The 144,179-nt window shown below is 35.8% G+C and overlaps 1 protein-coding gene and 1 pseudogene across 1 annotated transcript; one reads left to right on the plus strand and one right to left on the minus strand.

The window, feature by feature from the left end:
• Window positions 1-5,430: 5,430 nt before the first annotated feature.
• Window positions 5,431-62,620, minus strand: LOC149572039 (ATP-citrate synthase alpha chain protein 3-like). The gene is made up of 13 exons (XM_089813376.1): window positions 61,920-62,620; window positions 61,236-61,349; window positions 60,712-60,774; window positions 60,442-60,603; window positions 60,060-60,140; window positions 16,924-16,975; window positions 16,610-16,724; window positions 16,409-16,490; window positions 10,954-11,049; window positions 10,746-10,847; window positions 10,390-10,506; window positions 10,105-10,221; window positions 5,431-5,790 (listed from the first exon to the last, which is right to left on the minus strand). The coding sequence occupies exons 1-13, from the start codon at window positions 62,016-62,018 to the stop codon at window positions 5,719-5,721; spliced, it is 1,272 nt and encodes a 423-aa protein (XP_089669502.1). The 5' UTR covers window positions 62,019-62,620; the 3' UTR covers window positions 5,431-5,718.
• Window positions 17,265-23,629, plus strand: LOC149572040 (F-box only protein 6-like; annotated as a pseudogene).
• Window positions 62,621-144,179: the final 81,559 nt, after the last annotated feature.

The following is a 144,179-nucleotide window of genomic DNA, read 5'->3' on the forward strand; positions in this document are numbered from 1 at the left end:
TATGAAGAGGATTCAAATGAGGAGGAAGAAATTCATGGTTATCCACTACCTCAATCAACTCTTGTTCTTCAAAGAATCTCGATAAGCAAGGAGACTACCATTCTTGGTAAGGTTTTGAGTTTTGGTAATTTCATATCTAATAATGATGTCTTTATGTCTGATGATGATCAGGAGCAAGCTCTCCATGACATAAGGGAAGATAAAAATACAACAAAGCAGGTAGCTTCTATCTTGTCTTATGAAACCGAAAGTTGCATATCAAAAGATGAGAATGAGTTTGCAATTGAATACATGACTATGAATGAGGGGTTTGGTGGTTGGTGTAATTTCTCAAATCCTTTATTTGTGTTGGAACATGCAGAGGAGTTACACATCAGAGATAATCCTTTATTTTACATTCAAGATGATACAAAATGTTAGGAAGAAGAGTACATAATCCTAACAGCTTCTGAAGAAAAATTGGTCTTTGACAAGGCTGATGACATTGGGAGCTCAGTTCACGATCCAATGATAATAGTTTCAAACCTTGCTTTGCATTAGTCACAATGGATGCGTCTACCCAAGGATGGCACTCTGAGTCATGAAACGGAAGAAAATCATGCCCCTTTCCTTGCTTAAGAAATCATAGAAAGCTACGATGAAAAGTGATTGTTTGGGCGCAAATGGATTTTTAAAGAATTGATGCATGCTATTACCAAAACACTGGGAGTCATCTTAGTGCAAATCTTCATAGGAGCTACGCAATAGAAATTGAATCAACCATTGAGAAAGGGCTCTTATTTTGTTGAACTAGTAAATGGCTTCACATAAGTAATCTTTCCAATGGTTTCTTTAGGTAGGATTCTTCCTACCTCTATACATCTCTTAGGTTAGGTTCAGTGCTTTAGTTTAGTTTGTGTGTTTAGTTTGGTTGTTCTTTCCTTTACTTATTTTTGTGTGTTTTCTTTCCCTTTGTGTTGGCTGACCTACTTCTCCACCACCCAAATGCATAGCATCTCCCTGTGTTATTTAAGACTCTGCAACCCAATGGACTAAGGCACTAATCTTTTCTATTCAGTGTTTTCTATAACAAAAGAAGTGAGGTAGTCTGTTGTTGTGTGCTTGTGTGTGTCTTTGTCAATCTCTTTTGCAAAACCAAGAGATTGCTAAGTTCCTACTTAGGCATTCGTATGCCTAAGTCCCCAAGTCAGAGCCAATTTTTGCCATGATTTTAGTTCCCCTATATTTTTCAAACTTCTAGGATTAGGGTTAAGTCAATGTGATGTCATCTCTAGGTCTAGATTGCCCTTAAGGAACTTCTCCTCTCATCTATCTCTCTGTGTGCACCTAGGTGGGCATTCAAAAAAAATATAACGCATATGTTCATATTAGGTGATTAGAAAAGAGAGGGTAAGTCTATGCATTTCCTAGATGAGAGGGAAGTTGTCCTGAAACCCTAATGCTTTGATCAAGTGTTCATGGTGAAGACAGGTTCAATTAGAGAAAGATCACATGAACACAAATGGATTTTGAGCAAGTTCAGTGAAGAAAGTGGGATGGATCGATCAGATATGCAATGGAGCTATGGATCTAGAAAGCTCACTCTGTGACTTCCCTTTGTTCCACTAGTGCAGTAAGGTCAACTTGAAGTCGGGTGTGATATTGCTATAGCATATAGCGATTGGGTTAATCGTTGTGCAGAGAAGGCTCATTTTTGATATGGCAACGAGCGATAAAGGAAGGTATATCATTCTAACTTATGGCGATCATCAACAACTAGGATGTCATGGATTTGGTTGTGGCAATGACCGATGAGGTTGTCGATAATAGTTATGACGATGGGTAAAGGAGGCCAGTTATGAAGTTTTCATTGTATGTTATGGCGGAATGAATCATCAGAGATCGACAAAATGACATTCTATACAATGAATGGTAACGAGAAATCTTATGTCACTATAGGTTTTGGCGACAAGGAGTCTGGTGATCAAATGAGCTAGGTGATCAAAGAAAGAAGTATCTTGTTAATTCGATAAAATGAAATTTACAAAGTTGGTGAGGCGGCAAAAGGTTCATTATTGCATCTTTGCAGGATCAAGGTTACAATTAAGTTCTATGATTGCAAAGCTGCGAAGACAACTTAAATAAAACAGCTATCGTACCATTGCAAGAAAACCCGCTAAACTCTCAACTTTAAGTTGTGAAGTAGTGATAATCCTTAATTCACAACTTCGTAGCTTATATTCCATATGATGAAAGTTAAGTGGCAAAGCTGCGAAAAGTGGCTTGGGCAATTAAGTGTGAAGTCGTCGCAACGTCATGAATGAAAGAAATGTTAAGCCTCAGATCGTGGTGAAGTTGTGAGGTAGTAAATCAAACAGTGATCACGTGGTTGCGACTTGTTCCTGGTTTGAAGGTTTCTAAGTTGTGATGGTGCATAGAGCATAAAATGGTAGTCAAAGCTAATGATCACAGCATCACAAGGTGTCAATGTTAACTCTCAAGAAGGTTGCGTAGCAGTGAAAACTAAAGATTGCGTGATTGCAACTTAGTCTTGGCTTAGAGAAATTTAAGTTGCAATGGAGCAAAGAGCATAAAATGGTAGTCAAAATTTGAACCGTTGCACCATCATAGGTGGTAATGCAGTTCAAGAATTTATGGTTGCGAAGCTACAAAAAGTATTTAGAACACTTAAGTTAAATGCTAGCGCAAGATCACAAGGTTCCAGTCAAAGTTGAAGTCTTTGGTTGCGAAACTACGAAGTGAAGAAAATGTCAATCAAAATAGTGATCGCAACATCGCAAGAGATAAAGATGTTAAGTGATTAACAATTGCAAAGAAGTGACGCGGGCAAATTCAAAAGGTTTCACTACTTCACAAGTTTGAAATAACAATTAGTTTTAATGTTGTGAAGGTGTGATCATGGTTAGTGTGCATTCATTGCTACTTCACTACGATTAGTAAAGAAGGCACTGAGAAGTTGCGAAGTGGTGAATAAGAGTAATTGTAGCATCACAGGTTAAAAGGCATTCAAGACATTTCAAGTTGCCAAGCGGGGATAAAGAGCCAAAACAATAGAAAATAAAGAAATATGAACCATTTTGACGGTTTCCAACCATTTCTACTTTCTTTTTCTAATGTATTGAATTGTAATCAATGACTGTTGGATTTCTAAGCAATTCAAGTGCTCTATTAATGTAATGGATGAATCTATAACTGACCAAGAACCCTAAGAGGGGGCCTATATATGTAATTTTCTAAATTAATAGAAAGGATCAACAATTTACCTTACTATTCTTCCCCCATAGTTGAGACTATTGAAAGAGACTCCAAGGAGCGTAAGGAGGGATTTGATAATGTCTGGTTATTGTTTTTCCTATCATTGTCTCTTGTCTATCGAGCTAGCTAGCATGTATGTAGGTTAATCTTTTTGGAATTGTAAGACAAGTACTTTTGAAGCTATTAGTATTTGGGCTAATCAAAGTGTTAGTGCAGTGTTAATAGTATGGGTAGTCAAAGTGCTATCTTTCATAGGTATTTATGCTCTTTTCCAGAGCTGCATAACATTTTGCATCTGTAATGTGGAGTTAAGAATTAAAGTGTGCTGAGAGTTTGCCACTAGGCAATTGTGACTGGTTAGAGAGCCACTTAGGGCCATGGATGTTCTTCTTTCATTACATTCCCTTGCATCCCATAGTCTTAGATGCATTTAAGAGTAGGAGTAGAGTTAGTGTTAGACCTAAAACCTCACCTAGGTTGCTTATGTCTATGAGCATTCCAGTTAGCCTCTTTTGCTCTCAGAGTAAGAGCATAACCTTGGTTACCCTTTTGATCACATAAAGACATAATTCCAAGTATATCTTACACAAGGGAGCTGTACCCTTCAGTTCAGGGATTAGTGACATAGGAGTGCACTAATCCAATCTGTTAGAGATAGCTTGTTTCTCATCACCTTGTGCATAAGGAGTCAGTGTAAAACCAAATCAAGGTGAGGGACAAACTGTTTACTAACATATATCTATGGTGAGGATCTAAAGGAGAGATTCTTCCCCCTCCTTGCGCAAAGATTATACCCCCTTTTAGATGTGAATCAAGTAGCTTCTATCTTAGTGTTCTTAATTAAGATTTTGTTCACAATTACTTCTTGTGGCCCCACAAAGCAGGATTAAGGGCTTCCAACACCCGTCACAAACACTCAAATATAAGGCAATCTCATAAAAGAGATTTAGAGTTCTATCCCCCACACAAATACTGGTGTATTCCATCACATTTCTACGAGTATAAGGATGATGGTGGTCCTGCAACTGAAATTACAGCCCGAAGGTCCGACACATTCATTGGAGTGAAGTAGAATAAAATAACTATGCCACTTGAGCTTTTACTATCAAGTGATTCTTGATTATAGTAGGTTGTATTAGCCAAGTTTGCTTATTCCCCTTTAAAATTATTTGTGTACACGATGTAGGCACATGAAGATATTTCAGTGTAGGAAAGTGGGCTGGTATACCTCATAGTACCTAATAGGGAAAGGCTAGTGGTTGGTCAAGATTGTAGAGCCCATGGGCTAGAATATTCCCTGAAATTTGAATTTTGTAAAATCATATTAATAACTATTAATGAAATATAAACTTTACAGATAAAAATTTAATAAGAACAAAAGTTTCAACATTTATCAAGACAAGGCTTTATCGATTTGACGAGTTTCACTTCAGATCAAAAGCTCTCCAAGTCCAATTACCCTTACACTATGTATATTGTTATTACTTCTGTGATGATTTTCTTTAACCCTATGAAAATTTTATGGGGTACAACTAAATTACAATCAGATAATATTCAATTCTCCTTAAAAGCATTTTCACATGTCTGTACATATGGAAAGCTGATTTAATTCAAGCCAAGGAAAGATATTGTAGTTTCTTGCTTTCGTTAAAAGAGAAACCCTCATTTTATTGTTTACCCTTTAACAAGGAATACAAAATTACCAAACTTTTTTCATTTTGTGATATCACTATCAAGATTTAACTGTGTAGCTTTTAAGTCAAACTCATTGACCCATATCTCATGAGTAGTGATTCAACACAAATCCATCTCTCATGAGAATAAATGGAACACTCGGCACTAATTGGATCTAGGTGATGTTCACACAGGTGTAGCATTGGGACTTCCCGGGAGGTCAACCATCCGAGTAATAAGCCTGAGCAAGCTTATGAAATAAATGTTGCTATTACATATTTCTGTATGATAATCGAAATTTCCTCTGTTGGAGTAGGTTTTGTAAACTGCAGATACTGAAATTAATATACATAAGAACAACAATTTAAGCTGTCCAGTATCATTGGAATGAATTCAAATATAGGATAGACAGAGAATATATGCACATTCATAGCTATATTTTAAATGTGATTTATAAAAAATGTACCTCAATAAAACTGATTAAAAGTTTTAAAGTGTAAATTATATCACAACGTAGGGAAAATTGGTCTGCCTTATTAATTATGATTTAAAAAATGACAGAGTTTGAAGAACAATACAACCTTCAAATACAGTGTGAAACAGTCCACGGCTTAATGAACCACGATAAAAGAAGAATACTACATCCATGAAATTTGCATGGAAGACATCTCAGATTTGACATGGTACTGACTGCCATGAAACTTAGCACACAAGTCCAACTCCCTAAATATAGCTCCCATGAACAAGTCTAAAACACATAAGCAGAGATTATTATGGCATTTCAACAATTTAGTCAGCTGCAGTAATGTACTGAATAGCCTGCTTGCATATTCCAGTCATACTAGCTTCTGGTCCAAAGACCTGGAGATCAACGAAAGAATAAATTATCTTCCCATGCATGCTTTGCTGAGGAAAGCATTGAAACATATGAAGTGGTTGTTTATTCTAGAGGCATACTTGTAAAAGTTCAAAACAGATTTCTAACTGCTGAAACAAAATATTCCAATACAAAAAGATAAAATCAATATCCTAATTTGTTAGCTAGTTTTAAGAAATTTTAAAATTCAAGCTTTGAAGCGAAGAAATAGTGGAAGCATAGACATAAACATACTAACACAACTCATGGTACTGCCACTTGAACTCTCTGAACTGAATTTTGAAGTAGCGACTAAAGTACTGAAATTTATTTGGGATTAGAGACAGTTGACTTTTGTTTTAACAGTTTGTCATTTTCCCTTTAACCATTGACATTGTGGGATTTTTATTTCTATTTTTTCAAATATATATTTTTAAAATAATTTACTAAAAGTGTAGTGAATGTTTTATGATGAATTGTTGGGCAAACATGGCAAGCACCTAGAAGACTCAGCAAGCTATAAAGCGCAAGAAAAGTATACCATTCTTATCCACAGTCACCTCCAATTACTTTTCTATGAACCAAGAAGAGGTTTGCTTGTTGCATATTAGTCATTACTGTTCTTTTCACTACACAAGCAGTAAATAGAATTTAGGAAGCGACAGACACGAGCCTTTGACTTGAAAATACCATAATTGGCCCCTACACAAAGGTGCCCCATTCACATGCAGAACTACAGCAACTGAATTCAACATCTGTAAAAAATAGTGCTTTCATGGAGGCTGAATAAAATCCCAAGTTGATCAAATTGAAGCAACCGATGGCTTGCTTCATGATCTTCAACTCTGACATGGGCTAACAAAGTCTCAATACAACGCAAATATGTAGCAATAAACTGTCACATCAGATGATAAAATCTGATGGTCCAGATACATTTCAAAATAAAGATAGAACATCGCCAAACACTAAGAAGTGATGCCATCATGTCTCAGGCTTGTGCTATTTAGTGGAATTTAGCAAAAGGTACTAAAGATGTTTAAAAGGATATTTTTCACTTATAAATGAGCAAATGCCTAATTCTCACAACACGGGCATGCATGAATATAATGGGAACCTGAGTATTATAGTAAAGTGAGAGAAAAAACATCTAGACAATATTTTATAGCAAGGAAGCAATTTTGTTCATGACAAATGAATCACCTCTTTCTGGACGAAATGAAGAATCATCTTTGAAAGCCATGCTTATGTGTTGGAGGAACAAAATTAAGGATATCACTTCCATCCACGAAGAAAGACAATCAACAAAAGCTATTCTATCTAGTTTCATAACCATAATCCAAACAAGTAACATAAAATAAAATAACTCTGTCATACAAAATTCTAACATCTAATGTTTGCAAGGAGGGAAAAATATGGCCACAGAGTTGATCTGATTTCTGTACGATACTCCAGCTGTGTATTAGCTTTATTCATGGATAAAAAACATCCAGAGAAATTTGCACAGAAAAAGAGCTACTAAAGAAAACTTTACCATAGAAGTAGTTCACACACACATACGTAAGACAGTGCAAACGCTGCATGAGTGCAAAAGGTATTTCTTTTGTATCAGATGGTATATGTATATCAATTCCTTTTTCAAGGATGACTGTAACTCAAAAAAAAATACATACATCAAGACTTTTATGCATTTGTTGAAAAGCAAACAGAGTGGTCCTGTAAAAGAGTTCAGATATGACAATGATAGGCAATACCTATTGCAGACTTGGGAATGCAGATGGAAGACTCTGGAATAGAAATTTAACTAACAATCTCTTACCGATAGAACACAAGTAAATCATGTAGTTGAGACTAGTAGCCAGATTTGTTTTGTGTTGAAACAAGGGCAGGCATCTAAAACTAAAACACCAGAACACAGGAATTGTTAAAGCTTGTAAAGGAGAAAACGACATAGGAGTGGAAAGGTTAAAACTCATTTTTTCCTGATTTGAAAGGATGAAACCTATTGTGGGTACTTTCCCTGAAATGGCAAGGTACAAGATTCAACTATTTGGGGACAAAGTAATTAGTTGTGATAGGGAAGAAGCTTCAACTTTTGTGCTGGTATTTGGATTTAAGTTTTTAACTAGTGAAAACCAGATGAATAATAAAATAAGTGATAGATAAGTCAGAAGAAAGTGATAATGCAACCAAGATCCAAAGGTTGAAGAAGCATGCCAAAGAAAGCTTCTAATTTTTTGGTGGCACCAGATCCCATAAGTCTCAGTCAACAGCCTATGAATTTAAAAAATCCTTGAGCTGAAAAAAACAGATGTACTTCAAGTGTCAACTTGCAAAAAAAACTTGGATGTAAGACAGTACACATAGGTTGGACCGAGAATATAAGAATCCTTGAGCTGAAAAAAACAGATATAATTAGATATGAACTTACCAAACAAATTTGGATGTAAGAAAGTGTACAGTGTACACAGATAGCTCAATAAGTATATTTACTTCTCTCATAAATTCCAACTTTTCCAAGTATAGCATCAAAATTTGACATATGCATTTAATACACTTTGAAAAGATAGAAGTGAACGGAAGCAATAAACTCCTCCCAAAGCTGGCTTTTTCTCAAACAAAAGAGGAACATGGAGGCATGATTAGTTGCTCTAAATAATAATCAGGTTCAAGGTACATGGCACCACAGATTGGTGTAACACAATAACATTCACAATGTATGTTCTAGCTGGCATCCACAGCTTTTATGGCACATTTTCTCAGTACCAAAACTTATAATCAACTGGGCACTTATACCAGGTACAATATTGGGAAACAATGGTGCAGATATGGAATGATGATAGTAAAAGCTGAAACAAGACCAAGTTATCAACGAATCGCTGTCCATTTCCCAGTAAGTGGACTACAGAAACACAGTATCAATTCCAAATTCCAATGTTTATTTGAGATGCTAGGAGAGGTCAACACTTATTGTATGTTGATGATATCATTTGACCAATAACAAATCTGCATTAATGGGGTATATGAAAGCTACGATAGCTTTGATGTGGTCGCACCATTACAAAAAAGCAGGGGAGGAAGCTATCAAGTGGATTAGAATCATTAGATAATGGACTGAAACAACTAAGCAATCAAATTTTCTACTAGGTTCCCTTGATTTTGCCACTCTCCTCAATAGTAGCTAGCTTATTTATGAACAAATTTAACAAAAAGGCCATGAAATCATTCCACCTCATACCCAAATGGTGGCCCTGAGTTGTTGACAGTAGATATGTTTTACTGGAATCGGGGTAGAGAAAATCTGGATATTTTTCTACTTAATCTCAATCAATGCACTACCTGGACATTACTAAAATATGACAGAGGTAGAAGAGAATAACCCATTTCTATTCATAGGCATTTTGATCCTAAGAAACAAGGATAGAACAATCTTAAACGGACCAAGAAATGATAAACATAGATGCATATGTTAGATTAGACTCACAACACCATCCATACAAAAATAGTGGTTTTCAACATACCCTTCACATGGTTTTCAAGAACCTCTACTGCAGATTACATAAGGCCAAGGAAAGCTATCTCATGGTAGTCTTAGAAAGAAATGGCAAATTAAATGGAGAAAAAAAAGACAGAGACTAGCAAAAAAGAGAGATAATAATCAACAAGACACGGCAGCCTTATTGCCATGCATTTTATGCCACATAAGATAAATTAGCTAGGATACTTGTAAGAAATAGCAATCTAACCTTTTAAAAATATTTAACACCCTAAGAAACAAACATAGAAATAAAAAAGATTCCCTTCTTTGAACTAAGGAGAGATATTTCCTTAATTCCATGCTCCTAAATGAACCCTACATTGGAGAGAAAGGTTGTTGTCTCCAATCTAGAATCAAGAAGCTCAATGAGGACATAATAAGGAAGAGTTTAAAATTCATCATTAGATGAACACAGATTAAAAACTAGCCTTCAATCTGCATTTGCAGCTCTATACTTCAAGCCTTAACAAGTATTAACTTATCTTTAAATTTAATTATTTGATTAAGTAGTTAAAAAGGAGGTATAATAGAACAACACTTTGATTTACTGGCCAACTTGTGCTTGTTGCACTCCCAAGACATATTTTATAGTAACTAGATCACTCTTTCCTCTTTGAGCACATTCATTCCACAATAGTAAATCTATTATTAGCATGACACAAAATTTCAGATTTAGAGAACCTATACAATTGTTTCTCCTCTCTAGTAACATTTACCTAAAACATAGCACTGTAAACATAACCTCAAAAGTCGAAAAATGTAGATTCTTTCCACATCAACCTACCTCAATCGGTACCCCAATCTCTTCACTTAGGGCTCGCATTTTTGCTAGGCCACTTTGGTAATTTGGTCCTCCTCTCCTTACATATATATTCACCCTTGCAGCTTTAAGTTTTGATTCCTGTATATAATGATTTTTGATAAAGTTATGCTTCTGAAAAATAAAAATTAGTCTAGCCAGTTCACCCTAAACATATCATTTACCTAACATACATCATTCAGGAATGCAGATACTTGAACAAGAATCATCATGAAACATAATTGATTTAACTATTTAAGAAAGAAAAACCTTTTCACGCAAAGCTCGAATGATGCCATTAAATGTGGCAGCAACATCTGTGAAGTTAGCTATTCCTCCACCTATTAACAGTGCTCTCTTGCGGCCATCTGGGTTTGCTGTTGCACACTGCAACAATAGCTAATCCTTAAAGCTCCATTTGTATCCAATGAAATTCTATTATTTGTTTAATTTCTCTGGCTTAAAAATATGAAGTGATTTTTAGCGAAAGAACAAATGTTTTGAATACAAAGTTTTCAAAATGCTTTAACAAGGATAAAAGGAAAATTAGTCTAACACACACATATATATGTTAAGGAAAATTAGTCTAACACACACATATATATATTAACTTAAGGAACACTCACATCTATCAGAACTCTTGCATAGTATAACACCTCTTCTTCATTTGGAGCTCCACTATATTCTGCATAATTTCCAAGTTCACTTGCATAGCCTAGATCTCCAACCTAGAGATGCAACCGAAAACAACTAAGTTTGCAACTCCAACAAAATACTAAAAAATAAAGTTTTATGTCTACCAAAGAAAAATAAATAAATTTTGCAAGGCCTTACAGTATCAGCATATATCACACTAGCTCCTCCTCCAGCAACCATTGTCCAGATACGCCCTTTGGGATTTAGAATAGTGAACTTCAAGGAGGCACTTGTCTATACAAATCAATGAATGAAATAATTGTGAGTAGTTGATTTTGTATGGTTGAAGAAAATAAACTTTTTAAGAAAGGACAAGTGGCAACACATAAAGTCCTATCTATTAACTATCAAATTTCGCCTAGGTGAGAAAATGATCCAGTTGGAAAAGCAATGCAACATTTCTAAACACATAATGATTAGCTATTATGTTCCACGGCATTTCGGGATGGGGATGGGAGAACGACAGGGGCCATGTTTCCAGGATGTTTCCTAGAGGACCAAAAATAGGAGATTACAGTACACAAAAATATAAGAGATATGCCATTTTCAAAGTATATTAATATATTATATGTTCTTTTATGTTTTATATAACTTCTAGTGACAACATGTATGGTAAAATCAGAAAATGTCTTGGCCTAGACATAAAATAAGCTGCTCCAACACTTTGATGCATGCATGCGACATAGATTCAACTTAGTGCCAGCTTAGAGCCATTAGCTAATCTCAATGTCCACTTGGATTTGTTTCTTCTTTGCTGTCTTAAGCAAAACATTGAGTTATGTTGGTTTTAAATATGTTCCACAGCAGTTCGGAGACGGGTACAAGGGGACAGCAGCGGATAAATTTCCGAGACATTTCCTAGAGGACCAAAATTACAGGATGCATCCCTGTGGAACATTGCAGTATTCAGAGATAAACATGGTAGTAGATCACAACACTTCTTTGGGAGAAAACGTGTATCCATATCAAACTTGATTTTGTTTCATGAATTAAAAAACAAAGTTTAGACTATACTTTCTCTGTTTCAACTCCTTATTGATTTCAGTCAAAAGTCCTATTAAAATGCAAACTGCTTGGACTGATTATGATCAAAATGTTTTCTTTTCTGTTAATGTTTTATATCAGAAACAAAGATAATAATAAAAAATAATGAACAATAAGACACAACAGATACCACAAGGACACAACAAGTTGTCCTGGGAAAAGTCATCCAACTTGAGGTAGAAAAACCCAACCACATATAGATTCTAATAAGACACAACAGATACCACAAGAACACAACGAGTTGTCCTGGGAAAAGTCATCCAACTTGAGGTAGAAAAACCCAACCACATATAGATTCTATATATAATGAAAAAGCAGAAGACTGCTTCACAATTTTCCCAAACAGTAGACTAAACTGAAGTGAGGATCATAGCATCTACCAATATGCAGATCATAATAAATTCCTTAGTATCAATCTCTCAGAAAACAAAATATATCAATATGTTCTCGTACGAATTCCTCCTAGAAGAATACATAAAATTTAAAAATTGTCTCGACCCTTCATTGTCTTGTCATTAAAAAGTAAGGAACGTTCGTTGTCTTGACCCCTCATTCCCTTGACGTTACAAAGAAGATGATGTTATGGGTTTAGGTGGCTTCAAAAAAAAAATTATTTATTTTGAATACAGCAGAGTAAGATAGCTCCCACAGATATAACACCAACATTATTGTGGATGTTGCTCGGCAGTCGGCAGCTGTTCTCCTTCTGGAAGGTACACTCAGTTTTCTTAAAAGCTTTTTCTCTATTTAGCTGGGTTCAGATCTCTTCTATTTTAAGAGCTTTTTGTTTGCTTTTCTTGTGTTCAGATTGGATTCCCAAAAATTGAGAGAAGCTGCTGTTCTTTTCTAATATAAGGGGCTTTTCTACTTTAGTCTTATCATATTTTCCTAGCTGAGCTACTCCACTGAGATGGGGATTTTCATTGGAAACTTTAGTTCTTGTTCAATAAATGTGACCTAGGGCACACCACTGAAATATGAGATTGAAAGATTAAATAGAAGTAGAGCATTTAAAAGTTGAACTAGTGCAGTGCAATTATTTTCAAAATTAATAAAAGATCAATGTAGTTTTGAGAGTTGAGATTGTTATTTCATATTCTCATCTGTATCATTCTGTAATCTGTACATCATTGAATAGTGTGCTCAGATCTTTTGTTTTGATTGTAGTTACCATTTTAAGCTACTTCATTTTGGGTTTAAATTTCTGAGTATGAAATCTGTCTACCATGGTCTGAAAAATTAACACAAAATTCAAGTCACCATATTATAAGGATCAATATCTTACAGTCTACAGAATACCTCCCATATGAATATTGACACCCACATACAGAATACAGGGCATCCTAACTTGAATAAGAATGTCTAATTACACTGAGAATATTTTTTAAAATACCTTTCAAATAAGGCTTAGGTCACATACCAAAGGCTTTCATGCAGGAAAGACTAGGAAAATTGCCAGCCAATGTACAGAGAAGCATGAGATATTACAAAAGACCATGGAAGGTTAAATGTCATCAAATAAAAGAGAAAAAGGCTCAAAGAAGCGAAAGAGTGATTGGGGGAGAAAAGCCAAAGGTTAAAGGGACTAATAATCATTTCTGTCTTTGCATCTGTAAGACTACACACACACATACACCATACCGTAATCTAAGAGAGAGTGGTTTAGCAGCATCCATCCATTTCTTGTCCCTAAAGCACTGCCAAAAAAGACATCAGTTCAATGTCCACTAAGTGATGGGTTCACATATTTCTTCCATTTCTTGGGGTATATAAAATCAAAAGAACAGTGCATCACTTTTACATATATGAATTCAACATTGGTACTGGATGAATGCAGATTATAAGCAGACAAGGAGTGTAATTTTATGATCCAGAACTTTGTAGCATGGTTCATGCCACTAAATAAAAACATTCAGACATTAACTACAGAAAGCATCATAAGAACATTAACACATTTGGCAATGAAATTTTAGCCATCAATCATGTGACTCCACACATGAGAAACCCAATGTAATGCTACATGAACTTGGCTTCTATCCGATATCTCATCTTCCTCATACAAAATTTTTAATGTTATTCATTCAGAAAACACACACACACCCTCCCCCCTACTAATCATCCAGTAACTAGCTGATTCAATGGTGATAACTCACTTCAACATAAAACCAATCAGGAGATGATTAGTTTAATCAATACCTATCTCAAGATTCTAGGAAAAGTGCAAGAATAACAATATAATGTTGGAGGCCCACTTCATGGAACTTAAAGCAACTGCCATCCATCCACCTTAGAATGTTTGATGCCATCTTCACTAGTGAAAAGAAGCAAAGTATTGTGCAAATTAGGATCTTTTAGTTTACAATGACTAAAAGAGAAATGCTTATAAAACATATAAACAACATACCACAACATGGGAGTTTATGTGTGGAAAGCTCTTTTGGGAGAGAAACCACACTGCCCAAAAGCAAAACCACTTAACTAATTAGAAACAATCATGGTTACAATACGATCAAGGCTGTGCCTTGTACAGTTAAATTGCCAAAATACAATTCTAGAATGACTTGAGCACATAATAGTGCCAAATAAATAACCATACAAACTACATCTCCAAGCACTGATAAACAAACAAGATTCAAATTGGACACCATGAGTGGTTTTGGAAAGCCGTTAGCAATACCAAAGGATGTACTGTACCCAAAACAAGACACCCAAATTCAAGGTCCTCCTCCATCATGAAAGATCCTCCAAGCTATTTTTAATAAAAATCTTTACACACATACGTTGTCACAATCTATCATGTTTTGATCAATCAAACCCGGGTGCCAAAATTTGTCACATTTAACCCATTCGAAAAATATTCCATAACAAGTGTCCAAGCTGGTCAAAATGCTAATCAAGATGCTAACATAACCTTCCTCTAACACGCTCTTATGCATCATAAGAATCTAACATACACTCACTCCTGACATGATGACCTTATCTGGACCACAAAATGTTGACACATGTTCAAAAGATGCCACCTCAATATGGGATTCACATCCTTGTGTGATGAAAATATCTACTAAAAACAAGTCCATGTCACCTTCAAATGGGATGTCAACTCTCCACATTAAGACAAAATACACAAAAGAGAAAGTAGTGAAGGCATACAAAAGTATCAAAATTGAACATATGGAATGCAAGGTTGAGACAACTTTTTTCAACCCTATCCCACTTGTTGAACATTTGCAAGAGAAAAAGGGAAACTTAGCTCACAATAAAATATTGCTAATAGGGATCATGAAGCCCATAGACTCAATACACCACCTGAAATTACAATGCTCATGGACTTGGTCAAAGAATCTGTAACAGTTATCCAAGTCTCAACCTTTTCCAACATCATCTCCCATCCTTTCCCATGCCATTAAAAGAATAGTTCTTGACATCAACTATCTTCACTCTCGGATGGATGGTAGCATTGATATGAGTATCATGTGATGTATATTGCATAATGAATCTGTTTATGACTGTTCTCTATGGAATTATGTGTATACAGTTCAGAAATTTGAAATTCACGTGAGTACTTTTGTATAATATATATACATTCACACATTTACACACACACACACACGCCCTGATTTAATGTGCATTTCATTGCTGATTCAGGAATGTTTTAATATAAGAAATGCATATGAAATACCATGTAGGTTTAGGCTATCTGACTGCTCTAGCCAGCCATGGTAGGGGAAATGAGAAATAGCAGGTGGGAAAACAGTCTTGGGGTCAACCATCTAAGCATGCCACCTCATGGTATATGACCAAGGAGTCCCATCAGGCCAAAGAGGGACAAAGTACTGCCATTCGACTTCGGAAGGATGGGCTTTCCTGGGCACCGTGTTATGAATACTCCTCGTGACCTCTATCATGGCAAACGAATACATAAGGATGTTTAATCATCGAAAGTAGAACAAAAGTGGTAGGATAGAAGGAGCTGTTGTGTATCCCTATTTCTACCTACTGAGTTGACTGGAGAATAAGAATATCATATTATATATGCAAGTATTCTACTTCTCTATATGAAATGGAATTCGAAAAGAAAGAATTGAGTACATTAATAATAATATTACTTTGTAAGATTTTAATAAAAAAAGCCAAATTGCTATGATTGCCAATAGTAATGCAGTCAAGGGATGTTTAACCAAGCATTATATAGATTGGATGAATATGAAGTTCATAAATGATGATATTCCACGCTAAAACTTTTACTCTTTAAAAGATTTGAAATCTTCATTAAAAGTTACGTTTAAAGGTTTTGCTGTTTGGATATGACAGTATTCAAAAGGTTTTCACCTCTTTAACATTCAATCACTTATTTTCTTGGATTATCAGAGTGTGGTGGCTTCTGATTGCAATGCTACCACTCTATATTTGAAAGCGTCATGGCAATATAAGATCATAGTGGATATTACTTCAAGGAAAATCAACGTATATAATAATCCTTAGGCACACAACGTGACACATTCAAAAAAATTCATTGACCAAATAATGACATTTATTAACTAAGAATCACCTTTTCATCCATGTTGTGAACCAAATCTTCTGCAGGGCTCATGACTCGCCCAAAAGGCAATGGAAATTCAATCTGGCCCCACCTGTCGAAAGAAAACAAAGATCAGACTTTTTTAAACAGTTTTTATCTCATCCAAAGTTCAAACAAAAAACCAAGAAACTATGGGCATTCTAATTTGTCTAATAGGATGAGAAAATATACTTTTGGAAGTTCTTAAAAGCTGCAGTGTCATCCAATTCTCCTCTCATATCCAAGGGGTAAGGGTTTCCATCAACAAGTGTAAATGGATTCATCTCTAAGAAGGTGAAGTCTAAATCTGCATTGGAGATTGGAAGAATTCAAAAAAAAACATCAACGTTATGGAAAAAAAGAGAAAGAAAGCAATGGAGGCAAAAGTAACATTATCCTGATTGTTGATTTTCAGTTACAAGTAATTAGAAAGCCAATGAAGAGAAGACAAAAAAGTAGAACATACATAACTATTGACTGAGTTAAGAATTGGAGATGATTCTTACCCAGAAAAACTTTGTAAACACCTGTAATGAAAGTCTCAATTTTCCCACGAATCTGTGCAACAATCATAACAATCAAGAAAGATTTCGAATTAAATAAATCCATACAAGAGGAAGAGAGAAAAGAAAAAAAATGATGATCACCCAGCCAAATTCTAGCTTATCATAAACTTAAAATATTCTACAACTTTTATTCCAAACATTCTTTGTAGAGGTGTTCCCAAAAAGAAGAGAAGATTGATTTCAACATATAAAATTAAGATTAACAGTCATCATTTATCTATATGCATAATTGAGTTCATGTTAGTATCCATAGGGTTAACATGTTCTTAGTTACTGGGTACATGTACCCTGGCCCTACATCTGGATTCAGAACTGTTTGGATGTGGATCCTGGTGCCCAGAGCGCATAGACGCTCACAGGAAGCCTACAAACATCTGTGCACATCTGGATGCATCCGGACACCCAGCGCATATTTTTCAGTAATAAACTTTTAAAAATTAAGATTTTCACTTAAAGCACATGTTATGATGAGTTTTTTATTATTAATTTTTCCACAAAACCCCAAAAATGACTATAGATGAGGTAATTCATTGCTAAAAACTATCACTTTGTTTGCTATTTTGCTCTCTTCTCATTTGGTCTACATTTTGGCATTTTGAAGGTCGGGATTATTTTCAAAGAGAGTCCTTCATGTGGTACTAGATAGCTTCCACAAAGAATATGTAAGCATCTAAGGTAAGCATTTGACCCTATTCTTGAGTCTTTTGATGAATGTTTTTAATATTTGAAAAATAAGTTTTTTTCCATTTTCCTTAAGAAATAAAGCAATGAGTTTAGCTCTCTATTCTAATGTTTTTGTATCTTTCTTTTGCAATTGTATACTTGTACTTAGTTTTTTTTTTTTTTTTTTTTTTTAATTATTTATTTAATTTCTTATATTTTCAAGAAATTAAGGCAAGAGCCTACAACACATCGGTAAATTGTAAGCCTCTCATCAAAGAGGTCTTGCATTTGAATCTACTCGAGATTAACACATAATAATAATTAATCTTAACAATAATAATAAATGAATTATAAATAATCTAGCCTTCAGCAGATTATCTGTAGAGAAAAAAAAATCTTATATTTTGAAGAAACCAAATTGCAAGAATGGTGGTAGTGAGAATTTAGTGGGTGAAGGAATTGATAAATTCAAAATTGATATAGCATCTCCTTCATGGAGACATGCCACAAGAATTTAACAAGTTTTGGGAGGTGGTGCATATGTTTGGAAGTGTAATTCGTGTAATATTTAACCCCAAAAAACTCATTCTCTAGTTAAACTTCACTTAATGGGCCCTATTGGTAAGGGTTGGGAATGTGTCAAGGCCCAGATTAGAAGGGTTTGTCTCTTGAATAAGTACTAGGATGGTATTGATTCTAAGATCAAGACAAACTGCTTATACTGGTGGAGTCGGAAAAAAAAAACATTTACCCATATTGATTCAGTTATAGTCTCCAAACATATCCATTCTTGCCCATACTGAAAGTGGAAGATAAAGATGAAGTAAAAATTACCACCTGCAAAAGAGGTCCACTAAAGAAAGCATTTAAAATGGAGACAAAAGACATTACAGATGAGAAACTGCACATTGCTTCTATGCCAATGGCAATCTGGCACCATATTGGCGGGAAATGATGTCAACAATTCAACAGTGCACTTGCTAGTTACACAAGTCCTGGTTTTAAAAAGGTGTATACCACCTTGTTGCAAAAAGTGGGGAATGCTATATAGACCTCCCTCCAACCAATTAGAGATTCTTGGATTGAATCAGGTGTTTCATTGTTTTCAATGGATGGAAAGGTGTTTCATTGTTTTCAATGGATGGAAAGATACTACAAACTGCCCATTGATTAATGTTATTACAATGTCCCCCCAAAGAGGCAATGTTTTTAAGAGTAGTTGATTCCGAAGGGAAAGTGGCAAAGTTGCTGATTCGGGTTCGGGGACAGATTCGGGTTCGTGGGTTCGGGCAACTTCGTGAGTATATATATATATATATAAACACACACAAGAGAAACATGCATAGTTGCAAAACAAAGTCATTTCACAGTATGAATAATTGTTGCTTGATCATTGATCAATTCCAAATGTCAAAGATAAACATTAAATACTCACTCATTAATCGATCTTCATGATTGTAAAGAAAATTATACATTGAATTACTAAATTGCAAAACATAGACTAGTTCATCAAATAATAAAGTTTGAAACATCATGATAGATGACAAGTGTTTAGTAGTTTATGATTTATCAATAATCATCGTATCAAATGCCCTTCAAGGGTCAAATGGATCATCATAAAATGAGGGGTCAATAGCTTCATCCCCAACTGCAACTATATCTAGATCCTTATCATTGGAAACCAAACTGGTTCCACTAGTCCCATATGTTGCTATATCATCCTCCTCCTCAACATAAGAGAATAGATAAGTGAAATATCTTTTATTAAGTTCCTTTTAGAGGTACATCAAAAAAAAAGAAAAAAAAAACACTCTTTAAAGTTGTTTTAACCCCAGGTCCTGTTGGGTTCGCTATGGGTTCGTCTAGGTTCGCTCCAACAAGGACCCTGCCTGGACCCACAACAGACCTATGGGCGAATCTGGACCCATGCGGACCCGGACCCGAATCCAAGCAGCAGGGGATGAATCTGGCAACTTAGGAAAGTGGAAGATGTACAGTTCATTTCCAAAATTCTCATCGAGTCCACAGAGATGGTGGGTAGAGAGAATGTGGTCTAGGTATACGGACAATGCAAAAAATTATAGAGGTGCAAGTGCTTTGGTTGAGGGCTGATATGAGAACATTGTTTGGACACCATGTATTGTACACTCCCTCAACTTAATGAAGCAACAAATTGGCACTCAAATAGAGTAGGTGAAAAAATATACATAGAGGGTGAGGAGATCTATATGTTTGTGACAAACCACCAAATGTCACAATCAATATTCAAATATTTCTCCCAATTGGAGTTGTTGAAACTTGAAGGTAAATACTAAATTTGATATATTTATTCAACCTTGTTTTGTTCATTTATCAATTTGCATAGAAGTTTGCTTCATATTTAATATTTTTTTAATGTGTTATTTACATATTGGTATTGTTATTAACTTGCTTAGGTTGTTGTTACTTGATTTGCATCTCATACGATTGTTATGAGATGAATTTACAAGGTGAAAGAGGCATTGGGTCAAATGTTTATTTGCAACCAAAGGGTGTATGGATGACATTCCCAAAGATTAAGTCAAAATATAGATCCTTTTACTGTAGTCTCAAAACATATACAATGCTCTTGAGCTTCTAACTATTTACTCTTAACAGCTGAACAATCAGCTTTGTACACATTTCGATCACTCGTGCTATGCAATTCCAGAATATAAAAAATGCTCCAAGTATCTCACAGTTACAAGATTACATATTTTGATCACATATACATCGAACACTAAAGCAATGAAGCTTTGAATACACACTAACAAACAAAACAACCTTCCATGATAATATTCATTGCACACAATAGTGATCTCACACTTGTGCTAAACACTTAGCAAGTAATCACACGCAATTGCCAGCACAACAGGGATACAGCTTCAGCCAAATTCACTCTGCAGGAATACCTGATGATACAATCTCTACATACATGAAAAATTTCGTTGAGTATATTCTTTTTAATTCTTCATCACTAGAATTAATCGCACTTCACAAAGTAATTGACAAGACTCTTGTAGAATGGCAAAGGAAAACCGTTACTAACGACATCCATATACTTGGCAACATCTCATAAACTACTCAATAAAACAAATGGCATGCATTGACATAGAATTGTTGTACACGTATGATGCCCAATCATACACACAATGCAAAATCATATATTGTTACATCCCAAAATTTTGATCTTTTAAAATAATCTTATAGCCATTGTAATGGTTAGTTAAAAAACTCTCGGATATTATAATCTTGTGAAATGGAAGTTATGGTTAACTGAATTGATTCATGTGAAAATGACTTGTTAGTTGATTTTTGTTATTTTGACTAAAACATGAATGCTTATTTTAAGATAAATGTTAGTGGTGGTTAGTTGTTATGATAGTTAAGACTTATTGTGTTTTCTTGATATTTCGATTTAAATGGAGGAACATGTATTATTGTGGAATTATGCATTACTGGTTGCAGGAGCAGACAAAGGGGGGAAAGCATCGTTAAACGAGATTTAAGGAATGGGGCACCAATTTAGTCCATTGTCAGACCATCAGGTATGGGTTCTAACTACTTTAGTGAAGGATTTAACAACTAGGCAACGGAGTATACCTTGGACAGTCATGAGCTCCTCAGTCAATTTTTATTAACAAAGGAAATATTAAACATTTAATATCTTGAGAAAACTATTATCTTTCTTTTACTTGTGAGATTGTGGAATGGTCAACAATTGTCATTTTATATATATATCCATATATATTTCGATTTAAATGGAGGAACATGTATTATTGTGGAATTATGCATTTTTGGTTGCAGGAGTAGACAAAGGGGGGAAGGCACTGCTAAATGGGATTTATGGAATGGGGCACCAATTTAGTCCATTGTCAAACCATCAAGTATGGGTTCTAACTACTTTAGTGAAGGATTTAATGGCTAAGAAAGAGAGTATACCTTGGATAGTCATGAGCTACTCGGTCGGTTTTTTAACAAGGGATGTATTAAACATTTAATATCTTGAAAAAACTATTACCTTTCCTTTACTTGCGAGACCACGAAATGGTCAACAATTGTCACTTTATATATATAATCACACCATGTTATTTTGCTAACATCTATTGTTAAAGTTGTAGCTTAAGTCGGATAAATTCAATTTGAGATACATGTTATTATTGGTAAATCATCATTTTCTATATATATATGCGTATTCAACTAATAACAATATATATTATTATATATAGTATATAATATACATATTATAGTGTATATATGTATATATATTATATTATATATAACATATATACATATATATTATATTAATTATTATATTAAGATCATTTATATATCAGGTGCTCCTTAAGAGCAACATTACAACTTATTCAAGCACCTTTTGAGCAATCACACAAGAAACAACAATTGGAAAACCAAGAGTCACAACTTAGAATTCCACAAAGATGTCCATCTTGGGATTTGAATCAGGGTATCCACAATGAGGACTCATTACTTCAACCAACTAAGCTAAACCCCTTGGACTATTATATTAATTATAATTATGAAATATATGTATTAATTAAATGATGATTAAATCTTGGAGAGAAGAGACATGTCTCCTCCTCTCATATTTATATGAGATCTAAATCTGCATTAAGAAGATATTTATAACAATGGCAATATTATTACATTTGCAAAAAAGATCCATGTTACTTAAAATGGTATTAGAGCAAACTGCAAATGTAACTTCAATTAATTTTTTCGGAATTGCAAAAGTATTATAACACATTAGGTGCTTATAATAGAGAAAGTTGTTAATGGGCATCGACTAGACCCAGGAGTCAAATGTTGAACTACTTTTAAAGGCCCTGGAGTCAGCCTGTTACACCAAATGTAGTAAGCGTGACGAGCCTAAATAAAGATGTGGGATCTTCTTGAAAAAGAGGGCCTTGTCTAAGGGCAGATCTTTGTACATAAGATGAAGATATCTGTAATATGAAATAGCCATCGGAAGCATGAAACAAAAAACGGAAGAGAAGGGAGTTAAGGGAAATGACATCCCAATAAGATCAGTGGTAACATTGGGAAGCTTGTAGACATTACAAGAAGCCGAACACGTAATAAGGCCTAAATGGGGAGAAATGTATAATCTGTCACAGGAAATTTGCGTATTTGCCCATTTATGAAGTGTTCAAGTTGTGATTGGTCTATAAACAGTGGAAATTCATTTAACCTCTAAAAGTTTTATGGAACTATGGACAAATTTATCCCTACCGATTCCCTAGTTTCTGGTATATCACTCGTTGAAAGTACTTTCAGTGTATGATCCCTATTATTGTATGTGGACTAACATGCTTGTTTACGGACAGTGCGTGTTGGATTCGCAAGTCCTATTGATGGCCTCCACAGGGGGCTTACTCTGTTTTAGGAATCAAAATGCAGAACACACAATCCTAATTGTCTACAATCCTCTTTCAAAAAAACCCATAAGATAATGTCAGAAATTATCCAAATTCATTATATCGATATCCTGGGCATGGTGGCTGATAAAACAACAAATTCTTACAAAATCCTTGTAAATGGGACCTCTAAGTCGTCCACTGATGAGAGCATAATGGAATTTTATAATTCCAGGCTTGGAAAATGGATTTATCAATGCAATTCCAAACAAGAGTTTCTACAGCTTTGGTATGAGGTTCATGCCATTTGGCTCAAAGGTTTTTTCTACTCCCTTGCAATGCTAGTAACTACAGCGCAGGGGTACCTCCTTCTGAGATATAATATGGAAGCAAGGAAGTGGGATGATCTTGATGTGAAGATGTCATCCCATAATATCTGATGCCCATCGTTGCTCATCTACAAGGGGCAGTTACTCCTTGTTGCGAAGATTGTGAAGGATTATTCCACGAGGAATAATTTAAATAACACTATCCGGCTTGCACTAAGTAGCAAATATGATATCACAAACATGTATGTACCACAATAAAATTCTTGAACAAAAGGTGAGATGAAAACATCATTCCTCCAACATCACCAAACAATAAGATTAAAAAAAACAAAAAAAACAATGAAGCATACACATAGGGGCAAAGCATGCCTAAAGTGTATCCAATGAGAGAGAGAGAGAGAGTGGCTGCCGTAATGCTGAGAGAGAAGATGAAAGAAGTGAATCTGATCCAATTACTCATGATGTAGTATGGAGTGGCGCAAGACCTGAAGGAACACGTGTACAATCAGACACAAGCATATTACAACAATGTAAAAAACAACAATAGTGAAAGTCAACATCCCCTCAATCAATGTAATCAAAAGATGTAACACAAGGCACAAAGGTGATTAAAATGAGGTAATTTTAAGGGGCAACAAAATGGTAGAATTAATATACAAAAATGGGCGGTACCTTTGTCCCCTTAATGAGTTGGACAAATGATATTTTACCGAAGACCCATCACTTTGCTTCCTTAAAGCGGCATGGATGGCAATCGACCTCAATCAGTTTTAATCCGACTCGAACATATTTATCTTAAATGAGAGACATCTTCTCGATTGCATGCCATGCGAGTAAAAGATGAATCTCCCACAAAAATGGAATGGTGAAATCAAACCTAACATGTTGGCAAATATAAGGTGCCTAAGGTGATGCAACATTGTTGGTTAACAGTTTGTCTCCCTTAATTCTCTGATTTATACCTTGACTCTTAAAATGCCCAATGGCTAGTGGAGAACAAAGAAGTTAACAATAGAATGGATCAATGTAGTAATCTATCAAAGACCCCTGAATTGAAAGGTACAGCTCCCATTTAGATGCAAGATTTACAATGAATTTGTTTTTAAGTTTTCAGGGGTATGCTCTTAAACAGAGAACAGAAGAGGCTAACAACTAGATTGTTCAACACTTCAAACAACATGGCAATTTCAAAAATAGTGACTAACACTTGAAATGCAATCTATTCTAACCTGAATGCAAAGATGGAAACATGCAAGACTAGCTACAACAACAAGAGAGTGGAAGAAATGACTGAATGGGCAATTCCCAGATTGCCGAGTTAACTAATATTTGACAATACCCGAATTGTCCTCTTTTCAGCTACTTCATTAATCAAATTTCGGTCCTCTCATACAATGAACTGACTACACATACAAACTACAATGCATAACACAAGGAAAAGAATGATGCTTATGCTGAAGAAAGTAAAGCTTATGATCCACTGAAATGAAGGAAATAAAACCAAGTTTACTTGTAATCACTCAATTTTCAGTTACAGCACATTCATTCCAAATATCATATAGTAACTAAATGAACAAAAAAATTAAAAGTAGACTCTGAGTCACACACAATAGTCCCAGCGACAGGGGTTCGCCCATAATTAATTTGTCGATCTTATTAACTTCTCAAAAAGTTACATAGATAGGCCTCTTCAAAATGGCTAGTTACATTTGTTGATTGTAGTGCAGAGTATCTCTGAACGAAATAAACTAAAAATAGGACTTGACTGAGTTATCGTCCGTTACAGAGTCTAAGCTTGCTAAAGAAATGCCAAAAATGGCTACAAAAAGAGAGAGAAGAGAGGGAATGACAGATGTCCAGAAGAATGTCAGAGCATCATGCCTTCTTAGGAGTCATTGCCTTAGCTCTATAAGCTTTCATTGCATCTGTTACTTTATCTAGCTCCTCGACACTTGGGATTATGATATTGTCAGCTCAAATCATCCAATAGTCATGCATCTCTATCAACTTGTCCACTCTGCTGAACTTTTATTGGAACTTCTCCGATGTCCGCCTTAAGATTGAGTCTACTGACGAAAGCTCCTGAATTTTTGACATTTGGAAGTTGAGTGGATCAGTGGCCTCATCGACAAATGCTAGGAACTTGGTCTTCATCCTCTCAATGTCTACTAATCTGCCATTGCCAGACACATATGACTCTGTGTGCAACACTTTCAAGTATTCAAAGAGCTTCTCTATCACTTTCTGCACCAGGTCATGCACATCCTTAAGCTCATTTGCAAATCTTATAGAGCTTTCCACTATGAACTTCAAAGATTGTTTCCAATGAAACAATAGCTCTTTGCCTGTTTTGAGGATCCCGTGAGAGATGGCAACAGTGGTCTTCATATCGATCACCTCTTGCAACAAGGCCATTTGCTTTGTCAATCTATTTGCTACATTTTGCATGGTAATTTGATGACTAGAAATTGTCTCACTCAACTTGTTTGCACCTAACTGTAGATTTCCTAGATTTTCAATTAGTGGGGGACCTTGTGCCTCCATCTGATCAACCCATGCTCAGCCAATTTGCCCGAATTGCCTTTCTTGCTGCAGCTTCAAAAGCAAGTTCTCATTTTCTTCTGCATTTGGGTCAAATTGGCTAGTTGAGGTGCTTCCAAGTGTAGACCTAATGTAGTCCATTAGTTCTTTGTTTGAGGCCTTGAGCACCTCTTTCTCCGCCCTCAACTCTTCTAGCCTATCCTCAATCTTCTCATTGGTAGACTTCCATATATTTACCATGGAGTCATGAACAAGGATACCAATGTCCATCATTTTGATTTGAAAGTCATTGGCAATAAGCTCATCGAATTTGCCCTCCTTTTGAGGCTCTGCTATCTCCATTAACATGTGGCCAGTGGAAGGATCAGTAGCCAATGTTGCTATAGACTTTTGCTTCTTTGACTTCTTCGATGGTAGCTGAAAAGAAGTTGCTTGTGTGATAAGATCCTTTGATGGGGCGGCTTCTTCATATCTCCACTTCATTCGATTAATGGTATCCTCCAAACATGACTCGATTGATGGTATCCTCCAAACATGACTCGATTGAAAGGACATTGATTGTTGATTGCAAGGAAGTAGGATCAAAGAGCTTCCTTGCCACTGGGGGAGTTTGCTTGCTTTGAGAAACAGCGGGGAAGGCAGCAACTTTGGTTACTGAGAGGGCCAATGTGTCCCCTTAGTGTGATGTACCTTGTTCCTGACCATCCATGGGGTTGGTGTCACCATCCAAATTGATGAGTTAGACAAGGGAGGCAGGCTTAGCTACAAACTTCTCTTGTTCTTTCTCTTTTTCCTTCTCCTTGTCCCCTTCCTTCTCCCCAACTTTTCCTGTATCCGGAAGAAATCCACCTCCACAAGTAGGAGTGATTGGGACATTCTTGTTCGGAGGCCGGTCTCCACCTTGGCCGATAGACTGGGCTAGGCCCACAGAAGTTGAAGTAGCAACAGTGGTGGTGGTCGCTATAGTTGACTAGGCAACTCCGGAAGTTACTACATAGCTAGTGCTTCCCATTCTCTTCTTTCTCACTTGGGTCGACTCTACCCGTCTGTCTGTCCTCTTAATGATTCTGTGCATCGAACCTCCATGGTATTGATGATAGGACTTGCAGGCGGGGTAGACACAATGGGAGTACCTTTAATCTGCTCGTAAGATAAGGGATGCATATAGGAGCCATCATCTGCAAGATCAGAAACATCAATAGAGTCATTATATAATTTAACCTCATCAATTGTCAACCGAGACCAAAACTTCTCCCAGGTTTGATTCTCATTAAGACATCTAGCCCAAAAATCTTCAATGTCTAGAATATATTTGTAGACGTATCCCAACTTCAAATGATCTCTCACGAAGTTTACTGGGTCATACTAAGGCCTAAGAACCTCATAATCAATTAATTTGATCTTACTTTCAAAACTTTTTACAAGATTCCAAGCATCAGATCTAGAGGCACAGGAATAGGGTCCAACCACTATGGGGAAGGAAATCACAGCTATCTTCTTCACATTTGAACACAAGGTGTTCACTTCAAATATTTGCCGACACAATTTGACAAGAACAACTTTGTCCTCTGAGTACCTAGGAAGTCTTTTGGGAAATCCATCAAAAGCACTAATGCGTAGGTAGGAGAAGCTCGAAAATTGGATGAAAGAGCATCCAAATTGGCTAATAGCCGAAATTGCTTTTGGTGAGAATCTTCACCCAAGGCAGCCTTGCAATTCCCGAAATAATCTCATAGTGAAGGCATCATTCACTGTCACATACTCCTCAAACCTCCTCTGCAACTAAAGGTGTGGATACAATTCATACACCTTTGTGTTTTCATCATAGTCTTTAACGCTAGGAAGGCTCGACCATAGGTAATGCATAGCCAAGGCATAGATTAAATAAGAAGACATGTAAAAATGCTTGAATCCCTTAGCTAAATTCAACCATGAGGCAAGCTCATCGCATATAATCTGGGCCTAGTCAATTTGTACAGCTTCGACACAAATGGCTTGCACTAGGAAGAAGTGGTGCTCAATAAATTCCAGAATTTCCTCCTTTCCTTTCAATCTAAGCAATAATGCTAGGATGTCAACAATCTATCTTTTTAAGTTGCTCCCAAAAAGGGTTTTGGGCATCTTGCTCTTCTTTGAGCGAGGCGTTTGGAACTAGGTCCTCTACATATCCTCCCTTCTCAAAGTTTTCTTCTCATTGAACATAGACATAGAGAAGCCGAAATCAATATCACAGTATTCCTCCGTCATAGGCACGCCGAATGAAGATTGTATCAAAGCCTTGTTAATCGAAAGGAGGATGGATTGATCAGGAAGCAAGATTTGCTTCATCTCTGGATCATATATTTCTATGCATTCCCTTACTAGTTCTAGAGCTTGTACAACCATGGGAAATCCAACAGCTTCCACCAGTCCACTCTCTTTCAACTTCTGGGTAATCGGGTGGATGGGCTGAGAGTTAAGCCTTCTATAGAGATCACCTAAATCATAGAACTTGAATGATGTATCAATTAAATCTTTTAACTCACTTTCCAAACCTATGAGTTTATCATAGCTTGCTGCTCTGATTGCCATTTGCTATGATTTCACACAAATGCAGTTCTCGATAAATAGTCGTTTAAAATATTTGAGGAAACAAATTTGAGGCAATTCTGATGAAATAGATGTAGAAATCTGAACGTTGGCACCACATGAACAGAATTAAGTTCAACCAAAGATCATAATGGCAAAATTTGCAATAAATTTCACAATCAACGGCTATTTAGAACTTTCTGTTTCCATGCACATAAAAATTCATAATCCCGAAAGCCATATTACTTCACTTAAAGTAGAGTGATATCATTAAAAGTCACTTACCGAAACAAGGGTTTCAGTTTAGCAAAAAACGCCTTGTTTCCTTCAGAAATCGGTATGAAGATTTATTTGACAACTCAATATGTGCAGGGGAGAGAGCGTAGATCAACTTTTCTATAAACCTAGTTTTTCTTTGATTCGGAATCGCAGTGCGAGGAACAATCCTTTAATAGCTTGGGCACTTCATTTTCTTGTTCTCTGCATTGAACATCCAATGCTAGATTTTTCTTATATCGAGGTTGCACCTTTACAGCTGATTTTACCAAAAGCATCTTTTAGGCATCTCCATAGAATATTCGCATATCAAAGTCACTTAGCTTCTTATTTTTAAAGTCTTTGGAAAAATGGCCTTTTATGTATCCTAAGGACCGAAATTCCCTCCGAAAGTAGCATTTTCCAGAGAGAGGAAAACTTTAAAGCATTTTCCCTTTGATCTTGATCAAATAGCTTTGAGGTGAGATTTCGAGCATGGATCCTTCATTATAGGCTCAAAACAATTCTTTTAGCATCATCCCTGAGTCCTATTTATACATAAATACTTAGTATTAGGCACAAGCCAAGTTGGCTTCGGAAACAGAACAAAATACCTTTGTTTCCATCACTAAGCAATTGGAAACCCATAGACCCATCTTTCTTCATAGCAATAGATTTTACCTCTGAAACTTGATTCGAGAACTCCCTAGCTTCGACCTGCACTTTCTTGGGTCTTTCCACTATAAGACAATCAAGTGTACAGCTTGTTAATACCATTGTGACCTTGTCCCTCGAGTACATGCTTGATGAACTTCGCCAAGGGGAAAACCAGCCTAATTGTTTAGAATCTAAAGGAAATGGGAATGCTAGTGCAAGATGACTTTTACAGAAACAAGGAGAGTTCACTTCTCATCGGAAAGACACTTAAAACAAATCCCAACCAAACCTAAATCACCTAAAAAACCCGAATGCATCAAAAATAACAAGAAACCCACATGTAGGGATAGGGAATGGCAAAGAAAAGGATACCCGGAAAAGATGCAAAGTGAGAACTTTGGGAATATGATGAAAAGTAAGTCACCTAAAGGCTACATTGACATGCAATCTTGGACAAAAACTCAATGAATACCGACAACTATAACTGACAAGAGAAAAACTAAAAGTTGGCCATCGATCCCATGAATAAGTTTGTTAAAGGTTGCAAGAAATGGATATCCCTTGAATATGGAATGAGGCATGACTTGGAATAAGGGTAATTGGATCCACACCCTAAGAATGTAAGTGCCTATAGAACATAGTCTATGAAGGATTGGCACAAGGCATTCAATGGCTCTGGTGAAATCCACAAAACCTTAGTGACATCATGATGTGACTCACATAAACCAACGACCTCCAATAAATGTGGATGTGTTTTCATTATTGGCTTGTGTGGTAGTGTTGGTTGGGAAGACGATCAGTTGTTAAAAATAAGGAAGAGGGAAATCAAGATGAAGAGGGAGCCTAACATTTTATTAGAGGCAACCTTGAAAGAAAGGGAGAAGACTGAGGATGTTATTTAGTAAACCTTCAATGAACATGGTCTTATTGATTAAGAGAGAGTAAACAATGTTGAGACGGATTCTCTAGTGTTGATAGCATAATTTAGTTGAACAACATTTTGTCAATAAGGGGAATAATAATATTCAATGTTTCCACTATCTAACTTATCAAGGTCTTCAACTCATTTTGGACAAGTGGATCAAGCATTGTCTAAAATCATCTCAAATAGACAACCCAACAGTTGAAGAGTGTCTCAGTTGGGAAGAAATCATTGGGCCACACATAACATGAGAGTATGGATATGGGTTGATTTAGATCCGATATTTGGATCAGCTCTTCACTTGCAGAAGGGGTAGATCTTAGATTTGGGGCAATCAACACAAGAGATGATGTCAAAGAAATCCATTTTTAATTTGATGCAAAATTGTTCAAAAATACAGAATGAGTGGAAATTTTACATTGTGGGGGGAACAATAGTCAATGTTTCATTCCCACTTGAACCTGTTGGATACAATTGTTCAATTGTGTGTTGTCCTTGATGTCACACAAATGTCGTATCAGTCATCAGATAGAGTCTACCGAGCTCAGAAGGTCAACAAGGCAAAGGACAGTGTCTACCGAGCTCAGAAGGTTAGCAAGGCAAAGGACAGTGTCTACCGAGCTCAGAAGGTCAGCAAGGCAAAGGACAGAGTCTACCGAGCTCAGATGGTCAACGAGGCAAAAGGACAGAATCTACCAAGCCCAGAAGGTTAGTAAAGAAAACTTGCAGTATCTACCAAGTAAACAGTTCTTACCGAGCTCACTCGGTCATCAAAGGAAATGTGGCAGAAACAGTTCTTACCGAGCTCACTCGGTCATCAAAGGAAATGTGGCAAAAGCAGTTCTTACCAAGCTCTCATGAAGGAATTCAATTCTTACCGAGTAAACTCGACAGCCAAAGGATTTCAAGGATATTGCAATGTTAACCGAGTCAAGAAGGTTAACTTAGGAAATTTCTGGAAGCAGTATTTACCAAGCAAGGTCGGCCAGTAAAGGATTTCATTGTTTTATGAAATAACGTTTATTTGTTTAGAGTAATATTTGTAGCCGACTAATGTATGGTTTATTGGTAAATGTAACATGTAAATGGGCCGACTTGACAATCAGAATGGTATAATTAAGAGGTCAAGTTGCACATTCTAAGTGTGTGTGGAATTAATGTGATATGAGGACTAATTATTGTGGAAGCGAATTTAAAGGATGATCAGAGATCATTGAGAAGCAGCAAAGCTATATTTGATCAAGGAGGATCTAATGATGTTGAAGAGAGACTTCTAGTCAGCAAATTCAGTTGCATCTTGTTCAGGTCAATTCATTTTTGCTTTCTAACCATTGTAGCAGTGATTTCAAATCTCTTAACAGAGTTGGTTTAATAGCCATTTTGTAAATCCTCTAACAAGGTAATAGTTCAGTTGAATTGTTCTAAAGACCTCTAACAAGGCCACTCCTAACAGGGTGATTAAATCCTCTAACAGGGTCACACCTAACAGTGTGTATTGTAACCTTTAACAGGGTTGGCTCCTAACAGGGCTCACTTCAGAAGAGTGAAAAATTGGTGACTAGTGACTTGGTGGTTTTTCCCATATTGGGTTTCCACGTTAAATCTGGTGTCTCTTGTGTTCATTTTGTTTTCAGTTACATGCATGCTTGAAGATAAGTAATAGTTTAATTTACCAAGTTACAGCATTTGTTTACCGAGTATCAGCAGTAACTAGATCTTTAAGACATCTAAGGGATCTGTGGATTAATTTTTTTGTTAATAACTGATTCACCCCCCCCCCCCCCCCCCCCCGCCCGCCCACCCCCACCCCCCCTCCCAATTACTCTATCTTTAATCCCAACAGAACCTTCCTTAGAGGAGAGATGTTCCATTCTCAAATAATCTAAGAAGACAATTTTTGAATCTTCATGTGCAGATAAGTATTCTTATCTTTTACATTTATCTCTCTCTTATTTGTAATTCTATACATACTACAAGGGTTATTTGCCTTGATCTTTTTTTTCTTTATGGTTAAAGATGTTCCTACAGGAAAAGTAAGTTGGTACTTTACACATACTACCAAATATTGTGCAAATTCAATCTAATGATAGCAGCTCCAAAGACCCTGATGATCAAGATGAATAAAATGAGGCTCTTGAAGCAAACATCTTTGATGATTGAGATTATGAGATCCTTCTTACATTAAGAGGGAGTATGATGCCTCTTCTAAAACAATGTAGGAGCTTAGAAGATTGATAGTTAGAGGGAGTCTGGAAATACATGTGTGTAACTGCATGATTTTGATGGGCCTACTCTTGAGTGCATCATGAGGAAGTAGTGAGTTATCACTACAAAATCAAAAGATTGATATCAGATTCAGAGTGGGTTCGACAGGCATCATTGGGTGAAGAGAACTTCTGACAAAGTAACTAAAGGACCTGACTTCCCAGGATCATTGTTCAGAAGGAAAAATTTTGAGATGCAAATCCTTTGTGGATGATATCTTCACTATGAGGAAAAGTTCTAAGTAAATTCTTTGTAATGTGCTCTCCTCTATGAGAGAGAAGTCTAAGGTGAAAACCCTTGTTCCACCCTCTAGTAGCAACGATGGTGGGACAACCCTCTGACTTGGTTCATGGTGGATATATGTGAATTACTACATGATGTTGTTGTAATTATGTCATGAAAAGTGACGATATTTCATTGATGTATATATCTAGAGGGGAGCTATTGAAAGGTGATGATCTTGTCAATATCTGGACCTGTTATCACAACAGACTACATTAACTTGTTGTCCCAGAGTGCCGGAAGTTAAGATAACAAATAGAAAGTAACTATTGTAAGGTGATGATCTTATCAATAGTTGACCTATCTCCCAACACCAAAATGTGTTGAAGCAAGTGTTATCTTGGTTCTTTGGGTCAGATTTTGTCAGACACCTTGATAACCAATTTATCATAGTTCTTTGGGCCAGATTTTGCCAAACACCTTGATAATCAACTCACCACGGTTCTTCGGGCCAAATTTTGCTAGACATCATGAAAATCAATTTGTTATGGTTCTTTGAACCAGATCTTGCCAGACACCATAACTTAAATCTATCATAGACCACACTTAAGGTGGTATTCATATCTTGTATTATAATTGCTGAAATTCTCTCCTTACTAAAGAGGAAGTGTTGAGAAATTTAGCCTCATAGTGAATTGAAGCAAATTCCTTATGTAATATATGTTAATATATGTGTGTGTGTGTGTGTGTGTGTGTTGATGGATTTATGTTGATATCCTCATATATGTCATTCCAAGAATATCATACTGAGTTGATATCTCTTCATATACTTGAGATGACAAGGTGCTCTTCAAATCCTCCCTAGCTAAAATGGAGTGTTAAAGTTGTAGCTTCAGTCGAATAAATTCGATCAGAGATACATTGTTATTATTGGTAAATCATCATTTTCTATAATATGCGTATTCAAGTCATAATAATATATATTATTATATACAGTATATAATATACATATTATAATATATAATATGTATAAATATTATATTATATATAATATATATACACATATATACATATATATTATATTAATTATTATTATGAAATATATGTATTAATAATGATGATTAAACCTTGGAGACATGTCTCTTGAAGAGACATGTCTCTTCTCATATTTATATGAGATCAAAATCTGCATTTGGAAGATATCTATAACAGTGGCAATATTATTACATTTGCAGAAAAGATCCATGTTACTTGACATCTATAAGTTGCACCTATATGTATATATACATATATGCATGAGTGCATGTGCAATACGATGATAAAACAATTATATGTGCTCTCCAAATCATACACGCATATGCATGTGTGTGTACGTACAGCTATAGGTACAATTCAATAGCATGATGACAATATATATATATATATATTTGATATAAACCATGAGAAAGTATAATCTTTACATTCTAATTATGGCTTCATGTTGATGAATGTTTGCCACCTTCATATCAGCATCAATCTTTTAAATTTCGAAAATTATGTTCTTGTAACCGATGTTTGGCCTTGATCGAGCTTCTTTTCTTGTGACCAAAGAAGCCAAGGGAGGCTTTATCTTTCTCTCCCCACGCCTGAGGACAATGGACGATCATTCATTTTCTTCTTGGCAAGCAATTTCTCTAAGCCAACGCTCTTCCCTCTCTATAATTCTACCATCAATATTTCAGATCATATTACCATACTTGAACGGCAGTGTTGGCCACGCTTGTGATAGTGATATCGCGTGGAGTTGTGCCACAGGATCACGACAACAAATTAAGTTGCGTCTTAGGTCATGAAACCATTTTCCCCAGTATTTTTCATATTTCCTATGCTATGCCTTTTACAATGTAAATCTTTCTTTTTGAGTTCCACTGCGAAATGAGGAATTATTCTAATAAGCATCAGCCCTGTTCATCTTTATACACAATTAGTTTCTTATATATGCATATCGGGTGTAGACCTGTAGAGCCTGATCCAATAAGATTCCCTTAAGGCTGAATGCACAAATATTATTAAATGCGTAATATTGTACAATTTGCATAAGGATGGTCCCATCATTTTGCACAAAGTATACATATCTGACTTGTACACTGGTATTTGTCATATACCTGCTGAGATAAGAATCAGATTGGAATACACAAATTCTGATTGATAAGCATCACAAAGTTACCAACAATCTCCCAGGATGCACCCATGACAAGTAGAGTCAAGTATAGATGGGTGAAGAGGAGAGGTATCCCTACAAAATAAACTATAAATCAGTAACTAAAGGTGCATGAACATTTAAAAGGAATTGTTAAGTCCAAGTCAGCTCATGATTGTCCAAAGTATATTCAGTTGTCAAGTCAAGCAATGGTGATTGGGCTGTCCATTTGCCCACCTAAATCTCTGGCCAAGGTAGATTAGAGGCATGTTTACCACAATTGATCGCTAGAGGTTACAATGCTAGCTGACAAAGGGGAGGTTGTTGGAGGAATTCCACAACCTTGTCTGTTGCTTAGCTGACACTCTAACACCAAAATGCTTAGATGGCAGGACTATGGTGCCCCAAGCCTAAACCCGGGGTAGAGAGGGTCTTTCTCGCAAAAGATTGTGCGGGATATGTTAAGGTCCATGGTTGGGAAAGTAAGCCTGTGTCAATGCTTCACCTCTTTACTAGATGCCGACGCTTGCACAAAACATCAAAAATTATTACATTAAATGTATAAATTTTAAATCTTTTACTTGTACATTACTATTTATGTTACTTGAAATGTATAATTGTAAATATAGTTAAATTGTTAGTTTCTTTCAAAATATAATTGTAGAAGCTTGTTCTGGAAATTAAATTAGTTGCTTTTCATATGAAATGGATATAGTCGTTGCTTAAATTTTGATTATATATCTTGTATAATGAATTCAGTCAATAGTTTCCTTTCTATATGATGTAATGAATTTTCAACTACTTTATGTCATTCCATTATGATATTCAATTATAATCTTACAATATATGTTCTCTACTTTCAGCTTAGTAAAATAGTATGTTACATATATGTATGATGCCGATAGATAGTATGCTTGATAAAGAAGAGATGCCAAATCACTGATACACTCAGCAAATGAATAGAGGCAAATGCAATGAACAATTGGGAAGCTCCTAAACAATAACAAGGGTAGCAAGAATTAGACCAGAAAAATAGCAACAAAAAGAGGAAATTGCGAACAATAATGAATGAATTTGACTGGAAGGAGAATATTGCCATATGAACACAAAGGCACACAAAATATATTTATGAGAACTTTGTTGCAATTGAAGTTTTGAAGATCTCTAATCCAACTACCATCTTCAACACTCCCTCTTAGCAAGAGAGAGATCTTAAATATGACATCTCATGGCAAGAACACAGCTACAATGAAAAGGAATGTCGATAAAAAAAATCTCATCATAGATTTTCTCAATAAAATTTTTATCTCAACATAACAATCACCATAGCTACTCCTAGAGGGTGAGTCAAAAACAGAAAAATTAAGCAATGGAGTCATACACATAACTTCCACCATGGCTACTCCCAGGTGGTGGATCCGCCATAGCTACTCCCAAAGGATAGGACAAGGGATTTCATCTTGAAACTCTCTGACAGAAAAGAACTCATTAAAAAGAGATCGCACCTCAAGGTTCTCTCATAGAGAAGAACTCATTTACAAAGGGTTGCACCTCAAATTTCTCTCACAGAGAGCTCTCATTATCAAGGGATTGCACCTTGAACTTCTCTCTCACAAAGAAAAACTCATTAACAAGGGATTACAACTCAAACTTCTCCCTCTCAAAGAACTCATTAAAGCGCACATAAAATATTATCTAAATGTTGAGACTCACTATCAACAGGGGTGACACTCCCATAGCTTACATTATCACAACACTAAGAAATTGGCTCCAATGTTTGTCCAACAAAGAGCTTTTGCAGTGATATTGCTACATAAGCTTGTTCATCCTCTGCAAAGGACATGGCATTCTACATTTGTTGATCAAGCTCACTCTAAATCTGATATCAGCTCTTGCTCACTCTAACTATCAAGACTTCCTCTTTAAAGAAACTAATCACAATTACAATTTGTACAGGTTCTTCCTTTTTTAATGAAGTATGTGTCATCAACACAATCTCATTATTGCAAATAGAGTGTTGTGATGTGGAGCCTAATCAAACTCAAAGGTTTATTCAACGCGGTTTCCCCCAGATTTTTTCTATGGGGTATGGGGGCAACGCCCCTAATTTTGTAAGCGGCAAAAGCTCGTATAAAATGGCATAGGGTTAGGGATTTCATAATGTATGATGATATTGTAGTTGCTTGCGGTGGTATTAAGCTGTAATGGATTTCAGATTGTAATCACTGGATAATAATAATATTGGACTTGTTGGTGGACGTAGCCCAAAGATTGGGTGAACCACGTTAAATCTTTGTGTATTGTGTTTTATGATATTGGTTATATTTGCATGTAAATGTTATTTCTATCAGTGGTTAATCCTAACAAGTTGTATCAGAGCCAGACTGTTGTCATTTTTTCCTTTTTAAGCCCAGACTGTCGTTTTTTAGCTATCCTCTACAAGAAGGTCTCACAGTTGAGTGGGAGTGATGACAAATGAGAGTAAGTTGAAGGTTGAGAAGTTTAATGGAGGACTATCTTTATTAGAAGGATTTACAGCAACCATTACAAGGAAAGGCCAAGAAAGAGACAACAATGACAGATGAGGACTGGGATATTTTGGATTGAAAGGCACTTGGTAGCATTCATTTATGCCTGGCACAATCGGTGGCATTTAATATTACAAAAGCAAAGACAGCAGAAGAGTTGATGGAAACCCTAGCAAAGTCATATGAAAAGCTCTCCGCATCAAACAAGGTATTTCTCATGAAGCATTTATTTAATATGAAGATGACAGAAGGTGGATCTGTTGCAATTCATTTAAATGAGTTTAATCTGGTTACTAGTCAATTATCTTCTGTGAATGTTAATTTTGATGAAGAAATTAGGGCCCTCTTGATTTTGTGTTCTTTGCCTGAAAGCTAGAATGGCTTAGTAATGGCTAAGTAATCTTGTTTCTGGATTAATGCCCTAAAATTTGATAATGTGATTGGTGTTATTCTGGGTGAGGAAACTCGTAGCAAAAGCTTTGGTGGATCTACATCAAGAAGTGTTTTGATCGCACAAAGTAGAGGTAGAACAATTGAGATAGGAAACATTCTAGAAATTGTGGCAAATCAAGGGGACAGTCAAAGGGAAAGAGGTCTCAATCCAGAGGACCAAGAGATTGTTGGTACTGTGGAATACCAAGGCATAAGAAGAAAGATTGTTGGACTCGAAAGAACAATGGAGGAGACAAACAAGATGGAAACAAGGAGGCAAATGTGGTAACTAACAAATCCGAAGAGGATGCTTTGCTTCTTTCCTTAGAAAGTGATGATGATTCGTGGGTTTCAGATTCTGGAGCTTCATTTCATACTACTCCCCATAGAGGTTTTTTTTTTATTATATCCAAGGGGATTTTGGGCTTGTTTATTTAGGGGATAATGAACCCTATCAAATTGTTGGAAAGGGCAAAATTAAGATTAAGTTACAGAATGAGAATCATTGGCTGCTGCAAGAGGTAAGACATATTCCAAGGCTGAGTAGAAATTTAATTTCGGCAGTGCAACTAGTTGATGAGGGTTACGTAGTTACTTTTAATGATAAAAATTGGAAGGTTTCAAAAGGTTCTCTTGTAGTAGCAAAAGGTGTGAAAGTAGGCACCTTATATCTTTGTATAGGTCATACTATTCCTTTCACTTTAATTGTTTCAGATAAAAGTGAATATTCAGGAACAGTCACTACATTTGAGCAGGGAGAATAAACAGTTGTCGTAGATTCCGATACAACGCTATGGCACTACAGATTTGAGCACAAGAGTGAGAAAAGTATGAAGTTACTTCATTCAAAGAAAGTTTTTACCAGGTCTGAAATGTGTCAATATGAATTTCTGTGAATGTTTGTGTGTATGCAAAACAAAAGAGAGATAGCTTTGTGAAGAGTGGGAAGGAAAAGAAAAATGCAAAATTAGAACTTGTGCATACAGATGTATGGGGACCAACTCAGGTATCTTCCCTTGGTGGCTCTCATTTACATTCATTGATAATGCAACTAGAAAGGTATGGCTTCATTTCCTTAGATATAAATCTGATGTATTTATAACTTTTAAGACATGGAAATGCTTAGTTGAGAATGAGATTAGTAAAAATTTAAAATGTCTCAAATCTGATAATGGTGGTGAGTATTGCAGCAAAGAATTTGAAGATTATTGTTCCTCTAATAGTATCTGTAGACAAAAAATTGTTCCAAAGACTCCACAAAAAAATACAGTGGTTGAACACATGAACAGAACAAATAATGGATCATGCAAGGAGTATGAGGTTGCATGATGGGCCACCTTTAAAAATGTGGGTTGAGGTTGTATATAGTAATATACTACTATTTATTTGATCAATAGAGGTCCCTATACTCCTTTGGGTTGTGGTATTCCAGAGGAAGCAAGAAGGTGAGTTATTTTTTTCTCAAAACCTTTGGTTATGAAGCATTTAAAAATATTGATTCTGAAAATAGAACCAAGTGGTATTTGTTGGATATGCATTGATGAATTTGGTTATTGGCTTTGGGATTTTGAAAATTGTAAAACTATAAGAAGCAAAGATGTCATATTCAATGAAAAGATTTGTTGCAACAACATGAGAAGAAAGAAAATGATTATGTAGTGCTAGATGATACTCCAAAAGATGATGTTTCAGCAGTTCCTCATGCTCCGCAACAACAAATAACACACACTCAATGGATGTTAGACGGTTGACAAGGCTAAGTAAACCTCTAGAAAGATTTTCTCCCTCTTTGTATTCTATTTTATTAACAAATGTTGGTGAACCTAAATGTTATGATGAAGTTGTGCAGGTGGATGCAAACATTCAGTGGGAGTCTGCAATGAAGAAGAAATAGACTCCTTACTAAAAAACCAGACATGGAATCTATGCAAGCTGCCTGCAGGTAAATGACTTTACAAAATAAATGGGTTTATGGGTTGAAAGAAGAGGATGGAGGTAAGAAAAGATTTAAAGCTAAGTTAGTGGTAATAGGATTTGCATAGAAAAAGGGCATTGATTTTGCTGAGATATTTTCTCCTATTGTTAAAATGACTTCTATTTGTACTGTTTTAAGTACTATGGTTACTAGAGATTTGCATTTGGAGCAGCTTGATGTTAAAACAACTTTTCTTCACAATGATTTGGATGAAGAAATATATATGGTACAGCCACAGGGATTTGAGGTCAATGGTAAAAAGAATCTAGTGTGCAGATTAAAGAAGAGTTTATATGGTTCGAAGCAAGCACCTCGGCAAGGGTATATTAAATTTGACAGTTTATGAATGAGCATGGTTATACTCAATGTCATTCTGACCATTTTGTTTATTTTAAGAGGTTAGATGATGACAGCTACATTATTTTATGTTTATATGTTGATGGTATGCTTGTAGCTAGGTCTAATATGAATCACATTTTAGGGGTTAAAAAAAGTTTGCACATTCATTTGCTATAAAAGATTTGGGGGCAACAAAACAAATCTTTGATATGAAAATTTGCAAAGATAGGAAGAACATAAATTGACATTATCTCAAGCTGATTATATTGTGTAGGTGTTGCAACATTTTTCTATGAAAAATGTTAAAGTTGTCAACAAACCTTTACCTGGTCATCTAAAATTGACTAACGAGATGTGTCCAAAGACACTAGAAGATGAGGCTAAAATATCTGAGGTACCTTATGCTTCAATTGTAGGAAGTTTAATGTATGCCATGGTATGTACTAGGCCATATATTACACATGCAGTAGGAGTTGTTATCAGATATATGAGTCATCTTGGAATTGAGCACTGGAATGTAGTTAAATGGATTCTCAGGTATTTGAGAGGAACATTTAGTCATTGTTTATATTTTGAGAGCTCTACTATTGATTTATAGGGCTATGTTGACTCAAATTTGGCAGGGGATATTGATACTAGGCGGAGTACTACAGGCTATGTATTTACAGTGGGTGGGACAACAACGAGTTGGATTTCTCAACTGCAGAAGGTTAATGTTTTATCCACTACAGAGGCAGAGTATGTTGTTGCTACAAAGGTAGCCAAGGGACGATATGGCTTCAATTCTTCATGAAAGAATTAGGACACCTGCAGAGGGATAATTATTTGTTTACAAATAGCTAGAATGTCATTCATCTTGCCAAAAATTCTACTCTACATTCAAAGACAAAACACATACAGTTGCAGCACCATTTCATTCAGTCAGTTTTGGATGATGGATAGTTAAAGTTGGAGACAATACATACAGATGATAATCCAACAGATATGTTTACAAAGATAGTCACAAGGGTGAAGCTGAACAGGAGCTGAACTCCTCTTCAACTTTAGTTGGTCTTCTAGACTAAACAAAATAAAAGAATAGCAGCCCACGGTGGTTTGATATTATAGTGGAAGCTACATGTTTAGCGATGCTATGATGAGTCTCCAAGTGATAGGTTATGGTTGTGGTGTCCAATCAGTCTCCAAGTGGGAGATTATTGTGATGTGGATCCTAATTAGACTAGGAGGTTTATTTGGCGTGGTTATCTCACAGATTATTTCTATGGGGGTTTGGGGGCAGCACCTCCAAGACGGGGTCCTAGGGCAGCTCCTCATAGTACAGGGTGGGGTCAAGGGGCAACGCCCCTGCGAGGGTTTTTGAGGGTAGCACCAACGAAGTAAAAAATGACTCTATTGTTGTAAAAGGTGTTGGCTGCTATTTTTCTATTGGACAACTTATTCTAGCCTTAATTTTGTAAGCGGCAAAAGCTTGTATCAAATGACTTAGGGTTAGGGACTTCATAATGTATGATGATATTGTAGCTTCTTGTGGTGGTATTGAGTTGTAAGGGATTGTGGATTGTGATCACTAGATAATAATAAAGTTGGACTTGTTGGTGAACGTAGCTCAAGGATTGGGTGAACCACGTTAAATCTTTGTCTTGTGTTCTCTTCTATGCGATTTATTATTTCCAGATAGTGGTTATATTTGCATATAACAGTTATTTCTATCCATGGTTAATCCTAACACAAAGTCCTCATGTTCATTTCTATAGCCTGCATGACTTTGCATGTAATCTCTCATCATCTTGTTGCTTCTCGATCAATCCTGAAAGCATTTCTAGAGAGATTAGCAATAGTTCATTGAATCAAGCTATTCATGAAGAGAAAATATATAGATCAACGCTAAAAGCATACATGATTCACTATACCCAATATTATTAACTACATAAAATTCATGATCAATAATCAAATACTTATCTCCTTATTACCTAAATTTCCTCACAATCCACCAATAGATCTTTCACCATAGCATACTTATAGTGAAGACAAAGAATGGAAATTTTGAACACTAGAACATATGTTATCCTCATAGACATGAATGCCAAACATGTAAGCATGGACGAACATGACAACATCATCCTCATTCAGGCAAGAAGCTTCATTAGAGATTCTACCTTCCAAGGCTTTTCAACTATATGCTCTCATATTTATCCCTCAAATTTGAATAGCATATATGACTCCCATTAGACATCAAGATTCTTCTAAAATCCAAATGTTCTAGTCTGGCTCAAATCATTTCCTTCGAACCACTCTAATACCATGTTAATGTTTTGGACCTAAATACTAGAAATTCAAATACTAAAACTCAATAACAAATGTCACAATAAGTTATCCTAGGAAACCTTTGCACTCAAAGGCGAAAAACCTAGCCCCACAAAATATAAATCCTTTTATTGTATTCTCAAAACAAATAAAATGCTCTCGAGCTTATAACTGTTGACTCTTAACAGTTGAACAATCAGCCGTGTACACAGTTTGATCACTCTTGTCATGCAATTACAGTATAAAAAACACTTAAGAGACCGCTCTTACAAGATTACATATTTTGATCACATGCAGCTAGGACACTAAAACAATGAAGTTCTAAATACACACTCATAGATAGAACAAACTTTCACGACAATACTCATTGCACACAATAGTGATCTCACACTTTGGCTAAACACTTAGCAAGTAATCACATGCAATCACCAACACAACAATGATATAGCTTGAGCCAAATTCACTCTATAGGAATACCCGATGATACAATCTCTACACAGGGAAAATGTCGTGAGTATTTCCTTTGTATTCTCCATCACTAGAATCAACCACATTCACAAAGTAACTGATGAGACTCTTGTAGAAGGTCAAATGAAAGCTGTTAGTAATTATATCCACATCAACTTGGTGACACCTCATAAACTGTTGAAGACAACACATGGCATGCACCAACATAGTACTGTTGTCAACATATGATGCCCAATCAAATATGCACAATGCCAACAAATAGTATGCTCAAAAAGGAGAGATGTCAAGTCAGCAATACACTCAGCAAATGAACATAGGGAAATACAATGAACAATAACCTGAATGATAACAAGGAGGACAAGAAGAATGAGGGCAGCATTACAGCAACGAAGAAGAGGAAACTGCAAACAATAATGAATGAATTGACTAGAAGGAGAATACTGCCATATGAACACACAGACACAAAAAATTATTTATGAGAACTTTGTGGTGATTGAACAAAGGTTCAAAGATCTCTAATGCAGCTACCAACTTCAACACTCCTTGTGTAACTGTATACCCTATCTACGAGGTACTATAGCAAGAAAGTACCTTCTATGTAAGGGAGATTAGCACCATATAGAGATGAAGAAATTGCCAATGGACACAAGCAGGCATTTGCTAGACTCTTCCAAGATTAAGTGGCGAAAGAAGTTAGGCAAGAATTCGGCATGGTTGTCTCACGAGGAAGTCTTACTCCAACAACTATAATGATCAATACAACATGGGAGCTATCATGTAGTGGTGTGTCCATATTTGGGTACCTCCAACTTCTTGAAATCAAGATCCTCCCAAAAATAAGTTTTTTTTTTTGTTTTTTAACCACTTCTATTCTTCAATTTAGTACCTAATAATCTTTAATTTACTTTGCATTTTTATTTGTAATTTATGAAAACTATAGAGGTTGCAAATTCTTCCGTGACTAATCAGAATTAGATTACATATTCCTTTACCCACTGAGTAAAGTGTAACCAGTTGGGTTCAAAAAAAGGTGAAGACTTGATTTATATTAATTCCATCTTGCATCTTTTGTCATGCAAGGAGAAACACTACAAGGATGGAGCAGCGAAGATTTGGGATGTGGCTGCTCATTTTGCCAACTTGGATGCAACCATTAAGGATCTTACTAGACTCACTACAGCTTATGATGATGATGATTACATACCTACAAATGGTGCATCTAGTGCGAGTGGAACTGCTTTCGTTTCAAATGATCCTGAACATGCAGCAGATCCAATAGATAATGATTCTTTTGATAATTCTTATAATGACCAATGAACCACAAACTAAATTTTGTAAGTTTAATGGCTTTCTAATTTTCATTGGAATCGTGAACACAGACATATATGATATGGTTTATTCAGATATTTGAACTATCAATTGGCATTTAATATATATCTTTGGCACTTGGCAATTGTTGTGAGGTTTTCACACCATTGCCCCAAAATTTTGGGGACCCCCCCTTTTTTTTATCGCCTTGGCAAATTTTTGGATTGTCCAACAATTTTGATTTTTCGAGAATTTTGAGCCTTGGACACTTTCAGGCCAATGGGAGAGACTTAGCTTATTTTCACTCATTTTTTTTTTAACTTGATTTTCTAGAGCCACCAATTCTATCCTTAGGCCAAACAAATTTCAAAATTAATTCCAACTTGGCAGGATAAAATTGTGAATTTTATACTTAAACATTTTCTTTTGAAAATTTGGATATAATTGTATAAATTTGGATAATTTTCAAAAAATGAAATTTTGTTAAATTTGGTCTTTTGGAAAATCTTAATTATTTTTTGGTGAAGAAAATTAATTTTTGTGATGGTGAAGTCAAATTGCAAAATCGATTTTAAGGCTCTAGAGAAATAATTTTATTTGTGTTAAAATGCTAAAATTGCTTAGTGAAATCGATTTGAATTAAAATTGCATAATTTGGCTTCAAATGGATTAAATTGCCTTGAAAACTTTTTTGCCATTTAATAAAATTGGTAATTTAATATTGAAAAAATGGCTTTTGATTAGCCAAAATCTGATTTTAATGATGTATTAATTACTAAATCCCCATTAAATAGAAGCATTTAACATCTCCAAGGCATTGTTTAATTTCTTTTTGCAAATTGAAACTAATTGGCAATTTAAAAAAATAATTTTCATTTTGGCAAAATTAATATTTAGCTAAGTATTTAATTGTGGGTCATAATTTTGCATTAATTATTTGTTTTTCTTTCTCCCAGAGTCCAAGTCGACTAACTTGGGGGGAAGTAAGAAAGTTGGGTATAAGAGGATGCCTCTCTCCCCTTTCCTCCTCACTTCTCACTTCTCCTTCTCAAGGTGTTGGCGATTTTGCAAGAGCAAATCTGCACTCTTCTTGCTTGGTGAATTTTGTGGAGGGCGAAATTTGTGGGAGCTGAATTTTGCGGAGGCCGAAATTTGTGGGAGCCAAATTTTTTGGGAGTCGAATTTTGTGGGAGATAAAATTCTAATTTTTGCAAAAGCTGTGATTTTTGCCCTAGGTTGGGTAATTTTATTTGGAGGTGAATTATATGATAAATTTCTGATTTGTAAGTGGATTTGAAGTTCTTGAGGTCTAGTCTTAATTCTGAAAAGTCGTTGTACGATTATTGGTTAAGGTGAATTTTAATCATTTAGAGTTGAAAGGGGTCTTTAAGCTGACATCCTTCTTTCGTTCTAGTCTAAGGATTGCTTCCCTTGGTTCTACTTACCTTCTGGTCCACCACTCTACCATCCCGTAATAGGGCGACGAGTATGGAGGGTGTTAGTGCAAGTAAGAATCCCAAACGGACAAACACTAAGAAAGACAAAGAGGATATGATGCCCAAAACACCCTTCTTTTCGAAAATGAAGCGAATAACGAACACCAATATCGATGTAGTGGACATGATGCAGATGAAGGACAGACTAAAGGAAGGACAATCCCCCTTGGCTATTGGTAAAAGTAATTTCAAATCATTTAGAGTTGAAAGGGGTCCTTAAGCAGATTTCTCTCTTTCGTTCTAGTATAAGGATTGCCTCCCTTGGTTCTGTTAGTCTAATTGTCCACCACTTTACCATCCCATAATAGGGCGACGAGATGGAGGATGTTAGTACAAGCAAGAATCCTAAGGGGACAAACACTAAGAAAGACAAAGAGGATATGATGCCCAAAACACCCTTCTTGAAAATAAGGCGAATAACCGATACCAATGACGGTACAATAAAAGGATATACAAAAGGCAATTGCACATCACAACCCAAGCATCGACACTTCTATTACGACCATGATGAGCGACAACGGAGCAGCCCCTGATTTTGAAGACATCAGAGAAGAGGATATCAATGAGATAAGACTTGGATCAAGATTGGATGAGCTAGAAAAGGTTGCCATCAGGAAGAAGCATCTAAGCACCCTTTCCTCTCTCACTGCTCTTATTGGATTTGTGAAAGAATATGAGAAGGATCATGAAAAGATGCTACAAGCAGCAAGCAGCGTGGTGAAGTCAATGGAACTCAGGGCGAAGCACACGCCTTGTCCTCCGATGGAAGAAGTTAACGAAAGGCTAGCTAAGTTCATTGCCTTAGCTAAGAAAATGAAAGAAAAAAGAAGATTCATATTAGAAGATCATTTGATGTAAGCCCAAGTGGCAATTTCTCTTTCTTTTAGAATAGGACAAGTGTCTATTTCAAATTGGCCACCATTTTGGTGTCTTCTCATTGGTTGCCCCTTTTAGACTTTTTTCATTAGTCCATTGACGAGGTGGCAGCTTCTCATTGGCCGATAGGGTGGCAACCCTAATTAGAGTTTTGAGAATCCAATCTGGATCGTTGATCTTCTTTTGATCTCCACCGTTCGTTGTATTTTTGGCCCCTATATAAGGCCATTTGCTCTCATTTGTAAAGTGTTGGAGAAATTGTTTGGAAGATAATACCAAAATTGCTCTCTTTTTCATTGTTGAGATTTGTATGGTGATTAAAAACATTGGGTATTATTGCATGTTTTCTACTTCCACATAATTAGATTTCCTTTCAAGTCGTTAAAGTTGATTTCATTTCAAGTTGTTTAAGTGAGGTTAAAGTAGATGAATAGTTGTATGGTAGCATTGGTGAATGTTTGATAGAGATCAATACTAAACCACTAGCATCTTAGTGGCTGGTTGGGAAGCCTTGTGTGGTGAACTAGTTTATTATTCCTTTGAATCATTGCACCTATGGAAGTGAGGCCGTTGGTCAGCTGTCATTAGGTTCGATCCCCATCCATTTGCTAACCTTTCATTCGTAGGAGTAGGAGTAGAATAGTGAATAGCTGGGTAGTCGAAGTTTAGAGAGGGAAGTTAGAAGGAGTAGGTCAAGCATTAGAATACATCCATTCACCTTCCACCACCATCACTTTCCCACCAACATCATCCTTGGCAGACACATTCTCCATCGTCACCACCATCAACATTATCTACCTCCGCACATTTCACAAACCGAACCACCATCACCTTCATCGTACCAAAGTCCAAGTCATCCTCGAATGAATAGCGTAAGGCCGCCTACTTGATTACCAGCAAATCACATCGATAAAACTGAGCAAATATCCAATGGTGTAAGGAACATTGGAGTTATGCCTCATGAGCAATAGCTTTTCAAGAGAGGAATTGTATGTTCAATACTTTGTATCGGATATTCAATTACTAATATGTTATGTAAGTAATACAAAAACTCGCATCAACATTATTTGGCACTAGAGGGAGGGCAGAATTTAAATTCATTCTTGAGAAAATTGGAGCATTGGTGAGGCACATACCCTCCATTGTCATGCCGCATCAACATTATCTGGCGCTAGAAGAAGGGCCGAATGATTTTCATTTTCGGATCAACTTGGAAATTCGGAGCAAAGATTGAGGAATGAGCTTTCAAGGTTAGATTTGAGATGAGAGATCTCTTTTAAAATAAAAAAAGAAAAAAAGGAAAGAAAAAAAAAAGAAAGGTTTCTCAATGGATAGGGTAGTGGACGTTCATCCCATTTGGTTTGATTTAAACAAAAGGTTATCTCCATTGAATTTGTCTCAACTTGCAGCACCAAGGAAATGTAGGATACATGATACTACGGATCATGGGGAGATGGATTGTTTGGTGTTTCTCTTAAGAGTGGACATGGCATTAAGAGGAAAAATTTCTTTTTCACAAATACATGAGCCTACAGTCTTTGTCAATTCGAAGGAAGATTTTCTTGTTTTCAAAGAAGATATCAATAGGTAACCAAAAAACATATGTGGAAAATGTTATTGGTGCCTTGCACATAGTCTCATATATTCAGAGTCTACTTGCCCATCTTGCCAAGACACCATTGACTTGTCAAGTTTCAATTGGGTTGGTATGAGGAAATATTAGTAGGAGGTGGTAAGAATTTCTTTCAACTTTCAAGTTGGACACCAAAGAATGAAGAGGGTGAGATATATCAAGATGATGTGGTTGATTCTAATGTTCAAGATAAACTAGTGGATGAACCTTCACACATTATATCACGAGGTGGAGAGGTTGACAAGAAAATTGAGGAAACAATTGAACTTATCCAAGAGAGAGAAAGGATGGTAAACAAAGATCAATAAGTAAAGACACATGAAGAACTACAAACAGAATATCAAAAGGTGGACGAAAAGGACATCTTTGGTGAGCATTCATGTATAATTCAAGAGGTGACTCTTGAGGATGGGTTGCAAGAAGTTCCAAATATCCTTAAAGAGGAAGATAATCAAGTGGGCGAGTTGAGCAGCAAAATACAAGATATCACAAGAGAGTTCAAATATGAGGAAAATATTGATAAACCAATACAAGATGCTATCTCCACCACATTCTTTGAGGGGATGCTTGAAAATCCTATAGAAAAAATACAAAAGGAGTCATTGCCCAAAGCCTTTCAAGGTGATCAAGTTGTTGCAGGTGGTATGATTCACCATCAACTTTGACCCCCAGAACTTTTGCCACTTGAAATGGAAGTTGATGAGCAACTCACAAAGATGTATGATGGTTCTCCTATCAGTCTTGAAGGTGCTATGTTTGATGAGAATTTACATGAAGAATGGCAAGATGTTCCTTAAGAGAGTTCAAAGGAAAATTACACGCTAGATGATGTAGCTTCTATTGACAAGGATATGCAAGGATTGTTGAGTGGTGATCAAGTTGCTCCCATGGAAAGGGAAAACAAAGAACAATTTGGGTTGATGCTACAGTCAAATATTGTGTCCGAGCAACTTGGAGAGGTGTTTGATGAGGAAAATATCAAAAAATCCTCGATTTCCGAGGATACATTTGAGGAGATTCACAAGGATTCATGGTTTACTATTCACAAGGACAAGCCCCCAAAGACAATATTTCATGAGCTTGATTCCAAGATTGCTCCTGTCGAGACTACTAATGAGTTCGATGTAGATGTTAGAGGGATGGTGCACCACCAACTTCGACCTCCTAAGGCCATGGAGAATTTTCAGGTTCCATTTGAATTTGAAGCACACCAAGTTGTTTCTTTCCCCGCTCTTAAAGATGAAAGGTTTGAAAAATTTTATTTTAATAATGGAAATTCTGGAGAAACAACTTGTATTTGGATTAATCATGGACCCTATGAGTTGCCTCAATTGTTGGTCTTGCGTATTAATTTTCTAGAGTTTGAGTTTGAGGTGACCAAATTTTTTTCAGAGTACAAGGATGAGTTTGCGAGATTGAGAACTATCACCCAAACCTTGTTACTTTTGAACATCTTGAGAAACCATGTTGGATCCAGTGTATATATTAGATCAACTAGTGTTGTCGCTTTAGAGTCTTGTACATAGTTAGGGTAGGTTTGTCTTGGACCATTTGGTTTGGGAGAGTAGTTTAGTTTCCTTTCAGTTGGGTAGATTAAGTTTCCCTTTCAGTTGGTTAGAGTAGTTTTCTTTTAGTTGTTTAGTTTTGGTTAGGGTAGTTTTCTTTCAGCTGTTTAGTTAAGGAGTTGTGAAGGAGCTCGGATTTGATTTGTATCAAGTCATTTGACTTGAGATCTTTTAGCTTCCTTAGTTAGAGAGCGTTTTAGTTTTGGGTCTTTGCAAGCAGAAAAGGGGGTCCATGTTGTCACTCGTAGGCGAGGTGTGTAGATTTTTCATTTTTGGTGACAAAATGGAGTCTATCTTGTTCATTTCTCAAATACATTTAACAAGGTTCAGAGATTAAAGGATGTGTTTAGGCATTGGTCTATGGTAGGACTTGTACTAAATTTGGGTTGAACTAGATGGAGGTTCTTAAGTTATCTTTGACATGATTACAACATTCTACTCACACTTAATTGCTCTAAGTTCTTGGTATTTTGAAGTGAAATTGACTTAGTAAAAATCATACACCTGTTTCAGCGCCACTGTGGTCTTCCAAACCCTCCGCAAACTTCATTGCCTGCAAACCAAACAAAAGATTGAAAAGAGATAATATTATGAGAAAGGAGAAAAAGCAATATCAAAGTGAAAATAAAGATGAAATTTGGTTCAAGGGTGTGCAATCATCTCTACCGGTGCTATAAAGATAATCACTAAAGGTAGAACCATGATTGTGGTGCCATAGCGATAGCTTCGTCGGGGCTATAGACGCCTGACTAGCAACCGGGCTCTATCCAGGTTGCTTTTGAAGTATAGATATTATAATAGCTAAGTTCAATGGATCTAACAGATTATCGAGTTCTTGTTGAGCGGGGAATAAATCATTTGCACACACATGAGTAACTTAAGGTCAGAGTGGTTAGGTTCAACTTAAGAGTTCTTTCCCTTGTTGAGTGCTCGCCCTTAAGTAGATTTTCGGATAGGCCATCCTGAGCTTTTTGTTCTAAGTTGCTTATTTCTTGAAATGTTCAAGAACATTTCTTTGGGTTGATGCTAGATGTGAGGTTTTCACACCATCGCCCCAAAATTTTGGGGACCCCCCTTTTTTTTGATCGCCTCGGCAAATTTTTGGATTGTCCAACAATTTTGATTTTTCGAGAATTTTGAGCCTTGGACACTTTCAGGCCAGTGGGAGAGACTTAGCTTATTCTCACCCTTTTTTTTTTAACTTGATTTCCTAGAGCCACCAATTTTATCCTTAGGCCGAACAAATTTCAAAGTTAATTCCAACTTTGCAAGATAAAATTGTGAATTTTGTACTTAGACATTTTCTTTTGAAAATTTGGATATAAATGTATAAATTTGGATAGTTTTCAAAAAATGAAATTTTGTTAAATTTGGTCTTTTGGAAAATCTTAATTATTTTTTGGTGACGAAAATTAATTTTTGTGATGGTGAAGTCAAATTGCAAAATCAATTTTTAGGCTCTAGAGAAATAATTTTGTGTTAAAAGGCTAAAATTGCTTAGCGAAATCGATTTGAAAAAAAATTGCAAAATTTGGCTTTAAATGGATTAAATTGCCTTGAAAACTTTTTTGCCATTTAATGAAATTGGTAATTTAATATTGAAAAAATGGCTTTTGATTAGCCAAAATTCGATTTTAATGACATATTAATTACTAAATCCTCATTAAATGGAAGCATTTAACATCTCCAAGGCATTGTTTAATTTCTTTTTGCAAATTGAAACTAATTGACAATTTAGAAAAGCAATTTTCATTTTGGCAAAATTAATATTTAGCTAAGTATTTAATTGTGGGTCATAATTTTGCATTAACTATTTGTTTTTCTTTCTCCCAGGGTCCAAGTCGGCTAGCTTGGGGGGAGTAAGAAAGTTGGGTATAAGAGGAGGCCTCTCTCCCATTTTCTCCTCACTTCTCACTTCTCCTTCTCAAGGTGTTGGCGATTTTGCAAGAGCAGATCTGCACTCTTCTTGCTTGGCGAATTTTGTGGAGAGCGAAATTTGTGGGAGCCGAATTTTGTGGGAGATAAAATTCTGATTTTTGCAAGAAGCTGCGATTTTTGCCCTAGGTTGGGTAATATTATTTGGAGGTGAATTACATGATAAATTTCTGATTTGCAAGTAGATTTGAAGTTCTTGAGGTCTAGTCCTAATTCCGAAAAGTCATACAATTATTGATTAAGGTGAATTTTAATCATTTAGAGTGGAAAGGGGTCCTTAAGCTGACATCCTTCTTTCATTCTAGTCTAAGGATTGCTTCCTTTGGTTTTACTTGCCTTCTGGTCCACCACTCTACCATCCTGTAATAGGACGACGAGTATGGAGGGCGTTAGTGCAAGTAAGAATCCCAAGCAGACAAACACTAAGAAAGACAAAGAGGATATGATGCCCAAAACACCCTTCTTCTCGAAAATGAAGCAAATAACTGACACCAGTATCAATGCAGTAGACATGATACGAATGAAGGACAAACTAAAAGAAGGACAATCCCCCTTGGCTATTGGTAAAGGTAATTTCAAATCATTTAGAGTTGAAAGGGGTCCTTAAGCGGATTTCTCTCTTTCGTTCTAGTCTAAGGATTGCCTCCCTTAGTTCTGCTAGTCTAATTGTCCACCACTTTACTATTCCGTAATAGGGCGACGAGATGGAGGATGTTAGTACAAGCAAGAATCCTAAGGGGACAAACACTAAGAAAGACAAAGAGGATATGATGTCCAAAACACCCTTCTTCTTGAAAATGAGGCAAATAAACGATACCGATGGCAATACAATAAAAGGATATACAAAAGGCAATTGCACATCACAGCCCAGGCATCGACACTTCTATTACGACCATGATGAGTGACAATGGAACAGCCCTTGATTTTGAAAACATTAGAGAAGAGGATATCAATGAGATAAGACTTGGATCGAGCTTGGATGAGCTAGAAAAGGTTGTCATCAGGAAGAAGCATCTAAGCACCCTTTCCTCTCTCAATGCTCTTATTGGATTTGCGAAAGAATATGAGAAGGATCATGAAAAGATGCTACAACCAACAAGCAGCATGGTGAAGTCAATGGAACTCAAGGAGAAGCACACACCTTGTCCTCATATGGAAGAAGTTAATGAAAGGCTAGCTAAGTTCATTGCCTTAGCTAAGAAAATGAAAGAAAAGGGAAGATTTATATTAGAAGATCATTTGATGTAAGCCCAAGTGGCAATTTCTCTTTCTTTTAGAATAGGACAAGTGTCTATATCTGATTGGCCACCATTTTAGTGCCTTCTCATTGGTTGCCACTTTTAGACTTTTTTCATTGGTCCATTGACGAGGTGGCAGCTTCTCATTGGCCGATGGGGTTGCAACCCTAATTAGGGTTTTGAGGATCCAATCTAGATCGTTGATCTTGTTTTGATCTCCACCGTCCGTTGTATTTCTGGCCCCTATATAAGGCCATTTGCTCTTATTTGTAAAGTGTTGGAGAAATTGTTGCAAAGATAATACCAAAATTGCTCTCTTTTTCATTGTTGAGATTTGCATGGTGATTAAGAACATAGGGTATTATTGCATGTTTTCTACTTCCACATGGTTAGATTTCCTTTCAAGTTGTTAAAGTTGGTTTCATTTCAAGTTGTTTAAGTGAGGTTAAAGTAGATGAATAGTTGTTTGGTAGCATTGGTAAATGTTTGATAGAGATCAATACTAGACCACTAGCATCCTAGCGGCTGGTTGGGAAGCCTTGTGTGGTGAACTAGTTTATTATTCCTTTGAATCATTGCACTTGTGGAAGTGAGGCCGCTGGTCAGCTCTCATTAGGTTTGATCTGTTGGAGTTGATGAAATCCAACTCCGAAGATGCCCAAGATCACCTGCATGCAAAAAGCTATCAAAGGGAAGCCAAGGAAAGAAGAGTGTGGAGCAGGGGGAAAACCCTAAACGGACATGAGAGAACAAGATATTGCAACACAAGAAAATATATATTTACAATATGTAAGAAGCGATTAAAATACAATGAGGGAGAGACCGCTTATAAAGGCCTCATAGAATCTTCCAGAACAAGCTAGAAGACACTAGGAGATAAGTGTGACAACTAAGCATACATCCACATAAGGTGGAAAGTCCTCAAACAATGTGAGAGGATAAGTATGACTTAGGAGGGAACAAACTCCCGTATTGTCAACAACTCCTAGGCTACAACTAATAAATGAAATGCATTTACCTAAGTAAGCTTAAGTAAATAGAATAAATAATTAATAATTAATTATTTACTCTAACACCCCCCCTTAAGTGCAACTTAGGGAAATGCCTTAAGCTCACAAAACTAAGAAATGCAGAATGGGTCCTGGCAACGAGGCCATGTTAGGTACCCATGAATAATGCAACAAGATGCAACCTCTGAAAACGAGGAAAGAGAGAAAACCACGTGGGAAAAACCCTCCCCCAAAAAGAGGTAAGAACCTAGTGAAGAACTGAAGAAGCCTCCAACTAGGGAAATGTCCCCTAATACAGGAACAAGGAGTGATCATAAAGAGCATCACTGAAGTATGAAGAAGCCGCAAAATTCTGCCAAACTGCTAATTTGAAAAACGTCCATGGAAGAAGAAGGCACGAATCGAGAAGAAGGCACGAACCGAGCATGTCTATATGGTAGATGATCCATCTCATCGCAATGCATAGGTAGCCAGCCACTGCAATCGCCTTGTATATAGGATCAACCACTGAATACATAGTTCACACTATTGAACCATCGAACCATGGATGCATTAGAGCAACAGCATAACCCCCCCTTAATGCAGACGGGGTGAGATGACAGGCAACTGAGAAGGTGAGCCAAAGTCTCCTGCAGACGAACCAAGAACGACAAGAGAGGAAGAGGCACAGACACCTATAAAGACACGGTCACACTGACGTTGCATGGGGCTAATGTCGTGGAAGGGACACTTACTTGACAAAGGGAGAATGCCTAAAACAACAAACAACTATCCCCCCCATGGTGCTTTATGAAAATAGTGCAAGTACAACTGACTCAAAACAACGTTCATGACCCCCGAAATGCAAGAGTTGCACTTTATCTTAGTGCAATCCATAAAAGTGCTTTAAAATGATAGCTACAATGATCAGAACCAAAAACAAGCTGATACAAAACAAAGTACAGCTCAAAACAAAGGAAACCATGCCAGGAAAACGATCCTCGGGCCTAAAACACTCAAGATATTCACCATATAGAAAATACACAAAAAATATGATAGAAAGAGCATGGGCCAAAATCTAAGGAAAATGACCACATTTCTGAAAAGGTGACAGAACTAGCTTTCCAAAAATATAAAGTTTTCAAAAAACTGATATGGGACGCAAAAGACATGCATGCCGGAGTCAAAAACACAACTTCGGACTTCAACTGAAAAAACGGGCAACAAAAATGCATCAAAACTTAAACATACCTGCACCAATGTCTCCGTCTCGGAATCAGCTTTCCGGTGCTTCTTTCAAATCAGAAAAATACCTCCATATGCTCAAGTTATGGCCAAAAAACCGCAAGTAGGTCAAAAAGGACCTTAGAGAGTGCAAGAAGGCTTGATGATGTAGTGTTGACGTTAGCATTCCACTGTCCTAAATTTGACGGCCTTTCAGCCATCGCAGCAAAAAAGGTGCCACGTGGCAAAAGAGTGACGTGGCAAGGGTGACGTGGCGGGTCCACGTGGCAAGGTGCCACGTGGCACCCAGGCCATGTGTCACCCCCGCGGGCTGCCAAGTGGCAAACGTGTAGAGGGTGGCGCTGAGGTGGAGTCCCTACTGGCGGAGCGGCGAGGGAGCTGTGAAACCAGGCTGAGTGGCGACTGACAGAGGAGCAGCGAGCGGAGCTCTGCAACGGGCAACGGAAGTCAGGGCGCCGCTTGCGGAGAGCGGAGGACGAGCCACGGCCGAGCCGCGGTGGCCCTGGGGTGGTGCTGCCGGCTGCAGCCGCTACGAGCTGTGCACAGGTGGCACGCCCAAAAACAAATTTTTTTATTTTTTTGATTCGTGAATCGTCCGTACAGCCGTACGGAAGGGCTTGCAAGCAAAAAAAATTTGCCTCCCGAAGCTCTGTCTCCAAAATCAGCAAGTTTTATATGAATCATGACTGCAAACAGCCTTCCGGATCCAATGGCAGCGTCCGTTTGAGCTGAAAGTGCTTTGAAAAATCATTGTTCCCCCGATTTGAAAAAAAAATGCACAAACAAACTAGGGTTTGTGACTCCAAATCACGGTTTCAAAAATTCTTCAACGAAGCAGCAACAGGGAGGCTCTAATACCATGTTGGAGTTGATGAAATCCAACTCCAAAGACGCCCAAGATCACCTGCATGCGAAAACCTGTCCAAGGGAAGCCAAGGAGAGAAGAGTGTGGAGCAAGGGAAAAACCCTAAACGGACATGAGAGACAACAAGATATTGCAACACAAGAAAATATGTATTTACAATATGCAAGAAGTGATTAAAATACAATGAGAGAGAGACCGCTTATAAAGGCCTCATGGAATCTTCCAGAACGAGCTAGAAATCTTCCAGAACGAGCTAGAAGACGCTAGGAGATAAGTGTGACAACTAAGCATACATCCACATAAGGTGGAAAGTCCTCAAACAATGTGAGAGGATAAGTATGACTTAGGAGATAACATACTCTCGTATTGTCAACAACTTATAACTAACTCTTAGTCTACAACTAATAAATGAAATGCATTTACCTAAGTAAGCTTAAGTAAATAGAATAAATAATTAATAATTAATTATTTACTCTAACACGATCCCTATCCATTTGCTAACCTTCCATTCATAGGAGTAGGAGTAGAATAGTGAGTAGCTGTGTAGTCGAAGTTTAGAGAGGGAAGTTAGAAGGAGTAGGTCAAGCATTATAATACATCCATTCACCTTCCACCACCATCACTTTCCCACCAACATCGTCCTTGGCAGACACATTCTCCATCATCACCACCATCGACATTATTTGCCTCCGCACATTTCACAAACCGAACCACCATCACCTTCATCCTACCAAAGTCCAAGTCATCCTCGAATGAATAGCGTAAGGCCGCCTACGTGATTACCAACAAATCACATCAATAAAACTGAGCGAGTATCCAACGGTATAAGGAACATTGGAGTTATGCCTCATGAGCAATAGCTTTTCAAGAGAGGAATTGTATGTTTGATACTCTGTATCGGATATTCAATTACTAATATGTTATGTACGTAATACAAAAACTCGCATCAACAGCAATCGGCATTGATCAATGATGAAGTATCATATTATCAAATGATTTTATTATGTACAATTCTTGCATTTATTTAAACATATATAGATTTATAATATAATACACACACACACATGTACCCAAAAACATCCAACCTCCCGCACCCCCCCCCCCAAACAAAAAAAAAACAAGAAACATTTATATATGTACCAGCCTCTTGTTCCTGCATCCGGATTTGAACCATTAATTTGGTATTCTCTCTTTTAAAAGCATTTTCCTATAAAGCTATCTTGAGTTAGATTTTCTAACATGTTTTTCCAATTTTAGAATTAGCTCTTAATTGCAAGTGTGTTTCCACAATCCATAGTATTAATTTTTTGCTTCTGGATTTAGATTGTGTATATCTTTTTGAGCCAAGATTTTGGGTCACACTCTGTGAACCATCATCAGGGCAAAAGAGCAGCATGGAGATGAAAATTATACAGGTTGCAGAGAAGAAATAGACTTAAGAAGAAATGGAGGAGGAGAGAGACAGAAAGAACAGAGAACAAGAAGAGGGAAATTAAAAAAGAATAAAAGAAACCTAAAAGGAAATTAAAAAGATGAATAAAGGAGGAAATAAAAAATGAATTAGAGAAAAAATAATAAGAATAAAACAAAAATAATGCATGCATAAAATATATACTAATAAATAGATAAGAAAGAAAAAGCAATAAAATATGTGTGTGTATCTATTTAGGTGTGTATGTGTGTGTGTGTGTGTGTGTATTTTTCATCTCCTTGCTGCTCTCTTGCCCTGATGATGGTTCGCAAAGTGTGACCTCAAAAGTTGGCTCAAAAAGATGCACAAAATCTAAATCCAGAAGCAAAAATTAATAGGTGGCTCTTGCCAATCAAAGCAATTCAACATGCTATTATACTACTGGATATTGGCTTGACAAATCTAACCTGTCCAAATATGCTATGTTTGGTACATGAGTAGTCATGCTTTATGTATAGAACACCTATTCTAATTTTCATGTAAATGCATGGAGGACGTGCCTTCTGCAGTTTAGCCTACTGTTATCTGTTTTGGTTATGGACAATTGTTGACCTAGCAATTGACATAGTCTGAAAGTGGCTGCATCATGTATATAGCCATTTCCAAATCAGGCTGCACTGAAAGTGGCTGCATCATGTATATAGCCATTTCCAAATCAGGCTGCATGCAACTAGTACAGACACTATCTTCTCAGTGTTTCCTGTTACAATTTGAACTTGAAAATGTGGTCAAGTTGATATAAAAGACAGTTCCCATATGCGGTCATTTTCTAAGTAAACAATTTTAACTTGTTACCAAACAATGCTCAATGTAATTCATATTCAAATTATTGGCATGGACAGAAATATTGTTAAGACATTATTTTAAAGCAAAAAGGTTCCTTTCCCATTTAATTATTAATTGGTTTTCATTTTAAACAATAAAACGATTTACATGTCTATAGCTTCTATAACATAATCACCCACTTAAGGAACCAGTAATAAACCTTCTAGTAGGGATTTGGCATAAAGGCATCCTCCAAAGAAGGGAGTTATTAACTTAGATGGGATATCCAAACCCAATAGAGGCTTGAAAGGAAGGTGGAAATCACCAGAACTCAACTCAACAAAGTAAATGGTTTCAATGTGACTTGTACCATAAAGATACCAATGAGAACAGAGAAGCAGAATCTCTAATTTAAGGTCTCCAAGTTGCAATAAAGAATGGAGTAAAGATGCTACCGTTTAAGGGAGACTATGTTATAAGATCATTAAATCTATAAAGAAAATGGGACCTCAAATTTTTTTCCCTTCAGCATTTTACGCATTAAGGTTTTGGTAGTTTGGTTTATCAAGATGCAATGAGTGTTATAGGTTCTATTCATTATCATGGGAGATGGGTTCTTGTGAGCAGTGCCACTGCTCATGAAACATAGGTTAATGAGTTTGACTCAAAAACTACAAAGTTGAATCCTGATAGCAATATCACAAGGATTTCTGTTGTGTTTTTTGCTTGCTTGGTAAAATCCAAATGTCGCTTTCTGGTACACTTTGAAAGGTCTGTACCTGTCTCTTGATCTACCATGTGGAAAATGCTGGAGCCGCGAGCAATCATCAGTGAAAATATTCCCTAACCATTACATAGCACTGCCAATAAAATTGCATAACAAAGCTATAACAGGGTGCATTATAAGTATATGCATCTATTCTCCATGAGAGTTGGTAAAGTCCTGTCTAATTAGTGACTAGAGCTAGAATGGCGAGTCCATGTGAATTCATGCATTGTTGAAGCTCAGGTAGCCGTGCCTGAAGAAATGTGCATTCCGAACCCATCATGAAATAAACCCAGCAGAAATGCACAAGATGTCTTCCACAAGGTGAATGGCAAATAAAATGCATCTAATTGGCTTGAAAATCAGGAAAGTAAATGTCAAATTAGTGAGATGAATGTTGCAATGGAACAAGTACACAAGTTCATGCGAGGCCCTTTGACGGAGAAGTTTAAATCTGGTGCACAATGGATGGAAATCCTGGACAATGGATTTTTAGCAACTTTACAGATGGCTTCTAAAAACTAAAGCTTGGCTGTGCTGCCTGACAAGAAAACAAGGGACTAAGCATCCAGCTCTTTATCAGAGCATGTCCAGGCAGTCTCAGGAGCAACAAAGATGAGCCACAATGTTGAGAAAGTGTCAAAGAATACAGGAATTGATAACCCCACATAAGACTCCATCTACTTAAAAGTTTAAAACCTCATACAAGTTGGGTATTTGCAAAGATTTTGTATACATATAAAATGTCTGTAGCGTGTGTTTCAAGTACAGTTTTATTACTTTTAAATTGCATGCAAGTTATAGCATATGATTCAAACAGAATATTTTAGTGCATGCAACCAACAGAAAAATAGAAATGGAGAAAACGGCTAAAATAGTACCTCCAAAGGGAGCGTTGCGATTAAAGGAGCACAAAGCTCTGATGTTAAAGATTTTTCTGTTGGAACAAATATTGTCTTGACCTGCATGTTCAATTCAATCCCCATGGTTTAAACAAATTGAGATTCTTAGTTTATAGTAAGCTTACAATGTAACACATTACAGATTGTCATTTTTTTTTCTACAAGAAGTTGACAAACAAAACTAAACTGACGTTGAATTTATCTGAACCTCAGTCAGTGAGACCAATCATAAACTGAACATGTTATTATTTGCTTAAAGTGTTGCCTGCAGCAAAAAATGTCGCTGATAGACAGCAGTTCTGAAATTTGAAGGGCAATAACATTTTGCCCAAAAAGATAAGGTAGCTTGATCTCAACATACCTTATCCCAATTTTCTTCAATCTCAATGCCTCCACATGCAGAAAAGCTTATCGTGCAACCAAGGCGTTCTGAAATTATTGAAAGATAATACTCCTCATCATGAGGAACGAAAGGCTCTAATATGAAAGTTGTGATTGGGGCCCTTGCACCACCCATCTCAACCTGCAAATGTACAATTTGTTGATAAAATAATAAAAATAATAATAGAGGAGGGTCTACGACTCTACAGCAATAACTGGTTAGACAAATTGCTCAAACTAGCTTAACAACCTCCTTTCCTAGGCGATCTTTGACAAATGCTGTAGCTTGTGCCAAATCCAAATTTAAGGCAACCTGTTAGCATTATAGACAAGAAGGAAAGTGAATCAGTCGTAGAATTATTGCAAAAAACAGGAAAAAACGAAAAGTTATTTATTCCCTTAACACATTGTCTTACCATAATACATACCAAAATTTAAAATTATCCAAAAGCATAGAGCAATTGACCTAGACAAAACCACACAGAGACAACAAACACTGATCCAAAAGCATAGAGCAATTGACCTAGACAAAACCACACAGAGACAACAAACACTGATCTAGATAATAAGATAAGAATTAATAAATGCACATGAACTCTTTCTCTTGCAGCATCTCAGAACTTTGTGAAATATTGTGTGCTCAATACATAACTATTAAAAGTTGTCTATAATAGATGCTAATTTCTCCATTAATCTAATCTTAATAGAAATTACTTAAGGAGAGTTAAGAAGGAAAACAAGTTCAAAACTTCAGAGGGTTATAACACCACTTACCAAACCACTCTTCCCTCGCTTTCCAAACAACATATCTGGTTTTACAACCAGTCTTGATGCAGACAACCACGTTTCATTATCTGCCAACTCATTCAGGTTTGTTGACCCTGTAACCTGGATTTGGACATTAATTACAAAAACTAGCTATCAAACAGATGTGCATACAACCTTTCATTAATAAAACTGTGAACGAATTCCTGTAACCAGGATTTTAAGATCCATTAGAAATTCAATTAAGATTGTGCTAGTACAGCCCTTCATTGCGAGGTCTGCATACAACTAAAACAATAACAAAACTACTAAGATACCGATGTCGCAATGAGTAACAACTTCTGACCAAAAATTTATTTGTTGTCAAATACCCTGTCAAGACTAGATCTACAGATAACTTCTCGACCACAGCACTCTCGGGATATCCTTGTAACTTGATTTGAATGCCCAGTATTCAATTAAGCAAATATACAGCCGTTTCATACCAGATTTGCATACAGAATGTTAATGGGAGTATTTTAATCTAACCCAAGCATTGCAGGTTTTCATGGTGACACGATTACCCAGATTTCGTCTTAAGAGACTCGAGGATAATAGATTATAATTTGACGTTTCTGTTTATAAGATGAATTCAAAACAAAAGTGCCAGAAAGATAGAATGTCAAGATTGATCAGGTTGTGTAAACATGCAACCTGGGCTGATTTTATATCAATCTGAATGGCAGCAAGCCTTTTCAGATGTTCTTTCAATAGGCGCTTGGAATCATACTCTCTGATCTTCTTTCTTGCCATTTCTCACCTACAATCTCTCTCAAATAACAAATAACTAGAACTCAGCTCCTCTTTTGAACTGAACTAAAAAGAACAATCCGAATGCTTTGAACTCAAAATTTACTTCGAAACCCAGTAAGCAATGCGATGAAACAGAGAGACCCGAATGGTCAATTTTGTTTTTGAATTGACTAACACAAAGACTACCCAGGGAAGAAAACCCGATCCTCTGTAAATTGGAAAGCAGAGACTCGAACCTCTACTTCCAGCTTATTCCTTTAAAAATTGGGATTGGCTTCAGGACAAACACTAAATGTGTGGTATGTCTATTCATAGCATGCTGAATTTTGGGAATCAAAGACCGGTGGGTTTATGGTGGGATAATTGAATATAAAATGATGGCCGTCGGGTACTGAAGCTAAAATACATAAATTTAGTGTTGGTATCTAGACAGCTTCTCCACCTACTTCCCAAGGTTGGTGTACCGGGACAAATATTGAATGCCTGGGAGCAAGGCCAGACGACCTAACAATTTAGGAAAAGAACGGGCGAATAAAATTCACCTCAAAGTTGCACCCAATTTACAATGGCAAACCAGTTAACTTTCTTTGGAAATTTTAGACAACTGCAATTACAGATTGAAGGAATATTTGTAAGGGCTGGGGTCCGTGGAGGGGCTCCCTTGAAAATAGAGAGCCGATTCTATAGATTTTATAAGAATACTTATAAGGCGAGTTATGGTAGGAGGAGCAAATGTCATTCTTTAATATTTAAAAGTTATAGAAGTGCTTTTATGCATTCTTAAAAAAAAATATCTTCTAACAAAAGGTTCTCATTGGCTTACCTTGTTTTGGCTCCACACAACTCAGATTTTTAAGGAACAATTTTTGGAGCTAACATTCACAAATATTTAGTTTGGCTTGTATTTTGAAATAAAATTAGTAATAAATTTTTTCTACACAAAAGTTGAGGAAAAATAGGTCAAAAAGAGAAAAGGGCAAGAAATCTCATTTATACATTTTTTTCAATAAGCACTTCTTGCTTATTTTCAGCTCTATTTTTTTTAAAGCTTAATTTCAATTTATAAACTTTAGTTGCTACACTAAAATAAAGAAAGTTTTCAATTTATGATTGAAATTTTGTTAACTCATGGTTGAGTGACCCGATGCATAGCAAATTTTGTTAATTTTTTTTAGATAATTTGCCTTGGTTATTTGTATTTTTATTTATTGTTATTATCATAAGTATACAACCCAATTCATAAGGGACCGATAGAAAAGAATTAGGTAAAGAAAACCTCTGGTTTTGCCTCAAAATATTAAAAAGGTTCTCAAATATACATTACTTTACACATATCAAAACTTATATAAGTTTGATTCACTATAGTAATGCATAAAAAAATCTCAGTTTATAATACTATCATGGTCTGTTGTATATGTTAACAAAAGTAGGGCATGCCTGTAGCTAACTATCTAGCTTGAAGGCTCTGCCCTATATCTAAACAAGATTGGTGTCTTATTATATTTCAGTATCCTTATATTATTACAAACAGAGCAAATTGCCCTATTTCTCTAGGAAGCTTACATTCACAATATTTGATGAGCCAATACCATCGTCGTCTTCCATATTATCATTAAGAGCACTCAATCTTTTGGTCGACTTCAATGTAAGACTTGGGAGGACTTGGATTCTTTCAATGTTAATATCAGACATGTCTATGGGAGCATTATACCCAAGCACATGTATTATTTCCACCAACAGTTCCTAGAGGTGAGTTTCATACCAAACCATCTCATTAAGAAATGTACACTCAAAACAATTTTCTTCTTCCTTGCTTCAAAGAGGGTGTGTTTCTTAATAATCAACAATGGTCTCTTGACCACCTTTCTCCTAGGGTTATTGCCTTCTTCCATAATGTAATCTTTTAGACACAAAATTATGAAGTTATCATCAACATTCCTAATTGCAATGTTCAGTCTTTCTAGTAACTCAATGTGAAATACCCCTCTACATAGCTTAATTGCATTCTCCTTAGTGATACCTATTACCAGAAGAAGTGGAACAAAGTTAGCTAGTATGTCAAAATTAACTTGAAAATATAAATCATAATCCCTGATTTGTTTGCCCATTATGACCCTTACTGCCAAACTAGCCAAGTCCTCCAAGTTCTACACTCGCCATTTGGCTCTAGACTCATAGTGGACTCTATGATAGAAGCCAATGACAATTCCTATCTAGTCTATAGGATTCAGTCCCTTTGTCAAACTGGCCTTAGACCATATAAAAATTGAGCCCAGAAGGAAACCATTTTACAAGTTTTCACATTAGGATGCAACAATAATAACAAGATATGATGTCAAATGGTTCAAAAAATATAGAGGCTAAAAACTCTCATTAAATGCATACTTCTTGGTTTTTCTAGTCTTGTCTAGATTAGTGGTCATACTTGATAGTGCAGTCATTTAGATATAAAGGTAGAGTCCTCAATGAGTTGAGGGGATTAAGAGAGATTGCCCATGTCTAGAGAGTGACAACCTAATAAAAAAAGTTGAGAATAAAGAAATGATAATACTATAAAAGGATTTTCAACCAAAAAATGTACTTATGAATCCTACAAGGGAGAGGTAACTCACAAAAACACCCAAGTAGTTCCTTACTTAGAAATGAGCCAAAAATCACGATGGATAACCAAGGCTAGATAGGGGAGACAAACGTGTGGTAGATGAGGAGAGATGACACAACATGAGAAAATAACAAAGGGAAAGCAGGGAACCAAAAGGAACACTAGTAGAAATTTGGCAAATAAACGACTACGTGACTAAAACTTTTAGTCACGGGAGTAAAAAAATTAGTCACATGACTAAAAATGATCAAATTTGAGTAATGTTTTGCAATTTATAAGAATAAGTTATATTTATTGATAATATAAGGAATTTTTTATAAACATAGTTTGAATAATTAGAAACTAATGTTTCTTACAATTTTGATATGCTAATATATGACTTTAATTACATATTTAAATGACAATCATGCTTATATCTAAGAGTGCTTAATTGCAATTATTAGTACTCTTTTTATAAATTTGTTTCAACTTTATTGTGTATCACTCATCATCAAAATGAATATTAATATCACTATTATCATTATCACCATTAACATAATCATTGTCATCACCATAATTGTTGTTCTATACTGAGGAAAAGAGATAGATAACGAATCTAATTCCAAAAAGATAGTCATTACGAAATATGACCTTAAAAAATAGAAGATTTTTTTTTTTTTGTTTAAAAGTTTGATGAAAAACATTTTTTTAAAAAAATAGTTAACTATATATGTATATAAACACAAACTATACTAAACTCCTTTCATTTACATTTGTCGATAGATTAACAAAGCTAAATCATAAATAACATCCGATTTGAGGTAAGCAATACTAAACCCTCAAAAAAATCATGAACTTGTATATTCATGTTTGATGCAAGAGCATCCTGGGGTAGTTGACTATTCTGCATGATTAAGGGATTTAGTAGGATTGAGTGGACCTATTTGTGTCTTGGGTAGTTAATTTTGATGTATTTAATAAGTATTGTAAGCCTTTAAAGGAATTTGACATTTAATTTTTGTTGGAGGCCGACTTGTGGCTCTTCAATAATTAATGTTAGTTTCATTTAGTTTTTAGCATTCTGGACTGAATTGTGGCTTAGATTGGTATAAGTAGGGGTTGTGGTGAAGTTTTTAGTCATTGTTCATCCATCTTGGAGAAGAGGAGGTGGTAGGGGAGCAAAATTTTGAGAAGGCTAGTAGTTGAGGCTTGGGAAACAAGGAGATTGCTTGGTGGGTTTGCGAGTACTTGTTGGATCTTCCTTGGAGGTTTCTACTAGAGTGTGGATCTGGACTAGCTAGGGTTTGGATTGGATCTTGAGGGATCTTGCAGAACTATTACTTTCTTTGTGTTTGGCCGTAACTAAGAAGGCCTTATAGCCCAACACATTGCATGTAATCAGTTATATCTATGAATAAGTTTTTATGACTTGGCTTCAAATCTTGCATTGTTGTTTATCTTCCATTGTGTGGTTATTTGCTAGGGGCTAGGACATCTCCTTTGGGGATTCTCCTACCTTGCACTACACCAAGTGGTATCATAGCGAAGGTTGTTCCTGAGTGACCGAGTGCAGAAGTTGAGGCAGTTTGCACCAGGGTTTTGTGAAGTGGATTTATTAAAGTTTGCAAAAAAATCTTGGAAGATGGCTCCGAGAAGATTCGATTGATGATTTTAGTGATGTTGTGGAAGAAAGGATCTCGGAGAGGTTTAAAGAAGATTTTAGATATGAAATAGAGGAGGTTAAAGCCACTTTCAAATCTGAGATGGCGTTGATGAAAAATGATATGATCATTGAGATCATAAGTGCTATAGGTGGTATACCTCGGCATATGGGTACTGAAGATGGTTATGAGGAAGTTGCTGAAGACTTTGAATTTTTTGGATCGAGTGGTGAGGCCATAACTGATCATGTGGAGAGACCTATGGGAAATAGGGTTGGTCAGTTTGCTAGACCTGGATCTCAGTTGAAGTTGAAGCATAAGATGGAGGTTTCTAATTTCTTAGGTACTTTGAATTCTGAAGACCTAATTGATTGGATTGGTGAATTGGAAGACTACTTTGAGCTTAAGGATATTGAGGATCCACTCAGAGTAATGTTGGCACAAACTAAGTTGAAGCGACATGCTACTCTTTGGTGGAAAGAATTGTAAAGAGACAGAGAAGAAGAAGGTGAAATGAAGATCACTAGATGGAGATTGATGGTGACTAAGTTGAAGGCTAAGTTCATTCCTATTGATTATGAACTTGAGTTGTTTAAGAGGTTGCAGAATCTGAAGCTAAAGGATATGATTGTGAAAGATTATACTGAGGAGTTCTACAAGTTGACTGTGCGGTCTGGGCATGGAGAATTGTTAAAGGAGAAGGTAGTGTGGTACATTAATGGTTTGAGATTCAATATTTAGGATGAGGTTGGTATGTTGAATATTTCTTCGGTTAAGGATGCTTATCAATATGCTTTAAGAGTAGAGGAGAAGTTGAAGAGGAAGAATCAAGGTAGTTCTTGAGGGAAGGAGGAGCAGGACTACTCGGCCAAGGCTAAACTAAGTACAAAAGATGAACCAAAACCTGTTGATCAGAAGAGAAGGACATGTAGAGGTGAGTTTGAGGGTACTTGTTTCAAATGTCATGAAGAAGGACATGGATCTTATGAATTTGCACAGAAGATTGGTGACAAAAGAACTGTTGTTGTTAATGAAGTTGAAGACCATGAACCTAGGCAAGGGGAGAGTTTATTGGCTTGGTGAGTGCTAGTTGGTCAGATACTGGATTCTTGTCAAAGGACTAGTTTGTTCAGGACTCGTTGTAAATCTAGTGGTAAAGTCTATAACATTTTTGTGGATGGTCGTAGTACTGATAACCTTGTTGCTGAGGAGATGGTTTAGAAACTTGGTTTGAAGAGAGTGGGACATCCTTATCCTTATAGGATTGGCTGGTTGTGAGGTGAGCATGCTTTGGAAGTGAAGGAGTAGTGCCTTGTTGATTTCCATATTGGGCAGTATAAGGATCAAAGTGTTGTGTGATATTATGGACATGAATAGTTGTCATGTGTTGCTTGGTAGACCTTAGTAGTATTATTGTAAGGTTGTGCATGATTGTGTCAAGAATGTGTTTACTATTGAGAAAGATGGTAGGAAGCATTCCCTGATTCCTTTACAGAATGAAGAGTTTGGTAGAAGGAACCTAAGTATTGGCAACCAAGTTGAGTTGGCAGATTCTGAAAGGGTTAGCAATCATTGTGGACAGAAAACCTGTGGAACACCGAGGATGGAGGTGAAGAAATAGAAGAAGGGAAAGGGAAAGAGTGTACACGTTGAAGACTTTGAGGATGTGTATGTGAAGAACCAGTTTGAGATTTGTGTGTTGAATTGCGGAAGAGGTTCTTCCAGCTACTGAGAACATCTTTTCACACCTGGGGAGTCTGATGCAGGAGCATCCTGGGGTAGTTGGCTATCTTGCATGATTAAAGGATTTAGTAGGATTGAGTGGACCTATTTGGGTCTTGGGTAGTTAATTTTGATGTATTTAATAAGTATTGTAAGCCTTTAAAGGCATTTGACATTTAATTTATGTTGGAGGCTGACTTGTGGCTCTTCAAGTATTTAATGTTAGGTATATTTAGTTTTTACCATTTTAGGCTGACTTGTGGCTTATATTGGTATAAGTAGGGGTTTTGGTGAATTCTTTAGTCATTATTCATCCATCTTGGAGAAGAGGAGGTGGTAGAGGAGCGAAATTTTGAGAAGGCTAGTAGCTGAGGCTTGGGAAACAAGGAGATTGATTGGTGGGTTTGCAAGTACACATTATGTCTTCCTTGGAGCTTTCTACCAAAGTGTGGATCTAGACTAGCTAGGGTTTGGATTGGATCTTGAGGGATCTTGCAAAACTATTACTTGCTTTGTATTTGGTTGTACTGAGAAGGCCTTATAGCCCAACACATTGCGTGTAATCAGTTATATCTATGAATATTTTTTTATGACTTGGCTTCAAAACTTGCATTTTTGTTTATCTTCCATTGTGTGGTTATTTGCTGGGGGCTAGAACATCTCCTTTGGGGATTCTCCTACCTTGCATTGCACCAATGTCCAACTATTGTTTTGTTACTTGAATCATTTTTTTGGAAAACCTAAGGTATTTTTCAAGTTCATATAATAAAAATAGTCTAACACGTAAAATTTTGAAATGTTTTATTTTTAAAATATATTTCTAAACATTAATCTTTATTGGGTTTTACTCTTTTTTTTACTCAATTTTTTTAAAAAAATCAACTTTCATTCTAAAAACTTTGGACAAGTCTCGCAATGGCACTCCAAAATAGTCATTCACAAATGAATCCATAAGAGAGTATTTATAGCAACACCCATATTTTCTAGTCTTTTAGTGAGGACAAAGAAATATTAGCTAGAGTGCTACTTAGTTTGAGAGACATGAGGCTGCCATAGAGCAAGGAAAGAGCTTAAAGCTTTGTTTGTACCCAAATATGAGACAAAACGAGTATTTTCTAGAAATTTATAGGATTTATACATATCATATGCAAGTCTTCTTTCAAATTTTTATAAATGTGAGCACATTTTTTTTATATAACTTATGGCATGAGGGTTTTCCATAGCTGTAGCCTCTTGGGTTTCTCCCACATCACAACTTGCTTTTCTATTAAAATTTCCTCACAACTGCAATGAATTTTCTCTGATTAAAATTGACCATGACCTCTAGTGAAAAATAAAGGTTTCATTTCTATGTAAGATCTACTTCTTCCGGAATGAGAAAAATTATGACCCCAATCATGTTTTTAATGAACTCCTTTTAGGTTTCAAAATATGGCTTCTAGGTATGCACTTTTTTTAAAATGTAACTTGTAAAGGCTTTATAGCTCTTATAGAATATGTGACTCAAGACCCCTTGACTTTTATTGTTTTAGAGTTGAAGAGATTTCCTCGTAAAAACATTTCATATGTTGGTCATGACTATTTATATGTTTTCTTTCACTATTACAGCCTTGACCCTCTCAGGCTCATGGTGTTCATTTTGAGTATATTTGAATGGTTGTGGCTCTTTCACTTCCATCGTGTGAATTTTTCGTATATAAGACTTGAATGTTTATTATATGAAGTCATTGCTTTTGAATTTTTTCACTTATAAGGGTCCCTTATAGTTATAGTCTACTTTACACCACTGTGAGGCTCACCATTTATTTCAATAGATAAATAATTGTGAAATGATTATTTCTTGAATAATTACTTGAAATACCCAAAACCCTTAACAAAACACTTATGACATCTCAATTGTGGACAATGACTGATTATATAAGTGCTCCATTGTCATATGATATCCTCTACATATAATTTTGATATCCACCTCTCATTATTGGTATCATTTATTAAAAATGTAGCATATACTATTTCTCAACCAAAATATCTCTATACCTTTTTGAAAAATAATGATTATTTTACTTTCATTAGTGCCGCCTAATATTATTCTCACTAATATACTTGATACTATTTTATCCTTTCATATATTGTATTATGGTTGCTCTTGTTCTAGATGCCTACAAAAATTATGCTTGTATTTCTGATGTTGACGTTAGAAGTTTTCTTGCTTTGAAAATTTACAACCTCTTATTATTTGTTCATGAAACCTCCTTGTCCAATGTTAAGATTAGCATCATTTGTGAATGATATGAATGAGATCTTACCTTATTTAGTTGATGTGCCCTTTCTTATTTATAATATCATTTTGACAAATGAGTGTTAATAGTCTTCTGATATTAGTACTCTTTTTTTTTTTTTTTTGATGAATAGTCCTTTTCAATTAATAAAATTTACTAAGATTGCAATTCACAAAAAAGGGCCAGGGGATACAGGATCACCCCGCGAATGAGTTCAATGGGCCAAAGCCGGAGTAAACAACATGGCCGCAGCCAGGAACTATAAACTATTCATAAAAAAAAAACATTTAAAACAACCTCATTCTACCAAGGCAGTACCAGCAGAGGGAGGAGGATCATCTTTATCAGGAAATCCCCACGCATTAGTGGGATTGTGAGGCGGACTAGGAACAGTCCAGCCATCAGCAGCATCTACAAGATCTGGGGTAGTTGCAGTCTCCGCATCCTTCTTGTCTAGCCGCGGAGGAGAAATTGCCAGGGCCAGTCGGGGAAACTTGCCAGCGTGCACCCGTCCAGGGGGAGGAGCCAGAGACCAGCTAGAAGCCCGCCTAGGGGGGGGAGCTGGGCACCAGCCAGAACCACCATGTGGTGGGAAAGTGAAGCGGCACCTCCAACCACCATGACCACCACTGGGAGAGTGGTGGCGGGGACCTTGGGAGTGCGGCGTGTGTGAATGGTGACCAGAGGACTGGCTTCTGGAACAGCGACCGCGGGACGAGGAGGCATCAGCTGAGGCATCTGGAGGCACTCTAGCAATGGTACAAGGAGCATTGCCCCCATTGGTTTAACAATTCCTGTAAGTGGGCAACCTCCAGGGCAACTTTATTAGCTTGCACCTATATCTGCATAATGACATTGTTGCAAATGCATGCCTTAGTGTACATTGCAATGTTAACATCCAAAAAACTGTGAGTGAATAAAACTGCATTCCTATCTTTCCATAGAGAAAACAAAATTTCCATCTTGAATGTATGCTAAATCTGGAAAAACTTTCAAAGAAATCTGGGGGAATCACCCAGTAGGATCATGTGCCATGAAAAAGGTTCAGGCCTGAAAGGCTTGAAAAAATCATGAATCCAGTGCCAATAACTCTGAGCACGCTTGCAAAACCAAAAAATATGCAAAAAGGACTCAGGTTGGCCATAAAAGGGGCATCTGAGATCAAGAACCCCAATGTGCTTGAGCTGAGGCCCCAGGGGAAGACCTTGGAAAGCAAGGCACCAAGCAAAGTGAGCAATCTTGGGTTCTGTAATGGCACTCCAGATGGTGTCGAACCGTTTTCTCCATTGAGAAAGCAAAGAATGCAAATGCCACCGTTGATTAAGCGTGTCCACCATCGAAAGGTGGGGTGAAAGTCATCTGTATCCCATATTGGGCTTATAATTGGTAAATGGAGTGGCAGGAAACCACTTCCAATCATACCACCAAGGTCAAACAGACTGAATCCCCACTTTATGAAGTAAGCGCACAGGGATGGAAGACAACAGAAGCTCATAAGTCTGGCGATCAGCACGTACAAGGCGGTATTGAACTTGCAAATCCTCCCAAGACCTGAAATTCATGGTGACTCTTGAAAAAATGTCCTTGGTAGTGCGAATGCCACATTTATAGAAACGCAGAGCACTGGCACCTTGAGTCTTGGCAAGAGGAATACCCTAGAAAGCAAACAGGGGAGACCACCAAATGTTTTGCTGATTTAAGGACAGCCCATTGCAAAACTCATCACCAGCCCAATGAAGCCAAGGTTTAACAGCTTCACAAGCTTTCTAGATGCTCTTAATAACGAAGGAGCCCTGTATGACCACTGGTTCACGCATAGTGAGAAGGGTCTAAAAACCAATTCCCTTCCACGTCAGTCTGTTAGCAGGGAAGCCGAAAGAGATGCAATGCCTGACAAGAATTTTCCAGGCTTCATCTCCAGAAATAGCTCGGATAATCCATTTAGCACAGAGGGAAAGGCCCTACTTTCGAGTGGAAAGTAGGTCGAGACTCCCAGATTCCCTTGGGAGACAACAGAAATCCCAAGCAACTCTGTGAAAACCATGATGGTCTGAACCAGAGGCCCAAAGAAAATCTCTGAGCAAACGTTCTAATTTGAGATAGGAAGCTTTGGAGGGAGCCCAACAAGAAGAGCAAAACACATGGGTGGCAGCCAATACCTTAGAACAAATCTAGAATTTACCAGCTAGAGAAAGCGGCTTAGTGATCCAATAATCAAGCTTTTTGGTAATCTTTGTAATCACAACATTCCAAAGTTCCACAGGGGAAGCTTGGAAAGCAAAGGGAATGCCAAAAAAGCGGAAAATTTCTCCATGAGTAACCCATTTCCATTGGAATTGGCTGAGCCAAGGTGGAGCTGGCAAAAAAGACTATCGGTAATAGAGCGTTTTATGCCATTGAATGGCAAAGCCAGAGGCTTGACAAAAAGTGTCAAGACAATTTAAAGCATTTTTGATATTTTCTTCATCTTCAAGAAGAGTAAGAAAAAACTCATTAGAAAAATGACCATTGACTAACTGGGAGGAAGAATCATGCAAGAAAATGCCACGGACTAGCCCTGAAGACACAGAGTGAGCAAGTAAATAACCAAAACCTTCAACAGCAAGGACATAAAGCGCTGGAGCTAATGGACAACCTTGTCTGATGGAGCGAAAAAGTCCAAAAGCTTCAGATTGCGAATTATTGATGGTGATGCAAGCATTTGCATCACCAAAGAGCATCTCCATGAATTGAAGGAAATTGGGACCAAAACCCAGAGCCTGGAGCATAGCCAAAATGAAAGGCCATTCAATGCAATCATAGGCTTTAGCAAAATCTATCTTTAAAAAGATAGCCTGCTACTTGGACTTACGGGCCCATTCCATACCTTCCCAGACAACAATGATGTTGTCAAGAATATACCTGGATTTGATGAAGCCAGTTTGTTCAGGCTGCATAATTAGAGGAAGCATATGGCAGATTTTGAGAGAGAGCGCCTTAGCAATGATCTTATAAGACACATTCAGGAGGGTGATGGGCCTCTAGTTGTAGATGTCCTTAAGATCACCAGCTTTAGGTATGAATTTAATATTACCTTTATTTATGATCGCTCCTAAGCTTTTAGAATGGTATGCTTCAAGATAGACTTTGTGCAGATCAAGACCAATTTGCTCCCAAAGATGTTTGTAAAATTCACAGGGAAATCCATCACACATAGGGGATTTGTCATCCGCCATGGAGTAAACTGCCTCTTTAAGGTCTCGGAGGGAAAGAAGTTGCTCACAAAAAGCGCATTGCTCAACCATGAGGCGGTTTGGAGTAACAGTAATACACTTTTTGAGAGCCTCCTCCTGAGCAACCGAATGGCCCTGCGAAGCAAAAACGTTCTCATAGTGAAGAACAAAAGCTTGCAGGATGTCTGGCAGACTAGAAAGAACATCAGTTCCCTGTTTTATCTTTTTAATCCCAATATTGGTATGACGGGCTCAGAGAGCCTGGAAGAACTCCTTCGAGGCTTTGTTGCCAACCTCCAACCAGTGGAGACGGGCTTTGATTTGAGCTCCTCGGGCAGCATAGTTATCAGCAATTTGCTTTTCATGGCGAAGCTTGGCAAGCTGAAGTTGAAGATCCACATCAAAGGGGTTGAAGGTGAGCGCTTCAGAGGCTTTTTTGAGGGCAAGGGTGTTGGCTTCATAAGATCATTTTCTGAAAATTGCCAGCTGACGCCCGTAGATGTGCAAAAAATGAGCCGTTCTGGTAATGGCATCATTCCACCATTGAATCCAACCTCGATGGGAATATGGATGTGGTTCCAAATTCCAGACACGTATGTGGGAGATGGTGGAGGCATGCAATAGCATAGACGTGTTGAGGAAGAATTGAGACTTAACCACTTTAGGGACAACTATTTGCCAAGAAATGCTAAAATAAATGGGATAGTGGTCTGCCAACGTCACATCTGTCAGGGGAATGACAGGTAGATCATAATCTTCAGAAAAATAAAAAAAATATTGCACCGAAATCATAACACGATCAAGATGTTTCAATATGCAGCAGGACTGGCTTGAAAATTGGACCAAGTGTGCCAAGCCCCATTATCATGACGACAGCTAGTATTGGGATCATAGAGGCCCAATTTATGACGCATGTAAAACCAAGCTTCTCTTTCCCCAGCTATCCAACGGAAAGGCATAATGCCATCTTTGTCAAAGGCCACTTCAACCATATTGAAGTCCCCACACAGGACCCAAGTAGCTGGCGGCAGGTTGTCAGCAAGCCAAACCCACATTTGCGCCCTTTCCACAACATCATTGGAGGCATAAACATTAATGACTCCAAAAGAATGATTGTTGATGGAAAGCAAAAGCTAAATAATACGGTGTGTGGGGTCAGAACCGTGCGAAATAATAGCAGAATGAAGGCGAGGTGACAAGAGAGTAACTACACCACCTTGGCCAGCTTCATGCTGAGAAGAAAACATGACGCTATCCTGCCAAATGACGCGACATGCAATAGAAAGCATGAAACCAGAAATCTTAACTTCTTGCAGGCAAAGAAAATCTAAATTTCCAAGTCTATGACGGGTATCCTGGACATAGAATTTTCTAGGGAGGTCTGTAAGACCTCGAACATTCCAAGAGAGGAAGTTCATGAAAACTCTTCCATATCATCCTCGTCCTCGAGAGAGGAGTAACTATTCTGCAAAAAGGTAGAAATCGGGTGAAAGTTAGATGGGAAATCCTCTGGATTTACAGCTTGCCATTTGACCCCTGATATCTCCACACGTCCAGGAGGACTACGAGAATGCCTTGTTGCTGGTGGTACTATGGAAGAGACTGCAAGAGGAGAACGAGCCCCAGCCAAGGATGAGGTCCTAGCGGCTGCCTTAATCCCCTGCGAGCCAGTAGGGTTTGAAACCTACGAAACTAAAACAAGTGCAATAGAAGCCGCTGGCGTCTCCATGCTAGCAGGCGCTGACACTTCGGTGGAAGCAGACAGAATCGCGGTAACTGCCGCATAGGATGGCTTGGGGGCCAAAGGATTCAAGGCAGGCTTGCCTTTGTGCCCAACAGTAACCCATTCTTCTTTTTTTCTTCGACCTGCTTGACAAGTGTCGCTTTAGGCTAGGGTTTGACCCTAGGCATGGCCAAAGGGCAATCCCTGATCTTGTGTTTCGCAGACTGGCACCTATAACAGGTGTTAGGTAGGTTCAAGTAAAGCACCTTCTGTGCGAAGGTTTGAGCACCAATCTGGATTTCCATAGAATCCTTGAGATCTTTAGATAGATCAACTTCAATGCAAACACGCCGTTGAGGGCGAGCATTAAAAAATTTCTCTAGCTCCTTGGTAACAACTTTGCCAAGGGCTTGGGCAATAGACTCAATAAAAGGCCAGCAGGGCAAGGGTAGACCTGGGAATTTGACCCAAACAGGAACCCTAAGCTTTTTATCATCCGAGACAGAGAAGTCTTGAGACCATTTCTGAAAAACAAGCAGAGAGGAACACACAGACCAAGGGCCGTTGGTAAAAACCGTGTCAGCTTGCGATGGGTTAGCAAAGCGAAATAAAAAAAACCTTTGGTAAGGTTTTGCACAGCGTCAAGGTGGACGCCATGAGGGGTCCAGCTTTTATTGACCCATTCTCTGAGCATAGCTTCAGGGGGAGTCCTACCAACAAAATACCCTATCAAGGTATGTTGTTCTAACCAGTCACATGCAGCATCAAATTCTTGCAAAGGAAGGACAATATCAGGATTACCTCGTGGAAAACCTTCGGGACAAACTTGCACGGGCGTTTGTTCGGTGGCGGCGCCATGGCAGTCCGAAGCAGTAGCGTGAACACTAGAAACAACTGGTTCACCATTGGCTGGAGCCATTATAACCTAACCTAAAGCTCTCGTAGTAAATGCGGTATGACAAGTGCCGACAGAAGGGGAGTGCAAGCGCAAGCTTGTACGCAAAAAAGATTGAAAGTTCGCATGAAGCAAGAAAACCCTAGCAAAGCGAAAAAAACCAAAAAACCTCGCTCTTAATCAAGAAGCTTAATTTGATGTACTCATTTTAAAAATTGTTCTTTTATTGATGTTTCCTCTAGCAATACTTTATCATGTGAGATTGATTGTGGGTACATAATTTGTGCATAGTTTCATTTGATAGATTTGTATCTCAATATATGTTATCTTCACTTATTTTTGTGAATTATCTTTGGAAATATTTAAAATGTTTATAACATATTTCATGCTTCTATCTTTTGTAGTATACTCTTGTTATTTATTTTGACTATCACTTGATCATGAATAGTGAATACCACTCTTTTGTTTCTCTAAAATAATTACTTTGTTTTATAGTTTTATTAGGCCTAAACTTATTTTGAGGGAAATACAATATGTATTCCACATCTTGGTCATTATAACTCTTCCACTTATTTATGATTAGATACACATATCAAAGAAATCCTTTCTTTAGAGGTATCATTACCATGACTTTTGTTGGTTAACAATTTGTGTCCCTTAATTCTTTAGTTTATGCCTTGACTCTTAAAATGTGCAACAACTAGTGGAGAATAAAGAAGTTAACAACAGAAGGGGTCAGTGTAGTAATCTATCAAAGACCCCTGAATTGAAAGGTACAACTCCCTTTTAGATGCAAGATTTGCAATGAATTTATCTTTTTAAGTTTTTAGGAGTATGCTCCTAACAAGATAGTAGAAGAGGCCAACAACTAGATTGTTCAACACTTCAAACAACTGAGGCAATTTAAAAAATAGGGACTAACACTTGAAATGCAATCTATTCTAACCTTGAATGCAAAGATAGAAACATGCAAGACTAGCTATGACAACAAGAGAGTAGAGGGAAAGACTGAATGGGAAATTCTCAGATTTTTGAGTTAACTGATATTTGGCAATACCTAGATTGTCTTCTTTTTAGCTACTTCATTAATCAAATTCTAGCCCTCTCATACAATGAACTGACTACACATGCAAACTATAGCGCATAACACAAGGAAGAGAATGATGCTTACACTAAAGAAAGTAAAGCTTATGATCCATTGAAATGAAGGAAATAAAACCGAGTTTAATTGCAATCATTCAATTTTCAGTTACAACATATTCATTGCAAATATTATATAGTAACTAACTAAATAGTAAAACTAAAAGTAGACTCAAAGTCACACACAGTAGTCCCAACTACAGGGGTTCACCCACAAATAATTTTCTCATCTTACTAACTTCTCAAAAAGTTACATATATATGCCTCTTCAAAATGGCTAGTTACATTGATGATTGCAGTGTAGAATATCTTTGAACAGAATAAACTAAAAATAGGACATGACTGATTCATTGTCAATTACATAGTCTAAGGTTCCTGAGGAAGTCCCATAAATGGCTATAAAGAGAGAGAGAGAGAGAGAGAGAGAGAGAGAGAGAGAGAGAGAGAGAGAGAGAGAGAGAGAGAGAGAGAGAGAGAGAATGAAAAATGTCCATAAGAATGTCAGAGCATCATGTCTTCTTAGGAATCATTGCCTTGGCTCTATAAGCCTTCATTGCATCTGTTACTTTATCTAGCTCCTCGACACCTAGGATTATGATATTGTCAGCTTGAATCATCTAGTAGTCATGCATCTCTATCAACTTGTCCACTCTAGTGACCTTTGATTGGAACTTCTATAATGCTCACCTTAAGATTAAGTCAGCTGATGAAAGCTCTTGGATTTTTGACATCTACAAGTTGAATGGATTAGCCTCATCATTGATGAATGTTAGGAACTTTGTCTTCATCCTCTCAATATCTAGTAATCAGCCATTGCCAGACACATATGACTCTATGTGCAACACTTTCAAGTATTCAAAGAGCTTCTCTATGACCTTTAGCACCAGGTCATGTACATCCTTCAGCTCATCTGCATACCTTACAAAGCTTTCCACTATGAACTCTAAAGATTGTTTCCAATGAAATAATGGCTCTTTGCTTATTTTGAGGATCCCGTCAGAGATGGCAACATTGGTCTTCATATTGATCACCTCTTGCAATGGGGCCATTTTCTCTATCAACCTATCTGCTACATTTTGCATGGTAATTTGATGGCTAGAAGTTGTCTCTCTCAACTTGTCAGCATCTAACAATAGGTTTCCCAAATTTTCAATTAATGGAGGACCTTATGTCTTCATCTGACCAACCCATGCTTGACCAATTTTCCCGAATTTTCTTTCTTGTTGTAGCTTCAAAAGAAAGTTCTTATTCTCTTCTACATTGATGTCAAAGGTGCTAGTTGAAGTGCTTCCAAGTGTAGACTTCATGTAGTCCATTAGTTCTTTGTTTGAGGCCTTCAACAACTCTTTCTCTACCCTAAACTCTTCTAGCATGTCCTCTATCTTCTCATTAGTATACTTTCATATATTTACCATGGAGTCATGAACAGGGATACCAATATCTGTCATTCTGATTTGAAAGCCATTAGAAGTAAGCTCATGGAACTTTCCCTCTTTTTGAGGCTCTACTATCTCCATCAACATGTGGCGGCTAGTAGAAGTATCAATATCCAATGGTGCTATGGACTTTTGCTTCTTTTTCTTCTTTGATGGTAGCTAAGAAGAAGTTTCCTATGTGATAAGATCCTTGGATTGGGCAGCTTCTTCATATCTCTACTTCTTTCGATCAATGCTCTCCTCCAACCATGACTCGGTTGGAAGGACATTGATCATTGATTTCAAGGCATTAGGATCAAAGAGCTTCCTTGCCACTAGGGGACTTTGCTTGCTCTAGGAAATAGGAGGGAAGGCAATGACTTTGGTTACTAAGAGGGCCAAAGTGTTTCCTTGCTATGATGTATCTTGTTCCTAACCATCCATGGGGTTAGTGTCACCATCCAAATTGATGACTTGGACATGGGAGGTAGGCTTAGCTACTGACTTCTCTTGCTATTGCTCTTTTTCTTTCTCCTTATCCCCTTCCTTCTCCCCAACTTTTCTTGTATCTGGAAAAGATCCACCTCCAAAAGTAGGAGTGTTTGGGACATTCTTGTCTGAAGGCTAGTCTCCACCTTGGTCAATAGATTAGGTTGGTCCTACAGATGTTGAAGTAGCAATAGTAGTGGTGGTCACTGGAGTTGACTAGGTAGCTTCGAAAGATACTCCACCAGTGGAACCAGTGCTTCTCATTCTCTTCTTTCTCACTTAGGTCCATTATACCCATTCATTCATCCTCTTTATGATTATTTGCATTAGGACATCCATGGTATCAATGACAAGACTTGTAGGTGGGGTAGACACAATGGGAGTGCCTTTAATTTTTTCATAAGATGAGGGATGTGTTGATCTCAGATTGGTATTGACAAGTGAGTGTCAACACACTTAAGCTATTTACTTAGTTCATGCCAAACAAGTAGTACATGTCAAGCACAACATGTATATATTAGACCATGTCAAGTTCACAGTGAGTGTTGAGCCACTCATGTGTTGAGTCACTCAAATGCCAAGTAGATAGTGTATGCCAAGTGATTTAGGAGTCGAGTGAATAGTGGATGTTAGGTGATACAGATGTCAAGTCACACTAGAAAGATTAGTGTATGTCGAGCATCAGAGACTTGAGATGCTAAGTGAGACAATTTTGACATATTTGTTTGTAATGGTACAAACAAGTATGTAAATCATTTTTTAGTTGACTTAAGGATGAATTACAATATTTTGGAGATAAGGATGAACATTAAGATGGATTCCTCATGCAATTACATGCAACTAATCAAAAAATGGGAAGGATTAAGCAGCAAAATGGATGAATCTTAACCATAGATTCATACCTAACCCTAAGTCACCAAAGTCTTCTTAAGGAGGACAAACCCTAAACTCTCTATGAGTAAATGAATGTTGAAGGAGTGAAGAGAGAATTTTGCATGTGCAAATATAGCATTCATGGTGGCTAAGGAGTTATGAAGTGAGACAACATTGTAGAATCAATTAGAGCATAACAGAGGAAAGGAAAAGGGTATAACAAAGAGACATATGATCAAGAAGGATTAGGAAGACAATTGTTTAGAGGTGATCTATTATCAAGCAATCAAGTGCTAACCGTAGGATCAAAGATGAGACATTTTTATAGGTGATTTTAGTCAAAATCTCTTAACAGAGTAGTCCTAACAGGCTATATTGAAATCCTTTAATAGGGTGCTTACTTTGTTGTAAGTTAAATTCCTTTAGCAAGGCACACTTCTAATAGGGTGTTGAAATTCTCTAACAAGGTGAGACCTAACATTCTTTGTAAGCCTTTAGCACGGTAGAACTTTCATAGGGTAGATCATGTCTCATGATCAAAACATTATAACGTTCATTGGATACACTTTATTACTACAGCAGTGAAGATTTGTGGGTGTCATCCCCACCCCAATTTTACCTTCTCACTTGGAGGGTTTTTGGGTAGTCATATCTGGTGTTATGTGTGTGTGAATGTTTACTTGATTACATGTTTTGATGTATATGCTTTACATGTTATTTCAGTTTACACATTGAATATATGAGATGGATGTGTGGTGAAAGTTTTATGGGTCCAAGTTTAAATTGTTGATTCACCCTCCCCCCCTCTCAGAACTTTCCTATTGTATTTCCAACAATTGGTATTAGAGCTTTGTTCTCTAAAAGAGAAGCTTTGTAGCTTTGAGGAAAGATCTTGAAATGGAAGTCTACAAGTTGGGAAAGACTATTGAGAATTAGGATATTGAAATACATCTCATTCTAAATCAACTAAATGAAGCAAGAGAAGAACTAAACAAATCCTTGAAGAGAAGGAAGGAAATTGCTATTGTGGAAAATGACACACAATACAGAGAGATAGACACTACTAAGTTATTTTTAGATGGAGAATCCAATGAATTTGATGCAGCAGTTGTACATCTAATGGAAAAGAATAGAGCCCAAGCTAAGGAAATAAAAAATATCAAGTCAGAGCAAGAATCAAAAGGCATACTACTATGTGTGGTGACTAAACAGAAGAAGAAAACCATGGAAGATAAAGCAACGATTGAAGAAGACAAAAGTGGCCAACGGATTGGAAGAGAAATCAAAAAAACCAACCAAGATTTCCAACATGTAATTGGATACTCTAAGTCAAATGATGAATGCCAATCATAAATTGAATGTCAAGGACATTGAGATAACTACATTGAAGTCGTAGAATGAACAATTGCATAGTGACCTAAAAAGGGAAAAGGAGTTTGCTGAAAGTTTCAACAAACCAAGTAAAGCCATCAAATACTTTGAATAATTATTGAGATCCCTTAGATCCAATAATGACACATCAGGGCTGGGATACACAAGCACTGAAGAAGGAGAATCATCCAAAAGTGTTGAAGAAAGGAATAACAAAGGTAAAAACTCCAAACCTACTTGTCATAATTGTGGTAAGAAAGGACATACTGCTAATGTGCGCAAGAGCAAAACTATAAATCAGAATGTCAAGCACAAGTGCATGGTTCACTACCATAAGTGCAAAAAGCAAGGTCATTAGGCACATGAATGCAGAACCAAGACCACACACACACAAAGATTTAAAGGATATTGCTACAACTATTAGCAATATGGACATAGAGCCTTTGAATGCATATCCAAACCCATGTGGTCATCAAACAGACAAACAAAGGTAAGGAACAATGGCAACTCTTATAACTGGGATTATAATACAAGATATAGTTGTCACTATTGTCAAGAATATGGACATGTTCCTAAGAATTGTATTAGGACACACTTTAGAGGTGACTACAAGAGGTGGTTGAGTCAAACCACATGTTTTAGCTATTTGAAGACTGGTCACATCAGTAAGTATTGCCCAACAAGGTCAAAGGCACCAAGCTATGAATTTGATAAAGGCAAAGGCAAGGCATATGTTGAAAATGTCAAAAATAAAATGAACAAGAAATGGAAGAAGAAAGATGATTGCAGCACATCAAATGGAGAAGGGATCACTTCACCCAATGGGTCAGGTGATCTCATCAAAATAGGCAATCAAGAGGTATGTGGGATTGATATTCATAAGGTTATATCATACATTAGTTCCAAAAGGAGTTAGTACTAAAAAGATTACATTAGCATGAACAAAGATGCAAGATGCTATTAGAAATCCAAGATAAATCTTTAAGTTTTTCATGTTACTGTTGAGCATGAAATATTTCCTATGTGTGTTGAGTGGAATGCTAGAAGATGCTGAGCTAACAAACTAGTTAGTTGATGCCGAGCTTGTAATGGTTGTCGAGTAAGTTGAATGGTAATGGATGCCGAGCGAGCCTGAAATTGGTTGATGTCAAGCTTACAACTATGTAAGCACTCAACATTTATTGTAGGGTTTTCAAAGTGTATTTGATCAATTTTAGCTCATTTCGCATCATTTCAAATTCAAGAAAGAGCAAGCAGAGTAGAAGGCAATCTAGAAAACACATTCAAAGTGATTGTAGAAGATCTTAGCAGTGATTCCACATCATTTTGTCAGATTTCATAAGGTATTTATCAAGAGTCGAGCTACATAGTTTAAAATTTTCGTAAACCCTAGTTTTACATTATGGCATTGATTTTGAAGAATGTAGAGGGAAAAGAAGTTTTGAATGTTCAGTTAGTGAGTAATGAGGTCAAGAAACCCATTTTCAAAGCTATTCTTGATATTGCTTACAAGAAAGACCCTTTTGGAGCGTTATCTATGATACCACCAAATATTTTAATGGTGCAAGATGTAAGAAAATACTATAACTGTAAGATAGGAAGCATTGGTGATATGGAGATTAGGGAAGCATATCACAGACTCTGTGATAATGGTGTGTTGAAAGAAGAATTCAAAATTGTTGAGAGGAAAGGGTTGACATGAGCCCTAGATTTTATGAATGTATTTAAAATAGAATGAATAAGGATAGTGCTTAGTCGAATTCATGATGGTTCATTATGGTTGGACAATGAACCTATCAAAATTACTAAGAGAATAATCCATAGGTTTATTGGTTACCCAACCCTAGATCAACCTAAGACACTGAGAAGTGATTCAAAGGAGGTGATTGAGAAAAACATTGGAGTTGTATGGAACAAGAGAGGCATGATAATTGACATAATCACTTATCCTTTGATAGACTTTGTTGTAAGGTTTATATCACACAAGTTCTATCATTCTAGTAGATTAAATAGTGTCCTATATAGCTGTGGATGTTGGATATAAGATTGTCAAGAAAGATCACACATATGATCTAGCAGAGCTACAATTGCAACAATTGATGGAGGACCTTGGAGCAATCAGAAAGACAAAAGAGTGTACAATGTAAATTTGGTTCTATATTGATATGCATATTATTTTAGGTTTAGAACACATTCCCTTCATTTGGCACTGTGGGATGGAAAACAAACAGATCAGTGGCAATATAGATTGGTGAATTTATTGAGCAATTAGGTGATAATTTTAATTCTTTAATGACAAGTTTTTTTGAAGACTTTAAGTAGTCAATGAAGAAGAGGTTGAGAATACCAATGTCACTAGTACAGAAACACTATGATGATGTATGTTTTCTAGTGGATGTTGATTATACTTTTGTATAAGCTGCTACACCAAGGGTGAGATGGTTGAGACCCTTAGGTTATGAAATAAATGTGGATGAAGCCTTTGTAGCTATTATTGCATTACTTGTAGAAGAGGTGGATAAAAGTGCAAAGGTATTTGGAAACTATGAAAAGGTAGAGTCCAAAATTACCATGGAACTCAATACTGCCTCTGCTATGAAGAAAAAGGAGAAGATAATGAAGAAGTTCAAAGCTAAATTTGGAGAGGGTGTCAAGTAGGAGGAAGAAGAGGATGAAGAGGAAGAAGACATTCAAGCACAAGCACCTCTTTTAGTAACTCAAGGTATGGGTGAAGATCAAGTAGAAGTGGAGGAGACTAAAGTAGCTGAAGGTGCCAAGGAAGAAGAAGCCGAGGAAGCACCTACACCCATTGATACAAAGAAGAGGAAGGCCAAGGCACAACCTATGGCAAGGGCTAAGTAAACTGCAAAATCAAGCCAAGCCAAGCCCACTGCACCTACTACAAGAGCTAGTACACGTGCAATAGCTCAAAAGGCCAAAGAAAAAACTAAACTAGTAGAGCAAGGAGGTGTAGTACAGAAAAAGCCAAGAAGGAAGTATGTGGCACAAGCCGAGTCTGATGAAGAGAAAATAGACTTAGATGACAACAACCAATTTAAGATGGTGAGTCATAATCCTCTTTTAGATCTTGAAAAATTATGTGAAAATGTTAAGAATAGTGCAAACTTATTAGGATTTACACATATAGATTTAGATAATTTGGGTAAAGTGGAGAAAAATCAAGTGGAGGAAGCCATATATGCCATGATGGCAAAATTCAAGACTACTCCACTAGAACTTGCCAACTCTATGCCAAAGAGTTTATATGACAAAGTTCAGCAGAAATGACACTATTGTCTGAACTTGGAGAGACAAATTAGAGAAACCTCACTAGCAAAAGTGATGCCTAAACTAGCTAAGGCACATATTGCTAAGGCTATAAAGAAATATGCAGTTAGGTTTGTACCTAAATACAAAGCCTTTAGCATTTTACAAAATAATATTGACAATGTAGTTAAGAAGACCACTTAGATGTGGAAAATTACATATGGGTTAACTACAACAAAGGAGAGTGAGGAAGAACCCATTGAAGTGAAGGATGATGAAGAAGATGATAAGAATGAAGATACAGTTGAGGGAGGAGCATAAATGCAAATAGATGACAAGGCAACAACTGAGGAGGAGCAACATGAATAACAAAATGTGCAAGACACACAATTGTCGAGTGTCAGTCCTCCACATGTCACAAGTATGGATACTAAAACAGTAACTATTAAGGATGTTTCTAATGTCATAGCACATAACATCAATCCCCTTACTGACATAGATCTCAAGAATATATTATATTAATCCACATTATAGGCAAAACTTTGTAATAATCATGTACTGGTTAGTGTGGATGAACTACAAAAGATAGTGACTAATATTGAAAGGGAAAAGGTGAATCCACAAGAACCACCTTCTATCATCCCTCTAGTCACTAATGTACAACCTTTGGTCCAAATATCAAAAGATACATCTAACAAGGTTGATACAATTTCCAAGATTGATATAGTAGAGAAGAGCATATTGGAAACACAAGTTGCTACTGTAGAACAACAAAAAATAGTTTAGATAGAGTCATCTGCACCTACAACACAAGATCAAGGTGCAAGTCAAGTCATTGTGGAAAAATAGGGCAAGCCTAAAGAGGTAGAGCTGACACCTAAGGTGAAGGAGAAAGTTTCCATCCAAGCCTTGGTAACCTTACTAGCATCTGGCACTCCTTCCACCAAAACTCTTCAAAAGTTGAGCACATATGCTACACCACTGTAGATCTCAGTGCCAAGCTCGAGTTCATCAAAGGTAGAGGAAGTCATATAGTATGGAGATGTGAGCCTTGATGAGGAGATAATTTTACCCAAGTATGACTATGAAACCATGACTATAGATTAGATGGGCATACTCCAACAAGCCCTAGCAAGGAAGAAGCATCAAGAAATACTTAGAAGGGAGCACAAGCAGAAGCAAGCATTACAGGATATAAAAGACATCTTTTTAGATGCATTCAATATGCCAACTCTTGATGAGACCAAGCCATTAATGGAATAGCTGATAGACATAGTGGAGAAGGTCAATAATGAAGACCTAGATACTACATTTGCTAAATTGTTAGAATGGTCAGAAAAGAAGTTCCAACACAAAGTAAATGAAAATATATCAGTTGACATAGCCCTGACACAAGTTGCATTGGCAACTAAGGTTGAGAATGTAAAGAAGGTACTTGAGTACATATTCTCATTGTACACTAAATTGTGCAATCCATCACTCTTCACCCAAGAGACTAGAAGTCACATCTTGAACTTGGAGAGCCACATCAATGCATCAGGTACAAAGTTGCCTATAAATCCAGCTCAGTGTGAGAAGCATTTTAGGGCATTGCTTCAAACCCAAAGTCAATTAGTTGCATTGTCAGCAGATGAGGCCAACATAAGGGCCAAACTAATTAGCATCCAAACCACTCTCACCCCCCATATGGAAATTTTACACAAGGAACTAGGCTATGCTAAAACCCTTATGAAGAAAGACCCTAATCTTTCTACCTTGGATGGTCTAGTCCACCTTGCTGTTGAGCTAGCTATCCAAATCAAGTCATTGGATGTAGCATGTGAGAACTAGGATGCAGCTCTCAAGATCATACTAGATGTCCATAAATATTTTCTTGACAAACACACTATATGTGCATAGCCCATTGACATAAGTGTCGAAAAGGGGGAGAATAAGACAAAGGGGGAGAAGAAATATTTTGGGAGAATAATAAGAATTTTGGACAAATGTAAGGAAAGTGAGAAATGCGGGAGAGTAAACAAAGTAAGAAAAAAAATAGAGAAAGTCAGATCAAGCTAAGGGAGAGCGAGAGCAAGAGCAAGCACAAAATAGAATATGAAGTCAAAGAGTATCAGTTGAGACATATTTACTCAATAGTAGTACACAAATTTTGGATACAGAACAAACATATCAACTTAGGGGGAGTTATCAGATTTTGAGATATCCAAGTTATATAAATCGAGTTATAGATATGTTATGCTCGTGAGATTAAGGTTATTATTGCATAGTCAAGTGTTTTTGATACTCATGTCAAAGGGGGAGATTATTGATCTCATATTGTTTTTGACAAGTGAGTGTCAATACACTTAAGCTATTTACTTAGTTCATGTTGAACAAGTAGTACATACCAAGCACAACATATATATATTGGAGCATGCCAAGTTCACAGTGAGTGTCAAGCCACTCATGTGTCGAGTCACTCAAATGCCGAGCAGATAGTGTATGCCGAGTGATTTAGGAGTTGAGTAAACAGTGGATGTCGAGTGATACAAATGTTGAGTCATAGTAGAAAGATTAGTGTATGCCAAGCATCAAAGACTTTAGATGCCTAGTGAGACAGTTTTGATAAATTTGTTTGTAATGGCATAAACAACTATGTAAAACATTTTTGAGCCAACTTAAGGATGAACCTTAAGATGGATTCCCTATGCCATTACATGTAGCCAATCAAAAAATGGGAAGGATTAAGTGGCAAAATGGATGAATCTCAGTCATAGATTCATACCTAACCCTAAGTCACCAAAGTCTTCTTAAGGAGGACAAACCCTAAACTCTCTATGAGTAAATGAATGTTGAAGGAGTGAAGAGAGAAGTTTGCATGCACAAATAGAGCATTCATGGTGGCTAAGGAGTTATGAAGCGAGACAACATTGTAGAATCAGTTAGAGCAGAACAGGGGAAAGGAAAATGATACAACAAACAGACATCTGATCAAGAAGGATCAAGAAGACAATTGTTTAGAGGTGATTTGTTATCAAGCAATCAAGTGCTAATCGCAGGATTAAAGCTAAGACATTTTAACAGGTGATTTCAGTTAAAATCTCTTAATAGAGTAGTCCTAATAGGTTGTATTGAAATCCTTTAACAGGGTGCTTACTTAGTTGTAAGTTAAAGTCCTTTAGCAAGGCGCACTTCTAATAGGGTGTTGAAATCCTCTAACAAGGTTAGACTTACTAGTCTTTGTAAGCCTTTAATAGGGCAAACCTTTCACAGGGTAGATCATGTCTCATGATCAAAACATTGTAACCTTCATTGGATACACTTTATTACTGCAATAGTGAAGATTTGTGGGTGTCATCCCCACCTTAGTTTTACCTTCCCACTTGGAGGTTTTCTAGGTAATCATATCCGGTGTTATGCGTGTGTGAATGTTTACTTGATTGCATGTTTTAGATGTATATTCTTTACATGTTATTTCAGTTTACACATTGAATGTATGAGATGGATGTGTGGTGAAATTTTTATGGGTCCAAGTTTAAACTATTGATTCACAACCCCCCCCGCGGAAAAGAAAAAAAGTTTTCCTTTCCTATTGTAATTCCAACAAGATGCATATAGGGGCCATCATCTAGAAGATCAGAAACATCAATAGAGTCATTATATAATTTAATATCATCAATTATCAACCAAGTCCAAAACTTCTCCTAGGTTTGATACTCATTGAGACATCTAGCCCAAAAATCTTCAATATCTGGAACGTTTCTATAGGCATATCCCAACTTCAAATGACCTCTCACAAAGTTTACAAGGTCATACTAAGGCCTGAGAACCTCATGATTGATCAATTTGATTTTAATTTCAAAACTCTTTACTAGATTTTGAGCATCAGATCTAGAGGTACAAGAATAGGGTCCAACCACTATGGTGAAGGAAATCCCTGCTATCTTTTTCACATTTGAACACAAGGTGTTCACTTCAAGTATTTGTTGACACAATTCAAGCATAACAACCTTGTCCTCTGGGTACCTAGGAAGTCTTTTGGGAAATTTGTTGAAAGCACCAATCTGTAGGTAGGAGAAGCTTAGAAATTGGATGAAAGTGCATCCAAATTAGCTAATGGAAAAAATTTCGTCTAATGAAAATATTCTCTTAGGGTAGCCTTTTAATTCCTGGCATAACCTTATAGTGAAGGCATCATTCACTATCACATACTCCTCAAAGCTCCTCTACAGCTAACGTTATGGATAAAACTCATACACCCTTGTATTTTCATCATAGTTTTTAATTCTAGGAAGGCTTAACCATAGGTGATGCATAGCCAAGGCATATATTAGATAAGAAGACATGTAAAAATGCTTGAATCCCTTAGTTGAATTAAACTAAGAGGCGAGCTCATCACATATAATCTGGGCCTAGTCAATTTGTAGACCTTCAACACAAATGGCTTGCACCAAGAAGAAGTGGTGCTCAATAAATTCTATAATTTCCTCTTTTCCTTTTAATCTGATCAACAATCCCAGGACGTCAACAATCTCTCTTTTTAAATTGGTCCCAAAAATGGTTTTGGGAATCTTGCTCTTCTTTGAGGGAGGTATTTGGAACCAGGTCCTTTGCATATCCTCCCTTCTCAAGGTTTTCTTCTCATTAAACATGGATGTAGAGGATCCAAAATTGATATCACAGTATTCCTCCTTCACTGGCACATCGAATGTAGACTACATCAAATCCTTGTTTATTGAAAGAAGGATAGATTGATTAAGAAGCAAGATTTGCTTCATCTCTAGATCATATCTTTCTATGCATTCCCTTACTAGCTTTGGAGCTTGTACAACCATGGGAAATCTAGTAGCTTACACTAATATGCTCTCTTTCAACTTCTGTGTAATTGGGTGGATGGGGTGAAGTTAAGTCTTCTGTGAAGATCACCTAAATCATAGAACTTGAATGATGTATTGTTTAAATCCTTTCTCACTTTTTAGGCTTACAAGTTTATCATAACCTACTACTCTGATTTTTATTTGCTATGATTTCACAAGGATGTAGTTCTTGTTAAATAGTCATTTAAAATAATTGAGGAAAGAAATTTGAGGCAATTCCAATGAAATAGATGTAGAAATCCAAATGTTAGTGCCAAATGAATGAAATTAAGTTCAACCAACGATCATAACAACATGATTTGTAATAAATTTCATAGTCAACAACAATTTTAAACTTTTCATTTTCATGCACAATAAGATTCATTATCTTGAAAGCCATATTAGTTCCCTTAAAGTAAAGTCATATCATTAAAGGCCGCTTACTGAAACACGCATTTTAGTTTAACAAAAAACACCTTATTTTCTTCAAGATGCGAAATGAAGATTCATTTGACAACTTAAATGTGCGGAAGAGAGAGTGTGGATCAACTTTTTCATAAGCCCAGTTTTCCTTTGATTTGGAATCACAGTGCGGGTAATGATCTTTTAATAGCTTGAGCACCACATTTTCTTATTCTCCAGATTGAGCATCTAACACTTGCTTGCTTATATTAGGGTGGCACCTCTATAATTGAATTTTCCAAAAGCATCTTTTAGGCATCTCCATAGAATATTCACATATCAAAGTCACTTACCTTTTATTTTTAAAGTCTTTAAAAAAGTGGCATTTTATATTTCCTAAGGATGGAAATCCCCTCTAAAAGAAGCATTTTTCTAAGAGAGGAAAAATTTATAACATTTTCCCTTTTATCTTGATCAGATAGCTTTGAGGTAAGATTTTGAGCATGGATCCTTCATTACAAGCTTAGAATAATTCTTTTAATATCATGCTTGGGTCCTGTTAATACATAAAGACTTAGAATTGGCACAAGCCATGTTGGCTTTGGAAATAAACCATAATACCTTTGTTTCCATCAGTGAGCAACTGGAAACTTGCAAACTTGTCTTTCTTCATAGAAATAGATTTTACCTCTAGAACTTGATTCGAGAACTTTCTAGCTTCGACTTGCAATTTCCTAGATCTTTCCATTATGAGACAATCAAATGTACATCTTGTTAATACCATCATGATTTTGTTCCTCAAGTACATGTTTGATGAACTTCACGAAGGGCAAAACCAACCCGATTGTTCAGAATCCAAAGGAAATGGGAAAGTTGGTGCAAGATGATAATTACGGGAACAAGGAGAACTTAATTCTCATCAAGAAGACACTTAAAACATATCCCAACCACACTTAAATCACTTAAAACACATGCATTAAAAAAACAAGAAACCTACATGGAGGGATAGGGAAAGGCAAAGCAAAGGATACTTGGAAAAGGTGCAGAGTGAGGACCTTGGGAATTTAACAAGAAGTAAGTCACCTAAAGGCTACTTTGACATGTAGTATTTGAATAGAAACTCAACAAATACCAAAAACTATAACTCATAGGGAAGAATTGAAAGTTGGCAATAATTGGCTTTGACTAGGGACTTAGGCATTGGAAATGTCTGAGAAGGGGCTCATAATCTCTGGTTTCACAAACCAGAATGAAAAACTACAATTGGAAAAACTAAACTAAGCATGCAACAAAAATGAAACTAACCTAGGAAAGAAGGAAAACGACGTGAGGAAAAATGTAGAAACAAAAGCCTACCTAGAGTAACACTAACTATAGGTGTTACCTTCTTTTAATTATGAATTTGATATAGCTTTAGACCTGGCCATTATAAGACAATGGCAAAATATCTCTTGTGGGATAGGCCAAAATGAAAGAGTTATTCTGATTTACTTTTATAATTTTGAAAGGGCCTTTCCAAAGGGAATCAAACTCATGGTGCATATCTTTAGGTTCATGGATCTTATCACATAACAAGACCAAATCACCTTCCACGAATTTCCTTGGCCTAGCCTTCTTGTCAAAGAAGGTTTTCAAATGCTTCTGATGCTCTATAATGTGATCGACCAATTTCTCACGTTCTTCTTCCAGCTTAGTGAGGTACATTATTTACTTCTCCAAACTATTGTGGAATACTGGGTCCTCAATCACTTGTTGTAGCTTGCAGATGGATAGTTCTAATGAGAGTGGAAGGCTAGCTTTGACTTTGTATACTAGCTCAAATGGAGAAATGTCAATGGCCTTCTTAGGTGTCACCCTATCTGCCCAGAGAGCCTCATATAATTTTTGTGCTAGTCCTTCTAATTCTGAAAGACCAATTTCTTCATGATGTTGATCAAGTTTTTATTGCTCGATTCTACCTGACCATTCCCTTGAGGGAAATAGTCTAATGAATTACTGAGGTGGATGTTGTTGTCATAAAAAAATTCTATAATCTTCGTAGAGGAAAAATAAGTGGCATTATCCATGACAAGCTTTAGTGGCACCCCAAATCTCACCAAGATGTTCTCTTTGACAAACTTGCAAACAACTTCAGAGGTGGTTCTCTTGGTGGCCTTTGCTTCCACCCATTTGGTAAAATAGTCTATAGCAATTATAATATATAAGTGACCAGCAAAAGAAGGAGGATTAATTGGTCCAATGAAGTCAATTCCCCACTTCTGAAAGGGGCCTTCCATTACTACTGGCTTTAGTAGCAGGGTAGCTAACTAAGGCTTGCTAGAAAACATCATACATTTATCGCATTTGACCACCCACTTATAAGCATCCTTAAACATACTAGGCCAATAGTAGCTCTGCGTGAGAATCTTGTAGGTTGTAACTGTAGAAGATAAATTCCCACTGCAACCTCATTGTGGAATGTGTGAAGCAATCTCTCTTGTTGGGGCTTATCCACACATCTTACGAAAGTTCCATCAATTGCTCTCTTATACAATTGATCATCATAGATGACATACTTGATTTAGTTATGAGGTCTCTTTTTTGCTTACATTTTAGTTCATTAAGGAAATCTTCATAAGTGAGAAAATAGGAAATATTTGAGAACCAAGGGTCTTGGAGACTGATCATTAATGCTCTTGAGGATTCCTCTTCTTGACTTGAATCCTGATTTTCTGCAATCACTTTGCAGAGGCCATTTCCTCACACCAATTTTGTTCGCTTCAACTTGATATCATACTCTTGAACTTTGGCTATCCATGCTCCTCTAGTATTACATCATACTTCTTGTTGGGTTAATATGCTCTTAACATCTGAATCAGGCACATATACAACAGAATGGGAATGCAAGACATAAAACCCAAAATTCTTGAGCACTCTTACTACTGCATACACATGTTTTTCCATTTGAGAATACCTTAACTCATGCTCCTTGAGAGGAGTCGTGAAAGTAATTTTTTCTTGAATACCTTCCCTATTTTCCTGCATGAGTATTGTGGATAATGTGTGAGTTGATGCATAGCAATATAGTATGAATTCTTTAGTATAATCTGGGTGGACCAGTATAGGAGCTTTAGCTATGGCGTCCTTGATTTGATCAAAAGATTTTCTTCTAGATTCATTCCATTTGAATACTTGGCTACCCTTCATCATGTCAATAATGCACTTGGTGATTTCAAAGAAATCAAGGACAAAGCTTCTTAGGCAATTCACCTGTCTAGAGAAGGACTTGATTCTAGATTTTTGTTCTAGCAAATTCAATTGCTAGATAGCTCTAACATGTTCAGGGTCAATCTTGATACCTTCTTGGGAGACTATGTGACAAAGCAATCTTCCTTTAGTAATGTACAAAACATACTTCTTGGGAGTTCACTCAATCTCATGTTCCCTACATCTTCTTAATACTTTCTTGAAGTCTTTTAAGTGATTCTCTCTTTTCTTAGAGAAGATTTTTAGATCATCTAAATATATGACAATAATCTTATCCTTGAGGTCAACCAAGGATGAATTCATGGCCCTTTGAAAGGTGGCTCCAACATTAATCAGTCCAAAGGGCATTCTATTATAAGTGAACATTCCCTCAGGGGTAGTGGATGTTGTTTTAAATTGGTCTTTCAGGTCTACCTCTATTTGATTAAAACCCAAAAAGTCATATAACATGGACATCATCTCTGAGTCGACCACTATTTGCAGTAGGCGATCTATGTTGGGAATGCGTAATTGTCCTTTAAAGAAGCCTGATTTATATTTCTAAAGTCCACACAAATTCTAATTTCCCCACTCTTTTTATGAACATGGACAATTTTGGCTATCCAAGTTGAATGGTGTATTGGGTAGATGATTCTTGCTTCTAGCGTCTTGTGGACCTCTCTAAAAATGGCATCTACAATCATTGGGTACAATCATTGGGTTATAATTACAATTCTTTTGTTTGAAAGGAGTGACTTCAAGCTTGAGGGGGATCTTATACTTAAACTCGTCATTTTTAAAGGTTTTTAGGTCCTCATATCCCCAAGAAAATCTATCTTGGTATTCAAAAAGCATTCCTTTAGTCCTAGTCCTTTCTTCATTTGAGCAAATGCTACCAATATTAATCATCTTAGGTTTATATTCAGTGCTAATATTCATTCCCTCAAATCCTCGAAAGGTTCCACCTTTCCTACCCCTTTCCCTTCGGATAAATGCATCATGCCTATCAAATAACCTTTCAAGAGAAATGAGGTATCTAGGAATCTTATTACCTTTAAGTTGTTCAGCATCAAACTCAAACTCTATCTTGTTATCAAGGGAAACTCTTGGTAGGTATTCTCACTCCCTTCAAAGTATTGGTCACTAAAAGTTTCAGATCCTTCCAGGAAACATTGGATTTGTTTATCACTATTGAAGACTTGCCATGATTCAACATTGTTAGGAACATTGGGTCTGAACAAAACTTCAACTTTGTATTGGTTATCTATGAACTCTGTATGTGGAAGTAGAAGAGAAGGAAAATAACATATTTTCCCTTGCATTACGTTCCCTAGGAACAACTCGTATCGAGAAGGTATCCATGTCCTCCATTTCATCCTAGACCCTATTTCTGTAGTTTCAAAGCCTCGCGTTCTTCACAGTATACTGTGCTTGAACTTACTTCACTATAAGCTCTGCATCTATTTGGGCTCTAAGGATTTTCACCCCTCTTTTCTTTGCAACACTAATACCCAACAAAAATGCTTCATACTCTGTCATATTATTAGTGTTCTTGAATCACAACTTGTATGCAAATTATGTTATATCTCCCTCACGGGAAACAAGCACCACGCCAACTCCAAATCTAGCAGTAGCACAATTGCCATCAAACTCTGGGGTCCAAATCTCTTAATCACTATGAGGATCTGGTTGTTCTTTTGAATTGCTAAAGTTAGAGAACGACATGTAGTTTCAAAATTATGTCTCTTGATATAGAATTTGGTCCTTAGGATTGTTAGATTTCATAACAGTGAATTTGGCCTTCTCCTCAAGTTCTAAGTTGATCTTCTTATTACCAACAAGAATTATGGCATGAGACTTGTCCATCTTGATTTCCCCTCCCATATCTATGTAGAAGCTCCTACTTAATAGCATGTTGTAGCTAGTTGGGATATCAGCTACCAGGATAGTTAATTTAATTCTCTTCATAGGGTGTGCTACTAAGGCTACTTGTGCATATTTTACTTGTCCTAAAAGGGGGACCTATTTTGTGTCCATGGAATAATAATGTCCAAATATCTTGGTTAGGGTCAAGCCTAGAGCATGAGAAAGAAGGGAAGGCATGAAATTGTCAGAGGCTCCGAAATCAATTATATAATTATTCATTTTGTGACCATTTACATATAAGGACACGTAAAATGGATCGAGTTTCTGACTAGGAGAGGTAGCCAAGATTGAGGACTCTTCTTCTTGAAATAGCATGGGTAGGACAGGTTGTTCATTATTTAATTGGGGTTAGTCATTACTAATATTAGTATTGACATTAGGTTAAATTTTACAATTAGCTTCACCTTTACAATAGTCTACTAGCTTTTGGAATTCAGCAGGGTGGGTTTTCAGATAATCAAGGGGAGAAACTTGGATACGAGCATCCTTACAATATTGAATTATATCAAATGAGGAATGAGGCTTACCATATGGTTTGAATCTTTTTTTCTATTTCCTCCAAGAAGAGGGAGTAGTAGTTCTAGCTGTAGCCGGTGAAGAGCCAAGGGCTATGTTTCGAGAAGGCATTGAGTTCACCGAGTTCTTGTCTCTTTGACTTCTCAGTGCCACAGTCATTTGTACTCCATCTAAAGTAGTCAAGAAATCACCTCCAACATCCAAATCTGATTCATACTCCATGATTTTTTTTTAGAGTTGCTAAGGGGAGCAAAATCATCTTCAAATTTAGGATATTCGACTGTTAGCTCATTGCTAGTACTGAGTTGTTTGTATCTATTCAATCCTAGTCAAGAATCATAGTTGTGATCTACTCTTAAGTGAAATATACACATGTTTTTCTTTTTGGGAGCTTCCTCAATGGCAAGATTTTGCTGAGAAGATAGCAATTGCAATAGTTTCCCTTCATGTTGCCTTCTATGAATGTCTTGGTAAGGTTACTGGAAAGAGGGAACAATTTTCCCCATTTGCCTTTTCATGGAAATCATCTCATTTGATAGCTTTCGAAGCATTGCTTTAGTGTTATTGGATGTACCAATAGAAGATATTGTTGAAGCTCCAATCATCTTCCAATTCTATCACCAAGGTCTGGGAAGCTTGAAGATTAGCCACATGCACTTGTCTGATTTGAAAATTGATGTCAAGGGGCATCGAGCTAATGACTTTTTTTTTGATTATCTATTGTTTGTCTATTCACATTAGGAATCCAGTTGACCAATTTGTTGAATCTTGCAATGAGATCTCTCATAGGAACACTGGGTTCCTTCTTTACTTGTGTGAGTTGAGACAATAGAGTGTGTTCATCTTCTGTGCTCTTGTAGCATGCTTCAAAACAAATTTTCATATCATTCCATCTTTTAATGTATCCTATTAGGAGATATTGAAACCGGTTAGTTGTGTTTTCAACCAGGGTTTCCAAAAAATCCTTATTATTGCATCTTCATGTTGAGGACAAATAATATTGCATGTAACAAAGAAAGTAGTGATGTGCTCATTGGCAGATACTTTCCCCATCACCATTGAATTTGGGAAAAAATTGGGAAGCTCTTGGTAGGTCATTATTAGTAGCAAGCTGAAGAGGACCAATAGCATTACCCCAGGACACAACCATTGAAGCAGGAAGAATTATTGGTATGGGCTTAAAAGTGACAACAATAGGGGCAAGTACTCCCTGAATGGTGAGAGTATTACATAGTGATGGGATCTGAGTGTGGAAAAATAGGAGGAGAAGAGGAATGATTGCATATCTGGGAAATAGGGTGGGGTGGTAGAAAATGAACTCCATGGATAGCTTGAAACACTGGATCCTATGAGAAGGCTCTTCCTCTTCTTAGAGGATCTTCAAATATTGGGAAATCAATTTTCTTTAATTCTTCAAACATTTGGTCAATTTTCCATTTTCCATAAAGACTTCTAGTATATTTAGGATCCACGATGAATTTCTTCATTCACAACGGGTGTGCTTCTCTTAATCTTCTTTCTATAATACTCCTTCCCAATACTCAACATTGGCCTCTTCTCTTTCAAGGGCAAAGCTGACTCTTTGATATTAGTCAAGGGACTTTCAAATTTCCAGGCAAGAATATTCAACCAATTTATTATGTCTTCTTGCTCATCTTGGAAGCTGAGGTTAGGTTGCACTATCAAGATTTGTCCTTCATGAGGCAACACCATTTCTCCTTATGAGCTAATATGCATGACTCAACAAATTGAGTGCCTTAGATATAAATTTTAGTTAATGCAGTAAAGCCAGAGACTTACTAAGAAAACTCAGGACATACAAATAAGCCCCTATCAGAGTTGCCAAAAATTGTTGGTTAACAATTGTCTCCCTTAATTCTTTGGTTTATACCTTGACTCTTAAAATTTCCAACTGATAGTGAAGAAAAAGAAGTTAACAAAAGATTGGGTCAGTGTAGTAATCTATCAAAGACCCCTGAATTGAAAGGTACAACTCCATTTTAGATGGAAGATTTGTAATGAATTTATTTTTTAAGTTTTGAGGGTATGCTCTTAACCAAAGAGCAGAAGAGGCCAACAACTAGATTGTTCAACACTTCAAACAACCTAGGCAATTTCAAAAATAGGGACTAACACTTGAAAAAAATCTATTCTAACCTTGAATGCAAAGATAGAAACATGTAAGACTAGCTACAACAACAAGAGAGTAGAAGGAATGACTGAATGAGCAATTCTTGGATTGCTAAGTTAACTGATATTTGGCAATACCTGGATTGTCTTCTTTTTAGCTACTTCATTAATCAAATTCTGGTCCTCTCATACAATGAAATGACTACACATGCAAACTATAGTGCATAAAAAAAGGAAAAGAATAATGCTTATGCGAAAGAAAGTAAAGCTTATGATCCATTAAAATGAAGGAAATAAAACCAAGTTTACTTGCAATCATTCAATTTTCAGTTACAACACATTCATTCCAAATATCATAAAGTAACTAACTAAACAACAAAATAAAAAATAGACTTAGACTCACACATAGTAGTCCCAACTACAAGGGTTCACCCACAAATAATTTTCCCATCTTACTAACTTCTCAAAAAGTTACATATATAGGCCTCTTCAAAATGGCCAGTTACATTGATGATTGTAGTGCAAAGCATCTCTGAACGAAATAAACTAAAAATAGGACATGATTGAGTTATTGTCCATTACAGAGTCTAAGCTTCCTAAGGAAGTTCCATAAATGGTTACAAAAGGAGAGATAAGAGAGGGAATAATAGATGTCTGAAAGAATGTCAGAGCATCATGCCTTCTTAGGAGTCATTTCCTTGGCTCTCATTGCATTTGTTACTTTATCTAGCTCCTTCACACCTGGCATTATGATATTGTTAGCTCAAATCATCCAGTAGTCATGCATATCTGTCAACTTGTCCACTCTCATGACCTTTAATTAGAACCTCTCTGATGCTCACCTTAGGATTGAGTCAGCTGACAAAAGCTCTTGGATTTTTGACATCTGGAAGTTGAGTGGATCAATGGCTTCATCAATGAATGCTAGGAAATTGGTCTTCATCCTCTCAATGTCTACTAATATACCATTACCAAACACATATGACTCCATGTGCAACACTTTCAAGTATTCGAAGAGCTTCTCTATGACCTTCTACACTAGCTCATGTACATCCTTGAGCTCATTTGCAAACCTTACAGAGCTTTCCACTATGAACTCTAAAGATTGTTTCCAATGAAATAATGGCTCTTTGCCTATTTTAAGGATCCTATGGGAGATGGTAACATTGGTCTTCATATTGATCACCTCTTGCAATAGGGTCATTTGTTCTATCAACCTATCTACTACATTTTACATGGTAATTTGATGAATATAATTTGTCTCTCTCAGCTTGTCAACATCTAATAGTAGGTTTCCCAAAATTTCAATTAATGGGGAACCTTGTACCTTCATTTAATCCACCCATTCTTGGCCAATTTTCCCAAATTATCTTTCTTTTTGCAGCTTCAAAAGCAAGTTCTTATTCTCTTATGCATTTGGGTCAAAGGTGCTAGTTGAAGTGCTTCCAAGTGTAGACCTGATGTAGTCCATTAGTTCTTTGTTTGAGGCCTTGAGCACCTATTTCTCCATCCTTAATTCTTCTATCTTGTCCTCAATCTTCTAATTAGTAGACTTACATATATTTACCATGGAGTCATGAACAAGGATACCAATGTCCACCATTTTGATTTGAAAGTCATCGGAAGTAAGCTCATGGAACTTGCCCTCTTTTTGAGGCTCTGCTATCTCCATCAACATGTGGCCAGTAGAAGGATCATCAGCCAAACATGCTATGGATTTTTTCTTCTTTTTCTTATTTGATGGTAGCTAAGAAGAAGTTGCATGTGTGATAAGATCCTTGGATGGGACAACTTCTTCATATCTCCACTTCTTTCAATCAATGGTCTCCTCCAACCATGATTTGGTTGAAAGGACATTGATCATTGATTGCGAGGCAGTAGGATCAAAGAGCTTTCTTGATACTAGGGGAGTTTGCTTGCTCTAAGAAACTACAGGGAAGGTAGTGACTGTGGTTACTAAGAGTGCCAAAAAGTCCCCTTGTTGTGATGTATCTTGCTCTTGACCATCCATGGGGTTAGTGTCACCATCCAAATTGATGACTTGGACAAGGGAGGTAGTCTTAAGTACTAACTTATCTTGTTCTTTCTCTTTTTCCTTCTCCTAGTCCCCTTCCTTCTCCCCAACTTTTCCTATGTTTGAAAGAGATCCACCTCTACAAGTAGGAGTGATCGGAACATTCATATCTGGAGGCTAGTCTACACCTTGGCCAATAGACCATGTTGGGCCTATAGATGTTGAAGTAGCTATAGTAGTGGTGGTCACTAGAGTTGACTGGGTAGCTCCGACGGATACTCCATCAGTGGACCTAGTTCTTCTCATTCTCTTCTTTCTTGCTTAGGTTCATTCTACCCATTTGTTCATCCTCTTGATGATTCTTTGCATCAGGACCTCCATGGTATCAATGACAGGACTTGCAGGTGAGGTAGACACAATTAGAGTGTGTTTTATTTTCTTGTAATACAAGGGATGCATATAAGAGCCATCATCTACAAGATCATAAACATCAATAGAGTCATTATATAATTTAATCTCATCAATTATCAACCAAGACCAAAACTTCTCTCAGGTTTGATACTCATTGAGACATCCAACCCAAAAATCTTCAATATCTAGAATGTATCTGTAGGCGTATCCCAACTTTAAATGATCTCTCAAGAAGTTTATAGGGTTATACTAAGGCCTAAGAATCTCATAATCAATCAATTTGATTTTACTTTCAAACCACTTTACTAGATTCTGAGCATCAGATCTCGAGGCACAAGAATATGGTCCAACCACTATGGGGAAGGAAATCCCTACAATATTCTTTACATTTGAACACAAGGTGTTCACTTCAAGTCTTTTTAGACATAATTTGACAAGAACAACCTTGTCCTCTGGGTACCTAGGAAGTATTTTTGGAAATCCATCGAACGCACCAATCTGTAGGTAGGAGAAGCTCAAAAATTGGATGAAAGAGCATCCAAATTGGCCAATGGCCAAAATTGCTTCTAGTGAAAATCTTCTCTCAGAGCAACCTTGCAATTCCTGACATAACCTCATAGTGAAGGCACCATTTACTGTCACATACTCCTCAAATCTCCTCTACAGCTGAAGGTGTGGATAGAACTCATATAGCTTTGTATTTTCATTGTAGTCTTTAATGCTAGGAGGGCTCGACCATAGGTGATGCATAGCCAAGGAATAGATTAGATAAGAAGACATGTAAAAATTCTTGAATCCCTTATTTGAATTATACCATGAGGTGAGCTCATCGCATATAATCTAGGCCCAGTCAATTTGTAGACCTTTGGCACAAATGGCTTGCACCAGGAAGAAGTAGTGCTCAATAAATTCCACAATTTCCTCCTTTCCTTTTAATCTGAGCAACAATGCCAGGATGTTGACAATTTATCTCTTTAAATTGGTCCCAAAAAGGGTTTTGTGCATCTTTCTCTTCTTTGAGCAAGGCATTTGGAACCAAGTCCTCTGCATATCCTCCCTTCTCAAAGTTTTCTTCTCATTAAAAATTGATGTACAGGATCCAAAATCGATATCACAGTATTCCTCCCTCACTGACACACTGAAAGAGGAATGCATAAAGCCTTGTTTTTTGAAAGAAGGATAGACTAATTAGGAAGAAAGATTTTCTTTATCTTCGAATCATATATTTCTATGCATTCCCTTACTATCTCTGGAGATTGTACAACCATGGGAAACCTGACAGCTTCCACCAATCCACTCTCTTTCAACTTCTGTGTAATCAGGTGTATGGGTTGAGAGTTAAATCTGTTAGAATATATAGTCCACTAATATAACTGAGGGGGGGGTGAATCAATTACCCAAATAATATCATAATTATCAACTTTAAATAAACTTAACCATATGAGTAATATAATTAGAAACCACAACAAGATACTCATACACAATAACACCAAATATGTTAACTAGGGAAACCCTTGATGAGAGGGAAATACATGGTGGGTATGGTATCCAGTTGATGATGTACTAATATAAATATTCTTTGTTAGAGATGGACCTTACTAGGAGTCTATAACAACATTCAGTACATATCAGTCCCTATTAGGATACTTTGAATCCCTGTTAGGAGATTCCAACCTTGTTAGGAGTTGTGCCAACCCTGTTAGGAGTTGTGGAAGAAAGCTAGACCCACTACCCAAACAACTTCAAGGACAAGACCAATGAACCCACTATCCAAATGATCTTTGTATTAATTCTTATAGAATAATATAAATGAAATGTACTTCCTTCCTCTTCCTCTATCCTATCAACTAGACCTCTGCTCCTGATCTTGTAACTAGATTACAAATCTCACATCAAATAATCCCTTGGATTGCTTACAAGCATTTACCAAACACTCTATTCCTTTTTGCACTTTTTACTTCATATCATGATCACAACTCATTATGAATAAGGAAAACATCTTTCCTTTATACCATATCTTCAAAGTAATTCCTTGAGTCGACCTTGAGGCTTTCCTAATTAATTATAATTACAATAGCACTATCGACTCATAATCTATACAAAACTTCACATGTGCGATACTAGGGTTTGCACACTTTTTGACGTCACCAAAAAACTATCATTTGTCACTGCATGACTATAAACTTTTCATTACATCTGCGATGAAAGATATTGAACAATCATCAAGAACTACTTTCCTAATGCTCTATTTATGTACTATTCTTTGTAAATCAAATACAACTTTCGTACAACTTTGACTTAAACTTTGCACACTGAACCACATCATCAAGTAATATTATAGAACACATCCATGGTCACACATCACCAAAAAATCAAACCATTGTCCATACAACTAAGATCTTTGTCTACCATTTAGCTAGTCTTTACGAAAACCATACTATGTGACATTAATGACAAGCATAATCATGAATGCAACATGTCAATACTTTCCAATACTTAAGATACTCCCCCAAAGTAGTATCATCAAAATTCATGCTAACAAACTCCCCCTTTGGTATTGATAGCAACATAGATGAAAAACATCTAAGTTCCAAGAATACCAATCAGTACTTTGTTTTTACTACTCTCATCTTCTCAAATCCTCTTCATTAATGCAAGTCTAAAATCCTTTGGATTCTAGGATTAGCATCAATTGTTCACACGCTAAAAAATTCTTGACACATCAAGTACATTGCTAAACATTTCTCAACACATTAGGTGCATATCTCCTACTTCCTTACATGAACCTTTCTAAATCTCCCTAAAAAGATATCTCTCCCCCATTCAAGTACAACTTTCCTATTCATACTTAGGAATTTTTCTCGCCCATTGCTTAGGAGATTTTTTTCATGCATATTCTCTGCCATTGACATCAATGTCAAAGGCCTCAATATGACAGTATACCAATTGCTAAATACCAATTGTTAATACACTGCTCCAAGTCTTCAACTAGCTTGAGTTTCCAAAGACACTATTAAAAACCAAATACCAAGAGTACTCAATGACTCATCTCATCACAGATACTCCCCCATACATGAAGCATAAGAATTTAGTCTAGTCTAACAGTAGTGCTTTGTATCATTGGATTGATGCACTTACTACATCATCTACTCATAAGTAGGCAAGGGCATAACCCCAAGCATACCTCTTATGTACTCAAATGTATCTTTAGGAAAAGGCTTCATAAAGATATATATATATATATATATATATATATATATATATATATATATATATATATATATATATATATATATATATATATATATATATATCACATACTCCAATATGATCTCTTTTTCTACTGATTTCTCTCTCAGCACATGATACTTAATAGATATATGTTGTCTTAGAATGCAATACATGATTCTTAGACATACTCACTGTACTTGTGTTATCATAGTATATGATAACATGTTCTTCAAACTCAATCCTGATATCCTTCAACATTTTCTTCATCCACATGACTTGATTATAGCTATTTGTTGCTGCAACATACTCTACCTCAGATGTACTATGAGAAATATACTCTTGTTTCTTTCTTAGCCAAGAAACCAATCTTCCTCCAAGAAAAAATGCTCCACCATTGGTACTCTTTCAATCATCTATACTTCCTGCCCTATCCACATCAGTATATGCACATAGAGTGAAATCACTCAATCTATCATACCGAATTCCATAGTCACATGTTCCTTTCAAATATCTGAATATCCTTTTTACTATTGCATAATGATACTCCTTAGGATCAGCTTTAAATCTAGCTACAATCCCAACTGCATTTGCTATATCTAGTCTGGTATGAGTTGGATATTGCAAACCTGCAATCATGGATCTATACTTCTTCTGCTCTATTGCAGGTGTCTCATCTTTGTTGGATAACTTGTGACCAGTTATCATAGGTGTACCGATAGGTTTACAACTTTCTAATCCAAAACTTTTCAACAAGTCTTTTAGGTACTTAGCTTGTGAAATGAAAATTCCATCACTGTTCTACACAATCTACAATCCTAGAAAAAAAATCATTTCTCCTATCATGCTCATTTCAAACTCATTCTTAATTTCTTCAAAAAACTTATCACTTGCTTCATCATTACCTCCAAATATGAGGTCATCAACAAATATTATTATTACTAGCAAACCATTCTCAATTTCTTTCAAATACAAGTTACTATCTATCATACCTTTAGCAAATCCAAATTTTTCCAAATAGATGTCCAACCTTGCATACGAGGATCTAGGTGCTTGTTTCAAACCATATAGAACTTTCTTTAGTCTGTATACCATTTCTTTATCTTCCATGGAAGGAAAACCTTCAAACTACTCAATATATAACTCTTCTTCAAGTTCAAGTTCTCCATTCAAGAAGGTTGAATTAACATCCATCTGATATACCTTGAACTTCTTATTCGTTGCATAAGCTAAGAACATTCTTACTACTTCCATTCTATCTATAGGTTCATATGTCTCCTCATAGTCTATACCTTCTTGCTATGAATATCCTTTGCATACAAGGCTATCCTTGTTCCTCACAACTTCACCTTGCTCATTCATCTTGTTCTTGAATACCCATTTGGTTCCTATCACATTCTTATCTTTAGGTCTAGGAACTAACTCCCATGTTTCATTCTTCAAAATTTGATCTAATTCTTCCTTCATTGCTTGAATCTAGTGATCATCTTTACATGCTTCATCTGCACTCTTAGGTTCAACTTGAGAAATCAAACATATCTCTTCATTAACTCTATTTCTTGTCATCACACCTTTGTATTTGCTCCCAATTATATACTCTAGAGGGTGATTCTTTGTCATATTCATGTTAGGGGTAGGAGTTTACATCTCAACTCCTATCTCATCTCTAGGTTCAGATATCTGCTCTCCTCTTTGCTCAACAATTAATACATCATTCTGTAGATCATTGTTAGTCTCAGATAAAACTTCTGCATTTTCATGGTTAGCCTTTGGATCAACAATAGTTACCAAATCTATCTCTTCTACTACTTCCTCTTCCTTAACCAATTCAAACTTATTATTTTTATCATCACAATAATTCAATAATCTTTCCATTCTTGCTTTAAATTCTTCATCTTCATCAGAAAGTGAACTCTTTCTAGTTTTTCTTACTCTCTTAGGACATATTGACAAAAAATGACAAAACTCTTTACAAGTCCAACAAACAAAAATTTCCATATCTTATGGCTCTCTTTCCATAAGCAGGTCAATACCTTCTTTGATCTTCTTGTCTTCATCAGATGGATTTGTCTTTTCTTGTGCTTCTATTCTTTTGTATGCAACAAAAGGATTCTGGATTTGGAAACTCAATGCTTAGTTCTTTACAAATTTATGATATCTTACCAGGAAACTCCATCTTCTAGGTGTCAAAATTTCCTCCATCTAACTTAGGACTATCCATTCTAAAATGACTCGCCACTGATCTCCCAAAGCTGTTAAGCTTCCTCTTTAAGGACCCAATGCTCTAATACCAATTGTTAGAATATATAGTCCACCAATATAACTGAAAAGGGGGGGGGTTCAATAAGTTATCCAACTAATGTCATAATTATCAAATTTAAACAAAATTAACCATATGAGTAATATAATCAAAAACCACAACAAGATACTCATACACAATAACACTAGATATGTTAATTGGGGAAACCCTTGATCAAAGGGAAAACCTTGGTGGGGATGGTACCCACAAGATGATGTAATAATATAAATATTCCTTGTTAGAGGATGGACCCTGTTAGGAGTCTATAACAACATTCAATACATATCAGTCCCTATTAGGAGTTGTGCCAACCCTATTAGGAGTTGTGGAAGACAACTGAACGCACTACCCAAACAACTTCAAGGATAAGATGAAATGAACTCACTGTCCAAATGATCTCTATATCATTCCTTATAGAATAATAGAAATTAAATTTACTTCTATCATCTTCCTTTGTCCTATCAACTAGACCTCTATTCCTTTTGATCTTGTAACCAAATCACAAATCTCACATGCAATAATCCCTTTGATTGCTTACACACATTTACCAACTACTCTACTCCATTTTGCACTTTATACTTCATACAATGACCACAACACATTAAAAATAAGGAAAACATATTTCCTTTATATCATATCTTCAAAATAATTCCTTGAGTTGGCCTTGAGGCTTTCCCAATTAATTATAATAAGATAATTAATTAATTACAATTAAAATAGCATTGTCAGCTCACAGTCTATAAAAAAATTCACACGTGTGATACTAGGGTTTGCACACTTACTAACATCACCAATAGACTATCCTCTATCACTACCTAACTACACATATTCTCATTACATCTCAGATGAAAGATATTGAACAACCATTAGGAACTGCTTTCCTAATGCTTTGTTTCTGTATTGTTCTCTATAAATTAGATATAACTTCTTCACATCTTCAACTTAGACTCTATGCACTAAACCACATCATTAGGAAATATTATAGAACACATCCATGGATGTGCATCACCAAATAGTCAAACCATTATCCATATGACTAAGATCTATGTCTGCTACTCAACCAGTCTTTATAGAAACCATACTATGTTGACATCAATAACAAACACAATCATGAATGCAACATGTCAATACTTTCCAATGCTTAGGATACTCCCCAAAAGTAGTATCATTAGTATTCGCACTAACAAAGTCTTCTATAAAGATCACCTAAATTGTAGAACTTGAACAATGCATGAGTTAAATCCTTTAACTCACTTTCTAGGCCTATAAGTTTATCATAACTTGTTGCTCTGATTGCCATTTTCTATGATTTCACAAGAATGCAGTTCTCGATAAATAATCATTTAAAATAATTGAGGAAGCAAATTTGAGGCAATTTTGAAGAAATAGATGTAGAAATCTAATTGTTAATGCCACACAAATGAAATTAAGTTCAACCAACGATCATAACTATAGGATTTGCAATAAATTTCATTATCAACGGCTATGTAAAACTTTCTATTTTTGTGCACAATAAGATTCATAATCCTGAAAGCCATATTACTTCCCTTAAAGTAAAATCATATCATTAAAGACCACTTATTGAAACAAGGGTTTTAGTTTAATGGAAAACACCTTATTTTCTTTAGGATCCAGAATGAAGATTCATTTGACAACTTAAATGTGCGAGGGAGAGAGTGTGAATCAACTTTTTCGTAAGCCTAGTTTTCCTTTTATTTAGAATTGCAATGTGAGGAATGATCTTTTAATATCTTGAGCACCACATTTCTTATTCTCTGTGTTGAGCATCTAACACTTGATTTTCTTATATCGGGGTTGCACCTCTACAATTGAATTTTTTGAAAGCTTCTTTTAGGAATCTCCGTAGAATATTCACATATCAAATTCACTTACCTTTTCCTTTTAAAGTCTTCAAAAAAGTGGCATTTTATATTTCCTAAGGATGGAATCCTCTCTAAAAGCAACATTTTCTGGAGAGAGGAAAACTTTACAACATTTTCCCTTTGATCTTGAACAAATAACTTTGAGGTGAGATTTTGAGCATGGATCCTTCATTACGGGCTTAGAATAATTATTTTAATATCATGTTTGGGTCATGTTAATACATAAAGACTAAGAATTGGAACTAGCCACATTGGCTTCAGAAACAAAATATAATACCTTCATTTCCATTAGTGAGTAGCTAGAAACCCGTAGAACCATCTTTCTAATAGAAATATATTTTACCTCTAAAACTTGATTCAAGACCTTCCTAGCTTTGACTTGTACTTTCCTAGATCTTTCCATTATGAGACAATCAAATGTACATCTTGTTAATACCATCATGACTTCGTTCCTCAGGTACATGCTTGATGACTTTCACCAAGGGGAAAATCAACCTAATTATTTAGAATCCAAAGGAAATGGGAAGTTGGTGCAAGATGACAATTACGGGAACAAGGAGAACTTAATTCTCATTAGGAAGACACTTAAAACATATCCCAAACATACCTAAATCACCTAAAAATTGAATGCATTAAAATAAAAGGAAACCCATATGGAGGGATAGGGAAAGACAAAACAAAGGATACTTGGAAAAGATTTAGAGTGAGGGCCTTGGGAATTTAATGAGAAGTAAGTTACCTAAAGGCTACTTTGACATGCATTCTTTAAATAGAAACTCAATAAATACCAACAACTACAACTCAGAGGGAAGAACTGAAAATTGGCAACAACTTTCAATAGTTTATTTTGGTTCTCTGTAATTGCATGAATCAATATATCTTAACATTATTGCCTGTAATTAACATCATGATCTTATGAAATAGTTTATTAATTTTTATTGATATTTAATACTAATTTTCTAGTTTATAAGGTATTCCTTTATAACTTTTCCACTTATCATTCATGACCCAACATGTAAATTGGGAGATTAAGAGATAGGACAAGTGAGTTATACTTTACAAAGAATAACTTCAACAATAATGATGACATGGGATATGGGCCTAGATCATTTCAACAAAATTGTTCTTTTTTGGGGTTGGGCTTTGTTAGGGAGGGTCATGATGCTACTACCTTTTTATGAAAAAAGGTAGTTTTAGGTTGATTTAATGGAAGGTAAGTGAAGAAGGGTGTAAATAATAGGGACATGAGCTTCAAGAAAATACCTTCTTTGTGAAAAGAATAAAACATAAGAAATCACATGGGATCTGATAAGGAGAGAGGCTTTTCAAGCTTTGTAACTTTGAGTATAGAAAACACAATTAATAGGAAGCATGATGTAGAATTAAAATTAATGAGAGAACCTTATGGGAGGACCGATGGAAAAAATTGGGAGGTTTATAATGCTAACATAAATTTAGTACGTCGAGATTTTATTATTATTATAAAGACAGTAGTTGTTGATAGACATGTTTTAGAGACAAGCATGACAACTAAATTGGAACAACTAATAATGTTACTAACAATAGTAACTTCTTCAAAATATTTACCCATATTTCTAAAATTTTCCATGTGAAAAAGATTTTTAAATTATGTAGTGCAACTAATATCACAATCTCTTAGAGTTTCATTTGAACCCACATATATTCTATGACCATAAATGCTACCATTCTAATTACTTTTAGTACAAAAGAAGTAATAGTATTCAGCTATAGTATGTCCTCATCTTCATTGTTGTTGACTAGATCAGCCATATCCTATGGAAAGCTATAGAGAACCCTCTTCCATTCCTAAAGCTTTTTAAGGTTGTATTAACCCATGTTTTCACTAGGTAATGTGAATCCACTAGCAGTGGATGGAGATGGACCAGATGATGTATATTATGCAACCTAGAGGTGTCTTATAGGGTTTGATGTAGATGCCACAAAATGAGATCCAAATAAGCATAAAAAAATATTAGTCCCATACTTTTCCTATCATGCTCTAATTCATCACTATAGAAAGAATGAACTATAGTCCCACACTTACTTGACACAAAAAGTTGTTTGAAGTTCCCACTATATGCCTATCAAGTAGATTCATCACCTAGGCACCCCTAAGATGATGGAGTGGTATCCAAGATAGAAGGAAATTGGATGGAAGTTGAACATGAACTCTCTCTTCCATTTGATGAAGTTCCATATACAAAGAGGAAGGGTGAATTTTAGGAGTCACATATTATTTCGTGCTGACAAATTCATTTGATTAATTATAGTTTCTAAAATATGTATATGCTAGAGTATAAAATGGTGTAGATTTCACTCTATATGTTCTTTCTAGAGTGCACGTAAACAAAGAATTAAACTTTATTTTTTGTGCTAAGATGTGTATAGAATTTTTGTCTTGACTGAATTTAGGCTATGACACTTTGACAAACCAAGTTATTGTAGAGAAATTGGCAGTGATGACAAGATAACACTCAACGGCTTCTTTGGAGGATCATTTTGAAGATGAATAAGAAAAACCTCATGGTTGTGGGAAAGAAAAAGAAAAAGGTCTCTTCTAGGTGAGAGGCAAGCTTTCTTGAACTTTTTAAGGTCTAGCTACACTGGACCCTAACTATTCAGCTATTATATGGGAAAAGACTCTAGGTTCTTAGCACAAGAAACATAGTCCATTATGCCTAGCTATAACTAGAGGATGCTTGTTGCAATAGAAGTCATCAAAAAAAAAAATACAAATAATAATAAAATTGCATCTAGTCAAATTAACACAATCACCATGTGAAAAAATATTCTTCCTACAACAATAGACATAGAACCATTTCGATCCAACAACTAACATATATTCAAAAGACACATGAAACCAATGCACATAGTCATGCACAAGTGAAAAATCTTATCTCTTGATTACTCTTTAAGGAATAAAATATTCAAGTATATCCATAAAGGTTCTTTAAAGGCAATATATCATGTCAACTAATTAGAAAAAATTGAATTCTTGTATTTTCCACCACCTACAATGCCCTTTTTTTAATAAAAAAATCTAGAGTCCCTATTCAGTTAAAAAGACAAGATATCTATATTTTCTATGAGCTTACATATTTCCTTGTGAAAATTATAGGAGAAGTGAATCAAATATATTATGACACTAACATAAACATACACATGTAACTATACTGAGTAAATAATCTTGATTTTTGTATGGTAATCAGTAATGCAAGAATTCTTAGCTTACATAAACAAATAAGGCAGGTGGAATCCATAAAATTCATGAGTCTAAATTCTTTGAATCCAAAATTGATGATCAAGAATATAAAGACATTAAATTTTATCATCATGAGATGATCAACATCTAAATAATTCAATTTCTACAGAACATAACTCAAGAAAGTTTCCATGCATTACAAAATTGAGCATATACATTGCCAATATTCTAAATATCTAGCTAGGGTTTTTGAGAATGCCAGAGTAGGAGCTTAAATGCTCAAAGAATTTGCAGATTCAAAAAAATATGTTGGTAATTCATTTTGAAGTAAGCTTTAGTCATGCAATCATTCCATGAAAATTATTTAACAAACTAACTACTTCTCCACTAGAGCACAAGGAGCCCACTCCCTTAGCCCATGATTCCTACAAGAATAACAAAATAACTCCTTTGAGAAAAATAAACAACCAACTCATTTATTACCAACAACAAATTATAATGAACTCATTCATCCAATCCAATAATCAACCTCATGGAAACATAGTAAACCACCTATACCCAAAACAAAAATAGTGATAGTGTTGGTGGAATAACTCCTTTACCCTAGGAATTGCATGAAGTGAAGTGAAATACTTGACTAAAACCATTATTTAATGCATAACAAAAAACCTACTATTTTAAAAACTTTGGACAAGAAGTAGGTACCAAATTTCAAAGTTCTAATGGTTGGAACGTGATAATACATCACAACTATATATTTTAGAGAAGAAGTGGGTTGCTTGCTCTAGTTTGATTGGTATGTAGATTGAGGGAATTTCTCTACTCAAGAAGTTGTTAAAAAGTGTCACCACTTGGTCATGTAATGTTTTTAGAGAAGGAAGGCATCACTAGGCTAATTCTACACAAGTGGGGCTCAAGTTGCTAACACTTAATTCCTAAGTTGTAAAGGAGTTCAATAAGGGTTGTAAGGTCTACCACAAGGTGTAGTCAACATACCCCATATTAAATTTGATATACTCCAAACAGCAAAGCTAACATTTTTTACTTTACACACACACACACACACACACACACACAAGGTCTGCCACAAGGTGTAGTCAACATACCCCATATTAAATTTGATATACTCCAAACAGAAAAGCTAACATTTTTTACTTTACACACACACACACACACATAGACACACAGACACATACACACACACACAAACATGCACACACACGCACACACACACAGACACAGACACAAACACAGACACAGACACACACAAAAACACGCACAGACATGCACACGCACTCACGCACACGCATGTGCACACACACATGCACACACACAGACACACAGACACACAGACATGCACATAGGCACACAAAAATGCACACACATGCACACACATACATGCGTGCGCACACACATGCGCACACGCACACACACACACACACACACACTCACTCACTTAGAAAATAAGATATTCCTAACCAAGCCTAGCTAAGCCTCTTTTGTTTTCGATGGGGGGGACAAATTAATGAATGTTTTTTCCTCTATTTTTTACTGTAGAACAACAACACATTATCATTTTCTAGAATAGAACAACTCTCTATTACTTTCCAATACAAATATGAGTTGAACAACCTTCAAGAAAAAGTGCAACAAGCTCTCTCCTCCATGCCACTAATCTGCAAACTCCAGAAACCCTTTTAGCTAACATTGTAGAAAATTGTAGATAACCTACCTCTTCAATACCATGGAGAATAGAAAAACCTACTTCCATTCTTTAGAAAAGACACCATCTTATTGTATAGGTTGAAATCTACACACTCAAGAAACGAGGGTTAGTAGCAACGAATGATCTAATAATGAAATCAAATAAGCTACCAAACATGAGCCTATTAGCAAAAAAAAAGAAATTTTAAATAATTAGACACACACAATAAAATATGCAAACCAATCAAATGCTCGAAGCTTCTATTGCTTCTCTTTGATCTTATGAAGTGTGCACTCAACTATGGTTTTGTTAGAACTTAGACTCTGAGCTCGAAGAAATATGATAAAAAGATATGATTTCAAATGATGGCAAGATGATAGAAAATCATCAAAGGTTTGATGCGAAAGTGAGTTATGAAAGTCTACATAAGTTTGATACACAATTGAGAGAGATACATGAAGGATTAATGGTTGCTTATATAGAAAATCATGATTAAAATAGATGATCAAGATTAATCAAAGAAAATCAAGATCAATGGACAAGAAGAGATGAGACTAAAGATAAATTAGCAAGTTTCCAATTTCAAACTGGAAAAAAAAAGGATAAAATTAAAAGATATTTTTAATTTTTGGAGAGATAAAGTTTCCAAAAATTGAAAAGATAATGACTTTTTCTTTATCTGATTTTAAAGAATATTTGATTTTTAGGAAAAGTGCTTTTCCAATTTGTGAGGATTTTAATATTTTAGAATTGATAATTCCTCACGAATTTATTTTTTTAAATATTAGAAGATTTAATTGAATTAAAAATTAAATTAAATTAGAAAGATAGAATTAGTTGAAATTAAATAAAAGTAATCAAAAATTGAAATTGAAATTGAAATAGGAAGAAATAATACAAAATTCAAAATTTAATTTAATGAAGAGGAATAAATAGTTAATTTAGACATTTAATAATTATTGGAAATTAAATTTAATTAACTAATAATGAATAATTAATTAAATATTAAATAATTAAATAAACTTAATTATTTATTTAAAAGTAGGGAATGATTAAATGATGCAAAGATTTTTTTTATAGAGGAAATAAGATGATTAATTAACGATTTAGAACCCTTAATTAATAGAAGAAGAATTACTGCATTACATTTGAACTTGCAAGACAATCTATTTTAGGGTGTCTACATTTGCCCCTCTTTGATATAATATGATTATGAGCATTGTAGCAAAAAATTGCAGATTAGGTTCTACCCTAACTTGCCCAAGTGACAACAAGTGGACTAAATGCCCCCTCAAGAGATTTTTGTTCAAGAAAGGCATAAATAATCTCTCAATAAAAGATGAGGAATGTTAGATGAAATGATGAAAAAAAAAACTTAGTAAGAAGTGAAGACTTAGTAGATGATGATAATGATTGTTTGACTAATAAAGATTGCTGACAAGAATCTTGTCAGGTTTTAGGAAGGACCCATCTTGTATAAGACTAGCAATAGTGTCTGGTTTCAGGGAAGGTACACCATGTTTAAGACAAGTGACAACATTTGGTTTCAGGATTGATACATCATGTGTAAGACATATGATCATTGATTGATTGACTAACCGATAGCAAGATTTGAATTTTGTTAACAAATTGACGGATTGACTAATTTTATTGATAGAAGATATGTAGTGAGAAGCATGGACGAGCTAGAAGAATGAATTAGGAGAAATGATTTAGAAGAGCTAAACTTGTGCTATAAATAAGGATGCTGTATTGAGTTGTTGCTATAAGAATTTTCCTTAGGGAAAAATCACCCAAGATCAAGAAGCTCTAGCACTAGCACAATATGGAACAATAAAGTATGATTAGAATAACAATATGAGAATGGATTGATGTGCATATACACTAGGAGTGCCTGAATATAAAGGCCTCTAGAATGACTAGGAATTAGCAAAGTGATAAGTCTCACAACTAAGCACATGTCCACCAAGAGTGGATTATCCTCCATTAAGCACAAAATTTAGTGCAATGATGAGAGGATAAGCTTAGCATGGGTGTGTCATGTAAAATTATGTTGTAGACACCATGTTCTTATTTAGATTGCAAACAACTATGTTGTAGACACCATGTGCTAAAATAGAGTTGCTAACTCCTATGTTGTCAACAAGACAACTCATATGAGTACACATGCTCCTAGGTGTCTAACTAATAAATAATAAAATAATGCATTAACCTAAGTAAACTTAAGTAAAGTGTAATAATAATTAATTATTTACACTAGCACCCCCCCCTTAAGTGCAACTTAGGGGAATGTACTTAAGCTTACAAAAGCTAGGATGAAAATGCATGACGAGTCCTGGCTACTAGGCCATGTTAGGTACTCATGTACAAATGCAATGCTCTACATATAATGTGATCTAATGTAATGCAATGCTCTCTCTTTGAAAATAGAGAAAGAGGGAAAATCTCATGGGAAAAACCATCCCCCATAAAGAGAGATGAAAAAACAAGATGCATGGATGGATGGAGTAATTAAGACTCCCCCATTACACCATACATCATGTATAAACAATAGAGAAGTATGAGACGAACAAAACCAAATAAGAGGAAAAATTCCCCCCTATAGGAGAGAAGAAGAAGAAGAAGAAGAAGAAAGGAGACAAGGTAGTCCCCCCCCCCCCCACAAATGTAGAATGTTGATCAGTGATAGCTGCTCCAAGATGAATGTAGAAGCTGATCCATGACTGCTAAATAATGTTCCTCCCCTTAGGAAGAAACAATGTCATAGGTACATATGAGATGCTTCCCCAATGTGTAGAAAGAATCTTGAAGATGAATGGTGTCTCTAAAAATTGCTCAACTATCCTTGTGTTGATACTGACAGTCGCCCCTTCCAACACTACCAAAAAGAAAAAGTTTAGATCTAGCAAGGATTGATGTAGAACATGTCCCAAAGAACCAACTGTCTCCTCGAATGATAAAGAGACCTCCTACAACTATTGTACATAAGGATCCACAATCATATCAACCTTGTAAGACTCATCATGTAGAGAATAGATAAGAGGTTTAGAGTGTTCTCTCGCAACAATTGGAGAATTTTGTTCTTCATCAAAGAGAAGATGTATATCATCAATAATGTCTCCCAAATATGCTATGCAGGACTCTAAAAACAAACCTGAAATATCTATTATGTAGTCATCCCCTGATTCTGGAATCAAAAGACAAGGTGTACCTAACTTTATTGAATTACATGGACCTATCACTGTAGCAATGTATGCATGTAGAATTTTCTAACGTTGTGACCTCATCCTGTATCTGTCAATAGGATCCCCCACAAGTGAACCTGTTGAATCACTATCACTGTTGTCACTATTAGTTTCCATAATGTATGAAGTATAGAGAGGATTAGAGGATAAGTTAGGTGAACTTTTCTCAAAGTAAAAATTCCTCTCTATGAATATCTCATGAGTCTTAGGATCCATAAGTCGATATGCCTTAACACTATCTTCATATCCAATGAAAGTACAAGGCCTTGGAGGTGGTGTCTTGCATTCCCTTGAAGATATGTGTGCCCATTCTGGACAACCAAAAAATTTGAAGTGTTTCACAACTGGTTTTCTTCTGCACCATGCCTTAAAAGGAGTCATTCTATCTAAGACATTATGAGGAGATGCATTAAGGATGTGATTGGCACTACTTATAGCTTTGAATTCAAGTGATGGATCAAGAGACTTACCTTGAATCATGCAACTTTCCATTGACTTAAGAGTTCTAATAATCATTGCTACAACACTTGTCTTTTGTGGACTAAATGCTGCTAAATTCTAAAGATCAATACCCTCAAGTTCACAAAAGTCTCTAAGTCTTGAGTTCACATATCTACTTTCATTTTCCATACGAAGAACCTTGATGGCTTTACTTGATTGCCTCTCAACATGAATCTTGAAGGATAGAAACTTATCAAACACTTCATTCTTGTGATTAAGAAAGTAGACCCATGTGTAGCGTGAAAAGTTATCAATGAAAGTGAGGACATAACAACCCTTGCTAACTGATGTTCATGAAAAGGGGCTGACTAAAACAATGTGAACCAAATCAAGAACAATTGATGCTCTCCAAGACTTCCCTTTATCAAAATTCTCTTCTAGATGTATATCCATTGAACAAGTTAAACATTCACCTATAGAAAAGTTGATTGTAGGTGGACCTTTGACCATATTTTTTGAGCTAAGTTGATGAAGATAGCGGAAGGCAAGATGTCCATACCACTCATGCCATTATTTACTTTGTGATTGTGAATGTGTCAACAAGGCATGTGAAGGATACTTAGGCACAAATTGGGAAAAAGAATAAAGCCTTGTGTCATGATTGACTTTACCCACAACAGCCAATGAATCATCTTTAAGATTTCACACCATTACTGAATCAGGAAGGAACTCAACTTTATTGCCACCTCCATAGTGAGTGATTTGGTAAATGGAAAGGAGATTAGTGCTAAGGTTAGGAACTTAGAGAAGGTCTTTGAACTCGCCATTTTCCATCTCAACTTTTCCTTTCCCTTCAAATTCCACTTGCGTAACATTCCCTACAAAGATGTGAGGTACCTTAGACTGCTTCAATGAAGAAAAGTGTCCTTTTGAAGAACCCATATGATATGAGACACTTGACTCAAGAATCCATTCCCCTAAAGAACTTGAACTTGCCATAAATGCTTGCCCTTTTCCCTATGAAGTGGATGGATTTGAATCCTTGGAAGCATTTGGCACATTGATTTTGTTCTTCCTAAGTAAGTTTTCCAGCTCATCTATTCTCTTAGTCTTGCAATTATGCTCATCATGATTTGGTTTCTTGCAATATGCACAAAATAGTTTATCCTTCTTCTTGTTGCTTCCCTTCTTGTTGGAAGAAGAATTGCCTTGTTGTGAGGAGGAAGATTGTTGTGTCTCTGATTGTGATTTTTGCTTCCATTGCTTTTTCTTGTTGTTGACAAAACCTTTTCTAACTTGATTTGATTGGTTCTCATTGCTAGCCACCAATGCTGTAGACTTGGATGACTTGAAAATTCCCATATCTATCAACTTGGATTGTTCCAACATCAACATTTTTACAAATGCATCAAATGTAGGCTTAGTGAAAGCACTTCCCATGATCAACCTATGAGTGTTGTAACTTGAAACAAAAGATGCATACTCTGAAGGTAGCTTCTTAAAGATGTGATGAATCAATCTATCATCCTTCATGGGGTTACCGCAATCTTTAAGTAGTGCTCTCAATTCATTGTCTTTGTTGACATAGTCTTGAATTGTGTCAAAATTCTTAGAATCCAATAGAAGTAGATCATCCTCAATCTAGAATCCCTTTTCCTCATGCACCTTACCATTCAACCCTTCAAGTTTTTCCCAAGCACCCTCTTAATGCTAGAAATGTGGAAGAAGAGATTTCTATGAACACAACTCCTAATAATTCCTAAAGCCTGGTTGTGTTTAACTTTCCAATCAACTTGTGCATCAACATCAGTGGGTTTTACAATTGTACCATCAACATATAGATTTAAACCTTTTTCCATTGGTCTACTCCATACAATATCTTTCCATGTAGTATAATTGTGTGAAGTTAGAAGTGGAGTTTTAGGTGAACCCATGATGCAATAAATTAAAAGAGCACAAGAGAGAAAGAGAGACACAAGAACATAAGACACACCCTTCCTATTCACTCAATCAAAGAACCCCCCAAAAATGATGCTTTTGGCACTTTATATGTAGTACATTTACAATAGGCCACTTGTCAAAATGGACAAAAGTGCACTTTTGATTTTACTATTTACAACCTCTTTTTGGAGTTCAAAATTGGCACTTAGTAATGTAGCTTAGATGTAAAACAATTTTGAAGTCTAATCAAAGAAATACAATGCAAAAAAGGACCTAATTTGAAAAGTGGTATTTTTGTCCATATGAGCCTATAATCTAATTGTAGATATGGAAAGTAGACAAAAAATTATTCACTTTCAAAAATAACAGAACTTGAAAATGTGTCCAGATGAGCTCGAACTAAGCCTTTGAGGTTGCAAAAATTGGGATTTGTGATTTGCAAAAAAATTCAGGAACAAAGATCTCAAACATCTTGCATGAATGTGTAGCTCACAAAATTCTACCCCAAAACAAAAAAAAATTCTCAAAAAAAGGAGTCCATATGAGGGAGATATCACTATTTGAAAATCACCTCTGCAATTATTTTTCCTGAATCGCCGTCGTCGCAGCTCCAAAAATCAATTTGGGGTTTTTTTTGACCTTCTAAATATGGTGCCAATATCTGATTTGCACTAGCAAGCTCCAATCTTGTCCTACAAAAAATCTCTCCTACTGGCCTAAAAGGCCTTTTTTTTTTGCAGAATTTTGAAAATAAAATGTAAATCTGAAAATAAAAAATGTAGAGACACAAAAGTATTCAGATCTAAAAAATTAATTGCACAGATCTAAAGAGATCATACCAATTTTGCAAATCGGGCCTTCAAGTTTCGATTTGTAAAAAAAATGGTCTCAGATTTGACTGTGGCCTAGGGTAGGCAAATTTATAGTCAAAATTCACTGAATCGATCCTTCAAATGCAATGGTGAGGTCTGCTTTGGCTCTAAATGCTTCCAATGACTCTGATACTCTAGATCTGAATTGAGGTCCTCCGAGAGGTGAAGCAAAAATGGTCTCCAATGGCTCTATGAAGAGATGCTCCTATGGCTTTGATACCATGTAAGAATTTTCCTTAGGAAAAAATACCCAAGATCAAGAAGCTCAAGCACTAGCACAATATGGACCAATAAAGTATGATCAAAATAACAATACGAGAATGAATTGATGTACATACACACTAGGAGTGCCTGAATACAAAGACCTCTAGAATGACTAGGAGTCAACAAAGTGATAGGTCTCACAACTAAGCACATGTCCACCAAGACTGGATTATTCTCCATTGAGCACATAAGTTAGTGCGATGATGAGAGGATAAGCTTAACATGGGTGTGTCACATAAAATTATGTTGTAGACACCATGTGCTAAAATAGAGTTGCTAACTCCTATGTTGTCAACAAGATAACTCATATGAGTATGCATACTCCTAGGTGTCTAAATAATAAATAATAAAACAATGCATTAACTTTAGTAAACTTAAGTAAAGTGTAATAATAATTAATTATTTACACTAATAGTTGCCAAATATTTTTTAATGGTTTTCATCATTATGCTTTATTAAAAAGAAAGAGCTATAAGTGCACCCATATATTGACCATCTAGATATTGCGACTATCTCTAATTAACAAGTAAAAACAAAAAAGGATGGTTCAATATCATTCTAAGGTTGGCTCAGATCATGGGTGTGTGTGGTTGCCAAATGCTTGACAGTTCTTATCACATTCACCCTATGTCACCCTTGCCTCTAAATTCTATTAAAAAATCCCACAAATAAAAAACAAAGAAAATAAGATGATGAACCATCATAGCCTCTCTCACCACTTAGTGGTATCCTTGAGGAGCATAGGAACATAATCATGAAAGACAAATCAATAACAGACTAACATAAAGGACTTTATCAACAACCTTATTGATCAATATTTGGATTGATTTGAAGTTTGGTTTGATTTCATGTTTATTTGTCACTTTGTGCTTGTTGTAACAAAGATGTTTTATTGCAAAGATATTGATACATTTTTATTTTTTTGGAATTTTTTAAGGATCGTATATGATATTTTTTGAATGTTTTTGAAAATTTTAAGACTTGTATTTGAATGTTTTGATGATTTTGAGGACTTTAAGACTATCCCCAATTTATATTAAGGCAAGGGATTGAAGGATGGATTGGTAGATGGATGGAGGCCAAAGGTTCATTAGTATGCCTTGGAGATGTTTGGATGTTAAGGACTATCCATAGGATGAGATAACATATTTTTACCAAGTATAGGTATTGGACATAACGAGATAGGGTAATGAAATGGTGCACTGGTTGGCATGTGGTTTATAGGAATGGACATGTCAAGAGGATTTTGAAAACATGTTTTGATTTTTATGTCCATTTTTTCTATCAAGATCAAGAAATGGATTTAGATACAATAGTGATAGGCTATGAATAGGGAATTCAAGATCAAGGGTAAGAGATATGGATAGAAGGTTGTAATAAGATAGACGATATGGACCAAATGGATATGGATGGGATAATGGGCATGAATCAAAGGGATGTGGATATGATAAGGAATATGGACTAAAAGAATGCTTCTAAGGATATTGATAACCTTGTCAAGATCAAAATTGCAAAAAAAGGGATTATGGATGCTGATAGGATAATGAATATGAGAGAATAGGACAATAGTAAAATGAAAGGGATGTGATATGACAGGAATCATGGATAAAATATTCCCCAAAGTATAGAATGCAAGAAGTTCATAACTTACACATGATGCCTATTTCTTAGGTTTTCATCATGGTACTTATCTAAAGTCTCTATTTTTCAGGTTTTAACTATTGGATGAAATTATTTCTCTTGATTTTTAATTTTTTTTTTTGACTTTTTGGAAGATTAAGGAAACATAATATGTCATAGGGGAAGGACTCATGATTTTTTCCTTGTATAGTGCTCTTAAAGATCAAATATGTTGATATGGTAAAGAAAAAAGGAGATGAAATGGGTGGTTCAATGAAATTGGATAAAGTTTTATGAAAAGGGTTGGATAGGACTAGAAAAATTAGGAGGAAAGAAATCACTCGACTAAGTCTACATCAAGGGGTTCATACACCTTCAAGATCGATTATTCTACTTAACTCAAATTTACATAATTTTTCTTTCTTAATACTAACAAATGTGCAGATATGTGACATGAACCCATTTGACTTCCTTTAGCAAAATTGACTTTCCTGCACTGATTCAACTTTAATCGACTAGATTCTTCTTTATTGAAATTAAAATACATGGACAACATTAATCAACTTTGAATATAAATTGGGAACATGAATCACAGAGAGTATAACAAAAATAGAAAATGAAATAAAATAGAACTCTAAAATTTATTGAAGATGCTTAAAATAACTACAACTATCACCATGACTATCAACAGCCAGAGGGTGGGATAAATTTTACATTTTTTCTCTTCCCTCAGAACTATCTGATTTCTCTCTATCAATTATGCCCTTTATTATTACTTTGGGTAGTTACAAATGACTATTCATATTCCTATCAGTTGCATGACTCTTTGGATTCCCTTTTAGTTACAAAAGATTTTTCATTACATATGGCACATCCATCATGCAGATTTCTCTCTTAAATAAATAAATATTTTCAACATGATATAAACTTCTACATTTTAATAATATTGTATGACATCTTCCTTTCCCCACTAGACTTCCTGTCTTCCTATTACTGACGTGCTCCTACACCATACATCCAAATTTGAAAAGTTTCCATGTCCCATGGAAATGTGCTTGACTGAAACCTACAAAAAAAACATGAAACTTTGCCTTTTCCTCTTCACTTTCTTTGATGTCTCTACTAGACCATTTATTCAAGTTGAGATTATTATCATTGAAATTTGTAATGGTTTCCCACAAACAAAAGTCCACTCCTCCAATGATGCATCTCACACACAAAAAAAAACCTCTCTGCCTCATTTGGGAGTTCCTTCCATGTCTCTCTTCACAAGACTTTTGGCAAACAACTTGGACCTCCTTTTAAGGATCTCATGGTAGACCTCCATGTCCACCTCTTGCAGCAAGTGAACAAAACATTTGCAACCAATAACAACTTCACTAACAAAAATCAAATCATAAATTTTTTTCACTTCTCAAATCTTTTACTGATCTCTGATACCAAAAATTGATGTAGAGCCTCACATTCGAAAACTTAGGAGGAAATAAATCACTCGACTAAGTCTATATCAAGGAATTCATACACCTTTAGTATCGATTATTCTGTTTAACTCAGATTTACATCATTCTACTTTCTTAATACTAACCAATGTGTAGATATACGATAGGAACCCATTTGACTTCTAGTAGCAATATTGACTTTCTTGCACTAATTTAACTTAAATAAATCGTATTTTTTTTATTGAAACTTAAATACATGGACAACATAAATCAACTTCGAATGTAAATTGGGAACATGAATCACATAGAGAATGAAATAAAATAGAACTCTAAAATTTATTGAAGATACTTAAAATAACTACAACTATCACCATGACTGTCAATAGCCAGAGGATGGGATAAATTTTACATTTTTGCTCTTCCCTCTAAACTATCTAATTTCTCTCTATTTATCATGCCCTTTATAATTACTTTGGGTAGTTATAAATGACTATTCATATTCCTATCAGTTGCATAACTCTTTGGATTCCCTTTTGGTTATAAAAGTTTTTTCATTACATTTGGCACATCCATCGTGCATATTTCTCTCTTAAATATATAAATATTTTCAACATGATATAAACTTCTACATTTTAATAATAGTGTATGCCATCTTCCTATCACCAACAGACTTCTTGTCTTCCTATCATTGACTTGCTCATGCACCAGGAAGGTTGGGGCATATGAGTTGGATAATAGACAAGGTATTGGAAAACTTCTATAGGATTAGATGGAAAGGGTGACAAGGTCAACATTGGCACACACCTTGAAGGGTGATGGAGTGATGGAAGAAAAGGAGATTTTCAATTTGATGGAGGAATGGCAATGCATATTGGATTCGATGGGGAAGAGAATATGTATTTTGATTTTGGGGGGTAAGTACCCAAAATACATTTGGAAGTGGATAGAATTTTTTTGGATGGTGGATTTGATGAAGCCTTGGGAAGCTTGAATACCAATTTTAATTTTTCTTTAGTATGCAAGTCTTTTACAAGAGACTTGGTGATCTACATAAATCTTGACTTTTATTTTCTTTTTGATTTTTTAGAACACGTTGCTTCAATGAGGGATTTAAGAATCCACACTATCTTTGATATTTATTTTGTTCAAGGGGCCTTTGTGGCTTTTGGATTCTTTTTTCTTTTGATAAACATGTCGAGTAGATTGGACAATTTGATTATTTGATGGATGCCAGTTTTTGGACTTGTTATTTTTATTCTTGGCATTCAAGTTGCTTCCCAAGGTATTGGTATTTATAGATGGAGAACAATGACATGTATGGTTTTTGGATGGATGGAAGATTATCTAAGATGTCTACCTTTTCTAACTTTGATTTAGGATAGGATAAGTGAATTATGAGCTAGTGGATGGAGGAATATATAGGCCTAAGATGATGAAGAAGGTGAAGGGGAAGGTATACATTTGAATTTGGATTTGAAAGGGAACCCAACACCTTTAGCATAAGATTTTTATCCTAGGCCATAATTATTTGAATTTTCTTTGATATGGAAGGGTCCTGATATACTTTTTCCATGGAGGTTTGACCCTTTTACTTGATAATGATTTTGACTGGTAGGATACTTGCTATGAGATGTAAGTCCCTTTTGAGGTGGATATGATATTTAAGAATCAATAGGATTGTGAGTAGACTAGACTTGATGAAAGTAGATGGACCTATTTGACATGTATGGGTTTCATGAACAACTTGCATAGATTTTCTTGGACCATGAGGGGGATTAGGAGGAATAATGGGATTTGGAAATGGAATAAGAGGAGTGATAGGACCATTTGGTAGGATGGGATCTTGTGGAAGGTTTGGAGAATTAGGACATGGAGATGGTGGAATTGTAGGACTATGAGGAGGATTTGGAGGGATTGCGGGATCTTGTGGTGGACATCAAGGTAGAGGGATACTTTGATCTTGACTTGGAAAGTGATTATTGGACTCCATTTTAAGGGTGGTTTTCTCTTGACTATGAATGGAATCATTTTGAAGAATAGATAGGACTTCGTTATCTTGCTTAGGAATAGTAAGTGGAAGATCCATAAGACATGGAAGGACACATTTTTCTTGGGATAAATGGGAATATTCATTGATATGATGGAAAAGGATGGTATAAGCTTCATGTGACTCTAAAAAGATGGGTTCTTGGTCAAAAATTGGATAGTTCTAGTGATTATTGGGATCTTGATATTAAATCATTTCAGGACTTGTTTCTTTGTGCTTTTGATTATCCTCTTGACTTGAGGTATGACAAGTGAATTCTTGGAAGGGTTCAACATTTTGACACAAGGGAGAGGGACTTTCAATGAGACTCTCTAAAATGGGTTTTTTAGGGAATGGAGCATAAGATGACATTGGATTTAGGATAATTGTGTTGTAGAAGGGAATTTCATCATAAACGAGATTAACTTTAAAATCCATTATGGATAGCCCTTGAGAGGTATCATTACTAGATATATCATTTGATGAAAATGGAAGAGGCTGCTCTTGTAACACCTTAGGAGATGGAAGAATGGTGGAAATATAGAGGATTATTGGAGGAAGACTTCTTTATGGGGGTTATATGTGTCACTGCAAGACATGAGACGATTATTTTGATTCTCTTAAATTGATGATTATCAACCAAATTTTGACACAAATGATTGAAAGGACTAGATTGGAATTTTTGTTGTTTGTGTGATTGTGTTGATAATTCCACATTCATGTTTGCATGTTTTAAAGCATTTATTTATTGAACATGTGGTACCATAGGTTTCTTCTTGATCATGCTTGACTGATTTCTAAACAATGACATATTTTCAATATTGTTTGTTTTAGAAATCCTTGACAGTGGATTTGATGAAGTAGATAGATGTTCATTGACATGTGATTTGATCAGAGGCATGTTGATTGATTGATTACCAGGGTAAGAATATATGTCCTTTATGTTGTAAGACTTTTGTTGCCTCTAAATTTTAATAGGTTGGAAATGGATTGAAGTACATGCCATCTAGGTCGTTCCTTTCTTGAGATTGCGAGAGTGGTATCTGACCAAAAGGGTATGGAAGAGACATCTTGATATTGATTTGATTTTCTTAGAGTGTGATTCAAATTATTATTTCCATGAATCCAATATTAAAGTGTCTTTGAATTAAAATATGATGAAGAAATTTTTGTTCCTGTGATTTAGATTATTGATGTTTTAATTGTGATCTCTTGGTTCTAAGGACCCAGGATCCTTGATAGTGAACCTTGAAATATGATTTGAAGGTCATTTGATGATACTTGCAACATGAAAATTTCAATTTAACAAAAAAGTAAACAAGAAAAACACTTACTCCAATCAATTTTTTTGAGAGATAAACATTGAATATATGTTCCAAATTGTTTTGACATGTCTCATGCAAGAATAGATACCAAATAATCTACCTAAAGACAAACTAGTTTGGACATGGAAAAAAAGGTGGTTACTGATTAACAAAGAACTAGTTAGATTTTCAAAGAGCCTTATTTTACTTCTCTTTCAAGAGATTCCCACCTATGCCAAGGAGGTTTTGTGCAATCCATGAGGACTATTAGAGGAAGGCTATTACATGTTATTTGTTAGAATATTGTGTTTAAGTAGGTGTGTTCCACTCTTAGATTTCCCTCTCACTGGCCTCGTTAAGGAAATTCTTAGGAAGCATTGCCCCTAAGGTTTTTTTCCACTTACTTGAATAAATGAAATGAAACTAAGAGTAGGTATAGGAGTCTAATCATCCAAAAGGATGAGAACACACCCCTACTACTATTAGCCTCCAAACACAACAAACATGGTTGTTCTTTACAAGACTTATCTACTGGAAATCAGAGGCTTTAATTTTAATGTTTGTTCAATCCTTAGAAGGAAAAGTGGTTGATTAGATAATGAACTTGAAAATATCACAAAGAAATGACACATAGAAAGGTTTTGAGGCGTACCTTAATCGAAGCTAGGAAAGCCTAGGCACATTTTTTAGATTGTTTTATTTTTTACACATACCTGAGCAGTCAGTCCAACTTCTTAGCATCCACAACACTTCCACAAATGTTAGTCCAATACTAGATTAGAAAAGTGAATGATATAAATATGAAATAAAAACCAATGAACTTAAAAAGGATAAGTACATAGATTGATATCTTATTCCATATTTAATGTGATTTTTTAATGATTTTCAACCTCGTCAAAAAGATACAGGTTTTTGATATATAGCTGATCCGAAAAATAAAGTGAAAAGAAGAAAACCCTATTTAAAATTAGTTAGTTTTCCAAAAATATAAGATTTTTTGATAAATATGCTCATTTGTGGTCTGGGGGGTAAATTTTTTTAAAACAAACTAGTTTTCAAAGATCTATTTATTTAGGCTAGTATATGTCATTATAAATAAAATCACAAAGAAAAAATCCCCTCTATAATTTTAAGACCTTTTCAGAAATGTGAGAATTTCAGAAAAAGTCTCTCATTTGTGCCCAAAATGATTTTTTTATGAAAAATCATTAAAAATATATTTTTTAAAAATAAAAAATTTAATTTTTTTTTGAATATTTTTTGTAGTCTCTTTATGTTAGCAGAAACCTATAAAAATAATAATTCATAAATAAATTCTACATAGTTTGAGAGATGTGGCCAGATCTTTGAAACTTTATAACTTGGTCGTGCTGGAGTTGAAAGATTCACGTCGAGTTCACCAAAATGTATAATCTTAAATTTGCACACTCAAGAAATGAGATTAGTAGCACCAAATGATCTAATAATAAAATCATATACGCTACTAAACAAGATCATATAAAGAACAAAATACAGAACATGATTAACTAATATAGACATATAAACACATACATGCAAACCAATCATTGCTTCAGCCTAGTATTTCTTCGCTTTGTTCATAGCACCTTGACTCTAAACTCTAAGAAATGTTAAAAAGATGATAAAAAATCAATAGGGGTTTGATGCAAAAGTGATTCGTGATAGTCTACATAAGTTCAATACAAAAGTGAGAGAGATATATATGAAGGATTGATGGTTGCTTCTATAGAAAATCATGATTAAAATGGATGATCAAAATTAGTTAAAGAAAATCAAGATCAACAAACAAAAAGAGATGTGACCAAAGATACATTAGCAAGTTTCCAATTTCAAACTGGAAAAACAAAGAATAAAATCAAAAGATATTTTCAATTTTCGAAGAGAGTATGTATCCAAAAATTGAAAATAGAACTATTTTTTATTTATTTTTTCTGATTTTTAAAGAATATTTGATTTTTAGGAAAAGTGGTTGTCCAATTTGTGAGGATTTTTAATTTTTAGAATTGATAATTCCTTAGAATTTTTTCCAGATATTAAAAGATTTAATTGAATTAAACATTTAATTAAATTAGAAAGATGAAATTAGTTGAAATTAAATGAAATTAATAAGAAATTGAAATTGAAATTGGAAGAAACACAATTTAATTTAGAATATAATTTAATGAAGAGGAACAAATTAATTAATTTAAATAATTAATTTTTTTTTGTTTTTTGTTTTTTTTGATCGGTTAATGGCCGTAGCCTTTTATGATATTATATTAATAAAGTAAAAAGATTACAAGAGTTTCTCCATTTTAATGGGCACTGGTAGGAAAGAACAGAGCAATAAAACCTCCAGTCTTGCACAAGACCAAAGTCCTATATTATACATTGATAAAAGAGGCATACCCAATTTAAAATAGATGATATTTCAAGATGAAAACATCATTGTATGCTTTAAAATAATCTTTAAAACCATCCGGTCTTCATATGCTACATAATATAAGTCCTCACCTCTATAAGACATCACATAATTAACAACAAATGACCTTAAAAGTTAGTAAAACCATTTTTTAACATAACTATAATGTGAATGCTTTAAGGAATCCGAAGGGAGAAAATCCATTTAAATAGTAGTTGGTGATTAGGTCTTGAAATTCAGAGAATAAAACTAACCAGCTAGCTGAATGATCTAAGGAAAATAAACATGAATAGTCCGAAGGTATACATGAATGCTAGGTAATATAAGTCTAACTGGGATAAATGAGATGAATTGAAGTCAAGGCCTAACGTGCAAAATGTTAGTCTGGAAAGAGTGACGTGCATGAGAATCAAACAAAAAATTGAAAAAATAGACTGGAGAGAGATCTGTATGCCAATATCATAAAGGCCATAAACTAGCTCATGAATTTCAAAGAGATAATAACAAGTAATGATTATGATATATTCAGATAAATGATATTAACATGTCTAAACTTGATATAAGATATCTTTGAGCATACGAGAGGGCTACTTATAAAATGCAACTTTACAATGAACTTGTAGAATAAAAACTACAAACAGGAGCCAACTGGAGAAAAGTATATAGACTAGACCTATACAAGTACTAAGCCCTATAGTTAATTGGGTCAAAATGATATTATAATGAAGCCAAGATTAATTATTATGTATTGTTACTAATTATTATTTTATTAAGCACAGGTAGATTCAAACCCAAGACCTCTTCGATAAGAGGCTCACGATTTACCGTTGTGTTGTAGGCTCTTGCCTAAATAATTAATTGTTATTATTTAAAATATGGGAAACTAAATTTAATAAACTGATAATGATTAATTACTTAAAGGTAAAATAATTAAATAAACTTTTTTATTTAATTAAAATTAGGGAATGATTAAATGATGCAAAGATTTGGTTTTTAGAGAAAATAATTGTTGAAATCTAATTGAAAAGATCACTATTAAAGAAGGGAGATTATTGCGAAGAAGGGAGATTTTTGGTAAAGAATGTTTTCAATTATTGTTTTGTCACTGATGTCAAACTTACTATTTGCTGGGATGACAATTGCTTATAAGATCCAAGTACTATCACTTAGTTGATTGATAAAGAGGATTTAATCAATAAGATGTAACAAAAGCACCTAAGGGAAAGGTTGAGTTATGGTTTTGTAATCAAGTACAAGGATCAATTAAGACAATGGTAAAATGATGTATTGATGATACACTTGAAGATAAAGAGGTTGGCCACACTTAGAAACTCTAGAAGAATAGGTTATAACAAAGCTATCTGCAAACTTTGACTAAATTCATTAGTGGATGTCGAACAAGTTAATTCATGAAGAGAAAATTATTAGTAAGTGCCAAGCAAATGAAAAATCTAGTGTATGCTGAGTGAAATAAAAGGAGCTAAGTGAAACAGAAGGTGTCGAGCAAGTTTAGGTGTCGAGCTAGACAAAAATGTAATAGGTGTTGAGCATTAGTAAAACTTAGTTGATGCTGAGTGAATCCATAGTAGGTGTCAAGTAACACAATATGTGCCGAGCATCAGAATTCAATTGTGCCAAGCCACTGCATTATTTGAAAAGTCAAAGGTTTTCTAGATCTAAGCCGACAAGTTTGTTACCTTGAATTTTGTGAACTAGATAGAAGACAAGGATGATGAGATGGTGGCACATAATTCTATGTTAACTATTTTTAGGTGAATACAAGAGGATTCTACATGATGTTTCTAAAAGAAACAAGATAAGGGGTAGATTCGTTGAATCTTACCTAATCCATTCAAACCAAAAAGAAGAACAAGAAGATTTGAGTAGGAAAAGTATTCTAGACTTCTATTTAAGGAGTTATAGGTCAAGAAGCAAGAGTGGTTAGAGAGAGTGTGTGGTGTCAAGGAGAAGGAATCAAGAGGGAGGAATAGAGTATAGAGACTCTGCTTCAATAGGTGACCACAGGGGTGATTGCATTGGCACAACGAGCATGGAGACTCAAGGAGACAAAGCTTGAAAGGAGGACAAGCTGTCAGAGCTGCAGAGACTAAAGGCTAGGCAAATTTGTGAGCTGAATATATTAATGGAGGAGATTCGAATGTCCAAAGAGCAAAGGGAGAAAGCCTCAAAGGAAAGTTTGATGACATGAGAATGGAGGAAGGTGAGAACATTGCTCAGTATGCCTCTAGAATAAAGGAAGTAGTAAGTGGAATAAGAAGTTTGTGTGGTCATTTAGATGATGATACTGTCAACAACAAATTATTAAGAACCTTGCTCCCCATCTATGCTATTAGAGTATCATCCATCCAAGAGTTAAGATGTGTACCAGGAAACAAGCTAACTCTTGAAGGTATAGTGGGAAGACTTACTGCATTTGAGTTATCCAATTTTGATAGCTACAAACTTGAGAATCTTGAATCTACTTTCAAGGCCAAACTATTGTTGAAAGATATTGAAGAAGTGAGACCAAAGAAGAAGGGAATAAAGATAAAATATGCATCCAGTGACAATAGTATAGATGAAGAAGATATAGAACAATTGGAAGCATTGCTGGCCAGAAGATTTCACAGAGGCAAAGCTAAATTCAAAGGTAAGCTACCTATCATTTGTTTTAATTGCAATGAAGTAGGACATATTGCTGCAAGTTGCACATAGAAAAAGAACTATAGAGAAGGCAACAAGCACAAGAATAGAAGAGAAGATGATAACAAAGATTACAAAGAAAAAGGCAAAAAGTGTAACATTGTTGAAGAAGAGGATTCTGATGAAAATAATGATGAGGTAATTTATGTAGCCATGAAGGATGAGTTAGATGAAGATGAGGCAACAACACTGGTAACCTGTGTAAACAAGAATGATAGGTGGATCATAGAAAATGGGTGCTCACATCACATGACAGGAGACAAAGGTAAGTTTCTTACTTTTACTCAGTATGATGGAAATAGTGTTAGATTTGGAAACGATGCTCCATGTCTACTCAAAGGAAAAGGTTCCATTAAGCTTACAGAGAAAAGTTCATTTGATAATGCATATTATGTTGAAGGATTGAACTACAATCTACTAAGTGTGTCATAGTTAAGCAATGTAGGATGCAAACTAGAATTTGGAAACAAAATTGCCAAAATCTATGACACTGATGGAAATATGATAGGAAAAGGAGACCAAACTAGGAGTAATTTATTTTACCTAGATATGGAGGATGTTGCCAGTCTCATTCTAAGATTTGATGATGTCTGTCTATGGCATAAAAGGCTATGTCATGTCAACTTTGATAATCTAATTAACATCAGCAAAATGAACAAAGTTAGAGGTTTGCCCAAACTAAAGGAGCCTAACAATACAATGTGCAAATAGTGTCAGCTAGGAAAGATGACTGAGTCAAGTTTCAAAAGCAAAACCCATACCTCCAAAAAAGTACTAGAGTTAGTCCATATTGATTTATGTGGCCCAATAGAAATGCAAAGCTACAAAGGAGATAGATATATAATGACGTTTGTTGATGACTACTCTAGAATGATGGCTATCATGTTCTTAAAGAAAAAATTTGATGCTTTTCAAATGCTTAAGTGGTATTTGGCAAGGGTTGAGAAGGAAACAGGGAAGAGTTTGAAGTGCCTAAGATTAGACAGAGGAGGAGAGTTCACATCAAAAGAATTTGAGACATTTTGCAATGATAAAGGAATTAAGAGATAAACATCAGCACCTAGAACTCCCCCATAGAATGGCATTATAGAGAGAAGGAATAGATCAATGATAGATTGTGCCAGAACATTAATGATGGAGAAGAAAGTTGCTCTAAAGTACTAGAAAGAAGCTATAAGTACAATTGTCTATACTTTGAATCGAGGACAAATCAAGAAAGGTACAAATGCAATGCCTTTCAAATTATGGTATGGTCACTCACCTAATGTAAAAAAGTTCAAAGTATTTGGTTGTAAGTGCTATATTCTTAAAGATTCTAGAAATGGTAAGTTTGATGCAAAGAGTGATGAAGGCATATTCCTTGGATACTCCACTAGAAGTAAAGCATATAAGTGTTTAAATACTAACACTAACAAAATTGTGGAGAGTGAAAATGTAAACTTTAATGAGCATATAGAAGTTCAAGTTAATGAATCCATCAAGAAACTAGAAGAGTACAGATCCTTTGTATAATTCTATGAAGGAATACTTGTTGAAGAAGAAGCTGCCAATCAAGTTGGGAATCAATAACAAGTTTTAGTATCAACCGAGTCACAACTAATGAATGTTGAGTTGTATTTAGAAGCCAACTTGTAGAATGAAAATAATGCACATTCTAACTCTAAAATTAGTACACATGAAAGAGATGTGCATAGTGACTCTGAAGCTGAAATACCAAACATGGAAATAAGGACAAAACCAAGGTTATCTAAGTATGTGAGAAGACATCACCCTGCTGAACAAATCATTGGTGACAAGGAAACCAAACCAATGAAAAGGAATAGACTAAGAAATGAATCATGTCTACTGAGGAAAATTGAACCCAAAATAGTGAAAGATGCACTACTAGATGATGATTGGTGCAAAGCTATACAAGAAGAGATTGATCAGATAGAGGAGAACAAAACTTGGACTTTAGTTCCAAGACCTGTTGATAAGAATGTGATTAGTACCAAGTAAGTGTTTAGGAACAAGCTAGATGAGAATGGTGAGATCACAAGAAATAAGGCAAGACTAGTCTGTAAAGGTTATGCACAAGAAGAAGGACTAGACTATGGGGAAACATTTGCCCCTATTGCAAGGATGGAAGGAGTAAAAACCCTACTTGCATATGCTTCTTACAAAGGTTTTAAACTCTACTAAATGGATGTAAAGTATGCTTTCCTGAATGGTATACTAGAAGAGGAATTCTACATTAAAAACCAAGAGGGATTTGTTGATGACAACAACAAGGATATGGTTTGCAAACTGCATAAAGCACTCTGTGGTTTAAAACAAGCACCTAGAGCATGGTATGAGAGACTTCACAAATATCTTGTAAAGATAGGATTTGAGAGAACAAATGACAACAGTAACCTATATATCAAGGTAGAAAAAGGTAAAGATATTATAATATCTGAAATCTTTGTTGATGATATAATATTTGGAGGAAAAGATGCACTATGCAAAGATTTTGTTGATCAGATGAAACATGAGTTTGAGTGTTAGGATAAACCATAGACAAAAATAAAAACTACATGCAAATATAACCAATAACAAAAAATAATAGATCACACAGAAATGAACACAAGGCACCAAGATTTAACATGGTTCACCCAATCCTTGGGCTATATCCACCAAACAATAAGTCCAATATTATTACAATCTAGTGACTACAACCTGATTACAATCCGTAATCTCTTACAGTTCAATATCGCTGCAAGAAGCAATTTTGCATCACAACATAATGAAAATACCTAACCCTAAACCCTTTTATACTAGTATTTTATCCATTTTAGGGTTACAACATGTCGGCCATAATACGTCAGCTACAATCTAACAATTTGACATATGTCGGCTACTTTCCTGATTAGTCACCATAATCTAACAATCTCCCACTTGGGGACTGATCAGGCTCCACACTAAATAACAATCTCTCACTTGGAGACTGATCCTGTAGCAATACCACTACCACATGGGGCTCCCACTAGATCAAACCAACCTAGACTCTACTATTCTTTTATGCATGTTTAGTCTAGAAGACCAACCGAAGCTAAAGAGGAGTTCAGCTTCACCCTTGTTACAACCTTTGTCAACATATCTACTGGATTTTCATTTGTATGGATCTTCTCCAGCTTGAACTATCCATCCTCCAAAATTGACCGAATGAAATGGTACTGCAACTGTATGTGTTTGGTCTTAGAATGTAGAGCTGAATTATTTGCAAGATGAATGGCACTCTGACTATCTATGAACAAATAATTATCCTTCTAAGGATGTCCCAATTCTTCCAAGAAGAAATGAAACCATATCATCTCCTTGGCTGCCTCTATAGCAGCAACATACTCTACCTCTGTAGTGGATAGAGCATTAATCTTTTGTAACCTAGAAACCCAGCTCACGGCTACCCCACCAACAGTAAAGACATAACTTGTAGTACTCCGCCTGGTATCAATATCCCCTGCCAAATTTGAATCAACATAGCCCTATAAATTAGTAGTAGAGCCCCCAAAGTGTAAACACTTATTGGATGTTCCTCTCAAATATCTGAGAATCCACTTGATAGCATTCCAATGCTCAAATCCTGGATGACTCATATACCTGCTAAAGACTCCCACTACATGAGCAATATCTGGCCTAGTGCATACCATAGCATACATCAAGCTTCCTACAGCTGAAGCATAGGGTACCTTGGACATCTTATCCTCCTCTTCCTATGTCTTAGGACACATCTCTTTAGTCAATTTCAACTAACCAAGTAAAGGTGTGCTGACAGCTTTAGCATTCTCCATAGAGAAACGTTGCAGTACCTTCTCAACATAATTAGCCTAAGATAGCTTCAATGTTCTGTTCTTCCTATCTCTGCAAATCTTCATACCAAGGATTTGTTTTGCAGCCCCCAAATCCTTCATAGCAAATGCATGTGCTAACTGCCATTTCAACCCCTTAATAGGATCCATGTTAGACCTAGCTACAAGCATATCATCAACATATAAACATAAAATAATGTAACTATCATCATCCAACCTCTTAAAATAAACACAATAATCTGAATGACACCTGTTATAGCCATGGTCATGCATAAACCTGTCAAATTTTAGATACCATTGCCGAGGTGCTTGCTTCAAACCATATAAACTTTTCTTCAATTTGCACACTAAGTTCTCCTTACCTTTGACCTCAAAACCCTGTTGTTGAGCCATATATATTTCTTCATCCAAATCACCATGAAGAAAGGTTGTTTTAACATCCAATTACTCCAAATGCAAATCTTCAGTAGCCACAAGACTTAAAATAGTACAAATAGAAGTCATTTTAACAATAGGAGCAAATATCTCATCAAAATCAATTCCCTTTTTTTGTGCAAATCCTTTTACAACTAACCTGGCCTTAAATCTTTTTTGACCTCCTTCCTCTTCTTTCAACTTGTAAACCCACTTATTCTGTAAAGCCTTTTTACTTGTAGGCAACTTGCATAGATCCCATGTCTTATTCCTTAGCAAAGAGTCCATTTCATCTTTCATTGCAGACTCCCACATAACTTTCAGGTTCACCAGCATCAGTAAGTAAAATAGAATACAAAGATGGAGAAAATCTTTGTGGAGGTCTAATTTTCCTCGTTGACCATCTAACATTCACTTGTGTGTGTGGTAGTTGTTGTTGCAGTTGTTGCACATAATGAGGAATGGCTGGAACATTAGATTTTGGAGTATCATCCAGCACTACATAATCATCTTCTTTCTTCTCATGTTGCTGCAACAGATTTTTGTACAACACTTTCTCATTGAATATGACATCCTAGCTTCTTACAATTTTATGATTTTCAAGATCCCAAAGCCTATAACCAAATTCATTAATGCCATATCCAAAAAAGACATATTTCTTTGATTTAACTTCTAGCTTGGTTCTATTTTTAGAGTCTATATGAGTAAAAGCTTCACAACCGAAGGTCTTGAGAAAAGAATAACTCAGCTTCTTACCAGTCCATGCTTCCTCTGGAATACCACAGCCCAAAGGAGTAGAGGGACCTCTATTAATCAAATATAATGCAGTATTGACAGCCTCTGCCCACATGTAAGGTCAACCCAACATGCAACCTCATGCTCCTTGCACGCTCCATTATAGTCCTGTTCATGTGTTCAGCAACTCCATTTTCCTGCGGAGTCCTTGGAACAATTTTCTATCTACAAATACCATTAGTGGAGCAATAATCTTCAAATTCATGACTGCAATACTCACCACCATTATCAGATCTGAGACATTTTAATTTCTTACCAGTCTCATTTTCAACCAAGCATTTCCATTTCTTAAAAGTTTGAAATACATTAAATTTTTGTCTAAGGAAATAAACCCATACTTTTCTAGTTGCATTAACAATAAATGTAACATAATAATGAGAGCCACCAAGTGAAGATACTTGAGCTGGTCCCCATACATCTGTATGCACAAGCTCTAATTTTTCCTTTTTATTTTCCTTCCCAGTCTTTACAAAACTCACTCGCTTTTGTTTTCCATACACAACTTTCACAAAAATCCATATTAACACATTTCAGACCTGGTAAAACTTTCTTTGAATGAATTAATTTCATACCTTTCTCACTCATGTGCCCAAGTCTATTGTGCCACAATGCTGTAGAAAAATCTACAGCAGCTATTTGTTCTCCCTAGTCAACTGTAGCAGTTGTTCTTGAACATTCATTTTTCTCTAAAATAATCAAAGTAGAAGGAACAATATGAGTTGTACAAAGATATAAGGTGCCTACTTTCACACCTTTTGCTACTAATAGGGAACCTTTTGAAACCTTCCAATTTTTATCATTAAAACTAACTACACAACCCTCATCACCGAGTTGCCTCGCTGAAATTAAATTCCTACTCAGCCTTGGAACATGTCTTACCTCATGTAGTAGCCAATGATTCCCATTCTGCAACTTAATCTTAATTTTTCCCTTTCCAACAATTTGACAGGGTTCATTATCCCCCAAATAAACAAGCCCAAAATCCCCTTGGACATAATCAATGAAATAACCTTTATGAGGTGTAGCATGAAATGAAGCACTAGAATCTAAAACCCATGAATCATCAAAACTTTCTAAAGACAAAAGCAAAACATCCTCTTTGGATTTATTACTTACCACATTTTCCTCCTTGTCTCCATCTGATTTATCTCCTTCATTTTTCTTTCGATTCCAACAATCTTTCTTTTTGTGCCCCGATTTCTCACAGTACCAACAGTCATTCAGTCCTCTTGATTGAGACCTCTTCCCTTTTGACTTTCCTCTTGGTTTCCCATGATTTCTAGAGTTACTTCGTCTCTCAGTCGTTCTGCCCCTGCTTTGTGCATTCAAAGCACTTCCTGATGTAGATCCACCTGAGGATTTACTACAAGTTTCCTCACTCAAAACAACAACGATCACATCATCATATTTTAGGGTACTAGATCCAGGAACAGAATTACTCACAGCCATTACCAAGCCATTCCAGCTTTCAGGCAAAGAACACAAAATCAAGAGAGCCCTAATTTGTTCATCAAAATTGATACCCATAGAAGATAATTGACTAGTAATTGTATTAAAATCATTTAAATGATCTACAAGAGATCCACCTTCTACCATTTTCATATTAAATAAACACTTCATCAGAAATACCTTGTTTGAAGCAGAGGGCTTTTCATATAGTGTCGCTAGGGTTTTCATCAACTCTTCTGTCGTCTTTGCTTTTGTAATATTAAATGCCACTGATGGTGCCAAGCATAACCGAATGCTTTCGAGTGCCTTTCTATCCAAAAGATCCCATTCAACATTTGACATAGTTCCATGATTCTTGGCTTTACCTTCCAACAGCTTCCATAAATCCTTCTGATACATATAGTCTTCCATTTGCATCTTCCATAACTAGAATTTCTGCCCATTAAACCAATCAACCCTTAGCTTACCCTCATCTGCCATTGCTCTCACTCAACCGTGAGACTCCCACTCAACTGTGAAACTTTCCTGCAGAGGATAATTGAAAAAAAAACTAGGCTTTGATACCACTTGTTAGGATAAACCACAGATAGAAATAAAAACTACACGCAAATATAACCAATAACAGAAAATAATAGATCACACAGAAATGAACACAAGGCACCAAGAATTGATGTGGTTCACCCAATCCCTGGGCTATGTCCACCAAACAGCAAGTCCAATATTATTACAATCTAGTGATTACAACCTGATTACAATCCGTAATCCCTTATAGCTCAATACCACCGCAAGAAGCAATTTTGCATCACAACATAATGAAAATACCTAACCCTAAACCCTTTTATACAAGTAATTTATCCATTTGAAGTATGTACAGTACTTTTCTGGTCAATCACCATAATCTAACATTGAGATGTCAATGTTTGGAGAAATCAAATTCTTTGTTGGATTTCAAGTACATCAATTGAAACATGACATATTTGTGACCCAATCAAAATATATCAAGGAGATACTCAAAACATTTGGCTTATAGGATTCAAAACCAATTAGTACACCAATGGTAACAAGACATAAGTTATCCAAGAATGACGAGTTAGCAGAAGTAAATTAGACAATGTACAGATCAATGATTGGAAAGTTACAATATGTTGTACACAATAGGCTAGAAATTGCATTATCTGTTGGACTAGTGGCAAGATTTTTTTCAAACCCAAGAGAAAATCATCTTATGGCAGTAAAAATAATAATGAGGTACTTAAAAGGAACAGATGACTTTGGTTTATACTACAAGAAGACTGAAAAGTTTGAGTTGAATTCTTACACTGGTGCAGATTAGGGAGCTAATATAGATGACATAAAAAGCACTAGTGGAGGAGCACTCTTCTTAGGTAAAAGATTAGTCACTTAGACTAACAAAAAGCAAAGTTGTACCTCACAATCCATAGTTGAAGCTGAGTATGTTGTTGCAATCAACTGCACCAATATTGTATGGATCAAGCATCTGTTGAAAGGTATGAAGGAAGAGATAATTGAACCTATGATACTCTATTGTGATAACACAAGTGCCATCAACATATCAAAGAATCCCGTGATGCATGCCAAAACAAAGCACATTGCAACTAAGTATCACTATGTAAGAGAACTGGTGGAAGACAAACAAGCGAAGATGGAATATGTTAATTCAAAGGAACAAATTGCTGACATCTTCACAAAACCATTACCCAAAGATGCATTTGAGTATCTTAGAGGTACGTTAGGGGTGATATCCCTATCCAAGGTTGTTTGAGTAACAACAAGACTACCCTGCATCAAATAAGATGATCAGTGAAATGATATAAATTGATGCAGAGGACTCTTACTTTAGGTTTTGCTTGAAGTAATTACAATACTAAAATTCAAAATTATTCATAGGCAAGGTGACAAAGGGAGAAATTGGAGTTCCTACAAATGCTACACTTGCATGATAAGATGTTGAAACAATATGTCTTTGGCATTATTGTCAAAGAGGGAGAAATAGCTGAAATTGATCAAATCTATAGAATCAAATGTGTAGAGGGAGAAATAGCAGAAAGGAAGGAGAAAGGAAACAAAAACTAAGAGGGAGAAGTAGAAACATAGGAATCAATTAGGATAATAGATCTAAGAGGGAGCAGATCAAAGAGGGAGTAGAAAAAAAATGAGAAGACAGTGTATCATCAAAGAGGGAGATACGAAAGCTGATGAAAATAGTAATGACAACAAGTTTCTTTTTTGAATTTTGACTTACTGTTTTAACCTAGTTAGCATTTTGACAACTTGGTTGATCAGTTTGGTTTGCCATCAATGCCAAAGAGGGAGATTGTTGAAATTTGATTGAAAAGATCACTATTAAAGAAGGGAGATTGTTGGTAAATAATGTTTTCAATCATTGTTTTGTCACTAATGTCAAACTTGCTATTTTCTGGAATGAAAATTGCTTATAAGATCCAAGTACTATCACTTAGTTGATTGATGAAGATGATTTACTCAATAAGATGTAACAAAAGCACCTAAGGGAAAGGTTGAGTTATGGTTTTGTAATGAAGTACAAGGATCAGTTAAGACAATGGTAAAATGATGTATTGATAATACACCTGAAGATACAGAGGTTGGCCACACTTAGAAACTCTAGAAGAATAAGTTGTAAAAAAGCTATCTACAAACCTTGACTAAATTCATTAGTGGGTACCGAGAAAGTTAGTTCATGCCGAGCTGATTATTAGTAAGTGCCCAAAAAATGAAAAATCTAGTCTGTGCCAAGTGAAACAGAAGGAGCCGAGTGAAATAGAAGGTGCCAAGCTAGACAAAAATGTAATAGGTGTCGAGCTTTAGTAAAACTTAGTTGATGTTGAGTGAATCCACAGTAGGTGCTGAGTAACATAGTATGTGCCAAGCATTAGAAATTTAATAGTGCCAAGCTGCTACATTATTTGAAAAGTCAAAGATTCGCCAGATCTAAGCCGACAAGTTTGTTACCTTGAATTTTGTGAACTAGATAGAAGATAAGGATGATGAGCTCGTGGCATAGAATTCTAGGTTAATTATTTTTAGGTGAATACAAGAGGATTCTACATAATGTGTCTAGAAGAAACAAGATAAGGGGTAGATTCATTGAATCTTACCTAATCCATTTGAACCAAAAATAAGAGTGGGAAGATTTGAGAGGGAAAAGTATTCCAGACTTCTATTTAAGGAGTTATAGATTAAGAAGCAAGAGTGGTTAGAGAGAATGTAAGGTGTCAAGGAGAAGGCATCGGGAGGGAGGAACATCGTACAAAGACTCTACTTCAATAGGTGACCCTAGAGGTGATTGCATTGGCACAATGAGCATGGAGACTCAAGGAGACAAAGCTTGAAAGGAGGAAAAGCTATCAGAGCTACAGAGACTGAAGGTCAGGAAAATTTGTGGGCTGAATTGAGATATGAATTCTACAAGTTATGTTGTGAGTTGTATTAGAGAAAAAGTTCTTAATGTTACTCTCTAGCAATTGTATCAGTTAGGGAGAATCCTATGGACTTAGGTTGGTTTAACAACCATGTTGTAAATCTTTTAATAGGGTGACATTCCAAGTGAATGTTTAAAGTCCTTTAACCAAGCCCACTTTTAACAAGGTGGTTAAAATCCTTTAATAGGGTCACATTTAACAATGTTTTTTGTATCCTTTAATAGGGTAGGCCTTTCATAGGGCATCACTTCAAAAGAGTGAGAAAGGAGTAGCATGTTACTAGTGGTTTTTCCCAAATTGGGTTTCCACATAAATCACTGTGTTATGTGTTGATCTTTCATGTCTTATTTATGCATGTTGATTTATTAGTAACTTGCTAAGAAGAATGTTTAGCTTGGATGCATGGTTAGTTTAAATGGGATCACTATACTTAGTGAAAAAGTTTTATCAGGACATTTGGACCTTGAATAATTGATTCACCCCCACCCTCTCTATTATTCTAATGCATTTCTAACAATAATATGATTAATTAATGATTCAGAACCCTTAAGTAATAGAAGAATAATTGGTGCATTAAATATGAACCTGCAAGTGAATCCATTTATGGGTGTCTACACTTACAATTAACATGAATAGACAGAAAACATGCACAAAATGTATTTACTCCTAGTTTTAATTGTTGATTTAGCTTCTTTGTTTACCTTCTCCCAAATGGGAGTCAAATAAAATAATTTTGAAATAAACTAACACTTATAAAAGTATAACTAGTACCAATGACAATAATGTGAAGGTAGCAAGATTAATCAATTTGAAGACTGAAGTATTCATGAATCAAAATGAGCGCAATTCTACATTTACATGTTCATGAGAATCCAAAAGCAATGACTATTCTTTGAAATAAATCTCTTTTATATTTCATTTATGACTATTATAATAAATCAATCTTTCCATTTCATTGCTGCTAAATGCATGACATTGAATCTTGTAATCCAAATATCTATGATAATATCCAAATTTCTTCACTTTCTTGATGGATGTCCTACTTCTTACCAAAACTTTCCTCCTTGAAATACCTAATTTGACCTTACACAAATAGGTAAGCCAAAAAAATACTCACTCAAGATAAGCATACTACAAATGCATCTATCTTCCAAAGATGTGTAAGAAACTAAACCAAGCCATTACAAGAATTACAAGGCATTTCTCAATTGCTTGGAAACCAGGGATCCATTCTAATATTTATTTCACTCTGCTTAAGCATTTAAGCACAAAAATGTTAACAAATCAAGACATTCAAGGTCTCTAAAACTAGGTTCACATTTATCAAAACCCCTTCAATTGTATATTATAAAACTTTTTAAATTTTTAAATCTTAAACAAGATATTTGTAATATAACTACTTTAAAAAATTGTACTTGAGTAGTTTGGCCCTTGCCATAGGTATTGACCTCTTAGGTAAAGATTTGAAGCTAGAATAATTTTCTTGAGAATAAAACATAGTTATTAGAGTCCACCCTCACCATATGAGTTTTTGAAAATGATTGCTCTACTAGATTGTATTCATGTTTGGCCACTTTACTTCTATCTCTTGTGCGCATGACTTGCACAAATAAACAAAAGAAAAAATGAGTGCAAAACAAATACATCATGAGATCCAAACAATAGTTGTATGGAGAACAAATAATAGCATCAGAAAATTATTCATGACTAGAGAAAGAGGTGATTAAATCTACTTTAGCAAAGTATACATAATTATATGTGCATCTTATTATATAACTATTTTCCCTAATTTGAATTAATATTTTCTTGCACTAATTTTATTTCAACTTCATCATTTTCAGCCTTAAAAAACATGAGTTCAAATTTTTAATTTTTTCTTATTGTTACTCTAAGAGTCCTTGTTACCACCTTTATCACATTTTTCCAACAACTAGTATAGTAATGCATAATGATTTAGTGTCATTGTTGCATAAGGCAGTCTTGTTATAGTAATGCTCAAGGACCAAGAGAGATATCACTCCTTTTTGAATAATATATAATACTTTTCCTCTATTGCAAAAGGAACTCTTACCAAAGGAATGCCACTATTGCAAAATGCATTCTTGCATAATGATGCCTTGGGATGAAGATATATCAATCCCAATAAGTTGAAGGCAATTTCATCAAGATTTGTAAAATAATTAATTATGAGACACTATTTCAAAGAGGATTTTTTTGGTATATATTTAATTTAGTCCTTTTTCAACATGAGATAAGCTTCATACTCCTAGTAATTATACTAGAAGAACAACTTACCAAACATGTTACACGTTGATTCTAAAGATGTTTTTGTAACATGTGTGCTCTCCAAAAACTACTATGCAAATCTATGCTCTTAACCGATAAATATAATTCTAAAACATGCCAACATAAATAATTCTAGTCAATAGTTAAAATATATTCTCTTTTGGAACATGACATTAGAAAAAGATGTATAATGTTTTGAATCATATAGGAGTATCTAAAAGAGAAACTCATCATATTGTGTCAAGTTTGGCCTTAATAGTTTTAACTCTAAGTTGAAAACTACAATTTAATCAAATTGAATATAGGTCATTTAAATAAAGAGCATAGAAATATTATTCCAAATATGTAAATTTAGCTTTCACTTTTTGATGGATTGACTGAACAAAATAAACCTTTTAATTGGCTTTAAGAACTGGCCAAAACATAAGTTTTTAGTTTGGATTTTAGTTCAAATTTTGAGTTTTAAATTCGTTCAATGTTTTTTGGGGGTGGGTTCAAAAAATAATTGGCCATCCAAAAGTGTGTGTGTGTGTGTGTGTTGTTGAAAGAGGGAGATTGTTGAAAACAGATTGATACAAGTATGATAAATGTGTTTCAATCATTGTTTTGTCATTGGTGTCAAATTTGCTTTTTGCTGATAAGACAATTGCTTGTATGATTTAAGTACTATCACTTGTTTGATTGATGAAGAGGATTTGATAAAAAAGATGTAACAAAAGCACCTAGAGGAAAGGTTGAGTTATGATATACAAAGGAGTACAAGAATTGGCTAAGACAGTGATATCATAATGCATTGATAATCTACTTAAGGTTGCAAAGGTTGGCTACACCAAGAAAGTTAAGAAGAACAAGTTAAATTAAGTTTGTCTACCAAGCTTGAATAAATGGATAGTAGGTGTCAAGAAAAGCCAGTGCAAGCTGAGTAGAAAATTAGTTGAAGGTGAGTAAAAGTTCATCATAGTGAATGTCAAACAAAACAATGGATGCAGAGTAAAGTTTAGTTGATACTGAGCACCAGTAAACTTTAATTCGTGCTAAGTGATTTTTTTAGTGGATGTTGAGAAATGTAGTATGTGCCAAGCATTAGAAGAAAGTTAATGCCAAGTTCCAGCATTATTAGAAAGATCATGAATTCGATGGATCTGAGTCGACAAGTTTATTTTATTGGATTATGTGAACCAGGTGGAAGATAAGATTAATCATTTGGTGGCATAGAATTCATGGTAAACC

Source organism: Cupressus sempervirens, chromosome 2 (assembly GCF_028749045.1).
Source record: "Cupressus sempervirens isolate cs-2001-9-10 chromosome 2, ASM2874904v1, whole genome shotgun sequence".
NCBI lineage: Eukaryota > Viridiplantae > Streptophyta > Pinopsida > Cupressales > Cupressaceae > Cupressus > Cupressus sempervirens.

Bases quoted from the DNA above. Each gene is read 5' to 3' on its own strand.
- LOC149572039 (XM_089813376.1), bottom strand. From the start codon at position 62,018: ATGGCAAGAAAGAAGATCAGAGAGTATGATTCCAAGCGCCTATTGAAA. The intron at 60,604-60,711 runs GTTGTTAAGCTA...GTACATTTGCAG, and splicing joins AAGATCGCCTAGGAAAGGAG to GTTGAGATGGGTGGTGCAAG. The intron at 16,491-16,609 runs GTATATTTTCTC...TTCTTTCGACAG, and splicing joins GCTTTTAAGAACTTCCAAAA to GTGGGGCCAGATTGAATTTC.